General features: G+C 48.3%; 3 protein-coding genes across 8 annotated transcripts; 2 read left to right on the plus strand and 1 right to left on the minus strand.

Moving 5' to 3' along the window:
• Positions 1-9,899: 9,899 nt before the first annotated feature.
• HRK (harakiri, BCL2 interacting protein) lies at positions 9,900-31,580 on the plus strand. Its single transcript, XM_032431564.1, has 2 exons — positions 9,900-10,231; positions 25,847-31,580. The coding sequence occupies exon 1, from the start codon at positions 9,900-9,902 to the stop codon at positions 10,173-10,175; it is 276 nt and encodes a 91-aa protein (XP_032287455.1). The 3' UTR covers positions 10,176-10,231; positions 25,847-31,580.
• Positions 31,581-33,534: 1,954 nt separating this feature from the next.
• Positions 33,535-100,987, minus strand: RNFT2 (ring finger protein, transmembrane 2). Of its 2 annotated transcripts, none has more exons than XM_032431562.1 (11): positions 100,854-100,987; positions 99,032-99,205; positions 98,459-98,517; positions 93,548-94,026; positions 93,090-93,166; positions 89,711-89,811; positions 86,231-86,384; positions 44,997-45,146; positions 43,703-43,768; positions 43,467-43,568; positions 33,535-35,087 (listed from the first exon to the last, which is right to left on the minus strand). In XM_032431562.1, exons 2-11 carry the CDS (start codon positions 99,053-99,055, stop codon positions 34,953-34,955), a joined length of 1,347 nt encoding a protein of 448 aa, XP_032287453.1. In that variant the 5' UTR covers positions 99,056-99,205; positions 100,854-100,987; the 3' UTR covers positions 33,535-34,952. The 2 variants fall into 2 exon arrangements, with proteins under 2 accessions (XP_032287453.1, XP_032287454.1); XM_032431563.1 differs by lacking the exon at positions 100,854-100,987 and adding an exon at positions 98,180-98,262 and having other exon boundaries at positions 99,032-99,062.
• Positions 100,988-101,174: 187 nt separating this feature from the next.
• CUNH12orf49 (chromosome unknown C12orf49 homolog) lies at positions 101,175-118,897 on the plus strand. Of its 5 annotated transcripts, none has more exons than XM_032431549.1 (5): positions 101,175-101,433; positions 109,900-110,056; positions 114,696-114,847; positions 115,220-115,333; positions 117,215-118,897. In XM_032431549.1, the coding sequence occupies exons 1-5, from the start codon at positions 101,323-101,325 to the stop codon at positions 117,296-117,298; spliced, it is 618 nt and encodes a 205-aa protein (XP_032287440.1). In that variant the 5' UTR covers positions 101,175-101,322; the 3' UTR covers positions 117,299-118,897. The 5 variants fall into 5 exon arrangements, with proteins under 5 accessions (XP_032287440.1, XP_032287437.1, XP_032287439.1 ...); XM_032431546.1 differs by having other exon boundaries at positions 101,220-101,369; positions 109,900-110,095; XM_032431548.1 differs by having other exon boundaries at positions 101,220-101,369.
• The last annotated feature ends 23,808 nt before the right edge of the window (positions 118,898-142,705 follow it).

Raw genomic sequence — 142,705 nt, forward strand, 5'->3', positions numbered from 1 at the left:
ACTTCAGTGCCAAAAAAGGTATCAGGGATATAGAGGGCATTATATAATGATAAAGGGGTCAATTCTCCAAGACGGTAACAACCCTTAACTTGTATATGCCTTGTATTTGAAAGCCTCAACTATGTGGCAAAAATCAATAGAATTGTAAGGAGAAATAGATGAATCCACTATCATAGTTGGAGACTTAAATACCCCTCTATTAGAAATGGACAGATTCAGCAGGCATAAAATCAGTAAGGAGATAGTCGAACTCAACAACACCGTCAATCAACTGGATGTAAATGACATTTATAGACAACTTCATCCAACAACAGCAGAATACACATCCTTCTTAACCTCATGTGGAACATACACCAAGACAGACCACACTCTGGGCCATAAAACACACCTTTAAAATTTTAAAGAACAGAAATCATACAATGTGTGTTGTCAGACTACAGTGGAATTAAAATGAAATCAATATCAGAAAGATAATTGGAAAATCCCCAAATAATGAAGATTAAACATACTTCTAAATAACACATGAAGAAATCTCAAGAAAAAATTTTAAAATATTTTGAACTAAATAAAAACACAACTTATCAAAGTTTGTGGGATGCAGGGAAAACAGTGCTTAGAGGAAAATTAATAGCATGAAATGCATATATTAGAAAGGAAGAAAGATATAAAATCCACAATCTAAGTTTCCACCTTAGGAAACTAGAAAAAGAAGAGCAAGCTAAATTCAGAGTAAGCAGAAGAAAAGAAATAATAAGAATTAGAACAGAAATCAGTGAAATTAAAAACAGGGAATCAACAGACAAAATCAATGATAACAAAAGCTGATGCTCTGAAAAGATCAATAAAATTGATAAGCCTCTAGCTAGGCAAACTAAGAAAAAAGAGAGGATATAAATTACTAATATGAAAAATGAAAGAGGGGATATCATTATAGATCTCATGGACATTTATTTTTTTATTTTTTAAAAGGAGAAATCCTCTTTTAAGATTTTATTTATTTACTTGAGAGACAGAGAGAGAGAGATACCAAGAAAAAGAGCACCAGAAGGGTGGAAAGGGAGAAGCAGGTTCCCCACTGAGCAGGGAGCCCGACATAGGGCTTGATCCCTGCGATCATGACCTGAGCCAAGGCAGACACCTAACTGACTGAGCCACCCAGGCGCCCAGATCTCATGGACATTTAAAGGAATACTATGGACAACTCTATGCCCACAAATTTGGTAATATATGAGATGGACCAATTCCTTGATAGGTACTATCTGCCAAAACCCACACAAGAACAAATAGATTATCTGAATAGGCCTGTGTCTATGAAAGAAATGGAATCAATAATTAATAAACTTTCAGAACAGAAAGCACCGGGTTCATTGGTGAATTCTACCATATCTTTGAGGAATAAATTATACCAATTCTCTCCAATCTATTTCAGAGGATAGAAGCAGAGGGAATACTTTTTAACTCTTTCTATGAGGGCAGCATTACCCTAATGCCAAAACCAAAGTCATCACCAGAAAAGAAAAACCACAGACTAATGTCTCTCATGAACATAGAGAAAAAAGCCCTCAACAAAATGTTAGCAAATCAAATCCAACAATGTATGAAAAGAATTGTAACACCATGACTGTGATACTGTGATTTATAAGAAAAAAATATATTTTGTCATTCAGATGATCAAAATATATTTCTAATATATATTTGGTTTTCCTCCATGTTTCCTGCCTCACAGCTCCCAAAACCCTGGGAATTTCCTAAGTGTTGAGAGTGACACTCAACATTATGTTTTTGAAATACATGCATATTGAGTATTCCATAGTATGAATATATCACATTTCATTTACCCACTCTCTTTTTGTGGGATATTTTTTTTTTTTTGCTTCCAAATTTTGCTTATTTCAAACAATGCAGCAATGAGCATCTTTGAGCACCACTGGGAGACTTTCTCTAGTACAGAAGATACTGTCATTTCCTCCTCCTTCCTTGCCAATAAAGTCCTGATTTTGCTTGAATATTTTGTGCCCAGCCACAAGGAATAAATCATAATTTGTCAAAGGTGAGGTTGGCAAAATTTTTCTGTAAAGGCAAAATAATAAGTATTCTAGATTTACAAGTCATACAGTTTCTGTCACACGTGCTCAATTCCCCTGTTAGACTGTAAAACCAGACACAGATGATATATAAATGGATGAGTGTTTTCCAATAAAACTTTATTTACAAAAAAAAAATGGATTCACCAATGAAGACATACAAATGGCAAATAAACATATGTAAAAATGGGCAACATCATTTGCCATTAGGCAAAAGCATATTTAAACTACAATGAGGTATCACTACATACCTATCAGAATGGCTAAAATAAAAAATAGTGACAACACCAAATGCTGGAGAGGATGCAGAGAAACTGAGATCACTCAGCCACTGCTGGTGGGAATGTAAAATGGTACAGCCATTCCAGAAACAGTTTGGTAGGTTCTTAGAAAAGTAGACATACAACTATCATATGACCCAATAATTGCATTCCTGGGCATTTATCCCAGAAAAACTAAAACTTATGTTTACACAAAATACATGAATGTTCATAGCAGTTTTATTTCTCCTGCCCCAAACTGGAAACAATCCAGATGTTCTTTGATGAGTGAATGATTTAACAAATTATGGTCCACCCATACCATGTACTCAGTATCTTTACAGCAGTGATGGATACATGAACCTACACAGGTGATTAAATTGTACAGAACCTAACACATGCACACATATACAAACACACAAGTACAAATGGGGAAATCTGAATAAGCTTGGTGGACTATATCAATGTCAATATCCTGGCTATGGTATTATCCTAGAGTTTTGCCACATATTACTATTGGGGGACACTGGGCAAAGTATAGAAGGGATCTCTCTATATTTTTTCTATAATTGCATGTGAATCTATAATTATTCAATACAAATTTCATTAAAAAAAATAACAACAACAGATGGGGCACCTGGGTGGCTCAGTTGGTTAAGCGGCTGACTCTTGATTTTGGCTTAGGTCATGATCTCAGTGTCCTGGGATCAAGCCCTGAGTCTGGCTCCTTGCTTAACAGGGCGTCTGCTTCCGGATTCTCTCTCTGTCTGTGCCCCCCCCCCCCCCCCGGCTTGTGCGCACTCTCTCTCTAAAATAAATAAATATATCTTTTTTTAAAAAATTACTAAAAACAAACAAACAGATGGAAGGCTGAATTTGACCTGCAGGCCATAGTTTGCCAACCCCGGTCTAAGACAATAGTGGTGAGGAAGAGACCTTCAGCTGCCATATGTTCTTTACTTTCCTTTTAGTAACAGAACTCTCATATGTATTAGCAAGGCACATTGCTGCCTAGCTAAAAGACTACATTTCCCAGCATCCCATGTAGCTAGGTGTGGCCATGTGACTAAGTTATTCTGGCCAATAAAATGTAGGTGAAGGTGTTAAATGGTAATTCTGGGAATGTAGAAGTGTGGTGGGAATTCAAGGGACCGTGTTGGATCACCGCTATGCCTCCAAAGGCCTAGGGAGGAATCTTCCCTTGCTTCTCTCCTGGCTTCTGGTGGTTTCCAGCATTCCTTGGTGTTCCTTGGTTTGTGCCAGCATAACTCCAGTCTCTGCCTCCATCTTTATATAGCCGTTTCCCCTCTATGTCTGTACAAATTTCCATCTTATAAGAAAACCAGTCATTGGATTAAGTTCCCTGCCCCCAATTCCATATGACCTCATCTTAACTTGTTTACATTTGCAAAGACCCCTTCTTCCATTAAGGTCAAATTCATAGCTTTCAGATGGAGATGAACTTGTGAGAACTTGTGAAGACACTATTCAGCCCAGTACACATGTGATAGCTGGAGCTGTGGCAGCCATATTGTTGCCATGAGACAAATAAGCCTGAGGACTAAAATCAACATCCTGAGGATGGAGGAGCAGAAGCATAGGCATAGCCTGATTCTTAATGAAAATTTGCACTACAAACCCAACCCTGAGCTTGCCCTTCTCTGGATCAGAGGTTGACACACTTTTTTCTATACAGGGCCAGATGGTCATTTTTTAAACTTCGTGGGCCATACAATTTCTGCTGCAACTATTTAACTCTGCTGTTGTGGCACAAAAGCAGCCAGAAATAATGCATAAATGAATGAGCATGACTGTGTTTCAGTAAAATTATTACAGAAACAGGCAGTGGGCCGACTGTCCCACATACCATAGTTTGCCAACCCCTGCTCTGGACTTGTCGTCAAGCAAATAATAAAAATCCTTGTGATTTAAGACCCTATTAGTTGGATTTTCTGTTATTCGTACCAAACGCATACTAACTGATATATCTAGGGCAGGGTTTCTCACACTCGGCACTATTGACCTTTGGGGACAGATAATTATTTGTTGTCTGAGAATCGTAGAATGGTAAGCAGCATCCCTAGCCTCTACCCATTAGATGCTTGTAGCACCCTTCAGTTTTGATAACCAAAAAACGTCTCCAGACAGTGCCAAATGTCTCCTGGGGAGCAAAATTGTTCCTGGTTGAGAAGCACTCATCTAGAAATAGCTGGAAATGGAATCACCTGGTCACAGGGCGTGTGCAGGTTCAGCGCTTCCAGGTTTGCCAAATTGTTCTCCAGCATTTACCCTCATTTACCCTCTCAACACTATAATTTCAAGTCTAGCGATTCACTTGTTTAAACTAAGCTCAGTTGCCTTCAATAAAGTGATGATTGCCTGAGCAAAGGACAATATGTCTGAATTTTCACAGCAGGAGTGTGGCTTTAATCAACCCTATCTCTTGTGACTCCAGTAATCAAGGCATTAGGTTTTATTTAAGTGAGGTTTACCCTTCACACTTAAAGTATTGATGAGACTATAATTATGGGCTGGTTAATTTTTTTCTCCCCTGCTGTGGACATTCGTCTGCTGTTCCCTCTTTACTTACAACCCAAAGATCCTTAAGGGAGAGGTATCAAATGAATAATTAGGAGATCCCTGGAGAAGGGGTTACCCCATCTTTTCAGGTATCAGAGGGTGAAAAAGGATAAATGTGAGAGATGAGAGCAGTCCTGCCCTGCGTCTATTGAATGGAGGGAACTTTCCTGGGAATAACTGTGATGTAATTGAATATTGGACTCAACTGAAATCTGAATCCTCTTGTTTCCCCAGTGGGCTTGGGTAAGGGTCCCAGTTCTGTTTCTTAAGTGGATGCTTAATAATCCCAATAGAATAACAAGGACCATAACTAATACTTATTGAGTGCCAAACACTTTGCTAAACACTTGATAATTCTCTCTTTTAATTCTCACAGCAACTCAATGAGGTAGACACCATGATCATTATTTCTATTTTACAGATGGGAAAGTGGAGGCTCAGGTCAAAAATACGCCCAAAGCACCTAGCTATTGCATGGTAGGGCTAGGGTTCAAACTCAGATCTCTCTGGCTCAGAGTGTCAAACCACTCTGCTATAACTCTGACTTCGATTCAAGAACTCTGTTGTTCACCAAACCGACTCCTGGCATCAAATCCAGCCCTGGCATTAATACATAGCTTCAGGAAACACAGCTGTTTGGAGGAGGCAACAGCTGTTCATTCATTTACCACTTCACCAAGCCACACAAATTAAAACACCATAAGGTAAGGCTCACTCAGTCTCAAACACCAGGATAGGTAATTATTGCTTTAATTAAAGAAAAAAATATCCCTCCCCCTCCTGCTCAAAACATTTGAGTATTGATTTCTGTAGGAGGTAAGGGAATGATTTGGGGCAGGAAATTTTTGTATGTTCTTGATGATAATTCTATATTGTGTATGTTTGAAAGAGAGAAAGACAAATCAGGATGCTTACCATTCATTCGTTCATTCACTCATTTTTTAAGTTTCTCTTTCATCGAATATTTACTGAACACCTGTTATGTGCTAAGCCCAGTTGTTCAGCACTGGGACACCATAGGAAACCTTCATGGATGAGAAAAATCTGTCTTATTTCTTTATGAGAGAGAGACTTCACATTCTTGCATCTGGCAGGGAAAGTTTTCTCTGAATAAAAGTACCAGCTGGATTTCATGAACTATTTCTCAAATCATCCCCTAAAACCTGTCCTCCCTTAAAGGTTTCCAATAGGACATGGGAAGAGGAAGAAGGGAACGTGTCAACAGTCCTAGAACCCAGTGCTTCTCAAGAACCAAGAAAAAGGGGTACCTGGTTAAGCATCTGCCTTCGGCTCAGGGTCCTGGGATCGAGCCCCATGTCAGGCTCCCTGCTCAGCGGGGAGCCTGCTTCTCCCTCTTCTCCCTGCTTATGCTCTCTCTCACTATCCCTCTCTCTCTCAAATAAATAAAGTCTAGTAAAAAAAAAAATCCAGAAAAAGGTACAAAGCACATACCCGTCAGTCAAAGCGGCCACGTCTGGTAAGTATCTGCTTCTAACTTCCCTTTTAGGACATTCTCTCCCCGTTCATTGCCTCTCTATTCATCTGCTGCCATAACAAAGTGCCACAACACTGGGTGGCTTAAACAACAGAAATTTATTTTCTCAAATAATAAAACTCTCAAGGAGTTGGCAGGGTTGGTTTCTCTTGAAGTGTCTCTTCTTCGCTTGCAAAAAGCTGCCTCCTTGCACGCCTGGTGTCTCTCCCTCTTTTCATAAGCCCACCAGTCATATTGGATTAGGGCCCCACCCTTATGACCTAATGTAAGCTTAATTACCTCTTTATTTTATTTTTTTAATTATTTATTTGACAGAGAGAGAGATAGCCAGAGCAGGAACACAAGCAGGGGGAGTGGGAGAGGGAGAAGCAGGCTTCCTGCGGAGCAGGGAGCCCAATACGGGGCTTGATCCCAGGACCCTGGGATCATGACCTGAGCCGAAGGCAGACGCTTAACGACTGAGCCACCCAGGCACCCCTTAATTACCTCTTTAAAGGCCTTGTCTCCTAATATAGTCATTATGAAGTCCTGGGGGTTAGGGCTTCCACATAGGAATTTTGGGGAGACACAGTTTATGTGGTCTCTTATGTAGAGAGAGGTAACAGCCTCTCTCCCTCTTCCCAAGTGCCCAGGGGTGACATAATGCTAATGAGCACAAACCCTGGGGCCAAACAGCTATGTGACCTTGGATAAGTTCTTTAAATACTCTGCCTCCATTTGTTCATCCATAATATCGGACTAATAATAGCACCTGTGCTATTACATAGGGTTGTTAGGAGGGTTAACTGAGATAATATGTCTAAGGACTTAGAACAGTGCCCGGTATACAAAGTAAGCACTATGTAAGTGTTTATTAAGTTGAACATTAAAAGTAAAAACTCATTTAACTGGAGTGTGAGGAGGGTGTTATGTTACTGTCCCAAAGAATTTGCTTTTTCTGGACAACACTAATGTCAGTGACGGAACGGCCGATTCACAATAGCGGAATCATATATAATTGAGGGTGCAGGCCCTCCAACATTCTCCAAAGCAGACTGTTTAGTGACTACATGATCTACTTTAAAATATTAATAGTAGCCAACATTTATTAAATGCTAACGATGGGCTGGACACTGTGCTGAGGGCTTTACCAGTATGATCTTATTTAATTCTCGTAAGGTAGGTACTATTTCCACTTTACAGATGAGGAAGTGGAGGTTCCAAAAAGTCTCATCTCAAGGCCAAGTTCCCCAGTTAGTGAATGGTGGGGATAGGGCCAAATAACTCCAGTTAAGAGCAGATTAGGGACTGTCAGATGCAGAGTATGGCGGGGGGGGGGAGGTCTTCTCTTTTTTCCAACTTCCCATCACCCTTCTCTTTTCCCTCTGCTGAGTGACACATCCCCACGGCCAACGCTGCACTCCCTTTGCTACAGAAAACATCCAAGCGGCTGGGACCCAACCCAGCGCCACCTTGTGAGCCTAGCATTTCGAGGGGCAGGCTTCCAAACAGGGTAATAATCGTCCCATTAAAATTAATGTCCATGAAGTGAGCCGTTAAAAGCGTGCAGATTAAAAAGGGGGGGAGGGAATTGTTCAATTTAAATCCAAAGGGCTTTTCAAATAGACACTGTATCTTCATTCTTGGAACGCTACACCGGGCAATGGATCAGGTCCCCTCTGCAAAGACTAGGGGGGATTAAGAAGGTGAGTCCCAGGAGAATGAGGAAGTGGTTCTGGCCAGAAGCAAAGGGAACCAAGATTTATCCAGGGCCCGCTGCATGCCAGGTGTTTGGCATACATTTCTCTCATTTAATCTCTGCCCCAATCCTGGGAGGGAGGTATTATTATTCCCAGATTACAGGGGGCAGTATAAAACCGTGGTTAAGCGCTTATAGTCTGCAGCATGCTGCCTTAATTTAGGTCCAGTTTCCCTCTTCACTAACTCTGTGAATTTGGGCAAGAGGCCTTACCTCCCCGTGCCTCAGTTTCTTCATCTGTAAAACAGGATAGTAATAGCACCGCCCCCCCAAGTGTTGGGGGATTTACTCAAGGCAGCCAGGCAGCGACCAGAGCCCAGTAACCTGCATAGCGGGCACTCAGAAGGCAAGTGATGACCCTTCCAAAGGATAGGAAAACAGGCTGGGTAAGGGCAGGGCCCACCAAGATCACACTGCAGAGCTGGGATCTGACACCTGACCATGCCAGGGGAGGCCGAGGGGAAATCTCCCCTCATGACGAATGCAAACCCAAACGATGTTCATAGTCTTGAGAATGTTTTCCAAGGGACCAAAGGACTCGGGCCTTGGCAGCCCTCTGCCCGGCGGAAGGAGACAATCAAAGTTCCCTCATCAGGTCCCAGACAGCTGGCTTGAAGTCACTTCTGGCTCCTCCAGTTTTCTGAATCCCAAAGTTATCTGAATCCCATTAAATTTAAGATCACAGAAGGGTTCATTATCTCCCCCCAAATCCTGAGTGTCCCTCACCCATCTGTATCTTCACTAAGCAGGGACAACTGCAGCCTTTGGAGTCTGAAGTCCCCCCAGCCCCTCCCCCTCGTTGGTCCCTCAGGGTCTCCACTGCGCATTAAATCGGGATCGCCGCTAGAAACTGTAACCCGGCAGGAAAACAATATTCACAAGGAAGCAGACAAAAATAAGTTACCTTCCAGAAAGCCCCTTGCGAGGGTTTTTCGGGTGCGCGCCTCTGCGCCTCTCCGGGGCTAGGGACCGACCCCCTCTAACCCCCCCGCCCCGCCTCCATCAAGCGTTCTAGAGGCTTTGGGGGCGCGTTAGGGTTTGGCGGGGAAGCCCGGAGCGGGGTGGGGGCGTGTGTCGGGTGTATTCAGGTCCGAAGCCTATAGGTGCCGAGTCAGACCTGAAAGTGGGCAAGTTGGGTTGAATCTGGCTCTCTCAGGAGATTTTCAATCAACCCACCTCCCCAAACAAAACAATAGCCTCGGAATATTTTTTGGAATAACGCAGCCGAATTCGCTATCAGCTTCATCCAAAACGGCAAACAAGTCTGCTTCCCTCGCCAAATCGGAAGCGGAGCTGAATTCAGGAAAAAGAGAAGGAGAAGGCCTTCCCTCGCGCTCTCCGCCTCCGCGGGGGTCCCATGCGACCCCCCAAGCCCGGGACCTCGGCGGCGGGGGCCTGGTCGCGTCCCAGCGCGCCGCGCTCCTCCTCTCCCAAACGCGCGCCCTCTCGCTGCCGGCGGCGCTAGGGTTAAAAGTTACCTCTCGGTTTCTTCTGCCTGCAGCCCCCCCCCCCGGGGGCCGGATGATGTAACCCCCCTCCCCGCGCCCTCCCCGCCCCCCTCCACCATGTGACACTTTAATTAATAATAGCGCCGTCAGCACAACAAACGCACAACACAAGGAGAAACTTGGTGTCCAGGGGAGGCCCCCGGCGGCTGGAGCGCGGCGGAGGCAGGCGCAGAGGCCGGAGGGAGCGGAGGCGAGGGGCGGCCCGAGCGCGGGGAGGGAGCGAGGCGAGCGGTCATGTGCCCGTGCCCCCTGCACCGCGGCCGCGGCCCCCCGGCCGTGTGCGCCTGCAGCGCGGGCCGCCTGGGTCTGCGCTCGTCCGCCGCGCAGCTCACGGCCGCTCGGCTCAAGGCGCTCGGCGACGAGCTGCACCAGCGCACCATGTGGCGGCGCCGCGCGCGGAGCCGGAGGGCGCCGGCGGCCGGCGCGCTCCCCACCTACTGGCCCTGGCTGTGCGCGGCCGCGCAGGTGGCGGCGCTGGCGGCCTGGCTGCTCGGCAGGCGGAACTTGTAGGAACGCGGGGCTTCTTGGTGGGGCCGGAGCCGAGACCCAGCCGGAGAGAGCAACAGGTACGCGCGCGAGCGCCAGGGCGCGGTGGCTGGGGACTGGTCACGCCGGGCAGGCTGGGAGCGCCCGAGCGACCGACAAGTTTGCTTTCTTCCCTTCCCATCTCTTTCTGTCTCTGCTCCCTTCTCTCGCCAGGATCGCCAGCCTCCTCCCCTCCAGTTGCCATCTCTCCTTCCAAGTGTCAGGTCCGCTGTTCCTGTCCTCTTCTTGGGGCATCTTACCACTCTCTCCAGTGGGATGGCTTTGGGCGGGGGGGGAGCACGGGGGGGACTTTAGTCTCCTCAATCCCCACCAGCGCCTCAAGTAAACACAGTTTACAAGCAGTGCAAGTAAAAAGTGTGTTTGCAATGACGACGTAGTTTCACGGCCACGCCGAAGAATTATAATCTATCTCGGGTTCAAGGCAAGTCCCCCGTCCTCTTCCAAGCCGGCTGCCGTCCTAAGTCGCCAGTTTCCGAACCCTCTTCTCCCTAAGTGGCACTTCCCTCGTTTCTGTTCCCCGTTCTCCCGGAGCGCCTCCAGGTTTCCGGTGGAGCTGTCTTTCCCCCTACGGCCCCGCGCACTTTGCACTTTTCCTCCGCTTTGCCAACTTCCTCGCTCTTTCGGCAACGAGGTGTCCCGTTTAAGGAGCTTGGCCTCCTCTTCACCAGAAAGTTGGAGCTGAGATGGAGAAGGAGGTGCCCCCAAAGTAGGCTGGGATCGGAGGCTGTTAGGGAAACCCCAAGGGGAAGTCTTCATAAAAGAGCATTTATTGAGCTCCTTCTGGGCGCTAGGCCGTAAATGTTTAGGGAGGGAATGTTTGAAAGCTTGCGGTATGCCAGGCCCTGCGTGCTGGTGGGCGTGGGGAGTGAGTATTGAGCGCCCACTGCGTTTGGTACCAGTGGGAGAAAGGTACTGAGCATCTTCTGTGCACTAGGCCCTTGGGGTTGGGGAATTATTGAGCACCAGCTGTGCGCCTAGGGGAGCAAACGTGTTAAGGGATTGTCTTCTCAGATCTGGAACAGAGCAGAGCTGCAGAGAATGGGGAAGGAGAGAAAATCAGCCTGAGCCCACCACAGGTGGATCTAGGGCTGGAAGGTGAAGGTCGAAGGTGAGAAAGCCAGCGGCCCCGGGATGCCACGACCCGCAGATGCCGAGCGCTCGGCCCCGGCCGAGCCCTGCCGCGCGCCGACACCCTGAGAAGCTGGCGCAGCGCCCGCGGGGAGAGGCGGCAGCCGGAGCGTGGGGGGTGGCAGCGCCGGGGGAGCTGCGGGGGTGCGCAGGGTGTGAGCCGGGAGCGCGGGCGACAGATGTCGCGTGGGCCGGCGCAGCCCGGGCGCTGGCGAAGAGAGGTGCGTGCTTCGGGGCGCTCTCTGCCCGGCTCCCGGAGGTCCCATCCGCTACTCCCCCTGGGTGGAGAGGGGCTGTCCTCGGCCGGAAGGGGCCGGGCTGGGGCTGCCGAATCCCAGGGGCAGGAACAACATTTTGGACTGGGCGGAGGGAGGGGTGGGCAGAAAAAGGGAGTCGAGCGAGAGACGCGAAGCCCAAACCTGGAATTTAGGGAAAGGGGGAAAGAAAGTGGAAGGAGAGGGAAAGAAAAAGCGGGCGGCGAGACCAGGAAAGGAAGATGGGGGAGCTGGAGAATAAGAGAAACTGCTTGGAGAACAAGTTGCAAAAGACATTGGCAATGTGAATTAGAAGCAGGACGCACGCTAGAGGAACCCAGTAGGAGGGCCAGAACACGGCTTTCTGCGGTCTTGGGGTCCAGGCGAGGCTGGGAGAGCGCTCTCTTCCCAGGACCGGGCGGTGCGGGAACCTGGGCGCCCGCCCCGGGGTGGGGGCGCACAGACCGGGCGCTCGTCAGGGCTGGGGGGTGCTCCGGGGCGGCGGGGAGGAGGCTGCCGCCCGGGAGGGAGCGGGAGACCTCAGCTAGGGCTCGCGAGGAGGACCGAGGGCGCCCCTCCGCGCGCGGGCGGGGGGAGGAGCGGGGAGATGGGGATCCCACGCGGCAGGGGAGGGGTCCCGCAGCAGTTTCGCTGGTGTGGCTTCGGCGTAGGGTTTATGACCCCCTCCTCACTTCGCTTCTGCCCCAGAGCTCCTGGCTGCTTCTCAACTCCAGGCCACCCCTGGGTTCTGCTTCCTCCTGGCGAGTCCCGCCTGGCGTCCCCTGCAGCCACACCCTCCAGAGTTCTCCCTCCTCGGGTGCCCTAACCCCGGAATGCCCGGCTCGGCTTTCCTGCAGCGCCGCGCCTCACTCCCATGGGGACACCGGTGGAATTGTGTACCACCCGATTCCTGCGCTCCCGTCCGGGGGTTCGCCGGCCTTGGGCTCCCAGCCTCCGTGCCTATCCCAGAAACTATCCCAGTGCCTGCCCCTCTGCCTTGCGTGTGCGTTTGACTTAATTGGGGGAAACCCATCTTTTCCCCCGCCTCTCTGGTAAGTTAGGGAGAAGTGAAAGAAAATCCACTGGAGAAAGACAGTTTGTTGAGTTCCGTGTGTGGTCCTCTCCACTTTTGCTACCCTAGAGGAGAAGTGGGAATGCTCGTAGGATACCTTAAGTATTTCGGGGAGGCCTGAGTCAGCCCTATAGGGCAGGCAATTCTCTTAGGCGTCAAGGGTGAACTTCTTTTCAGCCTCCCCTGTGAGCCAGCAATGCTTCTCTCAGAAGTCATCATTAAATAAACACACACACACACACACACACACACACACACACACACACGACTCAGTTTTCCCCATATTTAAAATGGGGACAATAATAGTACGTCAAGACAAAGGTGTTGTCAAGAGGGTGAAATGAATTCACATCCAGAGAGTTCTAGAACAGTGCCAGATGCATAAGAAGTAGATATAAATGTGAGCTATTATGCTTATGATTGTGCATTTTATAGCTTCCTTTCCCAAAGCAGACAACATTCTGCCATTGTTAGGGGGCAGTTCCCCACCATCCCTACATGCCCTCTTGGGGAATCAGGGCAAGCCTGGCCAGGGTAGTACAGTGGTAAAGAGCATGGGTTTAGGAATCAGATGGGACTGGATTTAAGTTCCAACCCAGTAACTTGCGGGCAGTGTGACCGTGGGTAAGAACCATAACCTTTCTGAGCCTAAACTGGAGCTGTACCTCTTCTAGGATTGTCGGAAGGCTGATAGGAGAGCATCCATTTAAAGTGCCCAGTGCAGTGCCTGGCACTTAGCTCACTCATCAGAGGCTGCTACTTAATGGGTAATGCCATTCTTATTATTTCAAAGAGGAAACTGAGGCAGAGAGGGTTCACTTGAGTCCCAGAGGACTGGTGGCAACATCAGAAATGGGAATGGAGTTTCTGTCTTTGAGCACACAGCCCCCCCCATGATTTGGGGGTGCAGGGGAGGAGAAGACACAGGACAGCAAGCAGAGGGGGCGATGAGCTGTGAATTCCTGCACTAGAGAGATTCCCTTTCTGCAAGAGCCTCAGGGGAGGCTCCTTGGAGGCTGAGGAGGCCAAGAGGAAGATGGGTGTGGTTTAAGCAATCGCTGGGCAGCAAAAATGCAGGAGGGGGAGAGAGGGAACCAGAGAGAGGGAACCAGGGAACCGGAGAGAGGGAGAGAGGGAGAGAGGGAACCGAAGATGCTTTCTGGTGAGCACTGGCTGGCAGGGGTTGGGAGGGAGGGAGAACTGTGCCTTGGGAGGGGGCAGGGAGGGAGAGAGAACACAGCCAGGGAATCTGGCTGGGAAAAGGGGCCACTGGTGGGCAGAATCTTGCCTTGGGGCTAAGAAGAAGGGGAGGAGGAGAACTCTGCAGGCCCAGGAAGCGACCTGGTCAGCAACAAGGAAGACAACGGGCCAGCAGCAACCTGCTTTAATGAATTAATGACGGCCTGGCCTGCCAGCCAGACATGCTAACTGGTTCTTGGCAGGTACTTTGGGGACTCAGTGGTTAAACCTGGAGGCGCATCCCTCCAGCCTCCCACCCAGCCTACTGCACCCCTGCCAGGATTACTTCTAGAGCCTGAAAGCCTCAACCCGGGGAGGGAGCAATCCAAAAGGAAGGAGACAGCTGCTGGGGAGGTACCCCCCGGGAAGGGGCCAGATGTGCAGGACTTTGGCAGCCTGCCCACCACATGGTCCCTGTCTGGAGTCACCCGCTTGCCTAGTGAGAGGCCAGGGCACAAGTGACTGAGCTGTCAATGTAAAAACAGCTGCACCCAGGGATAATTAAATACACCCCCAGATGTGGGCTGGGTGGATTTGGCAACCTCTGGCTTTTGACAGGTGGCTTTTCAGACCTATACTGGGGGGACGGGAGGGGGGAAGTGGGGGCTTCTGTTTCCCCTCTGGTCATCACCAGTGTTATGTGTGATAGGATTTCATGGGAACAATGGGATGCCCCGCCGCATGTGACTTGCTTGTCACACAGTAGGTGTGCAGTAACTATGTAATGAATAAATGCATCAGTCAGCAACTATACAAGATGGGTATTCCCAAATTCAGCTTCTTTCACTTATTCAGCTATTCATTACTGAGTACCCACTGGATGAAGGGCACTGTAGTCACAGGAAGGACCATGACATAGAAGGCCCTGCCCTCGTGGACATTTTAGTGGGAAAAGACTGATGATAAGTTAATACAGATTGTTCTGGTTACTATTGCTCTGTGACTAGTTACTCCAAAGCTTGTCTGATTATGCTTACACGTTCTGTGGGTTAGGGATTCGGATATGGCATAGCAGGGGCGACCTGTCTCTGCTCCAGGCTGGGTGGGGGCTGGAATCACGGCGGGCATGGGGAGGAGGTAGTGGGGGATCTACATTTCACCTTCTCTGTGGCCTAGGCTTTTCCCCAGCATGGCAGCCTCATGGTGGTCAGACTTTGACCTGGTGACTCAGAGCCCCAAGAGCAATTTTGCTCTTCTGACCTGGCTTCAAAAGTCAGTTAGGTTAGAAGTAAGTCACAAGCCGGCGCATATTTGAGGGGAGTGGAATTAGACACTGCCCCCTGGGGCAGTGGCAAGGTTCTAGAACAGCACGTGGGACGGGAGATAACGTGGCCATTTTGGGATCACACAATCTAACACAGAGATAATTTCAGGAAGTGCCTTGGACTCAGAAGGTATTACAGGAAGGTAATGTAATAGAGAGCCCAGGGGACTCCTCACGGGTAGTGGTTAGGGATGCCCGATTTCAGGAGGAGCCAGGGGGCCGGTGACTTGAATGACGAGAAGGAGCAGGCCACATGAAGAAGGCCTGCAAGGAAGGTGTTCTGGGCGAGATGATAGCAAGTCCAGTGGGCTGGGAGGTGAGACTTTGCTCGGTGTGTCTGAGGAAGAAAGAAACCCGAGGAGTGTGGCTAAAGCCATATGAACTTGGGAAGGAAGAAGTCTGAGAGGTAGGGAGTGGCTAGATGAGGCCGTGGCAGGGAGGCCGAGTTTGGTTCCAAGTTCAATAGGAAGAAGGGGGTGAGAAAACCAAGCTCAGAGAGGCTTTCATCAGTAATGAGATTCACAAGCGCAGATAGTGCATGAGCAGGTGCTTTGCAAGGGGGAGGGGGAGAATTAGATGTGACACAGTGAAGAGGACTCTGTTCCATTGCCATGCACTTGCATGATGCATTGAGCACCGGCTACAAGCCAGGTGCTGGGATGCAGGAATATAGGGATGAACAAGTCCCAGCTCCTGGCTCAGAGGCTCCTAGACTTCAGGAGCCAGAGAGCCTGGCTCTTACTCTCACCCCAGCCTCTCAGTGGAAATGAACGAGTTCACCTCCTGCCAGGGTCTGCCAGATCCTGATTCCTGTACCAGTTCACAGGGTCTGCCAGATCCTGATTCCTGTACCAGCCCTCAGTACCCTCCGAATGTTGTGGATACTGGCTGGATTTCCATTACGTAAGAAATGTCACCATTCAACTCAGCCTGATCTCCCTGTCTCTTAGCCTGCCCTGCTATTGGGTGGGGGATCTCTGTTTTAACCCATGTCAGTGAGATGCATCCTTTTATTCCTGCTGGATGCCCAGGGAAGGAGAAATCTCCTTTACCCTCCCGTGGAGAGAAAATTGGCTGCCCCCACAAAGTGTTGCCATCATTGGACCTTTGCTCCGAAGACCACAGACTCGGGCAAGATGGAATTAAATTGCTTTGGGGGCGCCTGGGTGGCTCAGTCGTTAAGCGTCTGCCTTCGGCTCAGGTCATGATCCCAGGGTCCTGGGATCAAGTCCCACATCGGGCTCCCTGCTCCGCGGGAAGCCTGCTTCTCCCTCTCCTACTCCCCCTGCTTGTGTTTCTGCTCTCACTATGTCTCTCTCTGTCAAATAAGTAAATAAAATCTTTAAAAAAAAAAAAAATTGCTTTGGGAAACTTTATGTAACACCCCCTTTTAAAAATAGCTTTTTCTTGGTTGCAAAAAATATTACAAGTTCCTTATTAAACATTTGGAAAATGCTGAATAAAAGACAATTTTTGTCGATTGTTTTTATCTTACTACTCACTGTTAACATTTCGATAGGCTTCTTTCCATTTTCAAAAATGCACTGATGGGGACTTTAACAAATGGAATCACTAGCTCTAGATATTTATTCTCTGTAACCTGACTTCTCCAATTTTGGAAAGACATTTCTCCACGCCTTGTAATATTTCCTGCGACACACTTATTCTATCGTAGAGCATATCTATGACACATTTGCTATGTCATTATTTGACTGTTCCACCATTTACCTTCCCAATCCACTATTGTTGGACATTTAGATTGTTTCCATCATGATGATGAGCATCCTTGCGTCTAACTCTTTGGGCACATCATGGATAATTTTCTGGGTTTTTTTAAAGATTTTATTTATTTATTGGGGGAGGCACAAGTGTGGGGGGGCAGACGGAGAAGCAGGCTTCCCGCTGAGCAGGGAGCCAGATACGGGGTTCAATCGCAGTACCCTGGGATCATGACCTGAGCTGAAGGCAGACGCTTAACTGACTGAGCCACCCAGGCGCCCCCATGGATGATTTTCTGAAAAATGCCTCCAAGTAGAACTTTGCTATCAAAGCATATGTAAACATTCTTTCATTGTAACAGTTGTCTAAAGGGTATAAAATCTTGTAAAGGTTCAGAAGGGCTTTCTAGACAACATTGCCATTCATTCCCATGTCTCAGTCATGTCCCTGGCTTCTTGAGTTGGCTGTTATCATCCTCAGCTAAATCTGTGGCCTTTTCTGTGGAATGTTCTTCGTGGAACACACCTCTAGCTATTGCTGGAGTGCCTGAGAATGCAGAGGACTCCTTGCATGCCCATCCCAATGTCGAGGAAGAGCTCCAGGTCAGAGCAATGTTACTAAGGGTTTGGAGAAGCTTCCCTGCCTGCCTGGCTCTGCCTATCACCATGGCACAGTCAGGTACCATGTACATCTGATATTCTTCGATCTAGCACATGGTACATAATAAATCCTGAAGGACGCTAACATACCGATGATGGGGAAACTTAGCTTTTGGTGGGGGGAGGTCTTCAGAGAGTGGGAATGTGTCACGGGCAATGGGATGGATTTAAGAAGAGGTACCACTTTCAAAGAGAGCCCAGATTTAAAATGTTTTAGGTGGCACACCATGGGGCCTAAGTCTTGATTCTGAAAATTTCACCATTGGTAACTGTTTATTGTAGTCACCCAGATTTATGCGGAGGCAGGACAGCTTGGTGGAAAGTGACATGAGCTCTGGAGTCAAGCTGCTTTTTGGGTCAGGTCCAGATCTGCCATCTACCAATTGTCCCTTTACCTTCTGGGCAGTATGGGGTACTTAACTGATATTCAGAAAATGGTAGAAAATGATCATTGGGAGTGTGGGATATGTGATATTCTTATTTGGGATAAAATTCAGTCTGTGGACCTGTAATCGTAATATGGTGGGAACTCCTAGGGGACTTTTTAGAGCCTTTTGTTTAAAGCAGTTCTGAGTTTTGTGTCCCCCACTCTGTGGCTCACCAGCAGCCTACTTAAGCCACTGTACCAGGGCTGGGAGAATCTCCAGGACAGGACTTCCCAACCTGGGCAACACTGGCCTCCAGGTCCCATGAGGGTGCCAATCATGTCTATTTTGCCCATCACTATATCCCAGCCCAGGCATGGTGACTAGTGCAGAGCGGGCATCCAGTAACTACTGAATGAATGAATGAATGAATGAATGAATAGATAAATGAATGAATTTGGGGGAGGCCTCAAGGAATTTGGGAACCCCAAAAATTACACATAAAATTGGTTGATTTCATACTCCTAAGTTTCTCCCTACTTGAGAGAGAAACCAAGGCTTTGATCCAATCCTCAAATGATCTATGACCCAAAAGGTCAGCATTCTAAAAATATAGCCAGAGCTCGACAGGACTTTAGAGACCACCTAAACCAACTCCCTCACTTTCCAGACAGGGAAACTGAGGCACAGAGATAGCTGCTGAGGGTTTAGATGAGGTGGCCTTCAATGCCATCTGACTCTGTCTAAAGGTGCCTCGGTGTCTGGGCAAGGGTTCAACCTGGTGGTCTCCCGGCTGAACCTGGCCTGCAGTTGGGTTTTGTTCGACTCCCATGGCTTTCTCCCCAGCACTGAAAAATCAGGCACTTTCTTGTAGAAGCTTGTATTTCCAGTTTTTCTTGAACACATGGAAAGATCTGACGAGATGGAGTCTGTATTCCTGTGTGGTAGCAAAGGCTTGGATGAGGATCAGAAGGCCCTTTAGATGGGACACAGAGTCTCTGCTTACCGTGACCTCTTCTGAGCACACTTCACTGGGTCCATGCATACATTTAAATTTGCAACCCCTGCTTTAGGGGACCACTTTGTCAGACATCCCTTGATTCATACACACACCCACACACATACCCTATTTTAAATAAGTGAGATCATCTGTTCATGTTGTTCTGTAATCTGCTTTTTCTCCACTAAAAATAGATTGCTGATCTCTTCCCATGTCAACAAAGAAAGGTTTCATCATCCTTTTTAATGGCTGTATGGTGTTCCATTGTTGGATGAACTGTGATTCACTTATTTGGTCACCTCTCCAGGGACATTTATGCTGTTTCTAATTTGCTGATAGTACGAACGAGGTGTAATCTGGTTTGGACAACTTTGCAAAGAAGAAAAGAAGTTCCTAGCAGTGAAATTATTGGGTCAAAGAATGCGCATGTTATAACATGGGGTACACCCGCCAAGACTACTTTAGAAAGGGTCTGCCCATTTGATTTGGTGTCAGTTCTCTGCTGCCTTGCTGTCTCCCAACCCTCAGCGCTACCCTTCCGGAAGTCCAGTTAGTGTGCATGCAAGGTCCACCTGCTATAATTTCATAGTGGCCAGAAGCTCTTAGTTCTCTGTTCTCTCCTCACAGACTTTCCATAATCAATAACCACTCACTGAGGCACTGATAACTATTCACCAATAGCTGGGTACTGGGCACAGGGGGTCACCATCCCTTCCAGTAGCTGCCAAATGGCCTCTTCCTCTCTCACATGCCTCAGATCCAGCCTTCTGCTTTTTCTTTTCTTTTTAAAGATTTATTTATTGGGGCTTCTGGGTGGCTCAGTCAGTTAAGTGTCTGCCTTCAACTCAGGTCATGATCTCAGGGTCCTGGGATCTAGCCCCACATTGGGCTCCCTGCTCAGCGGGGAGTCTGCTTCTCCCTCTCCCTCTGTTCCTCCCCCCTGCTCATGCTCTTGCTCACTATCTCTCTCTCAAATGAATAAATTTAAAAAAATCTTTAAGAAGATTTATTTATTTGAGAGAGAGCAAGAGCACAGGCGACACGGGGCTCAATCCCATGACCCTGAGCTCATGACCTGAGCTGAAACCAACAGTCAGATGCCCAACGAACTGACCCACCCAGGTGCCCCAGCCTTCTGCTTTTTTGATCCCCTTACCTACCTTCTTCTTAGCACCCACCTTCCTAGGTGGGCAGCATGAACTATAAGGATGGAGATTGAAGACACAGACCAGAGCAGTGTTCCCTCTAGGAGGATTCTGCATGGAGACCTTCGTCCCCATAGTTCTTAGGTGCTAGGACTGACTGCTGGTCCCATCTGAACTCCACAGTCAAAATCAGCACCCTAAAACCAAAGATGGAGAGTGGGGAAGTTGCCACCATTATTCACTTGCTCACATATCCACTGTCACCCAGCAGACTGAAACGAGCACCTACCTATGCAGGGCATTGTGATGGGCTCTGGGGACATAAGGATGAGGGCGAGAGACACGGTGTCTGTAAATGGGAGGCTTAGAGCTGGAGTGAAGGGGGCTTTCTTTTTATTTCTATATCCTTCTCTGCTGTTTGAATTTGTAACTTAACACTTGCGCAAATAGCAAGAGCAAAAAAGGTATTTTTAAAAATTAAATATTGAGACCTCTTAGGGGACCCAAGAGTCCTCATCTCAGATACAGGAAGAAGCGAGTGAACCTCTGGCTCAATCTACTGCTGCAGTGGGGCTTGCCATTCACAGCTTCCTACCTTTGCGCCCACAACAGGGTGATAACACGGTGGCCTAGGGAGGCAGGACCCTGAGGTTCCATGTTCTCCCCTCTGCCCGCCTGCCCCCACCACACTGTGGGTGCAAAGTGGAAATAGGGACATTTTTCTTAAAAGGCAAAGTTTCACGAATCTCTTCAGCTGTGAGCTTTGGTTGTGAGTCAGCATTTGAGAGAGTTTTTTTATGAGCCAAGTTTGAGGAAAAACATCCCAGGGGCAGGACAGTGGCTCAGAGCGGGTGGTGGATTTTGTTTTTTAAAAATACAGCTGACCCTTGAACAACATGGGTTTGAGCTGCACGGGTCCACCTATATGCAGATTTAAAAAGAAATAAATACAGTACAGTACTGTCAATGTATTTTCTCTTCCGTGCGATTTTCTTAATTACATTATCTTTTCTCTAGCTTACTTTATTGTAAGAATACAGTACATAATACATATAACATATAAAATATGTGTTAATTTGACTGTTTATGTTATGAGCAAGGCTTCCCGTCAACAGTAGGCTATTCATAGTTAAGTTTTGGGAGAGTCAAAATTTATACGGGGGGATCTTCGGTTGCATGGGGCGTCAGAGCTTCTAACCTCTACGTTGTGCAAGAGTTAACTGTAGTTGTATTTATTTATTTGTTTATTTATTTTAATTTTTTTGAGAGAGACAGCATGAGCAAGCAGGGGGTGAGCAGAGGGAGAGGGAGAATCTTAAGCAGGCTCCACACTCAGCGTGGAGCCCAACACGGGGTCCATCTCACGGCCCTGAGATCACGACCTGAGCTGAAATCAAGAGTCAGAGGCTTAACCGAATGAGCCACCCAGGTGCCCCTGTGCTCTTAACCATTACACTATTTTGCATATCTGCACACCTCTTTATATGGATATATAAAGATATATAGATATCTGTATGTGTGTATAGACACACACACACACACACACACATATATACATATTCATTAAAGGAAAAAAGATCTGGGATCATGCTATTTGGCCATTTGCTCTTTTCAATTAAGAATCATAGCACACTTAGGGGCGCATGGGTGGCTCAGTCGGTTAAGCGTCCGACTCTTGGTTTTGGCTCAGGTCACGATCTCGGGGTTGTGGGATCGAACCCCTCATCAGGCTCTGCGCTCAGTGTAGAGTCTGCTTCAGATTCTCTCTCCCTCCCTCACTCTTTCACTCTCTCTCTTTTTCAAATAAATAGATAGGTAAATAAATAACATCTTAAAAAAAAAAAGAATCATAGCACACTTAGATCTACCTCTTTCTAATACACAGGTAGCTTAATTTGTTAATCCAGTCTCCTACTGATGGACATACGGGATGTTTCCAAACTGCTGCTATTACAAATAAAGCTGGAGGGAACACACTTGAGCATATTTAGGTGACTACTTCTATGGGCAAGCTCGCTAGCCTATCGTGTCCCATTTAAGATCCCCAGAAACGTATGCGCAGGCGCCCTCTCCGACTGTGGGCTGTGGTCACATGGCCTCCATTGGCCGCGCAGAGGCGAGCTTCTGATGTCCATCTGTCACTAGGGACACCACCCTGCAACCAAGACATAAACAGGCAAGGGCACTTGTCCATGTAGCTGCGCTGGGAAGCCCTTAGAAAGACTCGTTATGTGCTTAATGATTTGCAAGTAGGAAAAGTGAAAATCCTTTGCTGGTCCTGCCTAGTTTTGCAAGAACATGCCATTCCTCCCATGGATGGAGCTGATCCGTGCCGTTAAAATAGAGTTCTCTTACCTCTCCTGATACCATCATCATCTTCCCTTCATCGCCAACAATCAACTGATGTATCTATGCAGCCTCACTCCGCATAACTTTGGGATGCATCACGGTCCCCTGATTGAGCTGTATGTATCACTGCCCTTGTGCTTTGCTCTGGCCCTTGCCCCACTTAAATGATCCTTGCTTCTTCCAGTTATGGAAAAAAATATGAATGCATCTCTTAAAGGCCCAGTTCAAATCTTGGTTCTTCTCTGAAGCTTTCCTAGTGAGCACGGCCACATCTTGACTTCTGGCCTGTCCATACGCCTGTGGTCAATGGTCTTCTGCAGTTCCGGCCTCTGGCACGTCACATCTCCCCGAGGGAGGCTGGAGGCACATTGAGGGCAGGCACCGGGGCCTTATCAATAGCACACAGAACAATGCTGAGCACAAAGTCAACATGCTCAGTAGCACATAGATGTGGCTTCTTTCTCTCTCTCCATCCTTCCTTTTTTGTGCATGCTGACGGCAGCATAATCATCTCAGGCTAGTGCTGCAGGGTTCCACTGACTTTTCAAACATCAGTGTGACTAGGAGCCAACAAAGTGAGTTTTTTAGGGGTTACAAAAGCTGATTTTTGTAAACGAAATGGAGTGTGTTTATCAACTGAGTTGGTGGAGGACTGATTCAGTATCCCGTGAAAACACAGGGCGGCAACACAATTATGCAGAAGTCGTGCTGTGCTCTGCTCTCACAGGACAGAAGGGGAATGGGGGCTTAGGTGGTGACAGAGATCTTTTGCCCCTACCGAGCAGGTCAGAGCAAAAGGACTGAGGTCACTGATACGGATCCTGGCGAGTGTCAGCTAATGTAGATTGTGGGGTCCATGGGATTAGGACTCACTTCATTCGTGCATCCTATGTATTGATTAAGGGTGCAAGTAAGAGGCAGAGAGGACCCCCAAGCTAAGTAACCAGAAAAGAACTTAGTGAAGGTTCGGTGACAGAATGTGGACAGGGTTTGGGAAACCAAGGAGGAATAACACAGTACCACTGGGCTGGCCACAGAGGAGAGCCAGTCCACCCCGGCCTGAAGGGTTGAGGTGACGGGGGAGGAACCCGAGCCTGGAGGGGGGCCTGGAGGGCAACCAGAGAGTCGAGCCCAGCAGGCGCTGTGGCCAGTCTGTGGCCCCGCAGGATGGGAGCCGGGGGAATACAGACCCTGGTCTCATATCCCATCAGCACCTTCTGTTGACTGGACCCAGCAGGAAAACCTATTGGTGCAGTTCATACTGCACAATATCCCAGATTCTTGCCAACTCAGAAAGTGCTCTCTCTCCCACTTTGTGCCCTACACCACTTGATTTGTACCGCTCACATGGCACATCACCCACTGCCTGCTTTGGACTAGCATGCTGTACTCTTCGAATTTCCAGCCCCTGCTAACTCTCCAGCCTCATCCCTCCCCGGCCCCATCGCCCAGGCTTTGCTGGAGCCTCATCAAGCTCCTTGACCTGGTTGGGGTATTTCATTGCTCTGTTCTTGCTCTTGTCCTGTTTCTTCCCTTCCTCCCTGCCACTCCCCCATCCCCTTCCTCTGCTCCCTCTTCCTCCTCCTTCTGACATGATTCACCTGCCAGAAAACCCATCCTTTTGAAGTGCACAACTCAATGGTTTTTTGTTATATTTCCAGAGTTGTGCCAGCCATCCCCACAATTGATTTTAGAGCGTTTTCATTTCCCCCACAGAAGCCCTATGCCCATTAGCGGTGACTCCCTAACTCCTCCCTGCCCCCAGCCGTGGACAACCACTAATCCACTTCCGTCTCTAAAGACTTGTCTCTTGTGGGCATGTCACCTCCACGTGACATACTCACATACCGTGATCTTTTGTGTCTGGCTTCTTTTATTTAGCAAAATGACTTCAGAGCTCATCCTGATTATAGTGTGTCAGCCTCCTTTTCCTGGCTGAGTAATACTCTATTATATGGCAATACCCCGTTTTATTTACCAGTCGATGACATTGGGGTCATTTCCGATGTTTGGCTATTATGGATAATGCTGCTCTGAACACTGATGCACAGGTGTTTGTATGAATATATGGTTTTTTTAAAAAAGATTTTATTTATTTATTTGAGAGAGAGATAGCCAGAGAGAGAGCACAAGCGGGGGGGGAGGGTGGGTGGGAGGTGGGGAGAGGGAGACCTGACGTGGGACTTGATCCCAGGACCCTGAGATCATGACCTGGGCCGAAGGCAGATGTTTAACTGACTGAGCCACCCAGGCGCCCCTGAATATATGTTTTTTAAATAATTTTTTGAAAGATTTTATTTATTTATTTGAGAGAGACAGAGAGCATGAACAGGGGGAGGGGCAAAGGGAGAAGCAGACTCCCCGCTGAGCAAGGAGCCCGATGTGGGGCTCCATCCCAGGACTCCAGGATCATGACCTGAGCTGAAGGCAGAAGATCAACCAACTGAGCCACCCAGGCACCCTGAATATGTTTTTTTTTACATAATGTTTTTGAAAGATTTTATTTATTTGAGAGAGAGAGAGAGCACTAGCGGGGAGAAGGGCAGTGGCAGAGGGAGAAGCAGGCTCCCCATTAAGCAGGGAGCCCTATGTGGGGCTCAATCCCAGGACCCCGAGATCATGACCTGAGCTGAAGGCAGACGCCCAACTGACCCGACTCATTCAGCCACCCCTGTTTGAATATATGTTTTCCGATTCTTGGGGGTATGTGCCGGTTTTTCTGCCCTTCCCGGAATGCCTCATCTTATTCTGGCTAGTTCCCTAGCATCCCTCAGTCCTCTGCAGGAGTCTGCCTCTTTCTCTCAAGAGCTCTGACTCCCCCTTTCCCTCATGGGATCCCATAGTTCGTGTTTATCCAGACTGCTCTTCACATGACAATGTCATTGATATCAAGTTCTTCTCATCTCTTTCTGTTGGCTTCTGAGCCCCTTAAAGGGCAAGAACTATGTCATTGGATTTGTAACACCTAGCATGGTTCTTGTTATGTTCGGCAGTGAACGAATGAATGAATGAATGAGAGCAGAGACTGTCTTACAAGCCTGCCTTGACTATGGATCTGTGAAATGAATAGATGAAGGTCCTGTTACTGATTTGGAGGAGCAAAGAGGCAGGGTGGTTCTACCTTCTCTTTTTTAATCACAGAAGATGCTTACGTCTGAAAACAGAAAAGGGGGTGTGTGCGTACCAGTGTTTGTTTAGGGAAGGCTGCTGTGTGGACAGGGCTTTGGCTGGGGTGGGGGTGGGGGTGGGCACTAAATCTAGCTTCTGGGGACCCTTTCCTCCAAATCAGAGCTCTGTATGTAGCAGCTCTCTCCCATCCCCCTCCACCTCCCGACGTTCGACATTCGGGGCTGGTTGTGCACAGGCTCAAGGCACTGACGTCATCCCCAGCAGCTGTCTGCACGTGCCTACTGACCGAAATACCAATCTTTATTTCTGCAGGTTGGTGAAAACCCTGTGTCCTTGGAGAAAGCTGGTTCCTGTTTTCCTGAGGGGGAGCCCGGAGCTTGAAAGGCCACAGTTGGCACTTCGAGAAGGAAGTGGAGAGGAGCCTGGAGCAACAGTAGCAACGCGGAAAGGGACTGGGGAAGCCCTTTGCATATCCAGCTGCAGAAACAGACACCCCAATGCTATTTACATACAGCTCTATATATAAAAAAAGAAAATATGAATATTACTACTCAGTGCATGTCTTGTCGAGGACACAGTCCCCTCCCTTTTCTGCACCTTCCCATGTGAACTTTGATACTTCCGTGTCTGGGGCACCGGAAGAGAGATGCCTACTGTGTACCTAGAAAATCTGCAAAGACTGGTGGTAATTAGCCCCAGAGTCGACCAACCACCTGGGGAGGGATGCTGGTGGAGTAAGCGGTGAAATTGCAAAAGGCAAAATAGAAGGAAAAAAAAAAAAAAAAAAAGAAAGCGAGGAGGACGAGGGGCCAGCTCTGTAGGGGCAGTCTGGGATTTCTCCATTTCTAAGAGTCTTGATAAGTCCTAGTCTCTCTGTACCTGTGTAGGTAGATAGCCAGTCCCACTGTCACATCAAGACAAATGGGATTTTTTTTTTCCTACCAGTCTGGTGTCTCTGGTGCTTCACTTAAATTTTGCTGGTGCTGTGTTCTTGCTGGTGCTGCCATGGCGTTCTGTTGCCAGACTGCAAGGCCAGGGGACAAGAGAGATTTCTATTTTGCTGTTTCAAATTCTTTTTTAAAGGGACAAGTTGCAAAAGTGCCACTTGAGAGTCTCTGCTCTTTCTCAGTGGGGATGAAAAATCCAGAGGTGTTTCAGAACAAACCTTGGGGTCTGGGAGGGGGGAAGGGAGGGGGGAGGGTATTGAGTGCTTGCTGGTTACTGAGGTGGAAAGCTGACCTCATATGTGACTTGTCCTCTACCCCCACGAAAGTATCCTGGGAGTTCAGTGCACGGCCTCCCTCACTCCCCAAGGGGATTTCAGGGCTTAGGTTTTATGGATTAAAGAGCCAAGAAATGGCTACATTCTGGTCAAGGGTGATTTATAAGCAAGAGGCACTGGGGGAGGGAGCAAGTCATTTAAATGAAATGCACCAGCATCTCACTGACTGACAGAGGGTCTGATTCTCCCCCCCCCCCGCCCCCGCCCCCGGATGAGCTACTATTTTCAGAAGTTTCTAGAAGGGCTAAAAAAAAGATGTGTGCTGGACTGAGACTTGGCTGCAAAGACTCTTCAGGGAGCAATGATTATTTTTTGCTTTTATTTTTTAAAAAAATGCAAAAAAACCCCAAAACCCTCCCAGGTATTATTCCTCTGTGCTGGGTCTCACAGTGCCGTGTGCAAAGCTGAGATGGTGGGGCGCCAGGCTGTAGGGTCAGACTGTCATTCTGCAAGGCTGGATCTGCAGGTCACCACCCAGTCCCTATGGACAGGGGGTGCACTGGGCTGATTAGCAGACACCCTTGCCGTTCTAAGAAGCCAGCAGAGGGATCAGCCGTTGTTGAAGTTGACATGGGGCTGAATTATTCCCCACAGGCTTTGTTGAAAATTACCAGGTCCTTTAGAATGCAGGACCTTTTAGTTCTGTTGCAAGCTGGGAGCTGTCTTTCTTTTATCCATGCCTTATGTTTTCCTAAATAGACCTTTAAAGACAAATGTAACCCAAAGCTGCCGAAGGTGAGGGCAGCCCCCCACCCCCACCCCCAGACAGCTTGTTGATGGAGAACTTGCTTCCTTTCATTCTGGGGGCCCTCCCCACAGTTATGTTTGCAGGGGATGGGTGTGTAGGCAGGGTCTGCAGAGAGCAGCAGGTGATATCCCCACCAAGCCACAAACTTAGAGAAGGGCAAATTAATTAGAATGATACGAAACACAGTCCCTGCCTCTGTATCGTCACTTTCCGAGCCAGACACTAGGGTCTTTCCAGCTCAGCCCATTTTCTGGGGAGGGGGTTTTCATTACTATAATGGTATGTGATCACAGCTCTTTGGTGCCTTAAGGCTGCACCTTCAACACTGCAGTGGGACCCGGCTGACCATCTAGACACAGGGAAGAGGAGAAAGGTCAGAGAATCCCTTTCTCAGCCCCGACTTGCCTACTAGCTTCTGACATTTCCGAGGGAGGATCCAAACTCCAAATGCCCAGGTTGGCGTTTGGGGCAATTTTGATTTCAATGAAGCCACACCGCTGAGAACTGGGCACCCTTGACCTCCTGATGGAGCTTTACAGCCAAGTCCCTTGTATATATTCTCTTGTATTAATAGAATCCGTGTATTTATCTAATCCTGGCTTTTTCTTGCACATCATTAATTTGAGTGCACTTCTCGACTGCCCCGATTTTTGACAAGGGGTTGTTTTTAATGCTTGTTTTTATATGAGATTTGACTTCTTGATGGACATTTGTATTAGGAAATTGAAGCATGATATATATGTATATATTGTCTCCACTGTCTCTGAGGCTGCATTACTTGGATTGCATGAGATAGTGGGTTTTTTTTTTTTTTTTTAAATATTTCCACAGTGTGCAAAGTGCTGGCACCATCCCTCCCTCTCTCCCCCGCTTTTCTCCGGCTGCCAAGGAGTCATTGATTTTGATTAGCTTCACTGCAGAGCGTCTGTGAAGAGAGGGAGAGGGAGGGAGGCTTTGAAATAAATTTTAAAAAAGACCTCATATCGGGTTTCAGCAGACAGCAGTGTGTGTGTGTGTGTGTGTGTGTGTGTGTGTGCGCGCGCGCGCGTGCATGCCCGTGCAAAGCAGAGGGAGGCCTCTGAGATCATTGTTTAGGTAGCTTGCTGCATAATGAGGCGATGAGCAAACAGAAGTGCCTCCTTCCTGATGGTGCTGGTTGCTCTCAAAGGGTGGGGGTCTAGGAGCCACAGGGATTGGAGCCTCCTGGGACTTCAGCATTCCCATTCCAAATTAGATCCATTCCCTTCTGGAAGCTTCTCGCCCCATCCCCCATAAGCAAGTAAGATCTCTTTACCCCATTTCAAATTTGGGGTTCCATTTCACAATCTTTCTGGCACAGATGTAGCTGGAGTAACAGGTTTGGCGGGGGGGGGGGGGGAGGCCCCTTTCCCTCTCTGGCTGCTGTCCATGGTCCTTGGCCATGAGCATCTCCTAGAACCCAGTTCCCATTTTGTTTTCCTCTCTTTCTTTGGGCTACTGGAGACTTCTTTTCCACACTTGTTGCAGTGGTCTCATTTAAGAAATTCTTTTCTATTTTGATGAAAAAAATGGTGATTTAAACAATATTTTCACAGAACAATGTGACTTTGGTTTCACAATTTATGTAGTTGATCTCGTACTATTACCATGTTTTTGACAGTGACAAAATATCACTTCCCCTCGTTGGGAAATTGGGGGAGTCCACCTCTGATCCTGCACAAGTATCTTTTGGGGACACTGGTTTGCCACTGTGGACTTTTTGAGTGTCCACCTGGTATCAGAAGCTGCAGTGATCAGAACGTAGGTTTTTTTCTTCTATGTTGATACCAATTCCTTTTCTGAATCTTTCCTTAAGTCAGCCTGAGCCAATCAGAGAGTCAGATGCTGCTTGGGGGCTGAGGGGGGACAGGCTAGACATGCTGGCCTAGTCCCATAGTGATGGAGGATGTTGATGTCAAAAGTGTCATTTTAAAGCTTAAACCAAAAGTTTTTTTAAAAAATATTAATTTATTCATTCAATACCTATTTATTGAGCACCTACAATGTGCCAGGTTGTAGAATCCCATCTGGGAAGAAACTTACGTATGGAGCATGGAGGGGCAGCCCTGCTTGGAACCAGATGATGCTAATTGTCCCTTTCTAGTCTGGTTCATGGTCTTTAACAGATTTGTCAGGTCATCCTTGTGACCCCAAGCCTTGATGGCAGATTGTTCTCTAGTATTTATATTTACTGAGCACCACACTGTCATGAAGGCAATTCAAAAGCCTGTGATCTCAACTCACTCCCAGCACGAAAAGACTCGTTCTTGCTGCTTCACATGGTAACGAAAGCCACCATCTACAGCGTGCTCACCAGCCCTGTGCTGAGTGCTTTACACGTTTCCCCTCCATTATTCCTCATACCCATTCTGGAAGACAGTAGGTATTATTCCCATTTTACAGCTGAGGAAGCTGAGACTCAGAAGTTTTGCAACTTAGCCTAAGGCTACACACACAGAATAAAGTGGCCGAGCCAAGATTTGAACTCAGGTCTGTGTGACCACCCCCCCCCCCCAAACTCATGAGCTAACTGCCCTGCCACACTGTATTCCCTCCTGAGCTGCTCCAGGGCAAGCACAGCCTGGGGCACAGCAGGGAGCAAGGGAGCCTGACTTAGATCCACTGTAAGGAGTGTTGCATTTGGGGACACTCCAAGACAGGCTGGATGGTTTAGTTGGGGATTTTATGTATTTGTTCCCTGCTGTTTATGTCCTTAATTTCTATAAGGTCCCTGGGAGAAGCATCTACTTTGTAAACAGGGCCTGTTCAACTTACTTCCTAGGACATGGGAAGCTTTTCTCACCTCTTTCCTGTCCCCTCCCCGACCTGAACCCTTAAGTCTTTTGCACTATAAGTGCCCAGGAGCCTATGTGTGTATGTGGCAGGGATGGTTGTGGGGGTGTTTGGAACCTCAGTGAGGCCTCTGGCTCAGCCAGAGAGGCAATAAGCTTGGGAACATTCCGTTCTGGGTTCTAACCTTGCTGGTTTGTTGTGCTCTTTTGTAAGAGGAATTTCATACCTTGGAGACGCTTTGTACATATTTGTAATGACTTTATTAAAAAACTGGTTGTGTGCTTCCAGCCAAAGGCCTTTGTGTTTTCATTTCCTTTTGAAAGGTTGGTCCCCAAAGATCATGGGAGGATCTGGCTGTGCACCCCAACCTTCCCTGGGACAGAAGGCTACACACTCAACTCCCTTCTCTGTCTTATTTCTGAGAACTCCCCAAGGGGAGGATTGGCCTGAACAGTACCCTTGGGTTGGCCAAGAGGTTGAGGGAACTTGCCTGACAGTTCAAAATCAGTACACAGAACCATCACTTACGCATGGCGCCATGTAGATAAGCCAATGGCCGTGCAGATCTAGGTCTCCAACTATGGGAACATGGGTCTCTCTTTCACCTACATTCACCTGGTCTAAGATGCTCTGAGCGATCAAGTTGTAGTCTTTTCCTAAGAATGGTGGGCTGAGGACAGGTTGTTTTTCTAGATAATAGATGCTTTCTTTTGCCTTGGGGACCCACCCCTTCCCCACTCTCAGTCCATGTGACTTAGAGGCGTTGACCCTATCCTCCTGCCCACCTCTGTCCCCACTGCCAGGGTTCAACACCTGATGCAGGCCTGATCAGCAGGGCTTCAAGTCCAAAAGGCTAAAGGGATTGGTTTGGGGCCAAACTAACGAGTCTACCTCAGGACTCCTGCTGGAGCTTTGGGGAAACAGAAGCTCTTTGCTGGGGTTGCTAAGCTGGTGGAACATGAGCACAGAGCTTTTGGAGGACCTCTTACTGCCACATGGGATGTGACTGCCTGGAAATGAAACTGTCTCAGAGGAAAACAGAATTGAGGGATGGAAAGACATGATTCTAATATCACCGGAGCCCCTGAATCCAGCTATACTCGAGGCCCATACTGTTACATGAGCCAAATAAAGTCTTTCTCTTACTTAAGCCATATTGAGTTGGTTTTCAAATAATTGCAACCAAAAAGTTCTGCCTGACGATGTTTTTGTGACCGGTTTCATAACAATGTCCTGAGAAGCATGAATTGTCACCTAATGCTATTAATTTACATTTTAAAATACCCATCATAATCTGGCACCCAGGCAAACCCATCCTGAATCACTGGCATGTACATTCTGGGTCTGTCATCTGGTTAACCACTGTGGTGGGCCCTGCGAGTCCCCTGCCCAGATCCCTTCTGAGCCTTTCTACCGGTTCTGCATCCCCATTGTGCTCCTTCGTGTGCTTTGTGGCACCTGGCACCATCAGAGACTTGGGGCATCCTCAACCAGCAACCCATATTCCAAGGATTGATAGTGTGTGAGTAAAAAAACCTCAGGGTGGGACAAACTTTGAAATGCAGCTGATGCTCTAGAGCTCGGAGGGGCCACGCGGAGCCAGGACTTCTCTGAAAGTCACCCTCTCGTTTGGTTTCTTCTCCCTCCCTTACTGGTTTCTCCTGGGAGGACTTCCTTAATAAAGCATGTGCAACTCAATGGATCTGCTTGGTGGGAAAACCAATAGCAGACAACCACCCACTGCATGAAGTGCTTCTCGGCTTTTCTCCTCCAACAGTCCCACCCGGCTTCAAGAGGCGAATAGACTCGAGACCACGAACCCAAGTTTCATCGACAGATGATATTTATTGGCAGAAGGGAATTTAAGGGAACGTTAAAAACGTCAAAGGCAGCTCTGTTCAGCCCAGAGCAAAATTACTAAGAGATTCCAGGACTCACTTTACATGTCCTCTTTCCAACCCGAAGTCTTAGGTGCTTGGTGCCTCCAAGTGTCTCTCACATTCTCCTCTTATGAAGGTAATGAGCCTGTTCCATCCAGGTCCAAAGCTTGCCTTTTTATTCTCACATTTATTATGCCCAAGATCTTCTACACTAAGAGGGCCATTTCTAAGAGTTTCAGGAACTTGAGACAGTGAATCATAAAATAAGAGCAGGATACTCCAACACAATATGCGATCAATCCTGCTTATAACAAAGGAGTTGCAGAGCCAGGATGGGCAATGGAGAATGTTCTTCTTTCCCAGTGACAACCCTTGGCTGCTTTTACCCTGTGGTGGGGAACCTATGCAGCCTAATGTTTGGGAGACTCTTCACTGGCCGCTGTTCCTCCTTAGGGCAGAAGTTCCTCCCATCCAAAAGAAAACCTCCAGACAGAACTTTCCCCCAGAGGGTAGGGAATGAATAAGTAAAATCCTAAACGAAATTATCCCACCTGCCCCCAAGTATCCCCCACGTGTGGCACTGTTTATAACGTCAGAGGCATGGCTCGTTAACTGAAGATCGTTAGAGATGTGTGGGTTTCTTTTCTCTTTTTTTGGTGGCATGAGTAAAATTGGCAAAACCACGGGTGCCTTCCCCACTACTCTACATTGTTAGTGTCCCTGGCTCCAGCAGATAATACACAAGGTTTCATCATCCTGGAGATGGCTGTGGGGAGGTGAAGTGACTTCCCAAAGTCATGCAGAGTTTGGAATCAGAATTCCGCTCTGTCACAAGCTAGCACGTTAATAAATCTTCTCCAGCTCCGATTTCTTGTGTCTCTTTGATGGCATCTGCAGGCAGGGTGATCTTTCTGATAAAAACCAGCCACAGAAGCTCCTGTTGCTTCCCTTTGGTTCTTCCTCAAGGCAGGGGGACCAGAACAGCCGCATCCACCCGGCCCCCTTTCCCTCTGCTTCCCCTTCCGACTTGATTATCCAGGCAAGTGGGATTGTAACATCGCTGTAGCCATTGCCATAGTAACAGAGCTTGAAAGATGCCATGCTGCCCTGGAAGGGATGTCTTGCTGGGTACCAGGAAAGAGCCAGGGATGTCAGGCACAGGAAAAGGTCCCGGCTTGATAGCACATGGGGGCAAACGTCCTGAAACTGCTAGGGATGGGGTGGGCTTGTTATTACTGGCGGAGAGCAAGGTGGCAGCCAGTCTCCCACCATTTCTGCTGGGGCTTTGTTGTTAATCTGCTCACGAGCCACAAGACTGATGTCTCTGTAACGCCACTGGCACCAGCCCATTGTGCTGAGGTTGACGGTGAGTGAGCAGAGTGGGGAGAGGGTTAGGGGCAGGCAAGATTCCAGAAGCTTCTAAGTGATCACCTGTCCCATCTTGTCCCACATTCAAAGCAGGGAGGGTCTCACAGGTGGAGAAGCTGTTCTGTTACAGAGATCAGCAGCTCTGCTATAGAGATGACAGACACCCTGAATGCTACTGGATTCTATGCCACCACCCTGGCTTGTGGAAAAACCTGTAACGTGGATCGTTCATTTTGCTCTCAGGGCCACCAGGGGAGAAGGCGATGGCCACAGGCACTGTAGACAAGCTGAGACCCAAGTGAGGGACAGGACAAGAGCGGAAGGAGGAGGAGAGAAACGAAGACAGGTGTGGTGACCCAGTGATATCGGCATCGGGACCAAAGCTGGCCATTCCTGATACCCAAATGCGATTGAGCATCCCAGCCAGAGCCCAGCAAAATTGCAATTTTAAAGACCAACTCTTTTCATGAATCCAGCCACAGCTAGATTTCCAGAGCCAGTGCTCACCGTTGGCATCCTCAGTGGGGCCCAAACCAAATGTGCTATGCACCTGGGCCACGGATGGGCATCAGAATCACCTCTCGTGCGTCTAAAAAGCCATGTCTGCTGGTCTCCACGTCCGCAGTGTCTGAGCAGTGGGTGAACATGGTGGTTGAGAGGGTGCGCTCTGAAGCCAGACAGAGGGTCCACCCCTGCTAGCTGGGTGACCCTGGGGAAGTTACCACATGGAGCTCCATGCCTCAGTTTCCTCCTCTGTAAAACAGAGGAAACAATAGGACCTCCACCCCAGGGCTGTTGAGAGGATTACAAGAGGTCATCCAAGCAGGATGCTTAGCTGGCATGACGTGCTTGGCACACTCAATTATCGCAAGGACAAGGTGGGGCCCGGCACTTGTATTTGGGAAATGCTCCACAGTGATTCTAATCTGCAGACCTGCGCCGCCTGGGGAGAGGCAGTGATCTCCAGGCCCTTTCCCGGGCGCAGCATCAGGTCACCACGAGTTAAAGTAACCTGTCTATCACCAGTCCCTTTCCTTGTAGGGGGCAGGAGACCCACGTGGGAGGAAGCCAGATCTGAGTCAGGAGGCTTGTAGGGGAAGAACGGCCGCACCAAGGATGCACGCACTGTGCCACAGAACGGAAGAGGAAGGTGAAGGTCGGGAGGACAGGGGCCTGGCTTTAGGGAAGGAGGTGGAGAAAGGCAGGAGGCACGATCATAAATGCTTGAGGCCTGTGTTCCAGGAAGTCCGCAGAGCCGGACCCAATCACGCAGGCCATCCCTCGGCTCCCAGAGCGTGCCTGGGAGCTGGGATTCCTCGTCCCTCAGCCCTAATACACCTGGAAGTGTGCCGAAGTGGCCCCGTCCTTCCAGCAGCGCAGGGTATCCACGGCAACCGAGCGGCAGAGCGGGCAGGTGCGCTCCCGGTCCAGCCAGAGGCAGAGGCACTCTTCACAGAACACGTGCTGTGGGGACAGCAAGCAGGACGACTGGGGACACTGCAGCGAGTGTCCCCTATGTGCCAGCCTCAGTCCCAGGAGCTGGGGACACAGCAGTGGACAAAACAGACAGCCCCTGCCCTCGTGGTGCTTGCACTCTACTTGGGGAGATGACTGGTCCCTTGAATCTCCAAAATGTAGAGTACATCAATGATAAGTGCTGAGAAGAAAAGCCAGGGGGAAGGGGCTAGGGAGTGCTTGGGAGGGCTGCTGTGTTCAGCATGCGGGGCCAGAAGGACTTTCACTGAATACTGACATTTGGGTGAAGACTGAGCCCTGAGGATCTCTGGGAAAGAGTGCTACAGGCAGAAGGAATGGCTTGTGCAAAGGTCCTGAGGCAGGAGTATGTCTGCTGTGCAGCTGAGCCTGGGGCTGGAGGGTGGGAGGTGGGGGATGAGGTCAGAGAAGCTATGGAGGGATAGAGATTGCATAGGGCTCTGTGGGCATCATGAAGCCTTTGGGTTTTATTCAGAAATAGGGAGCCATGGTAGGGCTTTGAGCAGAGGAGTGACCTGAACAGGATTTGCATTTTGAAAAGATGACTTTAGTTGATGGGTTGTGAACAGAGCTCAGGGGTTAAGAGAACGGCAGGGAGACTGGAAATATCAATGAGTTCTAGCACTTTCTGGCCATATCACTTGGACAAGTGACTCAACCTCCCAATGCCTCAGTTTCCTCATCTGTAAAATGGGAGAAGGTCAGGAGGAAGTGGAGGGAATCCCCCCTTTTTCTAAGTAAGCTCAATGCCCAACGTGGGGCTTAAACTCAGGACCTCAAGATCAAGAGTCGCATGCTCTACTGACTGAGTCAGCCAGGGGCCCCCAAAATGCTGCTAAGAGTACTCCACTCATAAGAAGATTGCTTCACATTAAAAGTGCTTCGACATAACAGTCGAAGGCAGTGTACGATTCTCAGCTGGAGCCTGGATGGGGGGAAAACCCTAGCTATGCAGGGTATTTTGAAGACAGGTGGAGAAATCTGGATATATACCATATATTAGATAATATTTTACATCAATTTTAAACTTCCTGGGTGTGATGGTGGAATTGCAGTATGGGAGAGAATGTCCTTGTTCTTCAAAGGTGAACACTGTAATATTTTCGGATGAAGAATCAAAATGTCACCAACTTATTCTGAACCGGCAAGGGGGAAAAACAGTTACATCAAGAAAAAGCAAATGGAAAATGTTAATGATTGGTGAATCTAGATGACAGATAAAAGGGTGTTCATTCTACTGTCCTTTTGCTCTGTAGCTTTGAAATTTTTCAAAATAAAACTGATAATTTAAAATGATAATATGAAAATCCCAATACAATGTTTCTTAAAAAGTTTAAAAAAATTAAATTAAAAAGGCACTTAGAACAACGCCTGGTCAATAGTAAGTGTGCTATCAATGTTGGCTATTATACAGTAGGAGTTATTATTACATTTTATCTATTTATTGTTTATTATCTGTCCCTCTGTGCCAGGCTGTAAGGTTCTTGTAAACCCACTCCTAGCACTGTAAACAGTGTTCTAAAGGAGAACTCCATGATGCTCTATGCAACAGGGGACCAGTCTGATGCAGGGGTAGTCTAGGAAGGCTTCCTGGAGGGGGGCACACTTGTGTTAAGGCCTGAAGGATATTTAGCAGTTGAATGGGTGAAGAGAGGGGTAGGGATAGAGCATTCCAGGCAGATGGGAGCAGCTGTGCCAGGCTCCTGAGGTGGGACAGCATTGAGGCACTCAAGGATGGCCAATGTGGCCTCAGCAGGAGAGTGTAGGGAGTGGGCAGCAGGAGGTGAGCAGGCCACACAGAACCTTGAAGGCTGTGCCTGGACTCTCACTGGGGTCTGGAGGGCAGGACCCAGGGGTCAGCAGGCCCAGCAGCTTCTCTGGACTCCCACCCAGGGCACTCAAGGCCCTCCATGATGGTGTCCTCCCCTCTTCCTCCTCATCACCCACCCCAACCCCGCCCGGGGTAGCCGATGTCACTGACACACAGGATGACTTGCAGTGCAAAGCTTAGTCATACTGCTAAGCCTCAGGGCAAGCTGTAATGTCTGTCTGGGGTGCCCTGATGCCCTTCCTCCATCCTTACCAGCTGGTGGGTGCCTACTTCTTGCAGAAGACTTAGCCCAAGCCATGACACCTCCCCTTCTCCGTGACGTCCCCTGTCCTCCATGCCTCACTGTCTCCTGCAAATCTAAGTGCTGGCTGTGCCTTCCCCTTCCAGGTTCCTCCTGGGGAGCGTGTCTCTCGCAGCATCACATGCACGCCTCTGGAATGATCCGTAAACTCATCTGTCTTGTTCACTGCATTAAGGGCTTCGGGAGGGCAGGGACCACACTCCCAACATGGTTCTGAGCACGTGGCAGATGCTCAGGAAATGTCTGCTCAATGAATGAATGAGACTTAACCTTGTTCCCCGGGAAAAGGAAGTACTTACGTAGAAGAAAGCAACACAAGCCCTGATCACAGGAAGCTCAATACTTGAGTCAGGTGAACGGGAAATGAGCCAGCTTTTCATTCCTTCCTTCAAAAAAACATTCCCTGAGGCTCTCACACGTCTCATTCAGTGGTTCTCAAATGTTTTGGTCCCAAGACCCCTTTACAGTCTTAAAAAATCACTGATGATCTCAAAGAGCTTTTGTATATGTGGGTCAAATCTGGCTATATTTACCGTATTAGAAATTGAAACCAAGACTACACAAGCACATAAAAATGAAACCAGGGGGTACCTGGGCCACACTTTGAGAACCACTCTTCTAATTGCTCATTTACCATTTGCCCTGCCATTTGGGTGGTAAACTTCGTGAGGGCGGCGACTGCGGTTGTGTTCCCATAGCCCAGCCCCGAGCCTGCACAGAGTAGGGACTCTGTAGATGTAGCTGGCAAAGGAATGCCTTCCTGGGTAGGTCAGGTGGGAGATTCTGGAGATACCAGCATGGTTAAGACCTGGCCTCTCCCTTCTGGCAAGAAGGGGCCCCTTCTGGGCTGGGAAGTGTAGGATCGGGTGGGTTTATGGTGAGTGGGGAAGGCAGGTGTCACTGGGTCATTAATGGTTCCCTGGCTGTGCATCCTGGAGCACGGAGGCGGGTGAGGAGCCCCTGGGGTCGGATGGGCCACCCTCCCCTCCCCCTGAATTCCATCCAGACTCCCCAAGTCTTGCTCAAAGATTCGGAGCAGGTGGGTAGTGTGAGGGCCGGGGACAAGAGCCCCCACAAGCACAGAAGCTAATCCCCATGTGAGAGAGGAGGCTCTGGATGGGAGAGGGGCAGCTCCTAGCCCAGCATTTGGTGTTCAGTGTGAGCTGAGAAACACGGAAGCAGCCAGGCCAGGTCTGGGTGGATTATTCAGGTGAAGAGTACAGGTAACGATCATGGGCCCTCTCCCTCATTGAGCACAAATACTGTGCTAGGCACCGCTCACGTCCTTTACATACAGTCTCATGACAGCTCACAGACCAGCGAGACTCAGAGAGGGAGACCCACCAGTGCAAGGGCACACAGCTGCTAAGTAGTGAGGCTGGAATTCAACTTCAGGGATGTAGTAGGCTGACTTCGATTATGACTCCCAGTGATCTCCTCCTCCTGGGATTCACACCCTGTGTGGCCCGTCCCCTCCCCTTGAGTGCGGCTGTACTTAGTGACTTGCTTCAAGCCAACGGAATACAGTAGAGGATGGAACGTCACTTCTGAGATTAGGTTACAGCAGACGGGGCCTTCCCTCTTGCTCGCAGTCTTTCTTGTGCTTCTCACATGTTCGTTGTGATGAAGTCAGTGTGACAAGGAAGCCGGGGTAGGTTTTGGCCACACCAGGCAGCGAGGAACGGAGGCCCTTGGTCCTACAGCCCACAAGGAACTGAATCCTGCCACCCACACATGACTGAGCTTGGAGGTAGATCCTTCCCCACGGTACACTGACTGGTGTCCTGACTGCAGCCTGGGAGAGACTCTGAAGCAGGGGACCCAGCTGTGTTGGGTTGCTGGATTGCTGACTCATGCAAACTATAAGATGATAAATGCTAGTTGCTTTCAGCCGCAGTGTTGGGGTCATTTGTTAGGCAGCAATGGGTAACTGATACAAGAGGTGTCTGCCTTCATAGCGAATACTCTTGCCCACCACATTCTATTTATACTGGTCACACATGGAGATGTTTATAGCACTCAATTGTAAAAATGACATTACTGAAAGTGTGGCTACTATCAGATAAGGGACACACACACACACACACACACATAGCCCTAACCACAGATCCTCTTCAATCACATAAACCCAGCCAGCTTTGTCTAGATTTAGAATTAAACACTTAACACTGAGTATTGGCATAACACGCTATGCTTTTCAAAACCCACACACAGAATACATGTCATCTCACTCGACTGTACTGAAGAGCCTGCAAGCTGCGCAGAGCAAGCATTTTCATTCCTGGGTGACAGAGGACATGGAGGGTCAGTGCCGCAAAGAAACATGTTGCTAGGGGTTGCAAAGTTAGTGCTGGGACGCTGTGGGTGCTTGGAAAGCACCTGATGTGTAAATGCATGGATGGAGGAGTCAGCACAGGTGCTGAGTGCGATCCCAGCTCGGCTGTTCATTCATTCCCTGGAGGTGATGCACACAGGCTGAGCTGCACAGGGCACAGCACGCTCCTAGGAATTTCCGGGAAAAGGGCTCTAATATTTTAATGCAGCCTTGAGGACATCTCAGAGCAAGAGGCCGCATCTGGGGGAAAGGTCCTGGCCTCTGGAATCCACGGCTCTGGGTTGGAATCTGGTTTTGCTGCTGAGGAGCAGGGGGGCCTCAGGCAAGTCTGTCGTTTCTCCTTGCGGAGCCCACCTCTGTCTCTGTAATAGAGGGTCACTGTTTCCCCCACAAGGTGAGGGGAAGGATGGAAACAGCACGAAATCAACAGGAGTCATCATTCTCTTGCCCTCTTTCCTTTACATTATCAATACTCAAACAAAACAAAACAAACTCATAGTGACCAAGAGCTAATTGCACTCTGACTTTTCTCTTTGGAAAGAAATCTTTTAAATAAGCCAAGTTTCTGACTCTGTGTTCAAAGTGCCCTTTCCTTGATGCCCCATCAGCTGGCAGGAGGCATGCCAGAGATACTTGGGGAATGACTAGCTGGGCTAGTGCATCTCTCTGAGTGAAGAGCTCTAAACTCTGGGGACGCCCAGGGTCTGCCTGACCAGCTTCCATTGACAATCTGTTTCCCAGGCTCTGATGGGGGGGCAGGGAGGGAGATGGGTCATGTGTGTGTGACACACTGTGCTTAATTTGATGTCCCTTTGAAGGAGAGATAGGACGTTCCTTTAGCCTGGTGGGCTCTTCATCTATCCACTCATTCATCTGTCCTGTTCATCTATCCAACCATCCATCCATCTACCCATTCATCTACCCATCCATTCCCCCATCTACCCACCTATTTACCCACCCAGGTGTCCAACAATTTTTCCATTCACTCAGTCACCCACACACTATACCTCTATCCATGCACCTTGGTACTCATCTATCCACCCGTTTGCCTGGCTACCATCCGTCTCCATCCCAACCATCCATCCATCCATCCGATATTTACTGAGTCAGTACGATTCTCCTGCTAACAAGACAGACACGGTCACCACTCTCAAGTCTGCCAATGCTTTGGCAAAGAGGAGACAGACCTTACACAACCAGTTGCCCAATTAACTAGCTGACAACTGGGATAACTGCTATGAAGGAAAAACACAAGGATCTCTGAGGCCATACCGCTGGGAGCACCGGCCAGTCCCGGGAAGCAGAGTCAGGGAAGACTCTGAGGAAGAAACACCTGGCTCATTCATTCATTCAAAGTGCTCAGGAATGAACGAGGCCCTGTTGCCTCTGGAAGTTGTCTCTGGCAGTCCAGGCCCAGCTCCCGGCAGCAGAGCAAGCCTGGCTTGGCCAGGACTGTGGGCTCCGACCACTGCCGCGTGTGGCCAGTGCTCCTAGATCTGGGACAACCCTCCCAGGAATTCGAATCCAGCTTTGGGAAGACGTCATGGCACCAGGAGAGGAATGGGAGAGAAGCAGACACACGAAGGCTGGGAGTGATTGCCAGAAAGGAAGAAGCAAGACTTTCACCTTGACATCATGTTCAAGTAATCGCTGCCATGGAGAAGGCTACACAGATGGCTCTGAACCATATGAAAAGATGCTCAAGTGCACTCGTAATTAGGGAAATGCAAATTCAAACTGCACCGAGATCACATTTGTCACCTGTCAGGTTGGCCAGGCTCAGAAAAGGTTGGAAGGCACAGTGTGTTGGTAAGTGAGGGGAGCAAGAGGTCGTGTTGCGCTCCGCACTGGGAGCGTAAACGGATACACTCTTTATGAAGGGCAATTTAGCAATATCTGTCAAAACTGGATACCCTCTGACCTCGTAATTCCACCACTAGGAATTTATCCTACCAAGTGCTCGCACATGTGTGAAATGGAACGCGTGCCAATAAGAGCCAATATGGACTGAACCCGGACCACGTGTCAGGCGTGGCTCTAAATGCTTCACTGGCATCAACTCATTCAGTCGACTCGATGGGCCAGGTAGGTGCTATAGATCTCCCCATTTCTGACCTCTCAGGACAGCCACCATTGTAATTACAGAAGATTATAAACTACTAAATGCCCATCCATAGGGGAATGATAAAACCAACGGCGGCCCATCCACAAAGGGGGATGATATGCAAAGAAGGAGCAATCTCTTAAGACAGAGCTTCTAGTCAAAGAGGAAAGATGCAGAACACAGCTTGGGGAGAATATGCTACAACAGAGGTCTTTCTGAAAAATGACATGTGTACGTGTGTGTGTGTGTGTGTACATATAGTGTTTTAATTCTATAAAGCATCTCTCTGAAGATATAAAGGAAACTAGGGAGCTGGGGGGAGGGTAGGAGGCTGGTCATTGTTTTCCTTTTCATATCTTTAAAAAAATAAACTTTTAATTTTGGAATAATTTTAGACTTACATAAAGGTTGCAAACATAGCGCAGAGAATCCTCATTTAGGCCCCTCACTAAGTTTCAATTCCCCAATATCATCAGCTTGCTTTACTCGCCTTACTTTTACATCAAAGCCAAAACCCCATTGATTCATGACTAACCACTGAACTCCAAACTCTATCTGGATTACCTCAAACCAGTTTTCCTACTCATGTCCTTTCTCTGTTCCAGGCTCCAACCCAGGTCCAACGCTGCACAAACCCCCCATGACTCCCAACTCACAAGATCCTCAGTTCGAATTTCGAGTCATGCAAACATATTTTCAATTTAAAAATAAATAAAATGCAAAAAAAAGAAACTTCCTAGCATTCCCCCAAATAGCAAAAAAAAAAAAAAAGAAAGAAAGAAATTTTGCTGATGCCAAAAAAGGACCTCACTCACCTCCTGCCCTCTGAGGCCCGGGCGCAGGGGGTGGTGGTTGCCGAACAGGGGGGCATCCGTGCTCCCATTCTTACCAGGGTTCAGGCTGTGCCTCCTGCAAAAAGCCTTCCCAGCCTGGAACTCATCGCTCTCTGTCCCAGTCCCCCGGGATCCTGCATGAATCTCTTTTACACAGCACTTATGACTGCCTGCCTTGTTTCATAGTTATTTATGTATGTGTCTGTCTCCCCAAGGAGACCGTGAGCTGCCCGAGCAGGGAACAGGGCCTGTGTGCCCTCTGCCTCCCCTCCCCGGTATCTGATAGGATGCTTTGCCTCATTTACATTTGCTGAACTGACATCTTAGCCCCTGATGTCAGGAGGAGGAGGAGTACGTTTAGGGAGCTAAAAGAGAGTAACCAGTACTTACTGCTATGGGTTGGTGGCCCACAATTAATAACGAAAACAAATGGTAATAGTAATTACAGGGATGATAAGAACTTTAACAAGAGCCATTTTTATGGGTGACTAATTCCAATTTAGCTCTTTCATCGATGATCTCATTTAATCATAATCATAGCTCTATGAGGTAGGTATTATGATGCCCATTTTATACACGAGAAAAACCAAGGCTCAGGGAGAGGGAGTGATCCACCCTTGCAGGGTCCAGAGTGCTGCTGGGATTCCCACGCAGACTATTCTGACTATACCATACTGAATTTTTCATTTTTGACGCTTGACTGATAAATCCAGGGCTCAGAGAGGTGAAGGAACCTGCCCAGGACCACCCACCTAGGAAGAGGCAGAGCTGAGATCTGAACCCCAGGTCTGATCTGACTCCAGTCTTGACTACACTGTTCCCAAAGACCCACCCCAGAGCCCTGAGGTTTGGTCAGGGGAGAGGCGCATGGGACTTCTGCTCGGGACACGGCCCCAGAGGTCCCCCAGCCTCCATCCCCTGATGGCTCTGCCCAGCCCTGCTCACCTGGCACATGAGGATCAGAGGCTCCCGGAACTCAGCCTGGCAGATGGCACAGATATCACCAGCTTCCGTGCATTGTTGCCCAGTGGCCCGGACGCCGTAATTCTGTTTGAGGGAGGGGAGAGAGATAAGGCCAGCTGTGGACCCTCACTGGAGCGATGCCCTCAGGAGTGCTGTGAGAGACCTTTCCAGCACCTGCTTCTTTTGCCTTCAGTGGGGCCCATTTGAAATCTGCTCACCTGAGAGGTGCAGAGAAGCTTCAGGGCTTTCCTAACTCCGCCCACACGACCACAGATGTCGAATGACTGAAAAGAGAAGGGAGTATTGGCTGAAAAGTCTCCCAGGATTGTTTAGGATCTCTCTCACCACTCCCGATCAACCCCCACCGATCCCTCGTCTTTGACAACGAACATTTTCAGGACACTCTATCCCATTCGGAGGTCCTCATTCCCCTCAGTTTTGCTTGGCATTTGTCTTGCTGCCTTATGTCAATAGGCTCCCTTGCTAGCTGGGCCGGGATAGCAAATACATGACATACATCCTGCCTCTTCCCCCTGCCAAGCCCAGCACAGGCATTGCTAATTGATCACAGCACTCTGCTTCTGAGCCCAGCCAGCACTCCAGTCAGGTAGTGCCAGTCGATCAGAATCAGCAGGCAAGAGAAGCCCCAGTGGCTTACAGGGCATGGATGGCCTGGCTAGTCCTGCTGGGAGAAAGGGAAGGGAAGAACACATTCCCCCAGGATTCTCTAGAGCCAGAAACAGAGAAGGGAGAAGAAAGAGGAGGATGTGTTTATGGTTAGGGGGGAAAACCCCGATTTGCACCCAGGAATGGAAACAAGTGTTGGGGGGGGGCAGTGTCGTTTATGGGTAAGAGCTCCGGGCCCTGGAAGCAGGCTGCCCAGGTTTGACACCCACCCTGTTGTCTTTAGCCCAGTGACGCTGGGCGAGTTGCTTCTCTCTGAGCCCCCATCTCCTCGCCCATAAATACAGGAGTAATAATGGAAATATGTGAAGGGAGAGCATCTGGTGAGCTTTATGGGCAAGAAATTACGGTGGATTTAACCGCAAAAAGGAATGAAGTATTGATATATGCCACCATGTGGATGAACTTTGGAAACATGATGCTAAGTGAAAGAAGCCAGCCACAGAAGACCACATAGTGGAGGATTCCATTTATGTGAAAGGTCCACAATAGGCAAGTCCATAGAGACAGAGAGCAGACTCGTGGTTGCCAGGGGCTGGGGGAGGGTAGTGAGCAGGAATGGGAGGGACGGCTTAATGGGTACAGGGTTTCTTTTTGGGGTGATGAAAATGTCTTTGAACTAGATGGTGGGGGTGGTATCAGCCCTGTGTACCTGCTCAATGCAACGGAGCTGCACACCGTGAGATGGTTAGTGGTTCATTTTGTGTTGTGTGCATTTTACCTCCCTTAAAAAAAAAAAAAAGATTCCAAGTTCCCCACTTGCCCCCAAGGCTCAGCAAATGAGTGGACCTTCCTCAGGCCAGCCCTCCAGCCCCCGGCCCACCTCACCTTGCAGAGGCTGTAGAGAACAATCAGGACCCCTCCTAGGAAGTAGCTGTTGGAGGAGTCATCTCCCATGATGTATTTATACCACAGCTGGATGGGGACAAGCGATCGGAACAGCTGGCTCAACTCCTCGATGACCAGATAGAACTTTCCCTGCAACCACACAGAGAGCATCAATTATTATTAGCTGTAAAGGACCCAAAGGACCCAGCTGGGGGTCCCCCAGCCTGGGCAGTAATGACGTTCCAGGTCACAGGCAGGCCATTAATCAGCTTTGGAAAGCACTCAGACCTGCTCCTAATGGGTTTGCGATATGGCCGGGGAGACGTGGCCCCTGCCCGCCGCCCTCACCCACTGCCCACCAGCGCCGAGGAGCAAAGCTCTGAGGATCGCATTTCAGGGAGGGAGAAACTGGACATTTCTGTTGGAGGGTTGGAGTGTGGGTCACTCCCTGGTGCTTGCCGTGGCGTTGGAGGCACCGTCCCTGGCCCCACACACAGATTGCTCTTGTCTCGAGGGCTGACCCAGGCATCACGGGGGCCCGGCCTCCAGGGCATGGGCTGGATGGACAACAGGAAGCGAGTAAGGGCAGGCCTAGAGGTGGAGGGGGATATGCGTTCTCCTTCCCAGCTCCATCACCTACAGTCTGCAAGGAGGCAGGGGAACATCTGGGCAAAGGAGATGCATTTGGGATTCAGATGGGACTGGGTTTGAAGCTTGCATTGCTGCAAGCTCATGGGCCCCAGCTTCCTCATCTATAGAATGGGAACCACAACTCCTGTCTTATAGGTTGCTCTGAAGATTCACAGAGAGCATCTAGCACTGTGCCTGGCACGGAGCAGTACTCAACCAATTCTATTTCCCTTCCTCCCTTTGCCCTTGGACAAGTCCCTCCAGCTTTCTGTGGCCTGAGCTATAAAATGAGACGAAAATAACCCCACTCCGTTATGTCTAATAAATTTAAACATGCACCTACTTATGACCCAGCATCTCCACTTCTATGTATGGACCCCAGAGAAATGAAAATATGTCTGCTTATATGCAAATGATCATAAAGCAATTCTATTCATAATACCTCCAAGCTGGAAACAGCCCAAAAATCTTATCAGTGGAAGAATGGATAAACAAATTGTTGTATATTTATACAATAGAATACCACTCAGCAATAAAAACGAACAGATGACTGATATACACAACAACATGGATGAGTCTCACAAGCATTATGTCCAATCGAAGGAGACAGTTATAAAAGAATATATATTATACAATTCTCATTTATATGAAATCCTGGAATAGGTTAACACTAACCTGTTGTGAGAGAAATCAGATCAGTGGTTGCCTGGGGTGAGGAGGAGGACTGACTATAAGGGGCATCAAGGAATTTTGGGGAGTGATAGAGGTATTTTATAATGTGATTGGGATGGTAGTTACACAAGTGTATATATTTGCCAAAACTCATTGAAATAGGGCTGCCTGGGTGGCTCAGTCGGTTAAGCGTCTGCCTTTGGCTCAGGTCATGATCCCGGGGTCCTGGGACTGAGCCCTGCATCAGGCTCCTTGCTCAGCAGGGAGCCTGCTTCTCCCTCTCCCTCTGCCTGCGTTCCCCCTGCTTGCGCTCTCTCTCTTATCTGTCTGACAAATGAATAAATAAAATCTTTAATAAAAAAACTCATTGAAATATATGCTTCAAATCTGCACATTTTTTGGTATTTAAATTACACTTCAATAAAGCTGATTCAAACAAACAAACAAACAAACAAACAAACAGAGAGAAGCAACCATCCCTGCCTCAGGCACGCATAGCCTTAAAAATGTGAATAGCATTTGCTCCAGCAATTCTATTTTTAGGAATTCATCCTAACAAGATAATCCGGGATATGTGCTGAGATGTGTGAGAATGGTCACTGCAGTATTCTTTGTAACAGTACAAACAGACACAAGTAAATAAATGTACAAGAAGAGGGTCTGGTTATGGTGGAGATCTATAATGGAAAGCCGTACAGCCATTCAAACATTATCCTGAAAAACAGCAACTTGACTGTGAAGAAACCCAGCACATATCATGTTAACCGAGTGATCAAGGTTTACACCCCCAGCAGTAAGTTATATGGACAGCCTGGACCCCCTGATGTGATGGACTGAGAAGAACATAGTTATCACCTCCGTGGTTATTCTGGTCAACAATGTATAAAACCTGAACTGAGCCATGAACTAATAAGAGACACATCCAAATGGAGGGTCATTCTGCAAAAGAAATGTCCAGCACTCTTCAGAAGTGTCAAGGTCACAAAAGACAAAGACAAGATCAAGGAACTGTCAGGTCGGAGAGGATTAAGGAGATATGACAGATGAATGCAATGTGGGATCTTGGATTCGATAATCTCTGGACTATGAAAGAGACGTTAGTGGGACAATTGGCAAAATCTGGTAAGGTCTGTAGTTTTTGTTAATAGTAACGGCAATGATGTTAATTTCCTGGCTTTGCTAATTGTACTGTGGTCATACTAGATGTTAACATTAGGGGAACCTGGGGGGACGGTATGTGGTGACTCTCTACTATTTTTGCAACTTTTTTTTTAAAGATTTTTTAAAAATTTATTTATTCGACAGAGAGAGAGACACAGCAAGAGAGGGAACACAAGCAAGGGGAGTGGGAGAAGGAGAAGGAGGCTTCCCGCAGAGCAGGGAGCCGGGATCCCAAGGACCGTGGGATCATGACCTGAGCCGAAGGCAGACGCTTACCAACTGAGCCACCCAGGCGCCCCTTGCAACTTTTCTTTAAGTCTAAAATTTCAAAATGGAGGGGCGCCTGGGTGGCTCAGTCGTTAAACGTCTGCCTTCGGCTTGGGTCATGATCCCAGGGTCCTGGGATTGAGCCCCGCATCGGGCTCTCTGCTCGGCGGGAAAGCCTGCTTCTCCCTCTCCCACTCCCCCTGCTTGTGTTCCCTCTCTCGCTGTGTCTCTCTCTGTCAAATAAATAAATAAAACCTTTAAAAAAAATAAATAAAATTTCAAAATGGAAAGGTAAAAAACCATCCCGGTGAAGGATATCTATTGACTTAAGGAAATACTCACATAATAGTTCTGAGTGGAAATGTGCCCCATAAATGCAGAAATATTTATTTTTTTGTGTGTTTTTCTGCCTTTTCCATTCTTTTCTTTTTTTTTTTTTTTGTACTGAGCATATGATATATTTACATTCAAGGGGAAAAAAGGTTATAAAAACACGTTGCCTATCCATCGAATGGATGACGACTGGGATGAGGATAGAGACTTTCTATCTACCCCACTATATTCCATCTTGATGGGCCTAGGAAGGGGGCCCCTTGAGGCAGATGTGCCCACATCTGCTAAGGACCAAGGGGGGCATCCAGTTGTCCACTCACCCTAATGCCTGACCTTTGTGACTATTTGGCTGCGCCCTTGTTGTAAGGGCCCTCTATCCCCTCCAGACTCCCACCAGTCCCTGACCCCTGGACATATCCCCCAAAGGGGAATGCTGGTTCCCTCTGCAGCCTGTGGGAAGGTGGAGGTGACTGGGGAGCAGAGATGTGGGGGATGGCCGCCATGCTTGTTCTACAAGCCAATGGTGTGGTGGGAGAGGAACAATGGTACAGCAGCTCAGTGGATGGCTAAGGTTGCTCAAGCTCTGTCCATGTCCTGACAGCAGGCCCCAGGCTCTGCTGAATACCCATGTTGTGGGCTTTGTTTTCCTGCACCACCTCAGCCTCAGAGGCCCCATGCTTTCAACTGCGCTCACCCAGGGTCGCTCAACTACTGCCTGTTCCAGCTCATTCTGCGCCAATAGGCCAGTCTCTCCCAATGTTCAACCTAACTTGCTTTTGTCGCTCCTCCTTGAATTCAGTGAACCTCCAGAGAATGCTCCTTTCCTTTCTTCCTCTCCTCCTTCTCTCCCATCCATGCATCCATCAATGTATCCATCCTTCTTTCCATTCTTCCTTCCCTCCCTCCTACTTTCCCTCCTATTCATTGATATCCCTCCCGCCACCTTCCATTACTGGACAGCCATTACTTACCAGACACAGCACGAGGCTCTGGTGATACTAACATGATCAAGACCTTGTCCCTGTTCTCAGGGAGCTCACTACCTAATGAGTAAGATAGATGCTAGACAAATTTTTGTAATATAGTGTGGTACAACTCGGCTAGAGCTGAGCACGAGGGGGCCCCAGAGCTGAGGTATGGGGTGGGAGTGGGAGCGGAGAAGTGATTAGGTAAATCTTCTAAGACCTAAGAGAAGGTATCATCCAAGCTGATCTTGAAATGTTTGCTACCCAAAGTGTGGTCCCTGGACCATCTGCCTCAGCACTGAAGAAGAGCTTGTTAGAAATGCAGAATCTCACACCTCACCCCGGACCTGCTGAAACAGAACCTATAATTTAACCAGTTTCCCAGGTGATCTGGGTACATATTCAAGTTTGAGAAGCACTGTTTTAGTGGATAAGTAAGAAGCAGAATGATGAAGGAAATGTGGGGAGGATGAGGAAGAACAGGTGTTCTAGAAACTCAAAAGTGACAGAATAGACAGTGGTCCCATGCCATCTTGGTGAGCAGCCTCCTACTCTGTCTGCCTGGCCTCAAGGTGGGGGAGGACATGACCACCTCATGAAAGGTCCTATGTCCCTGTGTCTGTGGAAACCCCTGCAGGCTGGCATCTGGCTAACTCTGGGGACAGACCCTGCTGTCCCCTCTCAGGCAAATCTTTTTTTTTTTTTTTTTTAAGATTTTATTTATTTATTTGAGAGAGAGAGCGAGCAAGCGAGAGAGCACAAGCAGGTGGAGCGGCAGAGGGAGAGGGAGAAGCAGGCACCCCACTGAGCAAGGAGCCCAACGCCGGCTCGATCCCAGGACCCTGAGATCATGACCTGAGCCGAAGGCAAACGCTTAACCGACTGAGCCACCCAGGCACCCTGTCTCTCAGGCAAATCTTGCCCAACCAGCCTGGCTTGGCTGTTAGGGGTGCAGCCTCAAGAGCCAGACAGACTGGGGTCAGATCCTGTCAACCACCCCCTTCTTACCACTGCTTTTATTCAGCCTTGGTCACTGTCTTTGGATCCCCAATTCTCAGGTTCCACTGGCTGTGGGCGAGTTCCCTGGTCCAGGCCCCAAGCTTCCTACTTGCCCACGAGCAGGTCTAGATCAAGGGTTGGCAACGTTTTTCCGCAAAAGGCTAGATCATGAATACTTTGGCTTTGTGGGTCATACAGTTTCTGTCACAACTATTCCCCTCTGCTTTTATAGCACAAAATCAGCTATAGACAACAGGTAAACACACAGGCATGGCTAAAGTTCCCAGAAAACTTTGTTTACAAAAACAGGTATCAGGGTATATTTGATTTGTGGCCGATGGCTTGCCAACCCCGGTCTAAAACGTCAGAACCTGGAGAAGTCAAACCATGGTGGGAACTCCAACACATCCCTAGAAGTACCAGCTTCTTCCTTCAGTTACTTCACTATGCAGACCAAGCTCTTCCTCTGCAGATGGAATACCGTCCCCTGCTCTCTGGAGAGTGAGCTAATACCTGTTCACTGTCCAGGCATCAGCTGCCTGTCACATGCTCTGGAAAGACTTCCCCAAGTCCTTAGTTACATCCGGCGCTCCTGTCATACCCACCGAATCACTCCTTCAGAGCACTTCTCACAATAGCTACAGAATTATTTCAGTGTCTGTCTCCCCCACCAGACGGTGAGCCCCGTAAGTGCAAAGATGATTTGGCTCCCGGTCGGTCATGTTGCCAGCATCGAGCAGAGAGGAGATGCTCGTCTCGTGACTGGGGACCTTTCTGAGGCTAGAGATTCCACCCTCATTCCTCACGTCAGCTTCTCAAGTTTGCTGATGGAGAAGGAGAGGTGGAAGAGGAAACTTCTCTTTAGAAGCAAGCAGCGATGTCACAGACAATGAAATAAAGGGAGTGTCTGCGTGGCACCATGCTAAAGGTAGCAATTAGCTGCTGGGGGCGGGGGCACTTGGAGAAGGAGATACAACCCCCCAGGGAAAACTGGGCATATCCCAGTGAAACCACCTCTCTCTAATTAAGCAGCTTTGTAAATCCAAGTTTCTTAAGCATGTTATTTCTGACGACCACCAAATGGAATGTGTGCTTTCTCTGGGGTGTCAGGGGGCAAGGAGAAGCGATCAGATTGTGAGCCGTCTGTCCCCCACCCCCCTGCCACCCGTGAAGGGAAAACGGGTACAACTGCCACAGGACTGGGGCGTGCAGAGTTCTCCGCTGGGATTCTCATAAAGGGGGTGGGAGCGGCAGAGACGGGAAGGCGGGGTCCGTGCTGACTTCGTACTGCTAGAATGAAGGGGGGACAGGGACACGCAAAGTGAAATGGGAAACAAGGAAACAGCAGAGGGCTGACTCTGGGAGGGGGTGGTATATGCAGGCGAGCGGGCTGCTGAGAAGCAGGAGAAATGAACAGAGGAGAAGTTTTGAGAATGCACCTACGTGGGAAAGAGAATTTGAAGAACTCTGGGGGTGAGGAGGGAGGGGACAGACATCATCGGATAGTGTTAGCAGCGTAATATATAAAGAACAGGTAGACAGGGATGAAAGATCTTTTACAATTCATAATATTTATGCAGCTTTGCCTGTTTATGAATCTCTTTTGTGCACACTTTCTCATGTAGAGAAGCAGGACAGCAGAGCAGGTAAGGGAATGGGATTTGGGACTCCAAGGTCAGATCTGTACCTACTAAATTGGTTGATTTTAGACAATAATTTAATGGCTCTGTTTCTTCATCTGTAAATGGGGTTGAATACACACACACACACACACACACACACACACACAGTGGTATGCTGTCAAACCAGGTTTCTGGAAAACAACCAAAGAAGGCCCTGATTTGTGTGTTTGTCAATTTCTGTGGCATAAATACTCCCAGAGGGCCCATTTCAAGCTGCCAAGAGTTTAACACCTGCTTGCAAGTTTCTTGAAAACTTAACCATCGGCTCTCGCAAGCCAGGGCAACCTGCCTCCAACACACCATGGGGATTGTGTGAGGATCAAATGAGCAAATGAACCTAAGACCCAGGTAACCAGGGAGGCCTCCGTATGTGACAGGAGCTAGTAAGGAATCTCACGATCTGAGGAGATGGGCAATATTAATACCAAATTCTTTTGGAGATGAGAAATGTCAGGTTCCAAAGAACTAAGAGACATCAGAATGAGACTGAAGTGCCATCTGGGACTTCCCAGCCCAGGCCCTGTGATACGTGGCAACCTCCATGGCCTTCCTCTTTACTTGCCCTTCCTCTCTAGCCACGGCTTGTGAGAAGCCCAACTACAAGGAGAGACCACGTGAAGAGGTCCTATAAAGAAGGAGAGGCTCTGGGACGCCTGGGTGGCTCAGTTAGTTAAGCATCTGCCTTTGGCTCGGGTCATGATTCCAGGGTCCTGGGATCGAACCCCGCATCAGGCTCCCTGCTCAGCGGGGAGTCTGCTTCTCCCTCTGCCCCTCCCCTGCTCATGCTTGCATGCTCTCTCTCTTCTCTCTCTCTGAAAGAAGTAGATAAAATATTTACAAGAGGGAGAGGCTCTGAGACTGCAGGTAGGAGAAAGAAGCAAGGCACCCAGCCAACAGGGAGAACGCCGGTCTGGGATACAGGAGCCTGGGCACATCATTGCAGCTGCTGTAGCTGATGCATCGCACTTGTGAGTGAACAGGCCCTCTCGGAGGGTCCGGCCCCAGCAGACACCATGTGGAGACCAGCTGTCCCTGGCGTGCCTTGACAGAACTCCTGACCCATGGAATCCTAAGCGATAATGTCATGGTAGTTGCTTTGAGCCTAACAATACAAAACAAAACACAACCAAAAAAACCGAAAGCATTCATCTAAGGGTACTTAGTGGGTGCTGTGGATTGAATCAACCCCCCCCAAAATTCGTATGTAGAAGCCTAACCCCGATGGGATGGTGTGAGGAGGTGGGGCCCTTGGGAGGTGATTAGGTTATGAGACTGGAGCCCTCAGGAACGGGATCGGTGCCCTTATGAGAAGAGACACGCTCGTTCCCTCTCTTTCTCTCTCTCTCTCCACCGCCCCCCCCCCCTCATGTGGGGACACAGCAAGAAGACGGCCATCAGCAAGCCAGGAGGAGGGTTTTCACCAGGAACCAAATCAGCCTTGATTTTGGACTTCCAGCCTCCAGAGCTGTAAGAGATAAATGTCTGCGGTATTTTATTAGGGCAGGCTGAGTGGATGGACACAGCTGTCAAGTAGCCGGCCTGGGATTTGGATGCAGGTCTTCTGTCCTATTGACTGGGTTCAAATCCCAGCTCTGCCACTTTCTAGCTGTATACCTTTGGCAAGGTGCTTCCTTTCTGTGTGCTCAAACCCCTGAGATCATCTCGATTGTCCTCTCTCCGATAACCAATATCCAATCCATCTACGAATCCTATTGGAAACAGCTCTTTTGCTTCTGCTTGTCCTTCTGTCCTCGTCCTTCTATGGTTTTTTTCTTCACACGGTATCTAAAATGAGCTTTTCAAAATACAAGGCAGATCAAATCAACCCTGAGCTTGTACCTGTGAAAATCTGTCTCACTCGGAGTGACATTTGAAACCCTTGCCATGTCTTCCAGATCCTGTAAGATCTGCCCCCTGCCCACACGTGTGATGGGGCTGATGGGGGACAGCCAAGCGCAGTCCTACCTTAGGGCCTTTGCACTTGCTCTTCCCTCTCCCTGGAGCCCCCTCCTTCCTGAGATCTGCCATTTGGCTCCCTCACTTCCCTTGCATCTTGGCACAAATGTCACCTCATCAAGAAGGATCACAGAACGATGTACATAAAGCAACACCCCTGCGCTCCCTCCCCACCTCTCCCTGCCACTCTCCACCCTCTGTATTCTGCTTGCTTTTCTTTTCTTCTTTAAAAGATTTTATTTATTTATTTGAGGGAGAGAGAGTGAGAGAGACAAAGAAAGAGAGAGCACGAGCGGGGTGAAGGGCAGAGGGAGAAGCAGACTTCCCGAGGAGCAGAGAGCCCGATGTGGGACTTGATCCCAGGACCCTGGGATCATGACCTGAGCCGAAGGCAGACGCCTAACCAACTGAGCCACCCAGGCATCCCTCCTTTCTTTTTTTAAAGATTGTATTTATTTATTTGAGGGAGAGAGAGTGAGTGACAGAGAAAGAGCACAAGAGGGGGGAGGGGCAGAGGGAGAAGCAGACTCGCCGCTGAGCGGGGAGCCCGATGTGGGGGACTTGATCCTGGGACTCCGGGATCATGACCTGAGCCGAAGGCAGTCGCTTCACCAACTGAGCCACCTGGGCGCCCCTGTACTCTGCTTTCATTTTCTTTATTACACTCGCCCTCTGACAGAGTCTATATTTCTTTTTTTTTTTTTTTAAAGATTTTATTTATTTATTTGACAGAGAGAGAGATAGCGAGAGCAGGAACACAAGCAGGGGGAGTGAGAGAGGGAGAAGCCGAGCAGGGAGCCCGATGTGGGACTCGATCCCAGGACCCTGGGATCATGACCTGAGCCGAAGGCAGATGCTTAACGACTGAGCCACCCAGGCGCCCCTGTATTTCTTTGTTATATGAATGTTAACCTCTGAAATACAGGCTCTGTGTCTTTCTGGTACCACTGTTTCTGTCCACAGAAGCTAGAACGGTGCTTGGCATCAAACAGGATGCTCAATACACCCCCCCGCTGAATGAAGAAGTGGGCCTCGGTGTCCTCATCTATAAACTGGAGGTAATAATAACATTCCTCCAAGGGTTGTGATGTTAGTAATAACAAATATATACATTGAGGGCTTTTTACTTGCCAGGCACTGTTCTAAGCACTTTGCCTTAATTCATTTAGTCCTCATGACAACCTAGGAGATAGGAGCTATCACTACCCCTATTTTATAGAAGAGTAATCTGGGGCACAGAGAGGTTAGGTCACTTGCTCAAGGTCACATAGCTGGTAGGTGGCAGAGAGAAAATTTGAACCCAGACAGGCTGGCTCCAGAGGCCAGTTTAAAAATCCTTCCTGGTCAGAAAAATAGGTCACATGAGGAAAGAGCTTAAAACAAGGTGTGATGGGTCACCATATAAAAATGTTGGCTATTATTATTGTGCTTGCGACTGCCTGTCAGCTAAAGGAAGCTCATTTTGGAGTAAAGAGCTAAAGGGAGATGTCACAGCCACTCTGGGTGGGTGCTGGCTGTCCCAGCCCGGCCAAGTTTCCTGGGTAAATCTGGTGTGTGGCTGGAAGGCAATGCTTGCCAGCACTCCTTAAAGGCTGGCTAAGGGCTGCTTAGCACTCCAGGACTGTGCCAAAAAGCCAGACACACTGCAATGAGGAGAAAGACAGCTGTGCCTCCTCCTAGGATATTCCTTGGGGAACACAAACCTGATTATTGAGGACCCTCCGCTTATAACGCTCCATGGCTCCCCACTGCCCTGAGGACAAAGCCTAAACAGCTTACCCAGCCTTCTCCATGTGGCCCCGTCTACACTGGAGCCATATGGCCACCTCGCATGGGCATGAGCCTCCTGCTCACTTCTGCACAAGCTGGGCTTTTCCTTCCCCATCTTACCTTGCCACTCCTTCCCTGAGCTTCCATGGATCACCTCCCCCAAATCTATTCTGCTTTGGGGGTGACCTTGTGACCCGGATTGTGCCTACCGTCTAGGATTCCCATGAGCTTCCAAGTCAATCAGTGTTTCTCAGTGGTGCGGGACCCTGAGGGGGTCCCCAGGACACTTTCGGGGGCTCTGTGAAGTCGAAACTATTTTCATACTAATACTAATACATTATTTGACACCTTTGCTCTCTACCAAGTGTACAATGGAGTTTTTCCCAAGGCTCATGACATGTGATTTGCAACAAATGAGAAAAATGCAGTGATCTTTTCTTGAGCCAGGTGTTAAAGAAATCTATTAAAAAAAATAAAGAAAATGCCTTTCTTCTCAGTAATTAAAAAATACAATTAAAGAAAAAATTAAAAAATGTTTCATTAAGATATGTTATTAATGTTAATGTATAATTGGCTGATTATTTTTAATTAATTAGTATTATACAAAGGTCAGTTTTTTTAAAGTTTTATTTATTTAAGTAATTTCTACACCCCACATGGGGTTTGAACTCATGACCCCAAGATCAAGAGTTGCACGCTCCTCTGACTGAGTCAGCCAGGTGCCCCCAAAAGGTCAGAGTTTTAATTTCTATGACAGTGAATGTGGATAGCTATAACTCATGTAAAGAGAAGCTCCTTGGATCCTCAATACTTTTGGAAAAATGTGAAGAGGACCTGAATCTAAAACATTTGAGAACCTCTGAGAAGCACCTGGCACAGAGTAAGTGCTCAGTAACTATTATGTGTGTTTCTTGGACTAGGCTGTGAGCTTCATGAGTGCAGAGAATCATATCCTGTTCACCATCTTTCCCCTATGCCTAGTCACAGTGAGTCCCTAGTTGCTGGCTGCTACCCTATCCTTTCTCACCTACTTCTTTAGTCCTACAGTCCTCAGCTTTGTAACTGGATGCACAACTATCTTGAACAAAGACTGTTTCTCCCAGGTTCCCTTGCATCTTGATGCCAATTTGGTCACTAAGATATAGGATAAGTGTCATGTGACAACTTCAGAGAACCTTTCACTTTATTCTTCCCCCTTTCCTCCATCCTGCTGTCTGGAACTTGGACATGATGGCTTGTGTTCTGGTTGCTATCTGGTTGCTATCCCACACCCTAGGATTACTGACGCAGTGAGCTGGAAAGTGTCACATTACTAGGTTTGGGTTGCTCACCTTGGGTTTTGCATGGGAAAGAAATACACTCTTTTTACATTTAAGCCACTATTGTTTTGGGTTCTTTGTTGTTATTCACTTATTCCAATTCTAACTAATACTGAGGGCTTGGCATCCATTAGTGATCAACAAATGTTTGTTGAATGAATGAATGAATCAGTGAACGAGTGAATAGGTGGGCTAAATGATCATGGTTCAAACAGCTAGGTTTTTCACAGGAGTGGCTCATAGAGAGCCCTAATGCTGAAGGTGCTAGGAACTGAGGTCTGCATATAAGGAGGGGGAGGAAGGGAGTTGTCCAGTGACTGCTGGTTGGAGCACATGTGGGAAAGACATGCAGTGTAGAAGGAAGGAAAGAAGGACTGTGACATTGGGTACAAGTCCCAGCTCTGTCTCTTCCAAGCTGGTAAGGCCCTGTAGTCTGAGCGGGTACAGTGGTGAAGAACACGGATGCTGGAGTCTGATGACTGGGATTTGAATTTGGACTGTCTCTGACCAACTGACCTAGGGTAAGTCGCTTCATCCCTCTCTGCTTCAGTTTTCTCATTGGTAAAATGGGGATAAAGGTAACGCCTAGCTCCTAGGGTGGCTGGGAGGATAAATGAGCTAATGCAAAGAAAGCGTTGAGTCCAGTGCCTGGCTCATGGGAGTACCACGGCCCCTGCTAGCAGTCTGGCAAGCATAAAATATCTTCCAGACACAATGAATAAAGCCTCATCAAACAGGATGGCAGTGGACGGGGAAGGCAGGATGGAAAAGAACTGATTTTCAGGGGCGCCTGGGTGGCTCAGTCATTAAGCGTCTGCCTTTGGCTCAGGTCGTGATCCCAGGGCCCTGGGATCGAGCCCCGCATCAGGCTCCCTGCTCCGTGGGAAGCCTGCTTCTCCTTTTCCCACTCTCCCTGCTTGTGTTCCCTCTCTCACTGTGCCTCTCTCTGTCAAATAAATAAATAAAATCTTTAAAAAAAAAAAAAAGAACTGATTTTCATATGTTAGCCACGTATAATGTGAAATGGTGTTAAAAGTGCCAAGTTTGAAGTCAGATAGCTGGGGGTGCATCCTTTTTGCTGTGTGGCTTTGGGCAAGTTGTTCTCCCTCTCTGGGCCTCAGTGTTGTTTTGTGTGATGGCAGTATTGACCCAGCTCTGACATTCTGGACTTCTAAGCACTGTTACAAGAACTACTGGTATAAGAGTCTGTATTATAGTGTCGCTTTTGGCTGTAAGTGACAGAAAGCCTACTTGAAGTAGGTTATAGAAAGATTGTGATGTACTGCGTCACGAAACTGTTGAAGGCAGGGGTGACTCTGGTTCCAGTACAGCTGGGTCCAGGAGTGCAAACAATGTGGCCAAAGATCTCTATTTCTTTAGTTCTTTCCAACTCTCCTCTTTCCCATCTCTTGGTTCAGGCCGTCTCTGCTACTCTTGTGTGTAAGCTTCATTCACTCCTGCCAAGGCCAGGCCCTCTCCAGGTGGCAATCATGATGATGATGATTATAATTATTACTATTTCTTAGCTCTTATTATGTGCTAGACACATAATGTGTAGTGCACAACACTTTGCGGGAGGTGGTATTAATGCTCCCACTTTACAGATGAGGAAACTGAGGCACAGAGAGCATTAGGTAACCAGACCCATGTGATGTGGGTAAAGTGCTGGATTCACCTATATCTGGTGGGAAGGATGACTACTGCCAGCCCCAAGCCAAGTCTTAAAGCTTCAACTCCAACATGAAGAGAGACCTGTTTCTCCCTGGACCCATTCACCAAATGAATGGCAAGCCTCCATCCTTGGAACCAAGCTCAGAGGCCGAAGGAGGCCATCGGCTTCTATGATTGGCCGAGCCTGATCACATGGCCAGGGGTGGGCGGAGCGCCGTGACTGACAGCCTCATCAGAACCACAGTGAAAGGGCGAGGCGGCTCCCCCAACAGAAAGAGGGTGTCAGGAAAAAGAAAGCTAGCATAGGGCCACACAGAGTCTTCCTTGCAAAGCCCCTCCTTTCCCGTGGGGGGAAATAAGCAGGACTTGGGTCCACACCCGCACCTCCCCCCACCCCCCCGGCCCGGGGCGGGGGGGTGGGTGGGGGTAGAGCAAAGGGCCCTTCATCCTATATTTGCTTCGCTCGCTCTGGACTGCTCATTAGCTTCTGATCGCGACCAGGACGGGTCATACTTCCTGCTCCGAAATGGGCAGGCTGGGCAGGCGTAAGGGGCTGAAAACAAAGATTTGTTTCCTTGGGAAGGCATCCTGCAGGTCTGTTACGATTGCAGGCTGCACGGGGACCGCAAAGCCCTTCAGAACAAAATGAGGAACAGCGACCTCTGAGGTGCTGTGCCATCGGCCGAGGGGCAGGCACTCCCAATCTAAGTCTTCTTCATCTTGAGAAGGCCGCGGGTGGGGACGAGTTTGGAAACACTTCAGAACAGCGTGGCGAGGAGTGGTAGGAGGAAGAAGTGTTGAGGGGACTGGGGACTGAAGGAAACCTAGAGGTCATGAAGGAGGGGAAAGGAGAAGAAAGTGATCTCCTTATTACCAAGCACTTACCATGGGTCAGGAATTGCACATCCACTGCTACCCTGGTGGCTAGTTATGATCCGTTCCCATTTCTCCGATGAGAAAGCTCAACAGAGGCATGGGAGGAAGGAATAGATTGTGGGAGACCAAGTTACAGGAAGAATTACAAGAGGGAAGAGAGAAGAAACCAGCAATTTTATCACAGTTGGGTGATAAAATTTCTCTTTGGAACATTTAGCATGCTGCCCCCAAGGCTCTGTACTCTGAGAACCCAAGCAGATGGACCTTGTTATCATGAGCCACAGTTAATAGGTGAGGAAACACGGGCTCAAAGAGGCAAAGGAGACTGTCCAAGTGCTAGATAGGGGTAGAGACAGGGTTCAAAACCAGTCTGACTTCCCATCTGGTGCTCTGAGCCACTGTGATGCAGACCCGTGGAGTTAAAGTGAGACGTGGGGAGAGAGAAAAGATTCAAGATGTGTGTGTGTGTGGGGGGGGGGAACTGAAGAGGGATGATGAACGTCACAATAATGGGTGCCCTTGGCAGAAGGAGGAATGAAGGAGGCTTCTGGGTGCTGGAAATGTTTTATACCTGTGCTGCTCAATACAGTAGCCACTTGTCACATGTGGCTACTGAGCATTTTAAATGCTAAGTCCGAATTGAGATGTATTGACAGTGTAAAATACACAGTTTTCCAAGTCTTACAAAAAAGGTGAAAGAGCTCATTAAAATTTTTGTACTGATAACCTGTTGAAATAATACTACTTTGGACATACTGGGATAAATAAAATATATTATTAGAATGAATGTCACCTGCTCCTTCTTACTTGTTTAACGTGACTACTAGGAAATGTGAAGTTATCTATGTGGCTTGCATCACATTCCTATTGAAGAGCGCTGAGATCTTGAAACATATGGACATACATATACATATTTTACATATAGATACATGCATATGCAAAAATTCATCGAGCCTCTACACTTATAATTAGATCATTTTACAGTATGTAAGTTGTACCTCAATACAAAAAAAAAAGAAAAAGAAAAAAGCAAAGAGACGGGCGAGGCAGAACGGATTGAGGCAGAGAGCGCGGCAGGTGGGGGCGGGGCCGTCGGGGGCGGGGCCAGAGGCCGCTCGTTACCCGGCAACGGGAGCTGTCGGTGACGTCACCGGCCGGCGGCAACCATTAATCCACCTCCCCGCGGCTCGGGCCCGCGGGGCCGCCTGCCTCCTCCTCCCCGGGGCCCGGATGAGATCACCGCGGCGGGCGGCCCGGCTGTCCCCGCGCTCCCAACAAATCGACTCCTCGGCGAGCGCCGGCATCTCATGATCTCATGGCCCCCCGGGACGGCGCCGGCCGATGAGGTCACAGCCCCGCGCCCCTGGCCACCCCGCTCTGCGCGCCGCCGGCTCCGGGTCGGGGCTTCCGTGCGCCTTGCGGCGATACCGACTCCCGAGCCGGCCTCTCAGTGACCTCTGCGGACAAAGGAGGTCGCTGTTTGCGAAGGGCAAAGCTGCCTTTTTCATTCTTTCACGCGCCTTCGCCACCCCTAAGGTCACGTACCAGCAGGGAGTGACCGCACCAGCTCCCCTGGCCTTGGGGTCGGGAGCGGTGCCATGCGACTTGCCTGCGTGATTTCACAGCTGCCCAGTGAAGGAAGTTCTCTTCTTTGCTCTGTCTTACGCGGGAACTGAGGCTCAGAGGGATAAGCGACCTGCCCCAAGTTTCCCCAGCTTAGGAACGCGCAGAGCAAGGACTTGAACCGAGATGGCGTGAATTAGCCCTTTGCATCTCCCTTTCTCTGCACCTTTGTCCCAGTTCCTGCCCTGGTGGGGACGGTCTAATGGCCACGCTTGCCGGGTGCCCACGACGTACCTGGACACTTTATATTAAAGGTCACTATTCCACATGACAAACCCCCCGGAGAAGTATTATAAGGGCTAGTTTGCAGGTGGGAAGAGGAGGCTGACAGAGGTGAAATGACTGGCTGCAGAGCTGGGATGTGATTCAGTAGCACAGCCTTTGTATCACTCTTCACCACTTTCTCCAGAAAAAGGAAGACTTCCTGTTGACAGTGGACAATATACCTTCTCTCCTCTCTCCCACCCCCAGGGTCAGCCATCAAATGCAGAGAGCCAACCAGACCCTTAGAAAGCTTGACAACTCACTTGCCAGCAGCAGGTTCTTCATCACTTACTAACTGCTCACTAACAGCTCCCCAACAGACCTTAGCAACATACATTGCCATGGCTGACAGGAAGGAAGGCAAATGACACAGAGCCCCTGTGTTGAGCCAGACATTGAGTCAGAGCCTATTACCAAGGGCAGAGCTGTGAGTGGGTAATTCCCAGCTCCATTTTGCAGATGACAAAACCGAATTTACTTGAACCGAAGTCGGATGGCAAGGAAGTACAAATTTCAGTCCAATACCATTTGTGCAGAGAAAGCCCTTCCCATTTCCCTAAATGGGTCTCCCGTGAATTCTGTTTTATTTTTTGCCTGGTGCTTATCACAATTTGAAGTTTCACATTTGCATGCTTATTTGTTTAATGGTGATCTCCCCAACCAAACAAAAGCAGGGACCCTGTTTCATTCACGGCATTCCTATATCTACACAGTGCCTGTCATACAGTAGATACTTAATATTCCTGGAGTGAACTCAAAGAACTGGTGGCTCAAGCTGGTAGGCAGTGCTGATTTTCAAGCCCAGGTCTGTTTGAGGATAAAGCCTGGGCTTGTTGTGTTCTTTCTAGGCAGTCCAAGGTTCTTGGTACAAGTACTTTACTCACTGTAAAGTTCCTCTAGTGCTCACTCAGAGCCTATTAATTCTAAATTTATTACAGTATTGACAAACTTGATGTTCGGGTCTCCCAACCAGCAGCATCCTTGCTTGGTAAGAGGAGAGAATAGAAGAGGAATTCATAGGAAATTAAGTATGGAAGGCAGTAGGGTTATACATAATAGCTCAGCAAGAAAGGAGACAAAAAAGCAGACGTACGGACAATGAGGGAAGGGTAACTGCAAAACTCTGTGGTTTCTTATGAGCAAAGGGAGGGAGGGAGATGGATGGAACCCAGGATGTGTGCACAGGGAGTTTCTAAGGTGCTATTAATTTTCTAATTTTTTTTTAAAGATTTTATTTATTTATTTGACAGCGAGAGACACAGCAAGAGAGGGAACACAAGCAGGGGGAGTGAGAGAGGGAGAAGCAGGCTTCCCGCAGAGCAGGGAGCCCAATGCAGGGCTCGATCCCAGGACCCTGGGACCATGACCTGAGCCGAAGGCAGATGCTTAACGACTGAGCCACCCAGGCACCCTAATTTTCTAATTTTTAAACATGATTATTTGTTATTATTTTTTGTACCTTGTATGTGTTATTTTTTTAAAAAGCCACAAGCAGAAAATTTGCCCACTCTTTAAACCAACTATAACAATCTCATGAGCCAGGGGCCAAATTAGTACCCTCAATTTGTAGATGGGGAAACTGAGGCTCAGTTTCAGAGAAGTTCATCATTTTGCCTAAGATCAGGGAGCTAATAAGTGGTACACGTGGGATCTGAATCTAAGTCTGTCTGATGTCAGCGTGGATGCCCTTATTTATCCACCATCACATCCTGCCTCCTGGTAACTGGACACTTGATATTAAAGACCAGAGCTGGTCAAAATGTGTCACCTTCTCCCTCACACCCCTGATTTCCTACAAAGGTCCTCTCTCTGCTCTTCTGGCTTCAATGCCCAGGATGAGGAGGAGGCCAGAAAGCATGCCAAAGGCTGGGATAGGTCTCTGGTGCTGTGGCCCCAGGGGCCAGCTGACAGAGTCCTTGGAGCCTGGCTGTGGCCCCCTAGGAGTCACCAGACTGGGAGGAGAGCTCTGCCCCTCAACAGCAGCAGGCAAGCATCCAATTTCATTGGCTGTGGTTCCCTTGATTTAAGAGCTTCAGCCCCATGAACAGGAAGGGCTCAGGCCACGTGTCCCAGCAACGTGCACATCAGGAGCCTCCTTACAAACAGGGCTTTGCTCCCTGGGACCCAAGAGAGGCCCAATTATAAGGTGTTGATGATTAAGCCTGAAATGGCCTGGGACCCTGTTAGCTGCAGAAAGGCAGTCTCTTCCCTTTGTCCCGGTCCCAGGTGGATGGATGTGCTTCTCTGTCCCCACGTCAGCTACAGTCTTAGGCAACTGACCAAGCCTGTTGGCCTCCTAAAACACTGGGGGTCAGGTGGAAGGGAGAGAGTCAGAGATAGGCAGAAGGTGCTTCCTTCCTGGTGGTCTAGAGCCCATGACTTGAAACTAGATGGACATGGGCCCCAATTGCAGGTCTGTCCTTATGCTGGGAGGTGACTTTGCCCAAAGGTGACATCACCTCTCTAGGCCTGTTTCCTTATCTGCAAAGTGTGTGTGTGTGTGTGGGGGGGTGACAGGCTTAATAGTGGCCCCCCAAAGATGTCCACATCCTAATCCATGGATCCTGTGATGGTATCTTGCAAGGCAAAAGGAATTTTGTGTCTGTGCAGATGTGATTAAGTTAAGGATTTTGAGATGCGGAGATTATTCTGGATTATTTGGGGGGAGGGGGACAATGTAATCACAAAGGTCCTTGTCAGAAGGAAGGAGGGTCACAGTGAAGAGAGCAGAGGTTGGACAGATGTGCTTTGAAGCTAGAGGAAGGCTGTCAAAGCCAAGGAATGTGGGCAGCCTCTACAAGCCGGAAAAGGCAAAGAAACCGATTCTTCCCTAGAGCCTCCAAAAGGAACCGCCCTGCTGACACTTGGACTTTAGCCCCAGGAGACTGCTTTTGGATTTGTAACCTCCAGAACTGTAAGATAATAAATTTGTTGGGGCACCTGGGTGGCTCAGTCAGTTAAGCTTCTGCCTTCAGTTCAGGTCATGATCTCAGGGTCCTGGGATCGAGCCCCCTGCCGGGCTCTGTGCTCAGCGTGGAGTCTGCTTCTCCCTCTCCCTCCGCACCCCCGCCCTCCCCACAACTGCTGCGGCCACACTCACTTGCTGTTCCTTGAGCTTGCCAAGCATGCTTCAACCCCAGGGCCTTTGCACATGCTATTTCCCCTTTCCTGGAATACTCTTCTCCAGATGTATGCATGGCACACTCCCTTGCTTCTTTCAAGTCTTTGCATGAATGTCAACTTCTCAGTGAGGCCTTTCCTGGCACCCTATTTAAAAGAGCAGTGCCTGCCACCACATTCCGTTTTATTTTTCTCCACCTCACATACTGCTTATTTATCTCAGCATCTTGTTTATGTAAGGACCTTGAAAGCAGATATTGTGTCTCATTCACTGCTGAGTCCCTAGGACCTAGTACAGGCCTGGCACAGAGTAGGTGGTAAAAAAAAATACTGTTTGAATGAATGAATAGATGGATGGAAAGAGAATAGGACCGTGCTTGGCATGGAGTATGCGCACTGTGATTGGCTTCTGCAATGTTGCAATAACAACATCATCATCATTTCCTCCTAGAGAATGATTGGGGGGGAGGGGTGCAGTCACACCCTCCAGGACCCCCTCTCCTCCGCCTACTTTGTTTCTTCACTAAATAACGGTGGCCACCACTTACTGAGCTGCAGTGACTGGAACGCTTCATTCAAAGACATGATCTTGTTTCATCTTCATATCGGTATGATTACTACCCCTATTTTACAGATGACAAAACTGAGGCTTAGAGCCTCACCCAAGGTCCCAGGGCTCATAAGTGGAGCGGCTGAGATGGAAGCTGCTTGTCTGACTCCTAGTAGACCTTCTCCACCGAGGGCAGAGCCTGCTTCAGAGAAAATGTGCTTTGGCCACACTCCCAATGAATTACTTAGTTCAACCTCTGTGTTTTGAGTGCCTACCACGTACTATGCGTGAGGCTAGGGATAAAATGAAACATACGAGAGACCTGGCTTCTGCTCTCACCAGGCATGGGGGTTTCTTTTGGGGGGTGGGAGGGAAGACAAGCCAGCAATCAGGGCATCATATGATGCACGCAAGACAGAAGTAACCCAAGTACCGCGGGGGCACACGGGCGAGTCCCCAAGCCCACGTGGGGCCAGGTGAGGTCCAGGCTTCCCAGGGGAAGTGAGATGTAAACACAGACTGGTGAGCAATTAGAGGTCAGCCAGATGGGGCTGGGGTCAGGAGGACGGTGTTCCCAGCAGAGGGGACAGGCACTGCAAGGGCCTGGAGGTGACAGAACAAGAGTGGGACTGAGGGAGGAGGGACCGAGAGAACTTCCAAACTGGCGAGTGATGGATGGGATGTTCAGGCCACAAAGAGTCAAGGGCCAGGCAGGTGGTCCAAAGACTCCCTCTGAGCAGCTGCAAGATTTCGGACAAAGTGCTGAAGGCTGAGGATGATGGTTTCCTCCTCTTAAAATAGGAACAGCCCCAGACACGGAAGCCTGGCTGCAGGGAACCCCTGCCTCACCCAGTGCAGGGACGAGGGTGTTTCAGGAATGCCAAGCCCCAGGGGCCGGCAGCAAGCCAGTCAAGGCCAAGCCCAAGCCCAAGCCCACGAGGGAACTGAGAGCACGCTCCTCCTCTCCTGCACTGCCTTGCTGTCCCTGCACACCTCTGCTGTCACCACTCTGCAGGTATTTATGGAGGGCTGTGATGTGCCGGCGACCCTGAATGTGCACACAGCCCGGAAGCAGTCTCTGGGCTCCAGGGGTCCTCTCGCTCTCTGTCCTGTCCTTGTGCTTTGGTGTGTATCTCTCCCCTTACCTCTCTGTCAGCCCCCTGAAGGCAGGAAAGGTCTTATCCTCACAGCCAAGATTTAGCAGGTGCTGAAAACTCTCTGCTGAGCCTTCCTAATACATGACCTTGTGTGTTCCTCATTGGGCTTCTCCTTGAGGCGGGTAATATTATCTACTAGTCCTATACACAGATGTGGCTATGGAAGCTCGAAGCTGTGACCTTGCTCCTCGGTGAGTAAAGTCAAATTCAAACCCAGATTGCCCCAAGATCCTGTTCAGGGCTGGGCACAAATAGGTAACTAGGAAGTGTAATCCTTCCTTCCTTCTTTGGGCCACTCTGACCTTGGCACTTCTGGGCCCTGAGGAGAAGAGCCAGAGATCTGCCAAGTGTTAGTGGGTTCTCAGCCTCTGAGCAATAGGCCTGGTTTGTACCTCCAATCTCCAACCTGTAGCGGAGTCCTGACCCAGGAGGGTCATGAGGGAGAACATACAGAAAGAAAAACATATACACACATGGAGCATCTACTACATGTCAGAAATGGCTGAAGGCACATTCCACCTGTTTTATTTAAAATTTATTTCCTAGGGGCACCTGGGTGGCTCAGCTGGTTAAGCGTCTGCCTTTGGATCAGGTCATGATCCCTGGGATTGCGCCCCACATCGGACTCCCTGCTCAGTGGGGAGCCTGCTTCTCCCTCTCCTGCTCCCCCTGCTTGTGCTCTGTGTGTCAAATAAATAAAATCTTTAAAAAAATAAAAAATAAAATATAATTTATTTTCTAGCTCACCTCACATCTCCCCTGAAGCCCTGAGAGGTAAGCAGCATTATCTCCTTTTTCACGGATGAGGAAACTGAGGCACAGAGCAGGCAGGCGACTGGCCGGAGGCACTACACATGGGAATGGTAGAACCAGGGTTCAAATTCGGATCCGCCTGCCTCCAGAGCTCAAGCGCTTCCCAATGGGCTCTGCGACCTTTTTTGGACAAGCTGAGGGTTGAGAAATGTAAGCAAGCGGTGGGCTCCCTTGGGCCAAATCTCAGTTCCAAGCCCCTTCTTTCTCCCCAGGGAAGGAGGAGCAGCTGGGGGGAAGGGAGGGCAGGACAGCCCCACCCACAACCTGTAGCCCACGGCACAATGCCAGGCCCTCACCTAGAGGAAGGGCATGAAGTGGACGCCTCGGAGGCCACCTCAGGGAGCCTGGCTGCCTCCCTAATCATTTAGCTGGAGAAGAGCAAAATAATCACCACTTAGCCGGCTAATTAATCCCCACAGCAACCCAGAGTAGGGGTTGCCACCACACACCCATAATGTCAACTCGGAAAGGCAGGGCAGGGAGCTGGGCCTTGCCCTGTGTACTTACACCAGCCATTTACATGCCCCCATCTGTTCATTTGAGAGTCACTGTACACCTCCCACGTGTCACTGGGTCTAAGCATGAGAGTGGCAGACGTCCTCCCTGCCTTCCTGGCGCTTAGAGTCCGGTGGGGAGGAGAGGTTCAACAGTTACTGGGAAAAATGCACACGCCAAACTGTTTCCTACTTCCCTGCCATGGCTCTGGGTGTCCCCTCTCCCTGGCACGTCCTTTTGGCTTGGCTTTGCCTGGTTAACTGGTTAATCTGGTTAACCCACCCCTCTTAAAAACTCAGTGCTGAGGTCGCCCTATGTAGGGAGACTTTGCCGGGGGCTGGTTTGGGTGCACCTTCTCTGTTTTCCAAGAGGGCCCTGTAGTCGCTGCTTCCCTGGCTGCCAACCCATCAGACTGGGAGGTCTGAGCTTGAAAGTCCTGGGTCTGTAATAGCCCCCAACACCTGGCACTTGGTCGATGTCCAATACGTGTTTGTAGAATGAATATAGGAGACGATCAATCATGTGACCTGGAACTAGTAACTTGTGGGCCTTGGTTTCCCCGTCTCTACGACAAGAAGGTCTTTCTGATTTCTAGTCTGGGAACAACAGGGCAGGGGTGTAACCCAACCTTTGAGGGGATGGAGGAGTCTCTGGAATGTCCAAATCGGGCATTAATCATCATAATGGACCCCAACTAAAGTCACAAGCAGGCCAAAGCCTTGTGAATCCCTCCAGCGTCTGCCAAAGGGGCTGGTGTATCCATCCAAGTTCTCTGTACCTGCAAGGAGCTGAAGCTGACTCTGGCCCATCTCAAGCAAAAAGGGACTTCCGGGGGATTCTGGCTTCTCTCAGGCTTCAGAGGCGCTCTGGACCACCTGGCCACCTCACAGCCCACGTGGAAGGACCTCTCCTCTTGACTGCCAACTTTCACATACACAGAATCACCTGGGGCTCTGGTTAGGATGCAGACTGCCCCAGGTGCCGCATGAAGGCACCCAACTTCTATGTTCCTCATTTCCTGGGACAGGGCACCAGATGAGCCCTGCTTGGACCAGGTGCCCGTGTAGGATTTTCAACGATGGGTGGGGGGACAGGGGCACCACGAACAGCCACAGTCCTGATCCCCATTCCTGTGTATCCACTTCTTCCCAGAGCAGGGTGGGCCTTGGGATGGGGCGGCTACACTAAGGGGGGCTGACTGCAGCTGGGGCAGAGCCGGGCCAGCTCTCTGCACAGTGACCATCTGAGCTGGTGAAAGGTATCATCTTTCAACCTGGAAAGTGATTTCCAGAGGCCCAGTGCAGGGTTGTGGCGGGGAGTGCGGGGAGCGGAGTGGCAGGAGAGTTTAAATAGCAGCTGTGTTCCTAATTTCCCCAGGAGGAGGCCTGGCCGCCCCTCCTCCCTGCTGAGTGTTTGCCATTAAAAACAAACAGTATCATTTGGTTCAATATAAAATGAATTAAAGGAAATTAAACTGCGGGGGCCATGTGGCAAGCCTTGTCCTCCATTGTCTGAAGCCGTTTTTCATCTTCCCCAGTGAGGAACAACAGCTTGGGGGGTGTGGAGCAGAGCAGGACTAGATAAATAAATAAATACAACCCCCCCCCCCCCCCCCCCCCCCCGCCTTCCAGCGCTAGAGGTTTGGGAAATCTCAGGTGCCTGACCTGTCCCTCTGTGTCCCCTGGTGGCAGAATGTAGACTTTGAGAGTCTCCCAGGGAACAGAGTGAAGGAAAAATACAAAGCAAAACAAGAACAACAGAAAATGAGGTGCAGGCCCCTGAGACCGAGCGGGGGCGGGGTGGCAGAGGCAGGAGATTATGGACCAGAGGCGGCTAGAGATGGGGGGGTGTGGTCTCTGGATTGCTGGGGAGCGATTCCCACCAGCCCTCAGCCTCACAGAATATTTGCTGTACCATCTACATTGGGGGAACTGAGTCAGGAGGGTGGGGGGTAGTGAGAGATGAGCAGAGAGGAATGTGTGATGCTTAAGAGTGGGAGTTCTGGAATGAGACTGCCGAGTTCAGATCCCAGCCCTGCCACTTAACCAGCTGTGTGACTCTTGGCAAGTCACTTACCCTCTCTGTGCCTCAGGCTCCTCATCTGCAAATGGGGGATTAGAGGAGTATCAACTTCAGAGGGTTATTGTGAGGATCAGTTCATGTTTATGGAACTCTTTTTTTGTTTTGTTTTGTTTATGGAGCTCTTAAAACAGTACTGGGCAAATGAGTGACTTAATATTATACATTATGATATTTGTTATATTCTGATTGTTGGTCCTTGGGGCATCTCCCTTGGCATCTGGGAGACCTCGCCTCAAGTCATAGCTCTGCCACAGACTTGCTGTGTGACCCTGGGTAAGTGAACACACCTTGCTGAACCTCATCTGCAAACCAGGGATTCTCATGCCGGGACACAGACTGCTGGTGCCTCCCCATATCCATTCTCCTCCTCTTCCTTCAAAATAAGAAGCTGATTTTTTGTTTCGGTCCCTTGGCCCCCAGCTAAGAAGAAGATGCTCCCAGCACCCCAGGCAGTGACTATAACTGAGATGTCAGTGAAAGTGAATGAGCGATTTCTGGGAAATCACCCACAAAGGGACAGGGACACTAATGACTACTGATGCAAAAATCCTAAGTAAAATAGTGGCACGCAGAATCCAGGTGCATCATCAGAGGAGACTACGTCAGGAGCAGGTGGGGTTCATTCCAACAACGCAATGCTTAAGAGGAAACCTGGTAATGCAGTTTTTCACTGTAACAGATCTTAAGAGGAAAATCAAGTGATTTTTGATCAAGTTCAACGACCAGCTTTTATTTTAAAAATTTCAATAAATTGGACTAGATGGATACTTCCTTGACGGGATAAAACATTGGTCTCGGCCCCCAAATAGGCATCTCGTTCAATGGGGGGCTGTGATGGTTAGTTTCATGCTTTGATTTAGGCTCTAGCATCCAGTTATGCAATCAGACACTAACCTAGGGCTGCTGCTGGAGGTACTGTGTAAATGTGATTAGCATCTACAATCAGCTGACTTTAAGTAAGTAATCTGGGTGGGCCCCATCCAATCAGCTGAGAGGCCACAGAGCTCTGCAGCTGCCAGAATGTTCCATTTTCTTTACAAGGAAGAACTAAAGTGAAAGCCTAGGCTTCATCTCATGTTCCGACATTGATTGGTCGGGACTGTCTGGGGTGCTGCATTGAGATGAACCTGGGTGAAGCAGGGCCGTGATCGATTAGTGATGCCTGACACAGGCCGGTACATGGGAGTTTGGACTGTTTGCTATCTCAGGCTTCAGCACTTCAGGGATGAGTAGGCACCTGAGCTACAAACTTCAAGCAGAGCAAAGAAAGAACAAATCCTAGGGATGAGTGTGATCCTAAGAAGCCTTGCAAGCCACTTATTGCCTTAGGGTACAACTAAAAATTAGCCTGGCAATTTCAAATAGTCAAGTCCATATAATGACATTTAGCCAAACTCACTTCTGTTGGTTTCCAGCAGAACCTCTCGCCATATTTCACCCCTTGGGGTCTTCTATTTCCCGAAGTGTCTGCTGTAGACTACTGAGTTCCCCCTTAGACATAGCTTTCTTACAAAGGCCAAACTACACGGAATTCGGAATGTAAATAGAGTCAAACTCCTGATCAGAATTAGCTAACTTTTTCTTAAAGGGCCAGACTTTATTTTATTTTATTTTATTTTATTTTATTTTATTTTAAAGATTTTATTTATTTATTCATGAGAGACAGAGAGAGAGAGAGAGAGGCAGAGGGAGAAGCAGGCTCCCAAGGAGCAGGGAGCCCAATGCAGGGCTTGATCCCAGGACCCTGGGATCATGACCTGAGCTGAAGGCAGACGCTTAACCATCTGAGCCACCCAGGTGCCCCAAAGGGCCAGACTTTATTTAGGTTTTGCGGGTCATGCAGATTCTGTTTCCACTATTCAACTCTGCCTTTGCAGCATGAAAGGGGCCACAGACAACACTTCAATGCATAAGCATGACTATGTTCTAGTAAAACTTTACTGAAATAAGCATTGGGTCCACAGGCCGGGGTTTGCCAATCCCTGAACTAGATTTTGTAGCATGTTGTGCTCCTCAGTAAAAAGGTTCCATGGTTAACAAGTTGGGGAAATGTTAAAGTGAAATGAATCTCTGGACTGTAGGACTTCTCAGAGCCTTTACTATGTTAATGTGTAAGCAGGGCCAGAGGGTGAGAGGGTGGGTAAAACTCAGAGCATTTCTCAAAGTTATCTGACCATGGAACATCCTTTTATAAAATGCCCATTAACATCTCCCTAAGGCCCCAGAATCATAGTTTAGTAAATGGTATTTTGTTCCATCTGAGTTTGGTTAGATTCTGACTTTCTTGCTCACTTTAAGCTGTAACCCAATAACTGCTAATGCTCTCTACCTCCTTTAAAATAGCAATAACTGGGGCACCTGGGTGGCTCAGTTGGTTAAGTGTCCAACTCTTGGTTTCGGCTCAGCTCATAACTCATGGGTGGTGAGATCAAGCCCTGTAGTGGGCTCCATGCTCAGTGCAGAGTCTGCTTGAGGTCCTCTCCCTCTGCCCCTCGCCCCACTCACATGCACTCACTTTCACTCTAAAATAAATAAATCTAAAAAAAAAATAAAATAAAGTAACAAGAATTAACTAACCAGACAGCACTTGACCTGTGTTATTTTCATTAATTCTCACAACAGGGTTATGAGGTAACCTGATATTCCCATTTTAAAGATGGGGGACACTGAGGCTCAGTGAAGTGAACCAAGGTTCCAGAGGCAGAAGGGGCTGGAGGAAGAATTTGAACCTAAGTTTATTTTCAGGGTCTCTGCTCTTTTCATGATTCCACAGCGTCTCTAGGAAAAGACAATTTCTTGCTTGTCTGTCTTGCTCTAGAATCTTCTTGGCAATGCCAGAGATGGAAGTTTTTTTTAAGCATAAAATCATAGTAAACATTAGGTAATTCTAATATTGCTAACAATTAGTATCTTGGTTGCTGGCTTTCTGTTCTGTTCCAGTGAAGCCAGATGATGACAGATGGATCAGTATCTTCAATTAACAGCTGCAGGCAGACAGAGCACCTGCTGGGCCCACACCCTGACCCTGCTTAACAGCCAGGTGACTTTCTTGGGTGACCTGACCCTTTGTTTCCTCATCTGTAAGATGGGAATAAGAACAGTGCCCTTCTCATAGTATTGTTTATGAGGTCCAAATGAAATGACAGAAATAAAGCACTTTGCACAGCGGATACATAAACAAGAAGAAATGCTGGGAAATGTTCTTCTGGTTACGTCTCAAGTCAAAAGAGCTGGGTTTGGGTCTCAGCTTTGCTACCTTCAAGTACACTGACCCTTGACAACTTGCTTAGCTTCCCTAAACCTCAGTTTTGTTTTGTTTTTTAAATTTTTATTTATTTTTAAAGATTTATTTATTTTAGAGAGAGAGATGGAGCACATGAGCAGGGGGAAGGACAGAGGGAGAGGGAGAGAATCCCAAGCAGACTCCCCCTGAGAGCAGAGCCCAAGGCTTGATCTAACCACCCTGAGATCATGATCTGAGCTGAAATCAAGAGTTGGCTGCTTAATCAACTAAGCCACCCAGGCGGCCCCCTAAACCTCAGTTTTATCTGTAAAATGGGTTTAGGCAAACCTGACCATCCCCTTCCTAGGATTACTGTCTGTAAGGATTTGTTTGAAGAGGTGGGCTGTAACAGTGAATGGGACAGACAGGTATCTGCCCCTCAGAATTTATGGTTTGGAGGAGGAGACAATGGCCTGCATAATTACCAAGCAGTACCATATGTGCTGGGATGAGGAGCTGTGGGAAAATGAATGAGGGAAACTACCATTGTCTTAAGGGGATGGCCCGGGGGTAGTGGGGAGGGAGTGACATTTAGGTTGAATCTTGGAGAACCACAGAATCAATGGGTCAAAGAGGACTAAGCAATTCACAACTGTCCAAGGTTGTGAATTAGAGGAATCTCTTTGAAAATCCTTAATAAATCTAAACCGTTTCCACAATACAAAAATCCAGGGGACCCTCACCCCCCCAAAAAGCTAACTTTTATATATTGCATGCCATGAGATATGCAACCAAATCCTTACAACACCCGTTGAGGTAGCGTGTTGTGCATCCCCCCAAATTTCCCACCTTGACCCTCAGAACTGTACTAGGATGAGTTAGTTATCTCACCTGGAGTCTGTTATATTACCAGAGGAAAGGGATTTTGCAGATGTAATTAAGGTTACCAATCAGTTGACTCTGAGTTTATCAAAAGGGAGACTATCTGGGTGGGTCTAATCCAATCACATGAGCCCTTTAAAGGGGGAGAAGTCAGGAAGATATGAAGCAGGAGAAGGATTCCACATGCCATTTTTAGCTTGAAGAGGGAGGAGGCCACAGGAAAGGACAGAGAGTGGTTTCTGGGACCTCAGAGTGACCCCTGGCCGACACCCAGCAAAACGGGGTCTTCAGTCCTGACCACACAGAAATGAATTCTGCCAACAACCTGAATAAGCCTGGACGTAGATTCTTTTCCAGAACCTCTAGATAGGAGCCCAGTCTGACCAACACTTTGATTCTGACCTTGTGAGACCGTATACAGAGACCACGGTCAAGTCTGTCCAGCTTCTGACCTACAAAACTGTGAACTAATAAATGGGTATTTTTTTTTTTAAGCTGCTACGTTGGTAGTAATTTGCTAGGCATGAATTGAAAACTAATAGCAGTAGGTCCTATTATGATTTCATCTTATAGATGAGGAAAGGACAGCGGGCAGAGGCGAAGGTGCAGGGTCACACAGCTGGTAAGTGACAGGGTTTCCCAAACAGGAATTGAATGCAGGCAGTCTGGCTTTTAACCATCAGGCTGTGTTCTATGTATTTGCCTGGAACGATCTCTAACGGAGCGAGTTGGAAGCTGCATGTAGAACATTACTGTTCGATTATATAAAGATGAGTAGGATGAAGACACACACGCATGTGCCTGAATATGTATCCGACAGCTATGAAAAGATCCAGGGACGATTACCTCCTCGCAGACCAAACAGGTGCCTGGGGGCAAGGGAGGGAAGGAGATTTTTCACCATATGCTCTTTTTGGCATTTTTAACTTCTGAATCCTGTGACTCTGTAACCTCTTTAAAAAAATCAAGTTTATGTGTTAATAAAAAAAAAAAATCAAGTATCCTCAATAACTAGAGGGAGGGCGAAAGTTGGGACACGTCAGCATGAATGCACAAGCACTCTCAAGAGAGGACGGAAGTGTAGGGAACCTGGTGCACGGGTGTATCCGTTTCCTAGGGCTGCCACCGCTAAGTGCCACGGCCTGGGTGGCTCAAACAACACACGTGTATTTTCTCCCAGTTCTGGAGGCCAGAAGTCTGAGCCCGAGGTGTCAGCAGGGGTTGGTTTCTTCTGAGGCCTCTCTCCGTGGCCCCCAGATGCCTGTCTTCTCCCCGGGTCCTCACACGGTTGTGTGTGTGTGTGTACAAATTTCCTCTTTTATAAGGACACCAGTCGGATCAGGGCTCCACCTCATGACTTCACTTCAATGTAACTGCCTGCTTCAAGGATCTTTCTCCAAGCACAGTCACGTTCTGAGGTACCAGGGGTTAGGACTTCAGCATATGAAGTTGGGGGGGAACACAATTCAGCCTATCACAGTAGGGGAGCTGACTCCAGGCCTTAAAACAAACATTTAACATAGGGTTTCTCAACCCCAGCACTGCAGGCACTTTGGACTGGATTGTTCTTGGTGGTGGGGGGTTGTCCTGTACACTGCAGGATGCTTGGCAGCATCCTGGCCTCTGTCTACCCACTAAAACCCAACAGCAATCCCCTCAACCCTGTTGTGACAACCAACAATATCTCCAGGAAATTGCCAGAGGTCCTGCTCACAGCTGGGAACCACTGGTTTAACCCCTTAGCACCCCCTGTACAGGAATCTGGGGTAAATGCATCTGGCCCTGGGAGAAATTCTGCACTTTTATTTAAGAATGAGGTTGCATAAGAACCAGAGCCTCAGCCTAGGCCACCCATGCCTGCCCTGGCATAGACAGATGTCTGCTCAGGAGGGCAGGGCAGAGAGGGGAGTGCTTGACCTCCAGAAGGGGAGGGAGACTCACTCGATGGGAAACCACTCTGAGAGCAAAAGGGCTGGGTTCAGGGCCCAGAAAATGGAGGGATTTTAATAGCACGAAAAGCCTCATGAATCCCCGAGGCTCTCACGGCAGAGAAAACCGCCTTTCTTAGCTTTTGTCCGCCCTCCCTCTCCTCCCCTGTACTTGGGAGGCGAGCCAATGAAGCTGACATCTCGTGGAGTCTCACCCAATAGGAAGTTCAGGTTAAGATGATTTTGGAATTGGGAAGGGCCCTCCTCTTTCCTATTCCTATGGAAAAGACAGAAAGTTGGTCAAATGCTGGGTTCTTTGGAGAAAACAGCTGAGTGAAGCCTCTCCTTGTTTTCAGATGCGGCTGATCCTAGAAACTACCTGGCAAGCTAGGTACCTGGCCTCCTACCTTCTGAGAACCTCAAGAGGCTGAGAATCTCAAGATGACCACTTTAGGGATGAGGAAGCCGAGGGCTCCTAAGAGTGAGGTCACTTGCTCAAGGTCGCCTAGGGAATACATCAAGGAGCCAGGGTTTGAATGTGGTTTTGCTCGAGGCCAGTGTTTTCTGTTCTGTGGAGCTGCCTCCACTTACTAGAGCCGGACAGCTCTTAACCAAATGTCAGCTTTTATGTCTTCCCCATCTGAGAAATGGGCAGAATGGCAGCTGGCTGCTACCTGTACCATTGAGAGGTGGAAAAAACCCTGTCCTCAGAATGTTCTAGAACGTGCTGTCCAATGAGCGTTCTACGATGATGGAAATGTTCCATGTCTGCGCTACCGTAAATGGCAGCCACTAGCCAGAGCTGGCTACTGAGCACTGGCCAGGGCAACTGGGGAATCGAATTTTAAATTTACCTGATTTAAATTTAAATAGCCACATGTGGTGGTGCCTGGCTGGCTCAGTCTGTGGGTCCTGCAGCTCTTGATCTCGGGGTTTGTAAGTCTGAGCCCCACATTGGGTGTAGAGATTCCTTAAAAACAAAATCTTTATTAAAAAAAAAAAATAGCCACATGTGGCTTGTGGCTGTCATACCGACCAGCGCAGCTCTAGAATTTTGGATGAAGAGTATTTCATTTTAATAAAGAGAAGGAGCAGTATGTACAAGCCAGATTTTCAGTTATTTCTAACTTAATAGGACTTAAGAGTGTATGATATGCATGTTTCTGGAACAAGATTTTTGCCCTTTTAACTAGGTCTAGATTAGGTTAATATAAAGTCAGGTTTCATACTTACTTTTATATTCTCAGGGTCTAGGATTGCCCATGTCAGCCAACAGGTCCTGAATAATGTCAGGGGGATTGGGGAGGGAAAGAAGTGGCCAAGAACTCTATGTTCCCAAAGAAGGAAATAAAATGGGGGTGTGGTAATGCAGGTTGAGGACAAGCACTTTCAACAGGGTGGCCAGGGAGGTGACACGGTCTCAGAGTAAGCGACATAGGAGCAAGACTTGAATGATGGGAAGGAGACAGCCATGGGGACACAGGGGTGAAAACTGCCCCAGGCGGAGGGAACAGTAAGTGCAAAGGGCCTGAGAAGGAAGGCACAGGGTGCATCGGGGAGACCTTGGGGCCACTGGTGGCTGGTCCAGAGTGAGCAAGGGAGATAGTCACGGATGAGGAGGTCAGGTAGCTGGGTAGGAGCCAGAACAGGCAAAGCTAAGACATATGGGTCATATAAGTTATCTGGATTTATGACAACAAGTGGCTGCTCTAGATATCCAGCCAGGGTCATGGTTTAGGGTTGAGGTTGCCGGCCAGTGGTTGCCATCCTTAACCCCATCCCTATCTCGGCTGGCCAATGAACACGGCTCTCCTGGGGGGCCCAGGTGTGAGAAGCTTCCCAACAGGCCCCCCAGTGTCTGGAGGCACCTGGGGACTAGTGGCTCACCCAGCCTCACACGTCAGGGACCACAGAGCCATCAAGCAAATCCAAATGCCAAAAGCCCTTCCAGCATCACGATTATCATATTAAAAACCAACCCACCCTCTCAGCGGATGTCATGGAGGCGCAGGACAGAGCATCTGTGCTGTGAGCCATTAGGGGTCCCTGACAGATGTGCTCTTTTCCCCCCTCCCCACCCCCAGCTGCAAATGAAGACCGTCCTTTTCTTCTGCCCAGACAAGGATTGATGAGGATTCGGAAGAGCACTCAGACAGGCAAGGAAAGGCTGTGAACCTTTTCCAAGCCTGCAATTTATCTTGAGGAGACTGTTCACATCACTTTTTACAGGCTGGATTATGCTCTGACCTGGCACATTAATCTCACTGAATAAAATAATAATCATCAGAAAAAGGGAGCTGGACAGTTGCCAGGGAGGCATTAATAATTGTCGCCCACACTTCGGCGGCACAGGGAAAGGGTGTTGGGTCCCATCCCCACCCCCTCGCCCCCAGAAGTGCCTGTCTGAAGTATAAGGAAGTGAAGGAGCCATGGTCTGAACTTGGAATACTGTATAGATGGTGTATGGGGACCCTTCTCCTTAATCAACTCTGAGCAATTTCCCAAACCATCATCACCCCAGGGAGCTTACATAGGAGGGAATATGGCCCTAGTAACTCAGAGCAGGGGTTTTGGGGAGATTCCCCAAGTTCGAATCCTTGCTCAGCCACTTACAAGCTGTGTGGCCTTGGGCTACCTCCTTAACCTCTCACTTAGCTCGTTTTCTCCTCTGGAAAACATGGATAAAAACAGTACCTGTTGGAATGTAAAATGGCATAGCTGCTGTGGAAAATAGTATGGCGGTTCCTCAAAAAGTCAAAGAATTATCCCATGACCCAGCAATTCCACTCCTAGGTATGTACCCAGAAAAAATGTGTTCAAACAGATACTTGTAAAAACAAAACAAAAAAACAAACTAAAGCAAAACAAAAGATACTTGTACACAAATGGTTGAAATAGCACTGTTCACAATAGCCAAAAAGTGTCCATCAAACCCAAATGTACATCAACGGGTGAGTGGATAAACAAATGGTGGTCTACCTATACAACAGAATATGATTCAGCCATAAGAAGGAATGAGGTCCTGACACCTATACAACGTGGATGAAGCCTGAAGACATTATGTATAGGGAAAGAAGCCAGGCACGGGGTCACACAATAGATGATTCCACTTATATGAAACGTCCAGAATAGGTAAATCCACAGAGATGGGAAACAGATTAGCAGTAGTTGCCAGAGGCTGGGGGGTGTGTGAGGGGGAGTGACTGAGTGAAGTAGGGAAGGCTCCATTTGGGGTGACGAGGCCTTGGGACCAGACAGAGGTGACAGGTGCCCACAACTGTGAATATACTGAATGCCACTGAACTGTAGACTTGACAATGATTACTGGTTAATTTCATAGTCTCTGAATAGGACTTCGATGAAAAACACAAAAAACAACAGCACTTGCCTGGTAAGACAGATGTTGGAAGGAAATGAATGCCTGGCCCATTCAGAGCGCTGACTCCACATGAGCTGGTCCTACTGCTATGTGTTAACTATGAGGTTTTCAATCTTCGGCATGTGATTTAACCCCGTTTCTGCTCCGTGACAAGAGATATCAACGTCTATCGTCCCAGGATTAAGACTGAGTGAGACTGTGTCTTCCGTAGACTATAAAGTCCATGAGTACGGGGTTTTTGTCTACTTTGTTCATTGATATATCCCCAGTGCCTAGAACGGTGCCTGACGCACAGCTGGCATTCAGGCAGTACTTCTTGAATGAATGGCCCTGCCTAACACAATGCCTAGCTTCTGGTAACTGCTTAGTGATGCTTGGCCATATTTATTATCATTAGTTTGGCATCCAGGTTTCTTTGAGGCTCCCTATATGGTCCTTTCCAGTACATGGAAGTACTACTTTGCCTTGTGGATTTCTGTGTCTTCATGACAGAGTTCTCTGGATGGCTACCAAGTACAAGAGGTTTGAGCTGAGCTGGGAAAGGAATTTAAGCTCTCACTGCTGGTATAAGGGGAAGTGGTGAGATTTAGTGTAGCTGGCTAGACTATCAACTCATTCACTCAACCATCCATCTATCCATCCATCCATCCATCCATCCACCCATCCATCCATCCATCCATCCATCCAAATATCCATTAATTTCATCCAAATATCCATTCATCCATCCAAATATCCATTAATTTCATCCAAATATCCATTCATCCATCCAAATATCTACTCATTCATCCAAATATCCATCCATCCATCCATTCATCCATCCAAATATCCATTCATTTATCCAAATATCCATCCATTCATCCACCCACCCACCCACCCATCCACCAACCTTCCCATCCAGCCATCAAATTCATCCGTCTACCTATATATCTATTCACCCCTATATACATATAATAAATGCTTCTGAGTGCATATCAGGTGCTGGTGACCCATTGACAAACAAGCTAGATGCATTCATTTCTGCTGTCACAGAGGTGACAATCAAGCAGAGAAGGCGGACAATTAATCCAGTAATTATAGTCAGGGTGGTGAGTGCTAGAATAGGAGGAGTATAGGGTGCTCTGGGAGTCCTCCTCAGGGGCACCATCCCTAGCTGGAAGGGGCAGGGAAGGTTTCTAAGAGGCTGTGATCCAAGGAGCAGGAGTTAATTACAACATGAAACAGGGGAAGGGTCTTTGAGGCAGAAGGATCAGCAGGTGCAGTGGGTAGGAGACTGCATGCCACATAACCCACTATGGAAACTGTATAAGTTAGTTATGCTGTGCCTCAGTGCCTCGGGAAAACGGGTAAGGAGAGCATTTGCTACATGTTGGTACTAGTTGGTGTGTGTAAAGACATGAAAGAAGTAGAATCTGTCCAAAGCACAGAGAACAGGGTGAGGGGCAGGCGGGAGGGCAAAAGCAAGTGCAATGAGAAAGCAGGTGGACATGTAGGTGGGAGCAGCGTCAGAGGGCTGCAAAGCCTTGCCTGCCTCCCCTCCAGGCGATGACCAACCCGCCGCTCATTTCATCCCATATCCATTAAGTCTTTTTATCTTTGCAGCATCTCAAGCAGGGTTTCGTTAACATCTTAATTTTCCACAGGACGAAACATGTTCAGGGACACGAAGTGACTTACCCAAGGCCCTGTGGCTAGAATGTGGCAGGGTCCGGAGGGGCCCGGGAGCTCTGGCATGTGGTCCATTCGCAGCCTGGAAGGTGATCTCCTGCAGTGGCCACAGCCTTGGGAGTTGGAAGATGTGGATTCTTACTCCGATTCTATAACTGACTGGTTGGGTGTCTCATACCTTGTTCAGCCTCAGGAGAGTCAGTGAAGAGATGGCCAAAGACCCCTACTCCCTAGAACCCGCGAATGTGACCTTATCTGGAAAAGGGGTCTTTGAAGAAGTGATTAAGACTCTTGGCATAAGGAGAACATCCTGGATTATCCAGGACCCTAAATGCAATCACCTGTACCCTTATAAGAGACAGGGAGAGGGAGACTTCATACACAGAGAAGGCCACATGGCCACAGAGGCAGAGAATGGGCAGAGATTGGAATGATGCGGCCTCAAGCTAAGAAACACCAGCAGCCACCAGAAGCTAGTAGAGGCAAGGAATGGATCCTCCCCTAACATCCGCAGGGAATGCCGCCCTGCTGACACCTTGATTCCAGCCCAGTGACACTGACTTTGGACTTCTGGCCTCTGGAACTATGAGAAAACAAATTTCTGTGGTTTTTAAGGAAGCAGACACATGGTAATTTGTTGTAGCAGCCACAGGATACTGAAACTGACTTTTTCATCTAGAAAGAGGCGGTAATAAATTCCCTCTCACAGGGCTGATGAGAGCCTGAAGTGAGTCAGGACATGGCAAAGAACCTAGCAAGAACCAGAATGTAGTAGTAGGTGATGAGTAACCATTAACTGCCTGTTTTTCTTATCCTTCTCTCACATCCACTTTGAGGTACAGCTTGGGCCCTGAAGCTGGAAGGCCCTATGTGGGAAGCCCAGCTCCAGCACAAAGTGGTAACAGCCATGTGACTCGTGAAGCCACCTGCCCCCTTAACCTCCCATCTCCTATCCATTGCAGGATAATAATGGTAACCCACCTAAGAGGAGCAGCAAGGGGCCACATAAGGTAATTCACACACAAAGTGCTCTCAGCAAAGTTTCAGGTACACAGTTGGTGCTCAATAATTGTGAGCTATTATTATTCTAGGCAGTCGATGCTGAGCTAGCTTCCTCACATGGCTGGGTTCATGTCTCTTGCCTTCAGTGGACCCTGAAAAGTCTTCCCATCTTATTTCTGTCCAGAGATAATCAACCAAAAGGCACAGGGCGGGGACCACGTGAAACTCCAGTTTCTCCGCCATGTCGCTCACCCATCTGTTTACAGAGCCCTACTCTGAGCGACACCACCATGCTAGGTCTTACAGACAAACTGGGGGACAAAACGGATGTTCTGTATATGGGAAGACGGAGTGAACCTAATAATCACACAAATAGGTAATCCCAAAGTGTCACAGTGCTATGAAGGAGCAGGTTCAGGGATCTAGAAGGGACTTTTGAGTAGAGGCCCCCAGGACGAGCATTTGGGGCCACCCCCTGACCACAGCAGCCCAGGCTGGGGAGGAGCTTGGACTGAAGCCAGTGTAGATGCACCCGCAGCCCTTGCTCTTAAAGTGTGCAATTTGAGAAGCTTGTTATACCCATACCCCTATGAAAACATCACTGCAGTCAAGACGGTGAACGTATCTCTCACCCCCAGGAATTGCAAGCCCTGATCTGCTTTCTGTCACCTTCCATTTTCTAGACTTTCTGTAAATGGAATCGTAAGGCACACTCTTTGGGGGTACGGTTTCTTTCACTTAGCATAATTGTTAACTATTTTAAGATTCATTTATGTTGTTTGTATCAATTCAGTTGATCCTTGAACAATGCGGGCATTAGGAACGCTGACCTTTGTGCCGTCAAAAATCTGCATAGAACTTTTGACTCCCTGAAAACTTTACAAACAGCCTACTGTTGACCAGAAGGCTTACCAGTAACATAAAGTCAATTAACACATATTTTGTATATGTATTCTACACTGCATTCTTACAACAAAGAAAGCTAGAGAAAAGAAAATGTTAAGAAAATCATAAGGGGGGGCGCCTGGGTGGCTCAGTCGGTTAAGCGGCTGCCTTCAGCTCAGGTCATGATCCCAGGGTCCTGGGATCGAGCCCCACCTAGGGCTCTCTGCTCAGCGGGGAGCCTTCTTCTCCCTCTCCCTCTGCCTGCCACTCTCCTGCTTATGTGCTCCCTCTCTCTGTCAAATAAATAAATAAAATCTTAAAAAATTAAAAAAATCATAAGAAAGAGAAAATACATTGACAATTCTGTGCTGTTATTTATCAGAAAAACATCGTGTATAAGTAGACCCGTACAGCTCAAACCTGTGTTGTTCAAGGGTCAACTATAGTTCATCCCTTTACATTGCTGAGTTGTATTTTGTTGCATGTAGATACCAAAATTTCTATCTCTGTTCACCTATTCATGGAAATTTAGGTGATTTCTGGTTTATGGATATTACAAATAAAGCTGTATGAACATTCACACAAGTCTTCACATGGATGTGAGTTATCACTCCTCCTGGGTGGACGCCTATGGGTGGGAGGGCTGGACCCCACGGCAGGCATATGCTTCACCTTTTAAAAAACAGACAAACTGGCTTCCAAAGTGGATGGTACCATTTACATTCCCACCGGAAGCGCATGAGTTCCGGGTCTCCCGCAGCTCTGCCCACACGCGGCATGTGGTGTGGTCTGGCCTTTCCATGTTGGCCGCCATGACCCACGTGTGTGGCATATCACTGTGGCTTTCATTCCTAAAGATTAACAATGCTGAGCATTTTTTCAGGAATCTATTTGCTAGCAGTAGATCTTCTTTGGCAAAGGGTGTTTAAATCTTTTGGCCGTTTATTAATCAAAAAAGAGTTTAATACATCTGCTCTTTACAAAGGTGTGGGCAGGGTTTAGGGAAGGCAACCAGGGGTGGAGAAGCTTCCTCAGGCCGCGAGCTGTTATCCCCCTAGCTTGGATTACTCGTAATTACTCTCCCTTGACAGAAAGCTGTCTGTGGGGGGCTGCCCACGATGGGACCTGTGAGTTTAGAACCGTTTCCCACATCTGTGAAAGGGGATGGTAGTAATAACAGTACCTGCTTCATGGAGTTGTGCAGATTCAATGAGCTTATGTGTATAAAGCACTCAGAACAGCACTGACCTGAAAGATGTCCCCATCCTGATCCCCCAAAGCTGTGAATGTCCCCTTCCATGGCAAAGAGCACTATGGATCTTGGGATGGGGAGATCATCCTGGATTCTCTGGGTGGGTTCAATGTCATCACAAGGGTCCTCATGAGATGGAGGCGGGAGTTTCAGGGTTAAAGAGGTGATGATAGAAGCAGAGGTCAGGAAGAAAAAAGAGAGAAGGACTCAACCTGCCGTTACTGATTGAAGATGGAGGAAGAACACAGCCCTGCCAACACCCTGACGTTGGCCCAGTGAAACCCATTTTGGAATTCTGACCTCCAGAACCATAAGACAACAAATTTATGTGGCAGTTTGTTGCAGCTGCCGTAGACTCATATACTAGAGGAAGAAATACCTCTGCCTCCTGTCCTTTCAGGCTTCCCATTGGCTGACCAGCTGGAAGCCGGGGGCCGCAGGAGCCCATTTGTGTAGTTCACCCAGGTCAGCCTGAGTGGGAAAGGACACTGTGGACCGTGTCTCTGGAAGGGCCAGAGGAAGACATCCAGCACAAGTATTATCCCCATTTTACAGATGGGGAAACTGAGGCACGAGAGGCTAAGTAAGCCATCCAAGGTCACACAGCTAGGAAGGGGTATAGCTGGGACCTGAATGTCAACGTGCCCAATGCTAAAGTTGACATGTCTAACCATCGGGCCACATTGCTTCCCATTGTCAAATCCCTGTTGCCGACCTGGTACTTGGTGTGAGCTCAGCGGGCGAAGGGTAATGGTGATGGTGGTCTCAGAGGGGCATGTGGGGAGGCATCTCAGGACTTCCTGAGATCTGTTGTTTCCCTTTGGTCTTTCTTCTCATTGTCTCTTTTCTTTCTTTTTTTTAAAAAATATTTTATTTATTTATTTGACAGAGAGAGACACAGCGTGAGAAGGAACATAAGCAGGGGGAGTGGGAGAGGGAGAAGCAGGCTTCCCGCTGAGCATGGAGCCCGATGTGGGGTCAATCCCAGGACCCCGGGATCGTGACCTGAGCCGAAAGCAGACGCCCAACGACTGAGCCACCCAGGTACCCCTCCGTGTCTCTTTTCTGTCTTTATGCCATTTTAGACTCCCTGGCACTGCCCCTGGGCATCAGACCTGTGCCTTCACCTAAGGAAACCACAGTAACCTAGGATTTTGGTTCAACTGAATAAACCACGTGGTGGGGGAGTGAAGGTGAGATGTGGGGGGTACAAAATCAGACCCAGACTGCCCTGATGTGAAATAATAAAAAATTATCTCTACTGGTCTCTGCCTCCGGTTGCTGAAAATGAGCTCCTAAATCCCTTGGAATTTCCTGGAGTTTCTTTGGTTCTAATGAGGTGACTCCTGGTGGGTTCCTGGATGGGGGCTGGTCACCAGAAAAACCAAGCTATGATCAGAAGCTTAGAACTTTCAGCCCTATCTCCCTTATTCCAGAGAGGGGAGAGGGGCTGGAAATGCAGTTAATGATCAATCATGCCTATGTGATACAGCCTCCATAAAAATCCCAATACTGCGGGGTTCTGAGAACTTTGGGGTTGGTGAACACGTCCACATGCTGGAAGGGCGCTGCACCCCAACTCCATGGGGACAGAAGCTCCTGTGCCCAGGACCCTTCCAGACCTCACCTTATGTGCCTCTTCATCTGGCTAATCCTCAGTATCCTTTATCTTATCCCTTATGATATGATAAGCAGGTAAATGAAAGTTAAGTGTTTCCCTGAGTTCTGTGAGCTATTCTAGCAAATGACTGAACCCAGCTGGTGTCGGAGCATTGCCTGATGTGTGGGAACCCCACATATGTGGTGTCAGAAGTATTGAGTGTGTGAGTAAAGAAGGGACACAGCAGTGTTTTCCCGATGCACTTGGCCAATGGCTTTGGGCACTCAAGATGGATGGCCAGTTCCAACCTGCTTTCCTGCCAGCCAAGGCCTGTGATGAATTCTGGGCTGTCTGAAGTTGAAAAGATGGACTGCTCTTACAGAATGGAAAGCAGGAGTCTTCAGAAATTCTTGAGTGCGTCTCCCTCTGTCCAGATTCCCTGCTTCGAGTGTTCTTGCAGAGGCACTGACATTAATTAACCCCTAAAGACGATGTCTTTTCCCAGCTCTGCTCAGTCCTCTGAATTACAACAGCTATCTGCCCCAACACCTACCAGCAGGCCTTTCCTGCAGGCAAAGCACCCCTGCCACCACACCCCATCCTGCGTCCACGGCAGACATCCCTAATCGATCCTGGAGTTTGTTTCTTCTGAGCCCCAGTACCCTTCCCTTTAAAAAACAACGCTCCTAAAGTCACAAAGAGTTGAAACCTATGAAAGCCATCCTTCCCTGGGAGAAGCAGGACTCAGGGCACGGCAACGTGCTTTTTTCCTTTCTCAGGTGACATTTAGATGAAAATTGCATGAAGGGCAGTTTTGAACAATGAAACTCAGAAGTGCCCTTGCGGAGTAGAGGATGGTGGTGACAACAAAGAACATGCTCAGACTCGGGGAACTGTAAGAGGTGGGTGACATATGGTGGCATCAGCTCTGCCCACACCTACTCTTAAGGTGCCCCGAATACCCTGCATGATCAGCGTGACTGGGGCTATCCGTGGCCACAGCCAGTGCCTACCTTGGACTTGACAGCCAGGATGATCTTGGGCAGGGCCACGACGAGGCACTTGAGGGCAATGGTGACATACTTCAGCACAAAATCAGCGATGCCCACAATCCACAGCAGGTCGAAAAAGTCCAGCGTCTCCAGGTTGGGCTTCAGGAATATGAGGCTGGGGGAGAAGGGGAGATGGTTCAGAGAGTCCAGACACTCACTTAGGATCCCTGGCCCTTCTGGGAGCCTTGTAAGTATTACCTGTAGACAGAGCCCTGAACTGGGCATCAGACATCTGTGTCCTCTTTCTGAATCTGCTACTAACTTGCTGTGTGACTTCAGGTGGGTGTCTTAACCTCTCTGAGCCTCAGTTCCCCTGAGGGCTATGCAAGGAGATTGGCCAGGAGCCTCATTAGTTAAGGTGACTTCCAGTTTTATGAGTCCACAATAGGCTTCCACAGAGGAAGCGAAAGGGAGGGAGGCAAGTAGGCTGGCCAACACTATATAGGGAGGAGGGAAACTGATGTGCAGACACCTCTGTTTACTGTATCTCATGGTCCTGCACAGTGAGCATTGCTTATTCCCACTTTATAACTGAAGCACTGGAGCTTGGAGAGGTGAAGTAAGTGGCCCAAGGTCACATGGCATGATAAGCATATGGGCATTAATATCAGAAAGACCTGAATTTGAATCCAGTTTTCTCCATTTATTGGACCCTGGGCAAATAATGTTATCTCGTAAGCCTCAGGGTTCTCCTCTGCAAAATGGAAGTCATTCCCTCCTTCATAGTGTTATTGGTGGGATTCGATTGAGATAACAGACGTACTACAGACCCTGTCATGCTGCAGTGATAATAACGGCGACCCTACGAGGTAGGCACTATTACGGCCCCATTTTGCAGATGAGGAAACAGAGGCACAGAAAGATAAAGTACACGCACAAGCTCCTACAAACACTAAGGGGCAGAGGTGGATTCTGACCTGGATATCCTGGCTGTACTTGGTGCTTTCAGTCTTTATCCCATAGCAGCGCTATTCGGAGTATGTAAACCCATTCTACCCATCTGTGACCAGGTAAGTTAACCTCACATTCAATTTGTGCACTTACCTTGTTAAACACAGACAACAAGCCGTTCTCCAACTGGCATTGGTCCATGGACCACACTTTGAGTAGCACTGCTCTCTACCATCTCTGAGAGTAATGATGTTAGTCATAATAACATAATAGCTAGGATATCTTGGCTGTTTACATCATTGCTGGCCTATCCTACCGACTTCACATGTCTTAACTCATTTCATTTTCCCAAAGACTCTATGAAGCAGGTGCTATGATTATTCCCATCTGAGCTGGAGAAACCAGAGCACCAAGAGGTATAGTCACCTGCCCATGGCTCTTGGCTGGAATGAGAGCCAGGATAGGAACCAGCATCCAAACTGTGCTGGTCCACTAGCTTTTCCTCCTGCTGATTCAAGGCTCTGAGGAAAGGCCACACCAAGTCCTCTCTGTCCCCCGTAAAGCAAGGAACAGTGCACACAGCCCAGCGTGGATGCTTTCTGAATGCTTCTCACATATTCTGCTGGGCTGGCAGGAAATAGCACAAACCGGGCTCTCTTATGATAGCATCCAAGGAATGAAGTGGTCTATTTTTTACTTTTATTTTAAAAAATCTATTTCTATTTGTAATAAAGATCCTCAAAGAGTCAAGAGTAGGGCAAAATCAATAAAAACAACCTATTTTGGCAACCTCTCCCGATACCTTCTGTGTCCTTTCACATTCTAGTCCTGTCTCTGGAGGATGCCTCTCCTCCAGGTTGGAGTGGCCATCCACGTTATAACTCAGGTAGAGGCCGGCACCTCTGCTTCTGCTCCCATTCTACCCCGGGACCCCGGGCTGCTTGGCTCTGCTTCTCTATTAAGCTTCTGCGATGGCAATACAATGAGGATCTGACTTCCACTTTTATCTCAGAGACACCAGCTGGTGTTAGATTCACCTGTCTGGGTTGTAGTTCACCGTCTTAGGGTTTCTTTTTTTTTTTCCTTTTTTTGCTTTTGGAGGAGGGACAGGGCCAAAGTGTTTTTGCAGATTGATTGCTAAGTCCACTTCCTTCTTTTCTTTTTTTTGTTTTTTAAAGATTTTATTTATTTATTTTAGAGAGAGCACGAGCACGAGCGTGCACACATTGGGTGGGGGGGAAGGGCAGAGGGAGAAGAGAATCTTAAGCAGACTCCATGCCCAGCGCAGAGCCCAACATGGGGCTTGATTCCAGGACCCTGAGATCATGATCTGAGCAGAAACCAAGAGTCGGACGCTTAACGAACTGCACGACCCAGGCGCCCAAGTCCACTTATTTCTAACGTTCACTATGAACTTTAATGGACTGATGTATTTTATTGTCAGTTTCACCCCTCCTGAGGCACCACCACCAACACCTATGGTAATTCATCATGAAAGAATAGTATCAAACATGATAGGATTATGATATATCAATGTTTCAGTTTACCCAGTACTTTTCATGTATTATAACATCTGGCCTTCTGAATAATTAGCCTGTCAGGTGGATAAGGCAAGAATAACCTGGTCCTGCTTTCACAATGAGGAAACTGGCATAAGGAGTTTCCATTATTTGCCAAAGGGCACAACGCTGGTAAGTGGAAGGATGCTGGTCATTAGAGTTCAAATCCTAGGAAGATTCAATCTCACTGTCAAAGACTGCCTACCAGGACTAAGACTCGTTAGGAAAAGCTTCATGAAGCCGCAGTTTCCCCACCTGCGAAATGGGGCCAGCAATACCCTGCTGGGTCACTGGGAGAGTAAAAGGAGCTAATGGCTATGGGGTTCACTTACAAACGCACTCTAGACCATTGACATTATTACAGAAGGGGGCTCAACTCTGTTGCTTTTCTCCTAAGCTTCTCTCTCCCTTTCTGTGCTGCCGGTTTGACTCAGCCCTGGTTCGATGGCGGCACAGAGGTCTAAGCCTATGAATGTGATCATGCTCAGAGAATGGCATGAGCTGGAAATTCATCCAAGTTTCTGGGAACTGCTACCTCCTCCACCCTCCATCCACCAGGACCTTGATATTCTGGGCCAGTGTGTGTGATGTGTCTTGATGCCTTAGAACTAACTCCCCAAATTGCTTTTATGGAGTGGTCCCAAAAAGTGGAGAAACTGCCCATTCCTCAAGGTCCATTTTTAAAAGAGACATCCGTGATTTGGAAGCTTGGCTGGAGCTTCAGCCTAGTCCTACAGGCCCTCGCTGGCCAACCCTCTCCCACCTACCCACTATGTGGTTACTGGGAAATGTAAGTCACACATGTGGCTTGCAGTGTGTTTCTATTAGAGAACTCTGCCCCTGCACACATATATATAACAAGAGGGTGGGGTTGAAAACGTACATGACACAGAGCCACTGCATCGTTCTCATGTGAAGCAGCTGTGTGTCCCAAGCCCAGCAAAGTACCCTCCACTTTCCCACCAGGGGTCAGACCTCCCCCCTTGCTCACCTGTTGTACAGCTGTTGGGAACTGAACGTATAGAGCACATATAGGGTGTTCCCCGCCAGAAAGGCCAAGATCCACAAAATGACCAGCACCGACCTCTTCTCCTGGAGACAAAGCAAGAGACTTGTAGGGATGTTGCAATGCCAGAGGTGCACATTGCAAAACATTCCAGAATGTTCTCTGACAAGTAGCCACTTCTCCCTTTCTCAAAGGTTTGGAAGAAGCAGGGCTGAGGGTGTGGAGCATTTTGGTAAATGCTCCGCTGTCTCTAGACACAGCTCAGTGCCCCGTGCATGGTTACAGAGCACTGGCATCTTCCCACCCCCCTGGAACCCAAGGGGTGGTCCCAGAGGAGGTGACAGAAATGTGGAACCTGGTATGTGAAAAAGCAGGAAGGCTCTATGGGTAGCAAGGATTCTGGAGCCGGACAGCCTGGGTTCAAATCCTTGATCTGTAGCCGCAGGGCTGGGCAAGTTCCTGAAACTCTCTGCGTTTCCCTCTCCTCATCTGTAAAATGGGTACATACTGTGACTCCATTACAGAGTTGTGAGAATTGATGCACATGAAATGCTTAGAATGGTGCCTGCATGCAGTCATTGTTGGTTCACATTTCCTGTAAGGACTGGACGCACAGAGCAGGGAAGCAGCTCTTGCTCAAGGGCACATGTGTTAAGCCTCAGTGCCCTCATTTGAAAATGGGAGTTTTGCTAAGGATGAAGGAAAATTCATAAATGTAAACTTTCAGTCTGGTTTCGGCTCATGTTTCGGACTCACTAAATGACAGGATCTAGGATCCAGATTTTCCAACACAGCAGTCGATTCAAATCTACAGGTTGACAAATTCTGCTCTCCCTTTTTCTAGCCTGGACCATGGGGCTACTATCCTGGCCTGACCGTTCAACCCAGGGCCACGGTTATAGTGTTCAATTCAAGCTCACACACATGGCCAGCAAAGTCTTTCCTCAAACCATCCCTATTTCTTTCTCCAGCCTCATTTCTGATTAGTCCCCAGGAAGCCAAGCTGGAAAACTTTCTTGGTTTCCTGTTTCCCAGCAGCTTCTCAGCCCGAGAGCCATCCCAAGGAATTTCTAGAGGAGGTGCGGGGCAGGGTGTGCTCCTGCCCATGTAGTCTGGGAGACACACACAGACCCCTGTGCTGCTGATTCCCAAAAGCTCATCTTTTCCTGGATCAGGGCGGCTGCATTGCTGGAATAAGATGAGGTCATAACTTTCTCAGTGCAACCTTCCCTGCGGTTTTGGTAAATGCTCCACTGTCTCTAGACACAGCTCAGTGCCCCGTGCATAGTTACAGAGCACATTTCCATAGAGTAGACAAAATAAATGCATCTCCATCCACCCATTATTCCAGGAGTGGTCAAGGTTAATGACCCTAGAAACCACCTCCAACCAACCAACTGCTCTTATCAATGTGAATAATCTACTCAGCAGCCCTTCTTACTCCAATAAATAATGGATTCCAGTTTAATCCCCCTGTAAATCCAAACCAGAGGTGGAATACAAAGAGAATTAGCAATGCCCTGAGAAGCCAAACTCTGAAGGACAAAAGGGGAGAGTTCTCCAGCAGTAAGTTGATATTTCTAAACTTACAAGGGTCATGCAGAATCTCTTTCACAGAAAATGTGTATGGACAGACAATACATCAGCTGTGTCTTCATAGGGTTCAAGGATCCCTACCTAGAACACCTATCCACGGATATAGGCAGCCTCTGACCCCTAAAATTTAAGCCAAGGCAATATTTAGATGTTCCGCATTTGAGAGAGAGCCCCCAAAAGTGTCCTATTATGGTGTTGATCAACCTGCTGTTCTAATAACAGCAGAAAGGAGTTTGCATAAAGAAGATGAGACCAAGGGTCAAGAAGAACCTCTGGTCCATGCCCAGCTCTGAACCTCAACGTGCTCATCTGTCAAATGGAGACTGAGCCGCCTTCTGTGCCTCACAGAGGCCCAGATGCTTTTAAGAAAGCCCCAGAGAACGATGGAGAGAAGGACCAGAGAGGATGGTGGTTGTTAGGGGATCGCATGCACAGTAGAAAGCATAGGCTTATTAAAAGTAGCTCAATTAAATGTTTCCTATACACCAGGCCCTGTGCTAAACACCTCCTAAGCACTGTCTCATTTGACCCCCTCTATGCGTGTATGAAGTCGGTATGAATGAATGGTTCCTTTTTCAGGGCAGCACTGGGGACTGAGATCACCAAGGTAACCTATTCCAGGGCCTGTGTGCAGGTGGCTGGAGGGGCTGTGTTCACCCCCGGTTGAAATCAAATACTTATCTGTGCAGAGCTTCACCGCCTGACACCACCACTTTCATGGACTGTGTGACCTCATACACAAGGTACTTAGTGTCTCTGAGCCACCGTTTCCTCATTGGGAAAATGAGCTAAGAATGATTCTGCCTCCCTCCAGGGCCGCTGGGACAAATCTGCAAGATGAACTGTGCCATCTGCCCAGCTTTGTGCTTGGCGTGGTTAGCACCGCGCGGAGGTTACATGGGAACTCGGGATGATGATGGTGAAGCTGGTGAACCAGCAGCGCCAGTGGGCTGGCCTCAACCGTGAGAGTGGCCAGGCAGGCAAGGGTGCTGTGGGCACGTGGGGGAGACGCTGCAGTTGGGAGGGTGCGGGAGAAGGATGGCACATCCAGGGATCTCTGTCTAGGAGTGGCAGGCAGAAGAGTGGCCTCCCGGAGACGTCCTCCTCCTAGTCTCTGTCACCTGTGGCTATGTTAGCAGAATTTATTTATTTATTTTTTAAAGATTTTATTTATTTATTCATGAGAGACAGAGAGAGAGGCAGAGGCAGAGGGAGAAGCAGGCTCCCCGCGGAGCAGGGAGCCCGATGTGGCACTTGATCCCAGGACCCTGGGATCATGACCTGAGCCGAAGGCAGACGCTTAACTGACTGAGCCACCCAGGCGTCCCTATGTTAGCAGAATTTAGATGGCTACGCAGCTAACCTTGAGATGGGGAGACGCCTGGATTTTCTAGCTGGGCCCGATGTAATCACAAGAGTCCCTAAAAGCGGAAGAGGACACAGAAGGGAGTGTTCCCAAGGAGATGTGACCACAGACAGACAGGTGGGCATAGAGGTGCGGCGTTGAGGGCTCAGAGGAGGTGGAAAAGGGGCCACGAGCCAAAGAATGTGGGTGACCTCTAGAACCTGGGAAAGGCAAGGCAAGGGGATCTCCTCTGAAGTCTCCCGAAAGAATAGTCGTGTTGACAGCCGATCTTCACCTGGAGAGACCCGCTTCAGACTTCTGATCCACAGAACTATCAGGGAGTAAATCTGTACTGTTTTAAGCCACTGCGTTTGTGGTCACGCGCGACAGGCGCCTAGGAGACCAACTCGCCGGGTGACTCACCTTCAGAGAGACCTGTTCTCGCAGCGTGGAGTTGGCGTAGGCAAAGGTGCTAGCCATCCCGATGCACACAGCAATGCCTGTGGGACAGAAGAGGTCCGCCACGGTCCTCTCAGGCTCCTTGGGCCTGGCCTGAGCTTATGAGGCACCATGAGCAACATTAAAAAGTCACTACCCTCTATTCCTTTATGCCAACCAAGCAGCAGAGGAAGTTTCTGCAGGACAAACGACAACCCCCACTGGACAGAGGACGACACAGGCTCAGAGAAGGCGAGTGACTTGTCCCAGGTCACACAGCTGGCCGAGCAGGATCGCATCCCAGGTCTGACTCGGAATCCCATACTCTTAAGCACTGGGCACCATGAAGGCCTCTACAACCCTGCCCTGGCCCTTGGGATGAAGGGGCCCCGACTCGGCAGGTGAAGCCCCAAGCTGCCACACCCGTAAGCCCCCAGACTCACCAAGCTTGTGCTGGAAGCACACTTTGGCCAGGAGGATCAGGATGAAGGGCAGGCCTTTCTGGAGCCAGCAGACCACGGCCTTCAGCTCGGACAGGGCAGGGGCGGGCGTCCCCGGCTGCTCGTCGCCCCCCTCGTCCGAGTGGGCGCGGTGGTCCCCGCCCACGTGCTGCAGCAGTGAGCTCCCGCGGTGGCCGCTGTGGTGGAAGTGGTGGTGGGGCTGGCGGTGGTGGTAGGCGCCCCCCTCGCCCCGGCCCCCGCCCTCCTCCCTGGACGCAGGCATCTGGATGAACACGTCCCCGCCTCCGGCCGATGCCCCCAGCACCAGGCTGGACGGAAACGGGGTGGCGGGCAGGCTGCCCGCTGGGAGGCCGGGGAGACCAGAGAAGAGCGCAGGTGGGGAGGCCGACTCTGCCTTCAGACTCTCAAAGACACCGCCTTCATCCACGCTCGCCTCAGAGCTGAGCGCTTGGCTGCGATTTCTGGGCCAGGAGGGAAAAGAGAGCCCCACCAAGTCAGGGGGGGGAGAGAAAGACGACACCCCAGTGGAGGATGGGGGAGCAAATAACAGTACCAATATTGTTGCAGGCCGAATTGTTTTCCACCCCTCCCCATTCCTTTGTTGAAGCCCTAACCCCCGGACCTCAAAAAGTGACTGTACTTGAAGACGGGGTCTTTGCAGTGGGTGATTAAGTTAAAATAAGGCCACTAGGGTGGGTCCTAACCCAATATGACTAGTGTCTTTATAAGAGGAGATTAGGACATGGACACACACAGAAGACCAGTGAGGACACACGGAAAGGAGGAGGCCATCCACAAACCAAGGAGAAAGGTTTCAGAAGAAACCGACCCTGCCCACACCTTGATCTTGGACTTCCAGCCTCCAGAATAGTAACACAATAAATCGCTAATGTTTAAGCCACCCAGCGTGCGGTATGTCACAGAAGCCCTGGCAAACTGAGACAGACAGTACCAGCAACAGGGTCATAATCTTCATGGAAAATTTACCGTGCGCCAGATAGTTTTCTAAGGGCTTCCCGTTGATTAAATCATGACACCGTCCTATCAACCCTGTGAGTTAGGTACCAATATTACCCCCATCTTACAGATCAAGAAACTGAGCCCAGAGAAAGGAACACGTCCTGAGTCACATAGCCAGGAAGGGACAGGACAGGAGAGATTCAACTAACTCCAGAGCCTGTTTTCTTTACCACTCTACTCTACTGAAAAGCCAGCACAGATTCTATGATTCTAGAATAACCTCAGGAACCCAGGGACCCCGGCCCTGGAATTTTCAATGACTCCCAGTTTCCACGAGGGCCCAGCCTTGGTCACAGCTGATATTTGGAGGGCAGCAGACAGTAATATCAAGAAGACTCAACAGAAGAGCCCACGTTCAAACCCCAGCTCCACGCTTCCTAGGGGCCTTAGCAATCCGGCACTCACTTTTCTCACCTGAAGATGGTAGAAACACCATTCATACATAGAATTCCTGTGGGATCAAATTTACAACAGCCTTTTCAGTGTACCCAGCACAGAGCAGGTGCTCAATACATGGGATCCCTCTGGAGAGACCTCCGGGGCCAACTGCCTTGTCTAGTTCCGACTACAGCCTCCTGTATTGCTATCTGGCAAAGGATTCTGTGGCTCTTTGAGAGCCATTGCTGGAGGAGCAGAGAGCTCAGAGTTACCCCTACAAGACTGGAGAGCCCCGAACCGGGTACACTCTGCCATGAGCACCATGCCTGGGAGGTCTGGAGGTCAGCTCTCTTGGGCTTGCCTTCTTTTCAAATGGGAGCATGATGTGGAAACTCAGTCTGCCCAACAGAGACAAGTAGAGCTGGTTTGCTAGGTGTGCAGGTGTCAGGGGGAGGAGCAAAGAGCCTCCCTCCCCTCACTTGCCCCCAAGGCACCTCGCAGACCCCTGTGGTACTTAAAATATGTCACGACCTTACTGAGTGTGAGAGCTGAGTTCCAGTCATCCTCTGTGGACCCCACAACCCAGGGCATGCAGTAGGTACTCAGTAAACGTGTGCTAGCTTTCATCGAGGTACATCATCCTAGACTCTGTATGATTTACTGTCCACTCGGAGACCAGGATGCATTTTAAAAAACACATATTTGATTATTTCACTGTCCCACTGAAAGGAGTTCCCATTCTAAATTCCCTCCTGCAGGTTCAGATAACCACTATCCATAGGGACGAATATCATTCCCATTTTACAGATAAAGAAACTGAGGCTCAGAGAGACAAAACTGTCAGATGTCCTGGATGCTCTGGCTCCAAACTCCAATGTCACCATGTGCCTTTTTCTCACTGCCCAAGGGCTTCCTACTGCAGGGCCTTTGCATAGACACCGGGATGTCTTCCCACCCCGCACCCATCCCACCTGGGTCACCTATGCTCATCCATCAGATTGCAGGTAAAATCTCTCTTGCTTGGTGGCGTCCTTCCTACCTCCCAGACAATGACAGTGTCCTTGTTTCTTGTTTTCACTATACCCTAACCCACTGCATGGGAGTGTTCCCAAGTATCATTTCACTGCCTACCTCTGGCTCTCAACCATGGCGGCACATTATAATCACTCAGGGGAGCTTCTGAAAAATACAGGTGCCTAAGACCCAGTGTTAACCAACTGAATCAAAATCTTTGGCAGTGGGCCTTGACATCTCTAGTTCGTGAGAGCCCTCTGGGTGATTCTAACGTTCAGTCAGCACTGAGAACAGCACTTCAGGCTGGGCCCTGCTCCAAGAGGTCAAAGATCATGATTGTTTATTCGTACTGTCTCTCTCCAGCCCAGCACAATGCACCAGGCACACACAGCATGGTCAATAAATACTGTTTGAAAGAATGAATGAATGAGCGTAATAAAAGCTCTGAGAAGGCCTGCAACTGAAGAAAAAACTAATTTTGTTGAAACTTAAGTGTTTCCCAACCTTATTTGACCATGGGATTCCTTTATTCTGTGGAAAACCTATTACCATCTTAGAGGACATTTGTGAAACCCAGCAGGGGACATGCTGGCCTGGAGAAGTCTCAGGGTTGGCTTCTCTAGCTCCATAAACTTGACCTGGGAGGAAATGATCATAAACCTGGTGCAAGGGAGGGAACTTGGAGATGGCTACCCACTCTCCCACCCCATGGCCTATCCCTGCTGGCTCCCCAAACCCAGGAGATGTATGGTCCTACTCCCTTGGGCTTGGGATAACAATAAAAATAATATTAATAACAACAACAACAACAGACACCATGGCTATGACCCTCAAGGGGCCGTGAGCTTTTTCTGCACTTCAAGAAACTGAGCTCAGAAAGCAGGAGTTCTGGCAGGTGCCCACGCTGACCCACATAGGGGCCAGCCTCTCTCCGCCATTGGGCCCTGGAAAGCCCTCCTGGCCCCCTGAGCTCACCAGCATGGAGTTTACTGGGCTCAGGGGGCCTCTAGAACAACCAGGGAAGACTCAACCCACCGAGGGCTTTTTATAGCTTGCCTCCCTTCCCCGGGCCCCTCCTCAGTATCCAGCCGAGATTTCAGCCTAAATGGGAAACAGTATTCCTTGGAGGACTGAGGCTGTTTCCAACTTAACCATTTCAGGGCTAGAATGTGAGGCAGCCCAGGAGGAGAAGTGGATCCACCCAGATAGGATGCAATCATAATGTGGTGCCACAAAGCATGGACTAAGGTGTAGCGGGGGTGATGGGCTGGGGCCTGAATCTCAGCCTGCTGCTTCCTGGCTGTGTGACTTCAAGTAACTTACTTTCCTTCTCTGAGCTTCATTTTCCTCAACTGTAAAAATAGTGGTAAAAATAGCCCTGACCTCATCAGGCTAATGTGAGGGTGGTGCAGGGTAAGCACACCATACACAGTGGCCATTATTTTCCTGCTGCGGTCTCTGCCCCCAAAGACCTCACGGTTCACTTGAGGGCAGACAGCGATTCTGTCTTCAGAGGCTAGAGAAGCTCCAAGAGCCATGCTTATTATATGCCAGATGCTGTGTTTGTGTATTTTCATGCTCATTCGCTCATTCATCAACAACCCTGAGTTTTATTATCTGGATTTTATTGGGGGGAGGGGGGAAGAAACTGAGATCCAGGGGTGGAGTTGCTCACCAAAGGCACCACACATGGGAAATGGCTAAGCTGGGATTTTGGCTGAGGGTCATCTGACTTAAGGCCAGTGCTCTTCCTTGTAGAACAGGCAGGGTGATGCAAAACAGTCTTAATGGGACTGGCAGACACACTGTGACCTTGTCGTCAACCTTGGGCTCGCAGGGGACCCGGCATGGGATGTGAAGGCGGAGCTCAGCTGCCTGGTCCTGGGATGTATGTACAGCACAGGTGGAGAGTGTCACAACGTGAGAACACATCTCCATGGTGTGGACTCTCTTGGACTTCACTAGACAGTAATGCTAGCTCATGAGTGTTTTCTGAGATTTTTTTTTCTATTTGTCTATTTGGCATCTGCTAATAAAAGCTGTGGCCTGTGCTTACTCCTTGCTTCTTTCTGCCTCCCGACTGACACTGGTGCTTCCCCCTGTGGCCCTTCCTGGGAAGGCATGCCCCACTCTCTCGGGAAATGTAAGGAACCAAAATCTTCTCCCAGTGCCCTTAGCCTCTCTATGTCCTCACTCACTCACCTCTGTAAGTTAAAATCTGTGGGAACGATCATTGATGCAATGAGTCAAGCGGATCGCCTGTCCCACGGGCTTTGGGGATTACCCTAAAAGCAAGAGCAAGCTGCTGTATTGAGAAGTATATGCCATCACTGGGCAAAGCAGTTTCCAACCAGATCTCCTTTGCTTATCTCACAAGTAACCCCGAAAGGCAGGTATTATTCAATCGAGATTCGGTTTGCCCCAGACCATCTGAAGCCCAGAGCCTCCAGATGAAACGAAACCAGGAGAGGTCCTACCTACCTTTCAGGTGGACCGTTATCCGTGTTACTGCTGTGGCGCCTCTGCATTTTCCTTAAGACCTGGAAGTCAACATATGGCATGAGCTAGAGTCTCTCAACATTCCCACTGCCGGTCGGATTGCCAAGGCAACTGTAAACAAGTATTATTACTCCTACCTCACATCCCCAGAGTTCTCTGACATTCTGCAAACCCTGCTTGCATCCGTTAGGTCATCCAACTCTTAATTCAACATTCATTCCCTGGGAGGAAAGTGTTATCACCCCATTTTGCAGATGAGGATGTTGAGACCCAGAGGCAGAGGAAGAAGTCCTCATGTGAGAGGCAGCAGTGAAATGTGGAGCAAGGAGGTGCTGGAGGATGGGAGAATGAGACATGGCTTCGGAACTGATGCTGCTCCTAACATGCTGTTAGGAGCACCCTTGGACAAATCAGCAACCTCTCTGTGGCCTCAGATTCCCCATCTGTTAAATTGGGGGGTTGATGGTGTGTGTGACCGAAACCCAAAGCTACCTTCCAGCCCTCACATTTAATATGGTGATAATAAGGATGTGAATTCTCATGGAGACACATCACCTGGTTCACCGTGAGGAGCCACATGGACTTCAGAACTCCATGTTGATGACGCCTGAGGTGGGCCTTCAGGGCTCTGATGGGGTTGTGACTGCTAGAGTCCAGAGAAAGCAGGCCTCTCCCTCCACTTCCTCCAGAAGGATGCACAGGTCACCAGAGCTTACCAGACTCCAAACCCTGAAGGGAATAGAACACTTAAGGGAACAGTCTGTGGGATGGCTTGAACCTGAGAATGTCTTAGGGCATCATGGGTAGCTCTAAGCACATGGTTCTGTCTGCTCCCTATCTCTGGTCAACCTCTCACTGATCCCTCTTTAGGACTCCTGAGGATATTATATTAACGAATTCTGTCCTATTGTCAAACTATGAGTCCTGATTGGGGAATACAGAAAATATGTGTGAGGCCCTCTAATGCCTTCCCATTACAACCAGAATAGAATCCAAACTGTTTATGGCCTACAGGTTCTGACTGTTGCAGCTTCACCTGTTTCCAATCTTATTTCCCTCTACTCTTCCTTTAACCCCTCCCCAACAGCCACACTGGCCTTTTTGTTTCTCAAACAGGCTGGCTTGTCCCTGCCCTCAGGGCCTTTATACTCGCCCCGTTCTCTGTTCCTTCAATGCTTTTCCTTCTGTCTAGCTCCCTCAGGTCAAAGGTCACCTCCTCCCAGAAGCCTTCTCCTCTCATCCTCCTGACTCACCATATGTTGCCCTCCCTGTTTTATCTTCTTTAATAGAACTTATTCACTTATATGTTTGCTTATTTATAATCTGTCCCCCATTAGAATGTAAATGCCACAAAAGCAGGGATACTATGTCTGGCTCACCCCTGTACCTCAGCATCCAGAACTGCCTAGCACAGAGTTGCATTCAACAAACAAGTATTCAAATGTTTATTCAATATTTATTATGGATCTCAGTTACCTTTTTGTATATCCCTTTCTCCCTCCCTGACTTTTCACCCTAGAAAAATAAAACCCATAGACTTTCCATGAATAGGTTTAGCCTTTTTTTTTTTTTTTTTTTTGTATCAGGACCAAAGATGGTATCTTTTAGTCGAGGACATCATAATCAGTTGTTGAATGATTTCCTAATCCTGACCACCTTCTTCAAAGGACAGCATTGGTGTTACTAGGACTACTGATTAGAGACAATTCACTGGCTAACCCTCTCTTCTCTTTTGGAAAATCAGCTAAGAAACGGGTCAGTAGCACTATCTTCACATATGAAGGAAAGCTCGTTATGTAAATATTTTTCAAGAACATGCAATGTCACCTCAATGGCCCCTCCCAGTGATTCCCCATCACTTGCAAATCCTTGGGGAAAATAAAATACAGCATCCCCAAAATTCAAATCCCAAATTTGACACAGCCTCCTAAATCACATGCCCAAGATTCTACTTTCAGATGCTCGCTTTCAGGGGGCTTCAGATTCACTCTTGGAAGCAGGCCATACATAATTATTCCAATATTGAATTCTGGAATAAAATTTTGCACGTGGGATGCATCTAAATGACTGAATGAAACGCCTCTTAACCCTCTGCTCCATTCATTGTACTACATCCCTCTGAAGAATTACCCTGAGACTTTTCAATGCATGCTTTGTTTTAAGTTGCGCCCCCAGGCCGTTACAGGAATGCACCGAAATGCACGCGAGAGCATCTCCTGCGTTCCACGCACTGGAAGCCGGCAGGTGCACTTGAGGAACAAAGCCGCGAGCATCTCTCATTCCTGCAACCAACGTTCAGCACAAGACGCCCCAGGACTGCAAGGACAGGAGACTACACGGACTGTCCCCGGAGAAAAAAAACGCGTTCTCTTTTTACCTGCCCAGACAATTCAGCAATCACAGCAGCATCATTCACGTCCTTCCAAGCCAATCACACTCGAGGCCCGGGGAGCACGTGACTTCCGAGTGCTTCCGGCCTCTTGTCGGGTTCTCTCAGGCGGCATTAGCCGGGCGCTAAGACCGCGGCGCTGCTACTCCTGCGGTGCGCACGCGATTGCCCGCCCCCTTTTCGGGATTCAGCCAATAGGAGGCCGCCGCTTCTCAGGGACCAATGGGGAGGAGCCGAGCGAGGCCAGTGGGCGACGCGAGCGGAGCGGAGGCGGGGCGGGGAGCGGGGTCACGTGGGGCGGCGCGGGGTGGCTGCCGGGAGCTGGCTGGGCCGGAGGCCGCGGGGCCGGCGCCCGCCGCGAGGAATGGGGCTGCCGGCCGCGTAGGGGCCATGCCGCCCGGGGCCCGGGCTTTCCCCGCTCCGCGCCCCGGCCGCCGCGCCCCGCGTCCGCCCCGGCATGGTGAACCTAGCGGCCATGGTGTGGCGCCGGCTCCTCCGGAAGAGGTGGGTGCTCGCCCTGGTCTTCGGGCTCTCGCTCGTCTACTTCCTCAGCAGCACCTTCAAGCAGGTCAGTGGCTGCCCGCCGCCCTCCCGCCTTTGCCCTCCCGGCCGCCTGGCTTCCCCCTGGGGTAGGGGGAGCCACCCGTGGAGCCGCGCTGCCAGTGTGTCCGAGGGTCCGGTGCGCTGGGACCGAGGACGGGCGAAGGGACCTGCTCATTTCGTTGGTGCCGGGGCGAGAAGGCGCTGCTAGGCCAGGGGCACAGGTGAAACTCGAACCCAGGTCTGTGGGCCCCTGACTGTGGTTATTACCCTTACTGCTGTCTGTGTGCCTTCTGCCTGCCGGGTCCAGGGCTTAGAGGGGGCGTGCGTTTCTTGCTTCTTCCTCCCGGCAGTCCTGGGGGATGGGTGTCCCCAGATTGCAGCGGGGGAAACTGAAACTCAAGAGGCGAAGGTGGTAAGTGGCCAAGCTGCGAGGCCAGCGCTGGCGTACCTGGCCTGCGTTTCCTTTGGGGGCTCAGTGGTCCACCTGGGAGACTCAGCAGGACCCATGAGGTACCCTTTCTGTGCATAACTTGTTTGGATGGAATTTCCTTCTCACATCCCCATCCCCTTCGTTTTTCTTCTGTGTGATAATTTCTGGGAGAAAATGGCAGAGTGGTTTGGTGGGAAATGCGACCAAAGCATTGGACGTTTATGAGTCTGGTTTGAGCGTTTGGGTTTTTAGAAAGGGTGAGAGCATACCTCGGAGTGTATCAGGTATAATACCGGTTTATGCTGTTCCTCTGGTGTCTGGTTGCTCTGATGCTCTCAAGGGTCAAGCTCGTAAATAAAATATATTAATGAATATAAAATAAACTATGTGGTCACCCTAGTTTAATAGGATCGGTGGGGGAGCTGCGTAAAGGGAACATAGGGAACTGTATCCCACCTCTTACCTTGGGCAAACAGAGAGGCTGAGTAGTGTTGTGAGCCTCTTTATTGACTGGGGTGTGTTGGTGACATTCAAGAACAAAGTGCTTCTGGGACTTGTGTTTTCTGCAACCTCACAGACACCTTCTTGTGGTCACGTGCTTTTCCTTCTCTGTCTGGCAGACCTCTGAGTGTTGCAGTGAGCCAGGACTCAATCTCTGCATTCTTCCCTACCTGACCCAGGTAATCTCTGGGACCATTGTTTATTTCCAGCTGTATGCTCTTGATACCCAAATTTGTAACTAGCCTAGACCTATCCAGAAAACTCCCCAATTCTTCTATCTGGTTGGTTACTTGCCATCTTTTTGAATGTGTCATAGGCTTTTCATTCTTGGCCAAAACAGAACTCTTGATTCTCCACCATCAACACTTCCTCTTCAGTCTTCCCGGGCTCACCAAGTGGCATTACTGTTCACCAGGTAGTCAAGCCGCAGATACGTCCTTTTCTCTCTCCAAAACATTGCCCCTGCCTCCACAGTGTATCCTGATTTTGTTTCTTTCTCCTGATTGTCACTGGTGCCACTCTAGGTCAAGCTACCTTGTCTGGACTGCTGCAGTAGCCCACCAGCAGGTTTCTGCTTCCTTTCTTTTCTTTTTCTTTTTTTTTTTTTTAAAGACTTATTTGAGAGAGAGAGGAGGAACAGAGGGAGAGAGAGAATCCGAAGCAGACTCTGTGCGGAGCATGGAGCCCAAGGCGGGGTTCGATCCCATGACCCTGAGATCATGACCTGAGCCGATACCAAGAGTCCCATCCTCAACCAACTGAGCTACCCAGGTGCCCCAGGTCTCTGCTTCCTTTCTTGTCCAACAGTCTCTTCTCTACCTATCAGTAATAGGGGTGATAATCTGGAAGAAAAAAAAAATCACAATTCTCCCCTAGGTATAATTCTTCTTTGGCTTTCTGTTGCACTCAGATAAAACTCCAGACTCCATTCCAAAAAAAAAAAAAAAAACTCCAGACTCCATTCCAGGATCGTTGCATGGTGAGTCTTTTTTGTCCCTTCAGGCCAGGCTAACCGTTACTGCCTCAGGCTACACTGGGTGATACAATCTAAATTAAGGTTCCTTGCCCATAGACCTGTTTTATTTTCTTTGTAGTAGGAATCACTGACTGAACATTTCTTGCTCATAAACTTGTTTATGTCTTTCCTCTCTCTCCCTTCTAGACGGTAATTTTCTTGAGAACAGGAACCTTGTCTGTATTATTCATAGAATCTCACCCCCTTGAATACTGCCAGGCACTTAATGGACACTCAAGTATGGTTTGAACAAACACGTGAGTTGTGAGTCTTTTTAATTGGGATGACTTTTCCTTTCTTCTCCAACTACCTTTTTTTTTTTTTTTTAAAGATTTTATTTATCTGAGAGAGAGAATGGGAGAGAGAGAGAGAGCATGAGAGGGGGGAGAGTCAGAGGGAGAAGCAGACTCCCCGCTGAGCAGGGAGCCTGATGTGGGACTCGATCCCGGGACTCTAGAATGACGACCTGAGCCGAAAGCAGTTGCTTAACCAACTGAGCCACCCAGGTGCCCCCAACTACCTTATTATGTCTTGACTCAGATGCTGTCTACTCTGTGACCTTCCCTACAACCATCTTTTAAGTACTATCGTGCACCGTGTGTATTTATTTTTAAATTACAGTGTGTCTTTTTTAGAAACCGGTGATCTATGACCATGATTGGGGAGGGATGATTGTGATTCGCCTAAAACTGTTGGCAAATTTCTCTGGGTCTGATCCTTCACACAGCCCAATAAACACTAAGAAACACTTCAGCTGTAACCTCTCTATCCCTGCCCATCAACTCCTGGCAACCACTAGTCAACTTTCTGTCTCTGTGGATTTGCTGTTTTGGACATTTCATATAAAGGAATCCTACAACATGTACTCTCCTTTCAGATCAGTTCTTTGTAGCATATAGTAGTGCTTCATTTTTTTTTTTTTTTTAAGATTTTATTCATTTATTTGAGAGAGAGAGTGTGTGTGTGTGTGTGTGTGTAAGAGAGCACAAGTGGTGGAGAGGGAGAAGCAGGTTGCCCATTGAGCAGGGAGCCCGATGCAGGGCTCAATCCCAGGACCCTGGGATCATGACCTGAGCTGAAGGCAGACACTTGACGACTGGGCCACCCAGGCGCCCTGTAGTAGTACTTCATTTTTATGTGTGGATAATATTCCATTGTATCCATCTCCTGCATTTTGTTTTCTTTTCATCAGTTGGTGGATGCTTGGCTTGTTTTCATTTTCTGGTTATTATAAATAATGTTGCTGTGAACATTGGTGTACAAGGTTTTATTTGGAAATATGTTTTCATTTTTCTTGGGTATGGTCCTAGGAGTGGAATTGATGGGTCACATGGTTTAACTTTTTGAGGAACTGCCAGACTGTTTTCCAAAGTGCCTGCACCATTTGCAATGAACTTTTAAGAAACTACACTTGTCAAGTTTTGATGTAGTACCAAAGAAGATTATCCGTAATTATTTGAAAAAGCCATTAAAATATCCCTTCCATTTCCAAATACACATCTTTGTGAGGTAGATTTTCTTCACATGCTTCAACCCAAACAACATATTGCAACAGATTAACCACAGAGGGAGATAGGAGAATCCTGCTGTCTTCCATTCAGCCAGACATTAAAAAGATCTGTAGAAATGTAAAAGCATTTTCTCACCAAGTTTATTTTTTTGTTTTGAAGAACGTTTTTTTCACAGACAAAAAAAAAAACAACAAACCCTGTTAACATATAATAGGTTCATTTTTATTTTTAGTTGAATAGATAATTTATTTAAAGTATTTTAAGAATTTATTTTTTAATTTCCAGTATGATCCTCATAAACCCACATGTGGAGATTCTCTGTAAGGGTCTTTGGGAGCCACAACTCGGAGCCCATTCTGGCTGATGCTGTGCTCTGTGCATTTGCCCCTCTTGCTCTGCTCCCTGCTGCAGTTCTGGTCGTCCACCACTCCTGAGCTGTGCGACTTGAGGCCAGTTTGCCTTGTTTTGCCTACCCTCAGTTTCTTCATCTGTGAGACGGAGATATGGTATGGAATATATGGGGCTGGGATGTGTGTGTTGGGATTGCATTGAGAAGAGGCGGTGAAAAGTTGTAAAGCTCAGTATGGTCCCATGCTCTGCTTCAGCGAAAGAAACTGAACTCGTGGAGCAGATGGAGCTGCTGTTCGCCTGGAAGCGAGCTGATTATCCTCTGTTGCTTTGAATTCCTCTTTTCTTTGGTTTTCATGTTAATTAATACTTTGGGGGATAGTTTAAATTGTAGAGATGGGAGTGCAGGAGAAATTAATGACAATGGTGGGGATGCCATTGGGGAAGAGGATTGGGTGCCAAGTACTTGGGCACATTTACTTAAGTGTTTAGTGAACCCCAGCCCTGCGCTAGGTGCGGTCTGCTAGGTGGTGGAGTACAAGGGGTGGGGGCTCACTCCAAGAGCCCATATTCTGCCAGGGAATTAAGGGGGCAGAAATGGCAAGTGACCAAAATCATTTCAGATGTTGATTTACCATATGAAGGAAACAAAACAAGATGTGGCGACAGAGCAGCAAGGTGGGCCTAATTCTGTGGGCATTCGAGCTGAGGCGGAAGAAATCCCAGTCATGGAGTCAGAGGGTCCTTCGAGGTCCTCTCATGTAAATAAATGTTCTCGTGTTCACGTGGAGCAGTTCTTGAAAGTCTTGGCATAACTCCTTGAAAATATATTAGCATCTTTAGCTTTCAAGTAACTAAGTATGTAAATTGCAGTAGACTAAGTATATAAGTTAGATACTTCTGAAGTGTAGCAAATCGTAAGAGAGTTGCTAATTGATTTTTGTTGTTGTTGTTGTTTTTGTTACTGATCACCAAGGTATGTATATTTTTCAGAAAGTTTGTCAAGTACTGCCCAGGGTAGAGGAGAACAGTGACCCCTAATTTCACCAACCATGGGACATTTATCTCATTTGACCCTTATAGTAACCCCTGAAAAATAGGGTGGTTATTGAAATACTCCTTTTAAAATCAGGCTAAGTAACATGTATTAGTAATAAAAACATTACTGTAGCTCCTTATAATTTATGAAGAAAGGTCTCCTGTTTTTTGCTTGTTTTTGTTTGTAGGGCGTGTGGACGTCTGTTGTGGTTGATTGCACTGATTTCTGTGCACACTTCTTTATCGACTGCTCTGGGGCACTTTGAGAATAGAGAGCCTGACTGCTTTTGTCTGTATATCCTTAATGCATTGTAAGGACTTGATACCTTTGTGGGGGGAAACACACATGCGTGCGCACACACACATATACATGCACGTGTATATATAAAAAGCCTAGAATTGAGACAACCTAATAGGGTAGGTCAGTTGGAAAGGGTTTAAAACTATGGAAGGAATCCCCTCAGTGCCCCTTCACTACACCGTTGGCGAGACTGGACCGTCAGAAAAGCAAATGTGTGCTAATTCATTACATTTGCCACTATGTCTTACACTACCTTTTGTACAGTCTTTTTTGATTGTACAACTCTTACCCAATCCTTTTGGCAGGGTCTTGATTATTCATGTTTGAAAACTTGAAAAAAAGTTCAAGTGCTAGAAAAATTGCCTTCCTGTTGACGGGGAGCATAGTTATGTGGAAGAGGTCCTTCCGCGATGCACTTGTCTGTGAACTCTTGTTTTCTTTTGGGAAGAATAACAGGATAGTTTGAGAGTAGTGTTAGGAGAACTTTTAACCTTGTTGTGAGATCCAGTGTATTTTGACCAGCCACTTACTAGTCTTTATGGCTATTAATTTATCTAGGGCAGCGTTTGAAGCTCAGTTTCGTTTGCACATAGCTTGATTATGCAGTTAACTGATACAGTCCCAGAAGAGCAGAGGAGTATGAATTTACAGGTAGTTAAGCAGTGTGCACCTAAGTGATTTTTCCCATATTCCCAAGGCTTCTGCACTTAGCCCCTCTTCTTGCACCAACCAAGGAATACAGCTGTTGTTTTTGTATAACCCATCCTGTTTCTACCGGTGCCAGTTCTTGCCTATAAATGAAACAAAAGGGAACGGCAGAATAGAAATTAAAGTCATTAAGTATAACTGTTTTACACTTAATAAATTAAAGAACACACTCCAGTACTGGTGCAGTGGTGGTGAAATTGTTAACGTAAATGCTGGTAATACTACAAATGGCGTATGTAACTTCGGGGAAGTTATTTGGCACTATATAGCAGGGACTATTTCTAATAATTATTACTATGAGTCATTGAAGAGAATAAACAAACCTCTGTTTTTATTGCAGTGCTGTCTGTGATAACAAAAACATGGGATGGGTCAAATGTTCTGTGGAGGGTGGTTTAATGAATTATGGCACATCAACATGATAGATTATTATACAGCCTTGAAAATGTTGTTATCAAGATAAGGTGGGTACTTATATGGTTTACCATCCAATTAGTGTCAAGAAGAGCTGAATGCAGGGCATCCTAATTTGTAGTCTAAATGCTGGGGTCGAAGGTTAGAAGTTAATATATAAAAATTGATAAAGCTTTATTTAAGCAATGGGACTGTGGGCAATTTTTGTCTTTAATGTTGGTAATCATGCTTTTTTTTTAAATAAAATTTTTATTTTGGGAGAATTACAGATTTAAAGAAAAGTTTCAAGGATAGTACAGAGTTTGCGTAGATCCCTCAGTGTCTTCTCTTGTTAATGATAATCATATTTTTATTATTTTAAATTAAAAATGAAAATATTCCAAAGATGACGAAAGATGTTAATAATCCCCTCTATCCCTTCCATGTTAATAGTCTGTAGCGTATCTTTCCATACTTTTATCTCAGTTCTTACAAACCTGTATGTGTATGTTATTATAATTGTTATCATAATGTGTGATGTAATATGCACATTGTTTTGTAACTTGCTTTTTTCACTTAATATATTGTGGACATCCAGTGGTCTAACACAGTGACTGTGTGTTAAAATCATTCAGATGCTTTAACAATATTGATTCCCAGGTCCCATCCACAGAGATTTTTACTCAGTCTGAAATTGGGCTCAGAAATCAGAATTTGTTTTAAAGTCCTACGTAATTTAATGTGCAAGCCAGGTTTGAGAACTACTCGAGATAAATACGTATCATTCACATCTGGGATTTTTGTAATAGCCATAGCTATACCAGTGTTGTTCAATCATTTCTCTGTTGGGTTTCTAGGTTTTTCCTACCATATAAATAGTGCTGTAGTAAACATCCTGGTACATCCTTACACATTGGTACTTTCTATAGAAAAAACTCAAAAGTGTGTTTGCTGTGTCAAAGTAGATGTGGATATGTATATTTTAGATATTAGTAGCTCTTCCCAAGTTGCTTTCCTAAAGAAATCTCAGTAACTATGAAGATCTGTTTCATTGTTTTAAAGTATACATCCTTTGCCATCAAACTTTCAAGGTTAGTCTCTTTTGCTGGTGACACGTGACAGGTCATTCTTAATGGTAAAAGCCACAAAATCTATTAAAAAGGTAGAATGTTTAAAGTATATAAAAAGCCTTTGGGAGGGAGTCTTGTATAATTGTTTTGTTTTCCAACAGCAGGTTGAAGGATTCATAAGACAGCTGTCGCATGCTTGTCCTGTTTTGTGGTACTTAGGCACCTTCCCCTTAGTTCCTTTAATAGTATAGGAAAAGCAGTTTTGAAAGCTCGGCTGCAGCTTGGAGGCTAGGAGAAAAAGCATAAGTGCTTGCCTCTAGAGCAGCATGGCCTTTGCATGTGTAGGTAAGGGCTGGCTGGAAGGATGTCTTATGAAAAGAAAGGTATGTTGTAAGAGTTACATAATCACTGTCTTTTCATAGGAGAAATTTGCAAGTTGACATGCTTCTTTTTTCCCCTAAAACCAACCTCCCACTTCAGTATTCCCCCTAAGTTTACCACTGAAGTACTCATGATGGCAAATGAAAGGGACCTTGTGCTCCAGATAAGTCCAGGTATTGTCTGGCGCAATTCCTTTGAAATTTGCTCTTATATTTTAAAGGTGTATTCAAATTTTACATTATATTTGGCAATGTGTGTGTTTCATTATAAAAAAATTTTTTTTAAAGGTTTTATTTATTTATTTGACAGAGAGTGAGAGACAGTGAGAGAGGGAACACAAGCAGGAGGAGTGGGAGAGGGAGAAGCAGGCTTCCCGCCGAGCAGGGAGCCTGATGCGGGGCTTGATCCCAGGACCCTGGGATCATATCCTGAGCTGAAGGCAGATGCTTAACGACTGAGCCACCCAGGGGCCCCTATTATAAAAAAATTTTTAAATGATTTACCATCAGAAAGAGAAAGTTTAAAACTTTTTCCCCTCCCAAGTTTTGCAATAAATTAACACTTAACACTTTTACAACAGGCATGTAATCCAAAGGCCAGTAATATAAATATGCCAGTTTTGAAGCATAGCCTTAATTTATTATTTTTCTACAGGTTTATTTTGCGTCTTGTATTATGGCTTTGGTTCAGACTTGGCTCATATGACCGATCCTGTCCTGCAAGCTTTCTTATATTGTTTCTGTCCTGTTACATAGAAACAATACTTTAACCTTCCCATTGGTGGTCTCTTTATAGGAGGAAAGGGCAGTGAGAGATCGGAATCTCCTCCAGGTTCAAGACCACGACCAGCCCATTCCGTGGAAAGTGCAGTTTCACCTGGGGAACAGCAGTCGGCCTGGCAACCAGTGCCGGAACTCCATTCAAGGGAAGCACCTCATCACGGATGAGCTAGGTAGGGCTGGCTCCCCTCTGCAGCCAGCGAAGGGCTACGGTATGAGTCCGTTGCTGTGGTTTTATACAGTGCCATTTCCAGCATTTCTCACATCTCTGTCTTTCATACCTTACTTGTCATTCTAGGTTCCCCTCGTTGTCAGAGAAGTTTGGCATGATAATTCTGTCTCCAAAGCTCCTTGTGCCTGTAATGCACGGTTTCAGCATTTGATCATGTGCCCTCTAGGCTACTTCCTACCCATCTCTTCCTGGGCCCCGGATGTTCAGATCTTGCCCATGTTGTCTTCTCATCTTAGTGGTAAAGTCTACAGGGTAGCCAGTGTTCCTCCTTGGTGACCTGCATAATATCCACACAGTTCTGGCACTTAGGAAATGTGCTTGTTGACTGACTGACTAGGTGATCTCACATGAATGATAAACACATTCATTTTTCTTATTATTATATATTGACTTATTTTTTTAAAGATTTTATTTATTTGAGAGAGAGAGCACAAGCAGAGGGAGGGGGAGAGTGAGAAGCAGACTCCTCACTGAGCAGAGAGCCTGGTGTGGGGCTGGATCCCAGGACCTTGGGATCATGACCCGATCCGAAGGGAGATGCTTAATTGACTGAGCCACCCAGGTGCCCTATTTACTTATTTTAGAGGGAGAGCACATGTATATGCATGAGCAGGGGGAGGGGCAGAGGGAGAGGGAGAGAAGCAGACTCCCCACTGAGCATGGAGCCCAACGTGGGGCTTGATCCCACGACCCTGAGATCATGACCTGAGCCGAAATCAAGAGTCAGACGCTTAACTGACTGAGCCACCCAGGCGCCTGAATGATAAACACATTCAAAATGTGTTACTTACCAGTGAAAACAGCAGCCTGTTTGTCTGGGAGCTTTCTCCCAGAGTTTTGTTGCCTCCTTTTAGTCTGTAAGAAAGGCAGTTCCTGTGCTGTTGAGGTGGTTGGATTAGCTGATTGAGGTCTCACCACTTGAAGGCTGGCCCTGTCTTCCCGAAGAGGGACTCCCACTAATGCACAGTTGAGCTCTTAATTATGTGCTGGGTACGGGGCTAAAACCTCTCCTTGAGTATCTTGCTGATTTGTGTAATAGTCTTAGAGCGTAGGCATTGCTCTGGTCACTTTATAGGTGAAGGCAGACACCAAGAGGCTAAAGAAGTTGCCTACAATGGCAAGGATTCTTTTATAAACCATGATCAGGGTACCATTATCACACCAAAAGAGTAACACTTTCCCTTAAAGTCCACTATCCAAACAGTTTTCAGAGTTTCCTGCTAGTTTTGCAGATTGTTTTTACTTTTCTTAGTTGGTGATTTGCAAATAATCCGGTTGGTTTGTTTGCAGGAGTAAATTTTGCTCTGTTTCAAAGAGTCTCGGCACAAATGGACTGTGAGTGTGGCAGTGCTGGAATCGACACAGGGCAGCCTTGAATTAGAGTATTGATACCCGATGACTGAGCAAAATGCAGACGTGCTGTCATTCAAGTGAAGCAAGAGTGCATTTATTGTTCTTTTCAAAAAGAAGTTTGCATTCCCAGCAAAAAAACAAAAACAAAAACAAAAAACAGCTTTCCCCAAAAGATCTCAAAAGCATCAGATCAGATGAGATTACTTGGAATTGAGGGAAGGGATCAGAGGAAAAACACCCACCTAAGGTAGAAGAACTGGAAAATTTTGCACAAGAATGGGGTTCCAAGCCAGCAGCGATGCCAATGTCAAACTCTGTCTTTAAGATTGTATTGAAAAAGCAAATAATATTGCAGATAGCCCCTTGTTTTTTGTTTAAAGATTTTATTTATTTATTTGACAGAGAGAGACAGCTAGAGAGGGAACACAAGCAGGGGGAGTGGGAGAGGGAGAAGCAGGCTTCCCGCTGAGCAGGAAGCCCGATGCAGGGCTCAATCCCAGGACCCCGGGATCATGACCTGAGCCGAAGGCAGACGCTTAACGACTGAGCCACCCAGGCGCCCCTTGTTTTGCTTTTTAAACAAAGTTTGGCAAAGGAAAATTTACTTCCATAAGATGAAATAGCTGGTCAGCGGGCAGACCTAGGGCCAGGACTGAACTTGGGAGTTCTGTCCTTTCTTTCTTAGAGACTGTTGTGTTTCTATGACACCCAGTGAGAAAACATGAAATCTTACACCTTGACTTTAATAGTTAATATTAGGTTACGAGTGATAGTCATTTTCTTTTGCTGTAGCTAACACAAGAATAATTTTCTTCTGATTAATTCAAGTGAGACAAAGACTCTCAGACTTCTTAAAAAGTTCCAAGAATCGATGAATAAAAATTGCAGATCCATAGTTTGTATTGTACCTCCATGACTGTGAGAAGAAACAGTTTCATAAAGAAAACTTGCAGGAATTTATACTTTTCAGCAAGCGGATGCTACCACGAATATTGCCAGGGTAACACTTATTAAATAAGACAACCAATTAGTATGACAAAGTTTTTCAACGTTAGAAGTTAATATCCCAGTCAATCACGACACACTCTGAGGTTGTGATCTTACTGGACTCCTTGTTGGAAACAACATTGGCACGAGTAGATTTATGATGCAGAAGAAGAAATCTTGAGCTCTCTTTCAATTGGAAATCAGAAAGCCCTGTGGTTTCAAGACTAAATACTGGCAGTTAGCACTGGGGAGTGAAAGGTGGGGGAGGGGGGGTGAAAGGTGGCCAGCGCGGCTGACACCTACAATTCGGAAGAGAGAAAGGGGCAGAAAGATAATTTCAACAAGTGGAGTTTAGGCTACGTTATATTTTACGTATTCCTGACAGAGAGGTGATAAGATTGCAGTATAGTTATCATTTTTGACCGAATTTTGAAAAACATGCTGGCTTCTTTGGGTTTTTGTTGGTTTATTTATAATCTCTGTGAAGAAAATGAGTAAGAATAGTTACAAAGAACCCCAGAAACATGTATTATAGCATTTGAGGCGTCGTCTCTTAATTTAGAAGACAGAATGTAGTTAAAAAAAGCAACACAAAGCACTCAGTTCTTAGGTAACTGGGGTCTGGTTCTTTCCAGGCCCCAGTTTTCCAGGTGTTAAGAGAGGGCCCTCTGCGTCTCTTCCATTGTTATTTTACTGGTGCCTCCTGCTTTTGCGCAGACTTTGTTTCCCAGAGTAGTTTCTGAAAACAACCTTATACTTCACTAAGTCTCATTCTCTGAGGATTAAGAAGCTGGGGCAGGGGCACCTGGGTGGCTCAGTCGTTAAGCGTCTGCCTTCGGCTCAGGTCATGATCCCAGGGTTCTGGGATCGAGCCCCGCATTGGGCTCCCTGCTCCACGGGAAGCCTGCTTCTCTCTCTCCCACTCCCCCTGCTTGTGTTCCCTCTCTTGCTGTGTCTCTCTCTGTCAAATAAATAAATAAAATCTTTAAAAAAAAAAAAAAAAAAGCTGGGGCATTTGGAATGGAATGATGCTGGCAACAACTGCTCCGCACCTGTGGGCGCGGGGTAGGGACCTGTGGGCCGGGGTAGGGGCCTGTGGGCCTGGGTAGGGGCCTGTGGGCTGGTAGGGACTTGTGGGCCAGAGTAGGGACCTGTGGGCCCGGGTAGGGACCTGTGGGCCCGGGTAGGGGCCTGTGGGCCGGGGTAGGGACCTGTGGGCTGGTAGGGACCTGTGGGCCAGAGTAGGGACCTGTGGGCCAGTAGGGACCTGTGGGCCTGGGTAGGGGCCTGTGGGCCGGAGTAGGGGCCTTTGGGCCGGAGTAGGGGTCTGTGGGCTGGGGTAGGGACCTGTGGGCCTGTGCGTGCACCTGGGAGTTTCCCAAGAGCCATGTGGTGTCCCTTGTGCACTTATTCTTACATTTTTCTGTCCCACTCCCAGAAGATTGTAGAGAAATGTCTGTTTAGCAGCTCTGAACAATATATTAGTTTTTACGAGGAGAGTCTTTCCTTTAAGTTGAGTATGGGTTTGACTGGGTTGGAGGCAGTGTGTTTACAGATGACAGGATTTATGAGTGGAGCAAATGAGGATTTTTCTCCCTTGGGTATTAGAGAGCTTGCATTCCTGGATTCTGAAGGGTAGTTGAATCCCAGCCTGTATACTTACAAACAGCTTAAATCAATTTATGAAGGCTCAGTGTGGCTACTTTTTGAAAAATCCTCCAAATCACTAAAGAAATGCAAGCATTTAAAAGATATTTGTAAAGATTGTAAAAAGGCGGTTGGTTGGTTGGTTTTTAAATCTAGATGGCTCTCACTTTCAGGAATGAATGCCTTGGTTTTTTTCTATTTTTCTTTCTTTCTTTCTTTCTTTTTTTGAAAACAATGCCATTTTTCTTCAGTCACAGATGAAAGAGTGGCTTGCATTGGTTAAGCATGACTTGACATGGGGATTAAATCAAACATGTGTCGGCAGACCAGAAGGCGATTTTAGGTAGATGAGAACGTATAGCCTGCTCCCCGCCCAGGAGCCTGCGGTGCCTGTCCACGGCGGCCCGCAGAGAGCAAGCCCTGGTCGCGCTGTGCCGGCCTCCTGGCCCTCTGGTGCTTGGCGTGCTCCACATGTCACGTCCTGGCTGTGCGTGTGCTGCGCGGGCAGTACTTGGATTGCTGCTTCGCACTCGCCCCGGTAGAGAGGTGGGAGGCCTGCCGGCTTTCTACTCAGGTGAGTCTCTGACTTCCAGGCTACATTTGTGAAAGGAAGGACTTGCTGGTGAACGGCTGCTGTAACGTCAACGTCCCCGGCACCAAGCAGTACCGCTGTGACGGCTGCTTGCCCCATGGCTGCTGCGGCGCCTACGAGTACTGCGTGTCCTGCTGCCTGCAGCCCAGCAAGGTACGGACGGCGGCCGCCGACTCCAGGCCCCTTCTCTGTGCCCTTACTGGATGCTGAGCATCGAGGTCTCTGGAAGGGAGGGCTGAGACGGGGACTGTGTAGATGGCAGAAACTGCTGCTGTGAAGCAGTGCCCACGAGGAAGGGAGTTGTTCCCACTGACTGGGGTGGCTCGTTTGCAGGAGGGGCCCCTGGGTCCCCATCAGCACTCTCACGGATTGGGTATCAGGCTCGTGCTCATTTGAGCTTGCTCTCTCCCTCTCTCTACCCCCCTCTTCCACATCAGCAGTCTCTTAGTTTAGGAGAAATATCCAAGGTTACCTTGTGCTGCTGAGTCTGGAATTTATTACAGGTACTAACTTTTGTTTCCATAGCAACTTCTCCTGGAGCGCTTCCTCAACCGGGCAGCCGTGGCGTTCCAGAACCTTTTCATGGCTGTCGAAGATCACTTTGAATTGTGTCTGGCCAAATGCAGGACCTCATCCCAGGTCAGAAAGCTGTGATGCCGCTAGCTGGGGGATGGGGGGGTGGGAGTCAGGGTCGAGAATAAACTCAAAAATAGGCAGTGGGAGCCTCTCGGTGGGGTAATAAGGGAGAAGGGATTTAAGCGACGCGGTGTCGAGCTTTGTTTGGTGGAATGATGGTATTTAGAATGTCAGCGTGAGATTTGTACATGCTAGGAAAGTAAAATATTTATATGAAATCAAGGTTTAATCAGCTTGCATCTCCTCTCTCTGATTGGCATGTCCGCACGTGAAGTGGAAGCTTACAATTATTTCTGAGTCTGGGTGGAGTCCTGATTGTCCAGTTCCTGAGAACAGTTCTCTCCCCCACGTCTCTGACTGAAATATGACTACAGCTTTCCAGCAACCACTTGTTTGGAGGAAGTAGTCATTTCTTCTGGGACAGAGTTGTGGTTTATTTTAGGATTCAAGGGGATGGGGCAGGTGGGCATTTAAAAATACACGAATAAATCTGTGGTCAAGCTCTCAGTAGTCACTAGCATGCTGTCCGTAAATGCTCTGTTCTTCGGGCGCTCAGCGCTACCCCTGGCCCTGTGGGTGTCTGCATGTCTGTGCCTTTGCATCACTGCACCCTCGGCTCTCCGCTTCTGTGGTCGGGCGGTTGTCGGGGCTCTCGATGTAAGATCGCCACCCGTGTGTGGTGTACGAGCGTGCTTCTCCTGGCTTCTACTCGTGGTGTCTACAAGACTACACTGGCTTCGTCTGAGATAGCAGACTCGTTTGTCATTCTTTGTGACTCTTGTACCCTTTGCCAGGTTTCTGTAGACTGCCTTTTGATTTTATGCCGCTTTGTGCATCTCTGGTCTGCTCTTAGAGCATTCAGGATCACTGGGTAAATATTTCAGGGATTATAATGAGCATTTGAAAACATGAAGAAATTCCTGATGGTCTTGTTTTCCTGGAAGAGCTTTCTACTTGAACGGGCTTTAAAGGAAATGTGGAAGAAGGCTGAACACATGACTCATTTTGATTCAGATTTTCTCTCATTCTGAGAAATTCTAGAAAAGGCGGAATATTTTCTTTCCTTAACTGATAAAACCCAGACACTATTTCCAATCTTGAGGGAGGATGCTAACCTTTTTGAGTTGATCTTTTTATTATAAAGAGAGAGTTTCCAGTTGCCAGTTTGTCTTGATTGCGGTATCCCAAAAAAAGATGTGCTGCGTGTCTATAAATTAGATTAATACTTATGATTTAGATGTTAATCACTGGTCTTGGGCTAATTAATGAACTCCAGACTAGCCAAAAACTCAAGTTGCCTGTATGAAAATAAATTGCTGAAAAATTATCCGTCGGGGATGATTGTCCGTGTTAAATCCACTTTCCATTTATTTAGCCAAATGAGGCTTATGTGGTATTGTGGGATTTGGCTCGTGTACCAGACCTTGAGGTACATAAAACTTCAGGAAAGCGCCTGGACGTGGCATCTCCTTCGTCTCTGCAGGGTTCAGTACCAGGAACTGAATTTCCTTGGAGCACAGAAGTCAGGAGCAAAACACCTGCTGGATCTTAATCTAACTTAACATCATCTGGGAAAAAATAGTTGTCTTGAGTTGCTAGGTTGTTTTAAAAAACAAACAAAACTCACTGTTGACAGAGGAAGAAATGGGCATGTGGTGATGTTCTGTCCATTTTCATGCTTTTCATTGGCATTCTGTGTTGAGCATGCACCTTTGTTTCAAAGCAGTGCCTGGATTCTTTTGGTGGCATTTGGAGATGGCCTCGTGTAGGCTCCTGCAGGGAGTCCCTGCCCACAGTCCCGCTCTGGCCTCCACTGTCCCACAAGGGAGGTGTGTGAGACTCTGCTCTCTCTCACGGCGCTCTTATCTTCCCTTTTGCCAACAGAGCGTGCAGCACGAGAACACCTATAGGGACCCCATAGCCAAGTACTGCTATGGAGAGAGCCCTCCCGAGCTCTTCCCCGCGTGATGGGCACAGAAGGCAGACCAGGCACCACCGGAGAGCTTGGGGCCTGAAGCCACCCTCCAGCGTTCTCTAGTCCTCTTGGAAGAAGAGAGGCATCGCGCGGGAGCCTCGGCTTTGACCACTTCTTGTGTTGTAGTCTGTGGCCTCGCTCTCCGCTGGGCTTTACCCTGTGAAACTGTTCTGTAAAGCAGCTTGGAAACACCAGCGGGTCATGTTCAAGAACAAACTACAGGCGAGTTTGCGGAGGTGTTGGCGCTCTGGGGCACCTCTCCCGTGGCAGACTCATCGAACCCTTCCCTGTAAAGTTATTTATTGGATTTCTCTGGAGTAGTGGGAAAATGATAATGTTTTATATAGGAAGATGCCTTGCCTTGATAGTTGAATATATTCAAGGAAATTGTTGTTGTTCTTGTTTTCTTGTGTTCTTGAGTTTTATGAGTTAAGTCATCCCTTCACCCAGATAAAACATTTGGCCTCTTTGAATGTGCGTGTTCTCTCAAGGTAGTTATTTGGGTTTTGTTTTAACAGCACCTTCAGGAGTGGGCCCTGGACACTGTATCCTGACATCTAAAATTGTCAACACCTCAGAGCTACTCTTCCCCGTACCGGCTTCCCTGCAGGGGGCACCAGGCGCCCTCAGCTTTTCTCGTAGTGGTATTTGAATATGCTTTCATACCTGCGTGTGAGCACTGTTTGAACCAGAAATTCCAACTCACTGTTCTGGAGGATTTTGTTCTCATTTCCCATGCCACTATTGACGTGATTGCAGTCTGCTCAGCCGTGGTACGCTGGGAGCCTCAGGAACGTCGCCGGCAGCCTCCTCTCCTCTCCTGTCATGGAAAACTGGTGTTAAGGGGATTCCTAAGTGGAGATACATCTAGCAACCGGCTGTAAGCAGTCATCCTTCATCGCTTCCAACTTCAGGACATGTAACAGGTTCAGACCTTCAGTTTCCTTATGATCTGCAAAGAAGAAGAAAACCCAAGTTTCTGTCAAGGTTCTGTGAGAATTACCCATGCCCTCAGTGGGGCGAGTCTGTGAAGGCCTGGCGTGCTGGTTGCTGGTCCACGTGCTCGAGGTGCCCCCCACTGGGTTTCTAGTATGACACTGAATCTCGCAGGCTCAACGTCGAGAGTATTTGGTCCTCCCATCAAGACATCCTGGCCCTCAAATAGTATGGCTCTCGCTCTAGTATGGGAGACATGGGCACACAGCTCTTTCCTGGAGCGAGCCCCTCACTAACCGCCAGGATTGGGCAGGGTCTTTTTCATTTTTTGGTTGTTGAAGCTGTTGACCTTGGAGTGGGGCAGTAGTTTTACAATCCACTTTTGACATGTTTTTCAGTAGGGCTTTTTCTTTGGACCATGTTTGCCTTCCAGTATGTTTCTGCATTATGTAGCAATAATTCCCCTTACCTTTCTCCTATTACTTCTTCAACTTCTCTTCCCAAAGTGGTTTGTCCCCCTAAATAAGCTTTCTCCAAGGGCTAACTGGCAATTGTTTTTAATGTTTCCCCCCCCCAAAATCTATTTAGTTTGCATTGGACTTTTTGGATTCTATGTGCATTCACGGTGCTAAATCAAACTTTGTATGTGAAAGAAATGTGCATGTCTGGATGTTTTACCATCTCATTCTTTTTGGTAACTCAGTCTGGTGTATGTCTGTCTCACGTGGGTTGGCACTGGAGTCAGCCTCCCCTTGGAGCTCATTTGAACTTTTGAACAATGTAACAGATTTAATGTGAAAACGGCTTTATATCAAAGACTAACCCCTGCCTCTTTACTTCGTACTTGAATTATTGACGAGCACGTTCTGCACCGAATTTTCAGTGCTTTCACAAACAGCTCACTTGTATTACTACCTTGTAGATGAGGAAGTAGTGAGAGGTGAAGTGACTTCCCAGAGTCCCCACTCAGATACAACAACAGAACCAAAGCAAGAACTTCATCTCTGGCTTCAGGTCAGCTGTCCTTCCCACCGCCTCTCACCAGCCCCACTGCTGACTCATCCGTAATCATCCCCCCAAGAGCATATAGATTTCAGTTGTCCAGGCCAAAAGAGAAGAGAGGTGGCATCAATAGCCAATTTGGGTTGATAATTCAGAGGTCATTTTCATTTGGCCCTGGAATATGTTTGTGTTTGTGGGGTTTTTTGTTTCTGTTTTTGTTTATTTACTTAAGTCAATTTAGAGGCGTGTTCACGTTTTGGAAAGTCACAGTGCTGCAGACTACATAATAAAACACTGACGGACCTGGACCATTGCTCGACCTCCCCAGCCTTCCAACCCAGAACCCCTCCCTGCTCTGCACTCTCTGGGTTGTTTCTGGTTTCCTCAACTGAGCGTTTCTAGAATTAGGGACCTCGTCTTGGTTTTGCGTGCCCAGAGTTTAGCAAAGTGTGTGATACATACTGGGATTTTAGGGAAAGATCGAAGAAGGGGCGAAAAAAAGGGTTAACAAATACTGAGTGGGGCTAAAGGTAAGAGGGTAATTCAAAGCATTTCCACCAATTCTCAATCTTAATTTCCTTGCTCGTTGCTGGAGTGATAAAGATCTGTCCTAACAGGAAAGAAACAGCAGAGTATGCGAGAGGTACTGAGGCGGGCAGGTACACAGGAGGGGGGACCTGCCTCTATTTGGCCTGAGACTCGGGGTGGCCCTAGGCCTGGTGATGTGGGGCTGGCATGGAAAGGCAAGCTTGGCAGCGCTTGGAAAGTGGGGGACAGGATTTTAGAGCAGGGTTTTTAGCTGTCAGCATGCTCCTGAAAGCTGACTCGGGGCCTCTGGGAGGTGCCTCAGTTGGTGTGGCTACAAAGGAGCTATGGGGATGGGTAGCACAGTCTGCAAGATTCCAAGCAAAACTTTTCCCATCATTGAGATTTGCAGATAAATTGTAAATATGCAGAGATGTTGCTTATTTGGTCTTGGTTATTCCCTCGAAGGCAGCAGAGAATTCTGCTTCGTAGTGAGTAACTACTTTCGAACAGCGTGGCTTTGGGCAGTCTTCTCTTCTGCGTCCCAGGCCCTTCATCTGTAATGTGGGATCCCATGGCTTGTGAGGCGTCCACAGGAGTGAAGCCCCGTCCCAGTGGGGGGAGCAGTGTCGAGTAGTGACAACATGGGGGTCAGTGGGCCCCTTACTTGGAAGGACGGCAAATACAGAACCCTCAGTATTATTTTTATGACTGTTTTTTAAAGAACTCATGCTAAAGATGAAAAATTTCAGATAATTCAGGAATATGTAAAGATGAAAGTAATAATAACCTAAAATCCCACAACCCAGAGATCAGCCCCCATATTTTTTCTCTTCCCTCATGACTTTCCAGGCAGAAAGGAGAGCGCTTTTTCCTCTTGAAAACAATCCTGTAATGGACATCCTTCTATGTTACATATAGGCCTGTAATAATTTTAATGACCATATGGTATCAATTTCATGGATTACAATAATGTTATTAATCCCCTGCTGAGGACACTTTGCTTATTACCATTTTTTTTTTGCTACTACAAACAGTGCATTCATGCTACGCTTTTATATGCATGGTTGTATATTTATCTAATAACTGTTTTCACCAATTTTTTGCTCTAACCTAAAGAGTGTGGGAGTGTCTTTTTTGCCCTGCCCCTGAGAACCCGCACGCCATCATTTGTCAACTCTGCTGATGGATCTCAATGTTTTAATTTGTATTTATTTAATTGCTGCTGAGGTGAACTCTTCCATGTTCTGATTGGCCATTTATCGTCCAAATATCCCTGACCTTGGCCAACCTAGCTCCCTTTTTCTTAGCATTTTTAAATGAAGGAAGCTCTGTGTTACTCCAAAGCAAGTAGCAACTTTTCCAGTTGACCTAGAGCATCAGAAGGGGGCAGTTTTGTCCCCAGAGGACCTTCAGCAATGTCTGGAGACGTTTTTGTCAAAACTGGGGGAGGGTGGTGCGTCTAGTGGGCTGAGGCCAGGGATGCTGCTAAACATCCTTCGGTGCACAGGGTGGCCCCCACGACAGGATGACCTGGCTCCAGATGTCAGCAGGGCTTAGGTGGAGGCCCGAGCCTCGGGTCACATTTCCCCCCTTTGGTTGAACAGAAGAGCTACCAGGAGCTGCGAGCTGACTTTATTATTTCCCTGCCCTTGCTTTCAGCTGCGCCGGAGTGCTGCTGATTCAATTACCCTGGAATCCCCGGGGACCAGCTACTTCCTCGCAGGTCTCTCCCAGCTCAGTGCTGCCTCCAGGAATGGCATTATTACTCTGCCACGCTGTCCTTAGCACACTAACGTGATCCCAGAGCAGACGCCCTCCTGGCTGCGGAATGACCTGGAAGTTTACCCACAGCCCCCTCCCCACCATGACAGATTTGCTCTCCTGGTCCACCCCCTGCCCCCAACAGCTCTTTGCATGGAGTGACTCTGGGGGAGAGGGAGATGGGAAATGCTGCTATCAAAAGGTGCCACACAACTATATAGTAATAATTTTTATTTTTTTTAAGATTTTATTCATCTGACAGGGCACAAGCAGGTGGAGTGGCAGGCAGAGGGAGAGGGAGAAGCAGGCTCCCCACTGAGCAGGGAGCCCGATGCGGGACTCGATCCCAGGACCCTGGGACCATGACCTGAACCGAAGGCTGATGCTTGACCGACTGAGCCACCCAGGCATCCCTATAATAATAATTTTTTAAAAAAGGAGAGAAGCCAGTGGATTATGTCCTACACGAGTGCTTTCCTGACTGCGGCTTGTCTCCCTGCACTGCCTTCCAGGCCCTTCTGTGTGGATTTGTCTTGCATAGGGTGTTACCAGGCTGTGGTTCAGTGTTGGGTGCTGCTCCCTGTTCTTGCTCGGTCATGCGTCGGCTGCCGGGTTCCTCGTGCAGTCTGCTTCCACAGACATGAAGAGGAACCGGGCACGGGCCGTGTCCCGGGAGGGGGACAGCGCCTGTCCCAGTGGGACCTCGTCACTTACCTTGTATGTATAACTCGATTCACGTCTGATGGTAGAGCTGAACTGCTGGGCATTCTAAAAACGAGAGGACAGCCTTTAATGTTATAATAAACAAAACAACTGGCTGGTTACAGCCAAGAGACAAAGCAGGGAATTAAATATTTGAACAGGGGTCTAGTTTTCTTGTTTTTCAGAACTGCATTGCTGTGGACTCAGAGGGACCAGAACGTACAACTGCTAGAAATGCATTGTTTATAAGTGGGCACTTTCAAAGTTGTTGGTAGGGTAAATAGTCCCTTGGTCTTTGGACTTTATTTATTTTTATTTAAATTCAATTAGCCAGGGGCGCCTGGGTGGCTCAGATGGTTAGGCGTCTGCCTTTGGCTCGGGTCATGATCCCAGGGTCCTGGGATTGAGCCCCATATCGGGCTTCTGGCTCAGCGGGGAGCCTGCTTCTCCCTCTCCCTCTGCCTCTACCCCTGCTCATGCTCTCTCTCTCTCTCTCTCTCTCTGTATTTCTGTGTCTCAAATGAATAAATAAAAAATTAAAAAAAAAAAATTCAATTAGCCAACATATAGTTGGCTAACCATTAGTTTCGTGTTCAGTAATTCATCAGTTGTGTATAACACCCAGTGCTCATCACGTCACGTGCCCTCTTTGCTCATCACCCAGTCACCCCCTCCCCCCACCCACGTCCGGACTTCTTTAATTCCTTCACTTTTTATGCAAGGTAGAGTAGGCCAGCTCTGGCCAGCTTGCATCCTGGTTGTCACAAAGTCAGAAGTGGTGTTAGCTAAATGAGAAAAGGTAGTGTTGACTCTCAGTGAAATTCTAGATTTCAGGCTACGTTGGCCACACCTCCCTATTACTAAGGGTGTGTGTGTGTGTGTGTGTGTGTGAGAGCAGAACAGCAGCATGAGGTAGGTGAGGAGCTCCTAATTAACAAGAGCACAGGCATGCGCGACCTTGAGTAAAGTCACCTCTTCTGGCTTTGGTCTCCTCTTTTGTCGGAGGGTGCTTGCTAAGGTCTCTGGCAGATTTGGAAATTCTGATCTCCGTGACCAGCCAGAGATGCCGGCGCGTGTTAAAGTGAGACCAGACCTTGTGCCTCCGAGCAGCTCGGTCCTGGGCTCTGACCCTCGCAGGGTGAGCGGGCACCAGCCATCGGAAGCCCGTTTTCCTCAAACCAGGGCTTCCCCTTTCTCTCTTGAAGATTTCAACTGGGGCTAACCATTTTCGGCCTCTTCCTCTTCAGATTTTAAATAGACGCTGTATTCTCTTCGGGGACCAACTTATCATGAATTGCTGCTCCACACCTGTGAAAGCAGCTGTTGTGTTTTCCATCATAAAAACAGCTGTCTTTTGGCAGGGATGCACAGGGCTGTGCTATGTAGTCGTACCTTAATACGGTACTAAATTATTCAGGTGTACTTAACCTGAGACACCCTGAGCATCCCGGAATTCCTGAGAAGGGCTTCTGCAGTCACTCCCCAGGAAAAGGTTTTCCTTTCATTTCTTTTGTGATTACAAGGCAGAAGCCTTAAAATATAGGAAACTGCGTTTTAAAATGTAGGAAATTACAAAGAAATTGTGCCAAATCAAACTCCTAGACCCCAAAGAAAACCATATCAGTTTTGATGTGAATTTTGCCTATTATTTTGTACATCAACGTGTATTTTATGTTAGTATGCAAATCAAGTAGAATCCTATAGATATTATTTTAAAATAAACAATCCCTGTTAGATTGATTTAACCCAATTACAGCTAATTAACTTATAGAGCAGGAGAGTGCACAATTTGCTTGTATCACCCGGCCTCTGAAATAAAGCCAGGTTAGAGGCGAAACCCCTTTCATAGTGGCAGACGAGTGGGGCTCTGCATTTCTGCATCCCCTTTCCCTGTCCGATTTCCCCATGGTGGGGAAAGCAGTCTTTGTGTTCTTCACAAATAAATTCTAGGTAGTCCACCTTGGCCAGACTCAGTCTGCATGAAGCATGCTGGGGACAAAGCCTGTCACGGCCGACTTCTTTCCTTTTTTGTTGTTGTTAAGCCCCAACACGGGGCTCAAACTCATGACCCTGATATCAAGACCTGAGCTGAGATCAAGAGTTGGACACTTACCCGACTGAGCCCCCAGGCACCCCAGACTGCCACTTTCTGGAGAGCTGAGAGAAGGATGGGAGAAAGCCCGCTCCAGGTCTCCTAAGCATGCCATTCATACAGAAATGAAGGGGAAAGTATATTAAAAGTTTGGGAAGGATGCCTGGATCGTCTTACTGGACGTCTGGTGTGGAAGAAGGATGATCTGAGCTCAGGGCAGCCCACGTGTCCACCGAAGCCGACTCTGACAAGTGTCCAGCAGCATGATGGTTTCTGAGGGCGTGAGGGACCTCCGTTTTTAAAGATATTCCCATGTGCTCCGTGGGGCCCGCTGGTGGGCACTGTTTGGAGCTGGGATCTGCTGTGTTCTCTCTTCAGAGGCTCAGAAGCCTGGGGTCCTCCTCACGTGCTGAACTCCTGGGAGGTCTTTCACCTGGGCAGCATTTCGTGGCATTCCTCTAGAAGCTCAGTCCCTGACATGCACACCCGTCCTATGCTTTGCCTGCAGCCTGCTCAGTGCCAATGTGGAAGCCCGAGATAAATAGTCTTGCAGCAGCTTAGCAGTCGGCTGGGCTCATTTATTTGACACAAATAAGCTCATTGACCTGATTTAGCACAGGGAGGAACTGTGGAGTTGAGTCAGAAGTGATCTCAAAGCCCTGTCTCTTGTCTGCAGCTTTCGCAGACCCCCAAGGACAGCTGCCTAGTTAAATGGATGCTCGATGCTCGTGGGCGCCATTTCAAGGGCAGAGGGGGAGAGAGGATGGAGAGGTGGAAGGAATAGGGGTGGAGGGGAGAGGAGAATGAGGTGGTGGTGGCACAGACATCAACAATTGCTCTCTGTGCCACTTGGTGGCACCAACTCCATAGGTTTCTGTCTCCGCACACTCCTCGTCAAGCGACTATGGGGCCCATGCCCGCATGGACTCCCTCTCCTAAAACAATGAAGCTCTTTCTGTCGACGGAGAACCATCTGCCGCCGAGGACACACTGGGGCTCCTTCCGGGGTCCTGTCCATTTCATGCACAGGGCCCCGGGCAAGCAGCCTTTGGTCTGCCACTGGTGCCCGTGCTACCCCGTCCGTGGAGGGGAGAAGGAGGTGGGTCTCTTAATCCTTCTTACGCAGCCGCGGCCAGCACTTGGGAAGTGCTCAGAGTGTGCCGTTCTGCCCCCCCCCCATCTTCCGAGGCAGGTATTCTTTCTTGTCTCCATTTTATAGAGGAAGTCTCTGAGGCACAGTTAAGTTTTGCTCGAAGCTACACCGTGAGATGCTGGAGCCACATGCCAGCTTCAGATCTCTGGAAGGCGCGTGCAGGCCCAGTGGGCAGCACGTGACCTTGGCACCCTGTGGTAACAGCAACCCTCTTCTAGTCATTTCTGCTGCTAAAGGCCTCTTAATCCTAACAACCACTCCTGTGCGGTAGGTAGGCAGGCCTGTTTACTCCCATTTTAAGGAAATGACCCCAAAGATTAAACACTGTGCATAGAGGCATGCTGTCCTGGTTGTTTAAACCAAGATAGTGATTGAACCCAGATCTTTCTTGCTCTTGACTTGACGTAGACTTTTAGCCCCTGTGATATACTAAATGCTGCACTGGGTCTGAGCACTCAAGTGGGGGGCAGGTGCTGGGGGAGGACTGCTTTGCATTTGCTCTGAAATGTGCACTTTGGCCTCAGGATTGGATCATCCTTGATTTAAGCAAAAAACGTTTAACCTTTTCTCTGCTGGTCCTTGCAAGGAAGGGTTTTTGAAGACTGTATTGGAAGGAGAACGTACCCTTTCAGCACTAGTGAGAGGGCTGGGTCTTAATATCCACTGAGCAGAGCCCTTGTATTAGGCTGAATTGTGTCCCCCCCCCCCCCCATAATTCATACGCAGAAGTCCCTCAGAGGATAACATATTTGGAGAGAAAGCCTTCAAAGAGGTGATTAAGTGAAAATGAGGCCATTAAGGTGGGTTCTAATCTAATAGGACTGGTGTCCTTATAAAAAGAGAAAGAGACCAGTGGTGCAAGAAGGTGGCCGTCTGCCAGCCAAGGAGAGAGAGGCCGTAGGAGAAACCAAGCCCCACCCACACCTTGCTCCCGGACTTCTGGCCTCCAGAGCCGTGAGAGAATACATTTTCTGTTGTTTGAGGCCCCCCCTCCCCCCCACCGCCCCGGTCTGTGGTGCTTTGTTTCAGCGGCCTGAGCTGCTGGATCTAGCCCTTGAAGGAAGTGAGTGCTCTGTTAACAGGCAGAACCAAAGGGCAGCTCGGGGCAGGGGAAGACCCGGCTGCACTCTGGAGTTCTGGCTCTGCGTGTCTCCTCCCTTCTGGGCCTAGATAGCCCTCTGGGAGAAGGGGGTACACGGCATCATGCACAAGGATCCTTCCAGCCCTGGTGTTGTGGGATGCTAGTTGGTGGTCTCCAGGACCCGCAGAGTGTTGGCTGAAACCAGCAGTGTTGAACCAGAGGGAGATTTTTGCCCCTTAGGGGACATTGCCAACGTCTGGAGACCTTTCTGATACTCACAGGTGTGTATATGGAGGCGCTCCTGGCATGCAGTAGAGAGGCCAGGGAGGCTGGTGCACAGCACAGCCCCCTCCACAAAGACTTAGCCAGCCCCCAGTGTCACTAGTGCCGCGTGGAAAGCCTGGGTCAAACTTGTCACCCCTTGAATGGTGCTGACACCGGATTGCCAGTCCCAGCCATCCATCCTACAGGTACTTACTTAGCGCCTGCTGGGTGCTGGGGAGACCACAGAACTGCAGGATGGCCTTCTGACATGTAAAATTGAGTGGGTCCTGAGCCTCTGGTTTGCTGACTCTAGTACCTGAGCATCCTTAGGGATTGATGGACCCTTAGGATAAAGTGCCACTTCGGGTTTTTAAAGGAAATCTTTGGTGCTTGAACCACACAGGCACCATTTATTTATTCTTACTTCATTCTTCACTCACAGATCTACACTTGTATAGCTTGTTTATTTTCTTTTTTTTTTTTTTTTTTAAAGATTTTATTTATTCATTTGAGACACAGAGATACACAGAGAGAGAGAGCATGAGCAGGGAGAGAGGCAGAGGGAGAGGGAGAAGCAGGCTCCCCACTGAGCCAGGAGCCCGATGCGGGGCTCGATCCCAGGACCCTGGGATCATGACCTGAGCCGAAGGCAGACGCTTAACCATCTGAGCCACCCAGGCGCCCCTAGCTTGTTTATTTTCTAAAAGGATTTGAGAAAACCCGTGTTTATGTACAATACTGGTAAATAAAATAGAAAGAGGACATGCAGTTGAACAACACAGTTGATGCAGTTGAGTTTCCTGGCAGCAAGGGCAAAAAGAGAAATAATTCCTCATGTTAATTCAAAGCATTAATGGCATAAAGGCAAAGCATTTCCTCAATGCATATTCTAAAATGAGATTTTTGTAGGGCTTTGTTAGACAGAGGATCCTGACTGATACTTAGATATATTGTGTAGGAAGCATACTGTAACCAGGCGTTTTTGGATGCTGGGTAGAATGATGAATTAGAAATGATCTCTGCTTTCAGATAATATAGTCTATTGTGAGAGACAGGCAGTTAGGTCACTATCTGCCATTCGGGATCATAAATGGGAGGATAGAGGAAGTGCTGCTCTGTGAAGGCGGGCAGGGCGGCCTTACAGAGTAAAATGCCATGTTTATAAATACGTACATTTTTTTCTAATTTTGGTAATTTTTTCTTTTTAGAGAGAGAGAGCATGAGCGGGGGGGGTGGTGGTGGTGGAGGGGATGGGTTGGGGGAGAGGGGTAGAGAGAGAATCTTGAGGCACCAGACCCAGCAATGGAGCCTGACCGGGAGCTCGATCTCGCAACCCTGAAATCTTGACTTGAGCCAAAAACAAGAGTCAGACAGTTAACCATCTGAGTCACCCAGGCGCCCCAAATTTATGTGATTTTTTCTGATTATAAAGTAATACACTGCATTATAGAAAATTAGGGCAGTATAAAAGAGAATAAAAGCTTTCATAGTTCTTCTATCTATAGATAACCACTATTCTTTGGTGTGTATCTATTTTCATACACACACACTTAATATATTTAACAAAAAAGCAAATTGGGATGCTATTATATTTTACTATTTTGTAGCCAAATGAATGGCACATGAATGGGGCTTTGAAGTATGAGTTGGAGATGACCAAGTAGAGCAAGTGGTGTGTGTGCCAGGGTGACTGTGGAGTTAGGCAGCCAGGCTCCAGGGGGATGGGTGAAACACCACATTTCATTTCACAACTCCAGGGGGCGTCATTCCCATGGTAACAAAGAATGTTGCCCCCCCCCCCCAGCCCCTGGGTTGTCAACCCAGCAGCCTTGGGTTTGTTTTTTTTCACTTATCAGTGTAATGGGAGTGGTTTTCTTTGTTAATCTGCTACTTCATTGTTTTTTTGTAACAATTTCATCAGGATATAATTTACTTACCATACAAATCACCCCTTTTAAAGTGTACAGTTCAGTGATTTTAGTATATTCACAGAGTTATGCACCCATCACAATTAATTTTAGACATTTTTGTCACCCCAGAAACCCCATACCCATTAGTAGTCACCCCCCATTCCTTATCCCCCCCAACCTCTGGCAACAATTCATCTGCTTTCTGTCTCTATGGATTGACCCATTCTAGAGGTTCCACATAAATAGAATCATGCGTATGCGGTCTTTTGTAACTAGCTTCTTTTGCTCAGCGTATTTTCAGAGTTTACCCATGTTGTAGCACGTGTCAACTTCATTCAATAATTATTATTGCTAAATAATATTCCATCGTATAGAAAGACCACATTCGCCTGTCCATTCTTCAGTTGATGGATGTTTGGGTTGTCTCCACTCTTTGGCCCTTAGGCATAAGGCTGCTGTGAGCATTCATGTGTAAGTTTCATGTGGACATCCGTTTTCAGTTCCCTTGGCTGTATCCCTAGGACTGGAATTTCTGGGTCATTTGGGAACTCTGTGTTTCACCTTTTGAGGAACTCTACCAGATTGTTTTCCAAGGGAGTTGTACCATGTTGCATTCCCACCAGCAGTGTGCTAGGATTTGATTTCTCCACATCCTCTCCAGCACTTCGTATTGTTCATCTTATTGTTTATAGCCATCCAGTGGTTATAAAATGGTATCCCACTGTGGTTTTGACTTGCACATCCCTGATGGCTAATGATTATCATCTTTGGAGTGATGTCTGTCCTCATCCTCCCATCTTTAAATTGGGTTGTCTTTTTATTGTTGAGTTGATAGAGTTCTTTATATAATTTTGATGTTAAGTCCCTTATCAGATATATGATTTGCAAATATTTTTCCTGTTCCGTGGCTTGTCATTTCACTTTCTTGATGGTGTTCTTTGAAGCATGAAAGTTTAATTTAACTTTTGTTGCTTGTGCTTTTGGTGTCATATCTAATACCACTTGATTTTTAATGCATGATCGTACTCCTTGGAATGGGTGTAACATAATGGGATGATTGTTTGATTCTCACTTGCATAAAGTCATGTGTTTTAAATGCCCCCTCCCCCCCCACTGATGTCTGTACTCTGGATGGCTGCAGTTAGACCGCAGACCACATTTTGTCCCATCCTGTAGCCTTTATAAACACTTCATTGTTCCATATGCTGTTTTTCTCCCCCGCGAATGTGTCTGGCTGCCCTCAGACCTCTGCAGAGTCGTTGGCAAGGAGCACAAGTCTCCAAGGAGCGCAGCCTCAGGTGTCCCTTGTCCTCAGGTCATTGCTAAAGGTTGCACTAAGGCACCCTTGCAGGACCACGTCGCCATCTGCTGGTAGAAATGGGCAAGTGCGATGCCGGAACCGGGAAGATGGCTCAACTGCAGATGGTCAAGGACCTCAGGCTAATTCTTTTCACGCGGGCCTACCTACTCCTGTTGCTTTGAAGGTCTTCCCGCCTTGGGAGGTAGTGTTTAAATATTAAACCCCTTACTAAAACGGAATCTGTTTTTCCGTTCTTGTTCCATGGGCGTCGCCTGGTGCGTGGAAAACGTCAGGTAGGAAGCAATACTGTTCCTCAGGTGAGGAGAGGGAGATGAATAGGAACCATTTTTGTACCATACGGGTAATGTTATCTTTGTGTTTGTTGAGTCTCCGACGCTCCAGAATCCTCTCAGGGGTGTCGTGATACCTGCTTCTGCCAGCTCTCCCAGGTCTGTTGCCCCCACTTTGCAGAGTAGAACAGTGAGGCCCTGTAAAGATAAAGAACTAACCTTTGTCTTCTAGAACAGCATGGGCGACAACCTCATTTTTTAAAATGAATGATAAAGGGGTGCCTGGGTGGCTCAGTCGGTTGAGTGTCTGACTCTTGATTTTGGCTCAGGTCATGATCTCAGGGCCGTGAGATCGAGCCCCACCTCAGGCTCCAGGCTGAGCATGGAGCCTGCTTACCTGTTTAAGATTCTCTCTCTCTCTGCCCGCCCCCAAAATAAAAAAATAAGTAAAAGATAAATAAATAAAATGAATTGTACAACAGCCAGGGTGTGAAATCAGTACCTAGTATAACGTCGTATACTCTATTTTACTAAGTATTTATTGAATGAATGGAATAAAAAAGCTCCCACATCCCAACTCCTGACCATTTTTCACCACACCTAGCTGCTTCTGTCCTAAATGCTGCAGTTATTTCAATAAATATATATAATGGTGTTCAATGAGAGGACACATGTTTATCATTTGTCTTTCAGCCTTTAATAAGGGGAAAATAAAAATGTGATTTGTAAAAAGTGCAGAGAAACCTCTACACACATATTCATATCAGCACTATTCACAGCAGCCAAGAAGTGGCAACAACCCGAACACTCGTCAATAGATGAATGGATAAACAGAATATGGTCTAGCCCACAATGGAATACTATTCAGCCCCCAAAAGGAGTGAAGCACCAACACACACTACAATATGGATAAACCTCGAGAACATGATGCTAAGGGAAAGAAGCCAGCCACAAAAAGGACACATATTGTATGATTCCATTTATGTGACATGCCCAGAGGAAGCCAATCTGTAGAGACAGAAGGCATGGTTAGTGGTTGCCAGGGGCTGGAGGGAAGGGGGAAGATGAGGAGTGACTGCTAAGGGTTATAGGGTTTCTTTGGGGTGATGAAAATATTCTCAAGTTGCTTGTGGGAATGGTTGCACAACTCTGAATACACTCAGAATACCACTTGAAATGGGTTTGCGTTTTATAACATACTATATCCCAATAAAGCATTCAATAAAGCTGTTTTTAAAATGTGCACAATAAAGCTTAACACAGGGCTTAGCGTGAGGAGGTTAGGGAATTGTTTGTACTGGGGATCCTCACAGAGGAAGAGGAATCCAGTACGGAGAGCTGGGCTCACCAGGTAGACCCAGGCTCAAACCCCAGTCCTTCCCCTGTCTAGTAGCATTTGAAGCTTGGTTTCCTTCTTTGCAAAAGAGACATGATAATACCCTCCTCACTTTTTTGTGGGGAGGGGTGCAGATTATATTGATCATATATATAAAGTTTCTTGCAAACACCGTGTTCAACAAATACTCATTTCCATCCAGCCCTGAGCTGCTATGATTCTGTGGTTTTTAGGCTAGTGAAAGGGCATTCTACTAAGTCCTCTTGCCTTTGGAAGCTTCTAGTGGGCAATGTAGCTGAGTATTTCAAAATGTGAAATGAGGGGTTTGGACTGAACTGAAAGCTTGGTTCACGCAGGAATCCATGGTTTCCTCATTTAGGTGCCCTTCCTACGTTATGTGTCCACCAGAGTCCATTCTGTTCTACCCTGCAAGATCCTGATCCTGCAAATGATGATCTGTGGGTTTGTAGGCCATGTGCCTCATCCTCTACCATACTTTGAAATGACAGGGCACTTCTACTCACTACAGGTTGTCCCCAGCCCCGCCTTCACCAATTCATTCTGCAGGGGATCAATTTGCAGAGAGGCCTCCTAACAAGGGTGAAGCTGGGAGTGTGGCAAGCATCAGAATTTTTCCGACACCCTCTTGAAACAACTTTGTCCTGGATGAATAAGGACCCTTCAGGCTACTCCACATAAACAATGTGTTGGATAGAGGCAAATGTGCCACCAAGGCAGGGAGAAAAATATAAGAGGGCATCTAGAAACATCTCTGCCATCCCCAAACCAACAAGTCACAGTGGTCCTGCCCCCAGGCACCTCAGGACCCAGATGAAGTTGATTCTGGTGGTGATTACCGTGCTCCCTGCATTTGGAAGAGGCTTCCCCCAGTGGGCGATGCCCGATAGAGGGGAATGGATTCTCAGCATGGCATTTTCAGACTGGGTGGTGAGGACTGGGGAAGGAGAAAGGTTTAGGATAAATTGCAGAAGGAGGACTCATCCTGCTGTTCTTACGAAAATGAAATAAAAAGGGAGAAAGATTCTATTGGGTTTTGACATTTCCAAATTCTCACTTCTACAATGGGGAGTAAATTCAGATTCCCTTTTTAAAAAATAAAAAGCCTTCATTTGGGGTTTAATGCTAATAAGTATAATGAGGCTATGGGAGAGGCAGCTCTCAAGCTAAGAACCAGGAATGGGGAAGTGGGATTCAGACTCAGCCTCTACATCTCCTCTTCCACGTGATCCCTCAGACCATGATGCAGTGGCGTTAGGCCTGATGTGACTTAAAATGAAGGTAGTCTGCACTTTTTCTCGGGCTCTCACCCACCTTTTGGCGACAACATGCACATGTCACGGCTGAACACTGCCCTTGAGTCTGCTGTGGAAGTATGGAGGTTTTCTTCCCCATGTGTGTTTGCTGGTTCTTGTGTTTTGGCCTAGGGTGCTGAGTCATGAAAATCTCATTGATGGCATAGACACCTGGAGATGGATGGATGCCCCACCATGGTTGGAAGATTATGGTTTGGCAGATGTGAAGAGGTGACAAAGTACAGTGCTCAGCAAACTTCTACTGTAAACGGCCAGATAGTAAATATTTTCAGCTTTGAAGGTTGTATGGTCTCTGTTGCAACTGCTTAAACTCTGCTGTTTCAGCAGGTAGTATGTACACCAATGAACATGGCTATGTTACAATAAAACTTTATTTACAGAGACAGGTCGGGGGCCTGATTCAGCCTGTAGGCCAGAGGTGCCGACCTCTGGTTTAGTGGACCACCTTAATTGCTCCAACTCCTTTCTTAGTGTTGTCCCTTATTTTAGAGACAAGGTTCTAGAAAAGCTGGACTGTTTTCCTCAGTGCTCCCGGAAATGTTAAAATCATGAAAGGCCACCTTCAGAGAGAAGGACGTCGACTGAGTGGAAACAACAGGAATTTGGAGTTTCAAACCTACAGCAGATGCTGAGAAATGAAGATTCTACTGTCTTCCCATTGTCCCTCAATGGAAGGCTGGGTGTTTTAATTAGCTAATGTTGGCAAATTGCTTTGAAGAAAATTGTAAAATGTTTCGTGCCACAAGTGCCAGGAATCCTAATTAGCTTTCCTTAAAGATACCACCTGGAAGGGTGATATTTTGTTGCTCGAGGTCCAAGGCAGCAAGAATAACCTGCAGATCAAAAACCGGTTTTTAAGCAAACATAACTGAATATAAATGGATCTTTGCGTCGACGTCACATTTTCTTCCTTCTGCCTAATCTGGTTCCTAGCAGCTGGGATATTAAACCCCGTAAATGGAGGGGTGTGTGTGTGTGTGTGTGTTTTCCAAGAGAGCTGGGTGGCGACGGGGACATGAAACACATTAACCCATCCATGTGGTGTTGCCGACGTTGCCTTTTGGATTTTTGGCTTGTGCCCCAGCGGCCCTGCCCTGGCGTGTCAAGGTTACAGACGGGAGGTGGCTGGCAGTCACTCAGTCATAAAGCAGGGCTGGCTCTCAGGTACCCCAGTCCAGGAGAGATGTGTGCATGCTCCGCCGCTCTTAACAGCTGGGTAATGAATGTGCTTCCAACATCCCAGTTTCGTGTGGTGGCAGCGGCCTCAGCAGCGGCATCTGATCTGTGTCACCATCAGAAGCAAGTGAGATGTAGTTAATATGGATCTTAGCCACCGACGTGCATTGATTTGGAATCTCCGGGCTCTGATGAAGTCCCTGCTAAACTGGTCAGCCGGCCTGGGTGAGAGGAGGCAGCAGGGGATGCGGGAGGGTGTTAGGGTTAGGGCAGGGGTCCTCAGCCTCAGCACCGCTGACTTTGGGGCCCGGATGAGTCTGTGAGCATGTGTTGTGGGGCAGGGGCTGTCCGGTGCCTTGTAGCATGCTGACGCCTACCCACCAGATGCCAGCAGCAGCCCTCGTTCCTAGTGGTGATGACCAAAAACTGTCTCCAGATGTGGCCTCATATCCCCCGAGGGGACAGTCACTCCTCATTGAGAAGCATTGGGTTAAGGGGAGGGCTAGGAGTCCTATTTTTCAGGGAGACCCTTGGAGCAGAGACCCAGTAGAAAGTGGACTCCAGGCATCACTCCTAACTCTTCCCTGTGTCTCACACCCTCGTCTCATCCACTAGCAAACCCTACCTTGACCCCATGTTGTGAACTGACCACTTCTTGCCATCCATCCTCTCCTGCTCTCGTTCAAGCCCCCACATCTCATCTAGACACTGCATGTCTAGCCTCCCAGTGGCCCCCTGCTCCCCATTGCCCCCCACAGACGATTCTCCACCCAGTGCCCAGAGGGAGCCATGGGAGGGGTCAGTGAGAGACCTCCCAGTCCCTCTGGGAACCCCTGGCTCCATGGCACTTCTGCGGAAATCCTCCTCCTCCCTGGCGGTGTGCCCTACATGCGTACGCCTCTCCCACCTCTGCACCTGGCCTTCACTCCCCAGTCTCTGCTCAGATGTCCCTCTCCAGAGGCCTGCCCTGACCCCAGCTTGAAGAGCACACCTCTGTCTTCTCTGGCCCAGGGGTCCTCAGCCTCAGCACTAGTGACATTTGGGGCAGGACGACTCTTTGTGGTGGGGGGCTGTCCTGAACCTTGTGGAGTGGCAACCCCGGGCTCTCCGCACCCATCCAGTTGCAACAAGGAAAAATGTCTTCAGACATTGCCAGTATCCCCTGAGGGGTGACATTGCCCGGGCTGAGAACCACTGCCCTCCTACTCCTGCTTTATTTTTCTTCACAGGACTCTCTGATAGGACATCCAGTTCGTCTTCTTCACGGGAAGGCAAGCTTTGTGAAGAAAGCAGAGACTTAGATTTGTCCCCTGCTGTCCTTCCAGGGCACAGAATAGAGCTTGGTACAGAGTAGGTGCTTAATAAATGTGTGGAATGTTATGAAATTCGTACTTCTAAACAATCAGTGGGGCAATGGGGTCATGGATTTGGGGCAGAACTGGGCCTACAGAGTGTGTTTTACTGGTCCTAGACATCGAAATTCTGTGCCCTGGATTCCTGCAAAGTCCTTAAAGCACAGAGAAGCCTTCAGGAAAGCTAGGCTAGGGGTCTTGGGAAAGGGCAGCCCCAGGGCCCCTCCCCGAAGTGCTTACCAGGCAGGTGAGAGGCAAAGGCAGGACCCGCAGGTGCCCAGGTGAGCCGGCGGAGCACACATGGGGAGACAAGTCTCTGTTAAGAGGGAGCTGCCTCTGGCCTGCAAGCATTTGCAGACTGAAGGATTCGGGGGGTCTGGAGATCCAGAGAACATTCTAACGTCCATTTGTGGGTGCGTTGGGGATTTCCTTTGTGGTTGCAGGTAGTACCTAGAGCTTGATCGATGAAGATGGGATCCCCCCTTCACTCCCCTCTCCCACATCACTAAGACATCTGAAGGGACAGCTGTGACATAGTGTGCTGAGCCCCAGGAACACAGGTGCGCACCAGGGCTGGGGGCTGGGCCCACTTGCCGAGCCTCTTCTCTCCCCGTCGGCACCGTGCTGTCCTAGTAGCTCCTGGCGTTTGCATGTTATCTCCCCACCCTTGCTCCCGGCGGAGCAAGGTGGAGTACTGTAAAGTGTCATGATCCAGAGAAATCGGACTTCAGACAGGGTCCTCCCCTTGTTGTATGACTTTGGGCAGAGTGACTTTTCTAAAACTCAGTTTGCTGATCTGTACAATGGGGATAATACCTCGCTCTCTGGTTTGTTGTGAGGATTCGATGAGGTGAACGGCGCTCCTCACCGGGCCTGGCCAATGTCCGTGTTCGTGAGGGGTTGCCCTTATTATCCCCTCCTTATCCAGGTTCCCATATGGCCGGTTCAGCCCCTGGCCCGACTCACCTGCCTCCTCCCTTTTGCTCCTGCAGCGGCGTCAAGCGTCCCAACTATCACCCCCTCTCCCTCCCTTCCCAGCATGCGCATCTCATCACTGTGATTACACCGTATTAGCCACCGTGATTGTTCCATGCCTTGGCACCTCATTACTGAAATAAAGTTAGCATTAATGGGAGTCCTGCAGCTAATCCCTCTGCTCACCTCTCCTGAAAATGCATTCCGGTGATTAGCAGGAGAGACACATGCATATATTCATTTTTAAAACTGTTCCCTCCTCCCCCTCTCCCTGCGTGTCTACTCACAGTCACGGCAGAGATGGAGGCCAGGGGGCCTTTTAGCTGCCAACAGGCAGAGGAGGTGGTGAAATTGTCCTGAACTGGGGCAGGGCCGGGCTTTGGGAGCAGCCAACTTTCCCCCCTAGCAAAAGGAACATATCTGTTTCCTTTGGGTGGGTGCAGTTAAAAACAAAACCAACCCACAAAACAAAAGGCCAGGGAGTGAGGCAGAGCAGTGGGGTGGGGTGGAGGGGTGTCCCAGCCTCGCCGCCTTCCAGCTCTGAGACCTTGGTGAAATTGCTTTAACCTTCCTGATGAGCAGTTTCCTCCACTGGTGAAGGATTATGTCGGATAAGGACCGGGCGAGAGCCCAGCACCGCCGCTTCCAGTGCCTTGGCGGTTCACTCCCTTCCCCTGGGCTAGAGAGCCAGAGGTCAGGTGTGTCCCCCGGGCTCCGCCCAGCCCCCAGTGCTGGGACAGCCTGTTTCCTTTTCCACTCAGGAGCCACCAGTGCCGTCGTCCCACGCCAGGCACCCAGAAGGCTAATTGCTCAGAGGTGTAGTGTCATTCATAAGGACTCCGGTGAAACACTCCACCGGCCCCCCCGGGGAGTTGGCACACCTGCAGACAATCAGATGATCCTTCCCCAGAGGGCGCAGGGGCTGGCTCCCAGGCCCACTCAGGTAACCAGCAGCTCGCCTTCCGTGCATCCCCTCTGTCCTGATGAAACCGGGGTGGGGGGGGGCATGACCCTCGTGCAGCTACCTCTCGGCAGCCAAGAAAAGGGAGCAGAACAGCAGAGGGAGGTGTGGGGCTGTAATGAGATTCACAGGCGCCCTTACTCACCCTGCGTGTCAAGGAGACATTTTCAAAAAGGTTTGACACAGCATCCTTGCAGAGCCCTTTGCCAAAATGCAAGGTGGAGGCCCCTGGAGTACTTTAAGCCGGCTTCTGTTAACAGAGCAGTCTGTATGCATATTATAATCACGCTGCTCCAATTCCCCGTTAAGCAGCTGTTCCCACAAAGAGGGACAATAGCCTAGCCCCACCCCTTTGAGAGCTGATTTCAGTCCTGTCTTTGCCGGTGCCAGTTCTTTGATCAGTTTTCACGTAGGATCGGAGGGCATGTTACAAAGTGCTTTGGGCTGGCTGCCAACAGGCACCTCACTGGAGCATGACAACAGCCCGGCAGTGTCAGTGTTGGGAGTGAGACCGCGCGCAGGATGCCTTTTAAAAAATAATTATATTTGAATTTTAAAAGCAATCTTCATATATGTTCGTAGAGTCATTTATATGGAAAACTATGCTGGTTCCTCTACCCTTTTAATATTTGATGTTACATCAGCTTCCTCCACGGCTGGAATAAGCGTTCTGTGGCACCGTGGGGAGTTTTCGGACTCCTGAGTTAGGAAGGAGCCCGGAGAGGGCCAGTTCCTGTCATTTCTGTCTCCTTTCTCACCCCCCCGCCGCCCCCCGCACCTCAGCCACATGCTCTGCTCTAAACTGACTGGAGGGGACTTGAGGGGGCAAAGGGGCAAAGGGGCGGAGGCGTCCAAAATTAATTCAGTGTAGTGGTGGTGGTGTGTTTTTATTTTAATTTTTATTTTTTATTGTGGTAAAATGTACTTAACATAAAATTTACCATTTTAGCCATTTTTAAACATACACTGGCTTTCAACCCATTCACGACATGATGCAGCCATCACCACTATCCATCTCCAGAACTTTTCATCTTCCCAAACTGACACTCTGACCCCGTGAAACACTGACTCCCCGTTGCCCCCTCCCCCGGTCCCCGGGCACTCACCCTTCTACTTTCTGCTTCTGTGGACTTGATGACTCCGGGTACCTCATACAATTGGAATCATACAGTATTTGTCCTTCAGTGTGTGATTTCTTTCACTTAGTATAATGTCCTCAAGATTCATCCACGCTGGAACCTGTGTCAGAACATCCTTGCTTTGTAAGGCTGAATAGTATTCCATCGTGTGTGCACACCACCCACCTCTGGCTTGTCTACTGTGCATCGAATCTTACAGGTTGCCCGTCAGCCCTGTTAGGTGTTGACTTACCTACCAACGTCTAGTTTAATTCTCACCAGTGCCGTCTGATGGTTGAGAAGAGGAAGCCTGGCGAGATGAGGAACCTCACGTGGCCTAACATGCTATTAATTAGTGGAACTGAGATTGGGTTTTAGGGCTGTCTGACTCTAAAAAATGATTGCTCTCAAATATTGGTGAGTTCCAGGATTGCTCAGGGAATCTGTTAAAAATGAAGATTCCTGGGTCCTGTCTTGAGGTGTTTTGGGTCAGAAGGTCCAGAGTGGGATTCAGGAATTTGTATCTTAACAAGCACCCTACTCTGAAGAGGTTATCCGAGAACGAGGGCTTGCTCGGTATGTCCTAAAACCTCAGGTTTTCACTACTATCTTATTCAGCCTCGTTCCTGAGGGAATTGGAGACGGCTTCCCCCCAAAACATTGCATGATAAGAGAAGCAGGAGTTTTCCAGGTAAAGAGGAGTTGGGAGAGACGTAAGCATGGATCCATAAAGAGTTCCTACACAGAACGTGTGTGAGGGCATGCAGTGTGGGCTGCATGTTCAGCTCTGAGCTTCTTAGCAGCCAAAGCAAAGAGCGAAATAGGATTAGCCACAGCTGGAGCCACCTCATAATAGAAAACATGCCACCAGAAGCACAGCTGTCACGTGCATTTTGGTCTGAGGGCTCCTCACTGAGAAGACCCCGTGCAGCAATGGAGAAGAACCACAGACACCCCTGAGTCCATACAATAGGACCATCACGGGGCTATTGCTTGAGGGTGAGCCAAGGTGCGATACCAACAAGCAGTTCAGTAAAGACAGACCTGGAGGGGGCGCCTGGCTGGCTCAGTCAGTGGAGTGTGCGACTCTTGATCTCGGAGTTGTGAGTTCGAGCCCCACATGGGGCATCGAGATTACTTAAACCCAACAGACGTGGAGAAAATCCTGCCGTTTCAAGCCCGCTTTTCTGCAGGGGTGTAAGAGAGTTCTGTGTGTTCTGAAACGGGTCCTCTGGCTCCTCATCAGCTTGCCGGCCAGGCTCAGCGGCTCCCTTCTGTCTGGTTCCTGTCCTGAGCCTGCGGGCCTCCCCGCCTGGAAGAGAGGAGCCCAGCGGGGGCCTCTGCCTTAATGACTAGGATGCTTGTCTTTAAAGTTTGCAAAGCCCTCGGCCTCCAACCAGTGGCCACTTTGGCCCTTCTTCCTTCGGCATGCAAGAAAAGCTGCTGTCTGGTTGAGTGAGTTCTGCTATAAATCAAAGTGTCACCACTTAGCCAGTAGAAGTGATTTAATTAATCCGCTGTGTTGTCCCCTGAGCATCACTCCACCTGACTGCTAATCAACTTCCATCAGCAGGAGGAAAATACAGGCCCCCTTTCTCTGAACCGCATTGCATGAGATGAAGGAGGAGAAGGAGGGGGAGAAAAAGTTAATTGCAGCAGGGGAGCTCAAACTGTCACAAGAAAAAAGTCTCTTGTCTGGCGTCTGCCTCTTTATACGCCGCTGTCCTTGTCTTGGGTGAGCTGCAGGAGAGGACCGCGTTTTAGTGCTATTAATATAGACATTATCTATTGTCCATATCTGTTTATCAGAAATAATATCTTGCCTGGAAACCCATGACAGATACTGCAAAGAGGAACCGTTCTTTTGTCGTGCACCCAGTATTTAGACCTTTAAAACACACACCGCACACACAAAGCCTTCACTGATAATCAGATAAGACTGAAAGTTTATGTATCTATCTCCCGGGCACGGGAACGTTTTTTTGACAAATGACCACCCCAGTTTCTGTCACATGCAGGCGACGTAAAGGCAAGCCCTTGCTCTGCAATGTAATTAGGCAGATCTCGTTAATGCCATCATGCTTTGAAGGTGAAACAGGCTATGGTCATGAGAATTCCAAGCCCAGGATATTCGAGAGCTTCTTTAAGAGCCTCAGATTTCCTTGAAATCTTTTCATGAATGGTAGGTAGCATGGCTCCATTTTACAGATAGGAGAAAGTGAGGCAAACAAGGGTCAGGGAAATCTCCAGAAAGATGCAGAGTGTTCAGAGTGTTCCGAAGGTGGGATCCATCCCATGTTGGGGGGAGAGGAGTGTGCCCAAGATTCTGTTTTAAAGCATGGGCTTATCTGAAATTGGATTCCTTTCTGATTACTGAGCACTTATTCTATAAAAAGAAATTTATAGAAAGTCTCTTTAGCAGGATGAAGACCAGAAAATCTTTTATCTGATCCAAAAAATGACATCTTGCATCAATTATACATAAACTTTGGTTTTTCCCCACCAGAGAAAGCTGCCCCCCCCCCCCGCCCCAAGCAAACATGGAGTGTCTGCCCTGCTTATGTGGGTGAGTCATTCTGTCTTTAAAGAGGAGTGGGGGCAGTGTGTGCTTGCCCAGAACACGTGTTGCTGCACAGATGTGCTTGGGATCAGAGCTGCTGCTGCACTAAAGTGGATGGATATATATTTTTAAGGAAAGAGGGCCCTGAGATCTAGTTCTGCTGACTCTGAGAACCCAGGGCATATAAGGACTTCCCTGGCACAACCACACGTGGCCTCTTTATGTGTGCCGCTGGGCCAGGGCCACCCCCAGAATTCTGCATGTGCGATGGGTTGAATGACAGAGTGCCTCTCCGTTATTATGAAGTTGAAATCTGATTCACATGGCTATCTAGGGCAGCCTGGGAGGGAAAGAGCTGTCCAGAGACGCGCGTGCGGGTGTGTGTGTGTGTGTGTGTGTGTGTGTGTGGTCTTGAAACGGGATGAAACGAGATCATAGATACAAAAGCCGGAGCACAGCACTAGGCACATAGGGAGCTGCTAAGTAAATGCAGCTTCCTTCTTGTCCAATGCTTTTCCTTTCCTCCTTCCTCCCCCCCACCCCCATTCTTCCACTGTTTGACAGCGGGGACCCAGATCCAGCCATGCCTGCCTCCCTCCCCGTCCCTCAGGCTCAGGGCCCCCTCCCTCCCCACCCGCTCGGCCGTTGCAGACGCAGCGAAGCGAAGCACTGCTCCCATGTGGACCTCTCGTTTCAAGGGTTCCCCCCCCCCCCGGCCATCAAACTGCACTCCAGGCTGACGCCGGGCATGTGGGGGCCAGCCAGGGAGCCCTTTATCGTTGGTTTGTTTATTTTTATACACAATTTGGAAACATCTGTTCTGACATTTTCCGGGGTCGAAGACAGGAAGAGAACAAGGTTGATATTTCTCAGGTGCTGGTGCCTTTGCGCATCGGTAATTGGAAAGCAAAAGGGTTCCTGTTGCCTCTCCATTTCATCGTAAACATTTCATTTGAAAGAGAAGGCAGCGTTATTGTGCCCAGGGGTTACATTGTATGCAAACAGGTTCGCATTAAAGGGAAGTCTCCTCAGTGAGAAATGGCACAGCATTATGAAACCCATGGCAAAGGTCTGTGTGACTTTCTTTTAGACAAAAGACCAGCCACTGGGAGCTGGGAGTCCACTGCAGCGCTTGTCTGCTTCCTTGAATTGGAAACATATTTTCTTTTTCTCAGTTAAGCCCCTTCTCTACATGAACATGATAAAGTTCGTGCCCAGAGGTTCATTGAGGGTAGGCGAGCCAGTGTATTGGTTCAGAACCATTTATTGAGCACCTACTCTGTCCAGATTTGCACTAAGTGATAATGAAGACACCACCCAAGCCCTCCTGTAGCATAATTATAATACAAAGTGGTGTGTGCCACCAGGGGCGAGTGAATTAAGACTCTGGGAATGCAAAGAGGGAGTGAGGAAAGCCTTCAGGAGATGTGTGCCAGGCAGAAAAGGAGGAAGGAGATTAAGGACTGGAAGGAAGAGCTTCTACCTAAACCAAAAGAGGTGACATAAAAGTTGCTGGAACCATCAAACAGCATCATTGGATAGTTATATGCCATATTATGTACAGCACAG

The sequence above is a fragment of the Phoca vitulina genome, unplaced genomic scaffold (assembly GCF_004348235.1).
Source record: "Phoca vitulina isolate PV1807 unplaced genomic scaffold, GSC_HSeal_1.0 scaffold46, whole genome shotgun sequence".
NCBI lineage: Eukaryota > Metazoa > Chordata > Mammalia > Carnivora > Phocidae > Phoca > Phoca vitulina.

Coding starts and splice junctions, on each gene's coding strand:
- HRK (XM_032431564.1), top strand. CDS start 9,900: ATGTGCCCGTGCCCCCTGCACCGCGGCCGCGGCCCCCCGGCCGTGTGC.
- RNFT2 (XM_032431562.1), bottom strand. CDS start 99,055: ATGTGGCTCCTCACGGTGAACCAG. Junction 98,518..99,031: donor GGCTCCTCACGGTGAACCAG/GTGATGTGTCTC, acceptor GTTGACTTCCAG/GTCTTAAGGAAAATGCAGAG. Junction 86,385..89,710: donor TCCCAACAGCTGTACAACAG/GTGAGCAAGGGG, acceptor CTTCTCCCCCAG/CCTCATATTCCTGAAGCCCA.
- CUNH12orf49 (XM_032431546.1), top strand. CDS start 101,256: ATGCCGCCCGGGGCCCGGGCTTTCCCCGCTCCGCGCCCCGGCCGCCGC. Junction 101,370..109,899: donor CGCCGGCTCCTCCGGAAGAG/GTGGGTGCTCGC, acceptor GTCTCTTTATAG/GAGGAAAGGGCAGTGAGAGA. Junction 110,096..114,695: donor GCAGCCAGCGAAGGGCTACG/GTATGAGTCCGT, acceptor TCTGACTTCCAG/GCTACATTTGTGAAAGGAAG.